Source organism: Chionomys nivalis, chromosome 24, assembly GCF_950005125.1.
Source record: "Chionomys nivalis chromosome 24, mChiNiv1.1, whole genome shotgun sequence".
Classification (NCBI taxonomy): Eukaryota; Metazoa; Chordata; class Mammalia; order Rodentia; family Cricetidae; genus Chionomys; species Chionomys nivalis.
The window spans coordinates 39,202,603-39,346,781 of NC_080109.1; the positions used below are offsets into that span (position 1 = coordinate 39,202,603).

Below are 144,179 nucleotides of genomic sequence, written 5' to 3' on the forward strand. Positions count from 1 at the left end.
AGACCACCATCCAGGGTAGCTTTGATGAAGGGTTGGGGCAATGACAGACTGCTAAGGGGTTGCTACCTATACTCTGCTCTGCCTAGAGGAAATGAAAATAAAATAACCCTGCCCAGTGGTGCCTGTCTTTCCCATGGAATGTTCTGTAGAACCCGAACTCAACAATTAGAGTAAAAACGTCTAAAACAGAAGATTTGAATGTGACTATTTAAAGAGAACATATGATACAATCACCCTATTGTTAAATTTTTTTATATAGTTTACAGTTTTTTTTCCATTTCATAAAATATATGAAATAAATGGAAGAAGGGGAAGGAAGAAAATCCAGACTTTAGAAAAGGAGGGAAGGGTGTTTGCTTGTTTTTCTTGTTCAGATGATTGAATCTGTTTTAGTCAGTAGAACTGAGTTCTATGGATTACCTCTTTCCATGTTTAAATTCTAGTAATTGCAAATTTATTTCTTGTTCTGGCCATTGACTCTTCATTTTTACAGGTGTGATGATCAGCCTTCATTATCGACATGACTGGATTGAGAATTCCCTGGGAGATTGATGCAGCACACCTCTGGGCATGCGTGTGAAGTTATAGAGGTGACTGACTGTGAGGGGCACCATCCCATGGACTGGTCATGGGGATGGAATGGAAGAGGTAAGAACACACGACCACTGAGTCCCACTATTCCTGTACCGTGCTTCCTGTACCATGAAGAACCTCTCATGTCACATGTCCTAGTAGCCATGACCATCTGCCCAAGCGTATGCAGCCAAGCAGCCATGAACCAAATCATTTTGAATCAATGACAACAATAAATAACTCCTTATCTTAAAATTTCTTATTGAGCATTTTGTCACACAGTGCATGATGAGAAAAGCATCCTATGCAAAGGGCCTCATGCCAGCCTTAGTCATCTTTGTCTTCTCAGTCCAGGTTCATCCTGACCTTGAAAGCACTCATGTTGGTGACTGGCATTTAGGATCATATACTCAACTGTACTTCACTGAAACTGTTACAATCAGTAGCTGATGCCCAGCGGTGATGACAGGCAGCCTCAAAGATAGTGGTGCACAGCAGGCAAAGGGCCACGCACAGTTAGCATCAGTGACCTGCAGAAAAGGAGACATCCAGCACGAAGTGTTGAAGGAAGCTTCTGATAGGCTTATAGCCAGAAGAAACTCAAATAACACATGGGTATTGTTATTCTGTTTGCAATGTTAGAAATGTTTGATTAAACAATTGTTTCGTATTTTCTTTTCTTTTTTTGAAATTCTTTATTACTTAAAAAAATACCAATTCAAATTCCCACTCTCTCCTCTCCTTCCAGTCCCCTCACTCTACCTCCACAGACCCTCCCCCCACCCCTCCAACCCTAAGGAAGTGCCATGCACTCTGCCCTGTGGAAAGTCCAAGGCCCTCCCTACTATGTCTAGGTTGAGCAAGGTTTACATCCAAAGAGAATAGGATCCCATGAAGCCGGTATATGCAGTAGAGACACATCCCAATGTCACTATCAGTGGCCCATCAGTCTGTCCCAGCTGTCAGCCCCCTTCAGAGGGACTTGGTTGTTCCCATCCTCGTTCACTCCCGGTCCAGTTGGAGTTGGTGAGCTACCATTAGCTCAAGCACAAACTGATTCAGTGGATAACCCCCTCAGTTTAGTTCAGCACAGCACTTTTTAGTTGGGTTATTTAGAATTTTAATGCCCAATTTCTTGAGCTCTTTATATATTCTGGAGCTCAGTCCCTTGTCTGGTGTGGGGTTGGTGAAGATTTCCTCCCATTCAGCAGGCTGCCCTACTGTCTTATCGACCACGTCCTCTGCCTCACAGAAGCTTCTCAGTTTCAGGAGGTCCCACTCATTCATGGATGCTCTTATTGTCTGTGATACTGGGGTTATACCTAGGAAGTGGTCTCCTGTGCCCATGCATTGAAGGTTACCTCCCACCTTTCTCCTCTAACAGGCTCAGTGTGGTCGGGTTTATATCGAGGTCTCTAATCCATTTGGACTTGAGTCCTGCGCATGGCGACAGACATGGATCTATTCCCACTCCTCCACAAGCTGACATCCAGTTACGTCAGCACCACCTGTCGAAGATGCTTTCCTTTTTCCACTGTATCTTCCCTGCTTCCCCGTCAAAAACGAGGCGCTCGCAAGTGTGTGAATTAATATCCGGGTCCTCAACTGAATGTGGAGTCAGTCAGTTTCACACTGGCTCAACTACTCAACAGGACATCAGAGGCTCAGAGTGTTCATTCTTCTCATGGTGGTGCCATGTTGGCTTTTGTCTTCATGCCCAAAGTTTAAGACCACATTCCGTGGCTCTTCAGATTATGAATTCATGGTTCTTCAGATTATAATAAGAGACCATCACAGAGTATATCTCCTTCTCACTATGTGCAAATGTTTTCTCATAATCTCCCTAGATCACACGGGCACTCAGGTCTCATCAGTCACAACAACCACATTTCTGCTTCTAGCTTTTAAAAGCAAAGACACCTGGAAGAAGTTTGCTATGAGTGGCTTAGAATAATCAACTCCCCTACCTCCAGATTCTGGTAGTGAGTACAGAGGGAAAACTGGAGCCTGTAGGTACATAAAAGGATCAGTTGGTGCCAGTGCCAGGATGTTGGGGTCCCTGCAAATACTAAAACCATCAGATTAATGATCTTCTTGAGGCAAGAGGGAAATCTGGTGCAGCACGACTTAGCTATCCAGTGTGAGTTCACACTTCTAGGGTCTGACACTAGGCAGTTTATGTTTTAGGCATTTCAGTAGAGTGAAATTTTGGGAAAATGTTCCTTGATAACAATTATCTCAAACCCAAGTGCATAACAAGACTTGGGGAAACTTAAGAGCCTGTGGGGAGATCAGGTGTGGTCATATACATAAGGTTGAGGTCACCAAGCTACAAAGTACATGTGACATCTCCCTTAAGGATGGGTTCTATCAACTGAGAACCAACACTGGGGGTGAGGCATATGCCTTTAGTTGCAGCATTTGGCAGGTATAGGCAGGTGAATCTTTGAGTTTGAGGCCAGCCTGGTCTAGATAGATAATTCCAGGACAACCAGGCTGTTACACAAACAAACCCTATCTTAGACAAAGAAAAAGAAAGGAAAGAAGAAAAGAAGAAAGAAAGGGAGGAAGGGAGGGAGGGAAAGAGAGAGGGAAGGAGGGAGAAAGAGAGAGAGAGAGAGAGAGAGAGAGAGAGAGAGAGAGAGAGAACAAAAAATATAGCTCTTTCTGAGAATTTTTAGTTTCCAGTTACTTTTGAACTCTGGATGCAAACACCACTGGTCATTTTAGGATGTTCAGTCTGACACTCACTTTGAGGTCATGGCTATTCTGAGATCATTTGTAAATTTGGAATAGGAATACTAAATTTAGAAGTTAAGGAATGAGGCCAACACTACCTATAAATATCTTTCATAGCTTGAAATTAATAATGAAAAGAATAGATGTCTGTGAATGTTTGTTCTCTGGTGTAGAGAAGAAAGCCTATTTGAGTTGTTTGTCATCAGCATTGGATCATGAACAGCTTTACTGACCAGCAGGTCTGAGTTTAGCTCTTGTCCTGCTGCCTCAGTTTCTTGCAGTTGTGACATGTTTTATTGCATGCTGCAGAAGTACTGCTCCCTAGAAACATAAGGTCTGAGTCTTCCCACAAGGTTTATCTTTATTTTTCCATCGTTCATACATGCCTTCTCAATGATTTGAGTTCATTTTGTTCTCCTTCTCATAGGCCCTCCCACACATCCAGAAAAGGCATCTTTTAGTAGCACTAGTCAATTGGCAGTTTGGTAGCTTTAGGTCTAAGAAGAGGAGAATTCTGCTCTCCTGCTGGAGAAGGCTCTGTGGCCCTGGTTGGATTAGCTCAGACTCCATCAATGACCTAAGGGAGAGTGGGTAGAATCTTCTCGTTGGGTGAATCTGGATAGTGAGTGTCCACCTCTGGGTGAAATGGGTTGGGACGGAGGCTACCTAACCTGTAAGAAAAGGAGAGGTTGGCCAAGGGAAGACCACCGTGTGACACAACACAGAGCGAGAGCATCAGATGTCTACTCAGCAGCAAATCAGCAGACCATAAAACCCAGCACTGAGAAGTGGAAAATTACCATTCATTCCTGTCTGCCTTAAACGGGATTTAGCTGCACTCATATGTAGGAGGTGCAGAGATACACAAGAGGCCCACCAGCTTAGATCAGATTAACATAACAATAGTATCTACTGGCTCAGAACAGAATCTGGGCTGGCCTTGCTTTGGGTGTGTATTTATTTGGGGGATTCTTCATAAACCTTAAGGGAAACTGCATTTTTCTAAGAAGGAAGTTGGAGCTTAGAGTTGCCTTCTACCCTTCAGGTGAGTGTGGAAAGGTGTCTTTGGCTCAAAGGACAATTTTTTACAGTGAGATTCATTGAGTGACCTCTGAGATGTTCTAGCATGTTCTAGAATCATTCTATTGTTTCCTAAGATTCATGATGACACCTAAGCAAGATTATTTAACAGAATATATTGCTTTCCTCCCTTATTCTACAAATTTTATTTTACACCTGTATCTTATAAATGTAAGTAATATGTAAAATGGCTGCTAATTATCCTATGAATTTATTTTTTATGCATTAACACTCAGGGGCTGTAGAAATGGCTCAGCAGTTAGTAGCAAGTACTGGTTTTACAAAGGACCTGGGTCAGGTTTCCAGCATTCACATTGGGTGGCTCCCAGTTCCATCCAGGGAATTCATTATCCTCTTCTGTCTCTACAGGTACTACACACATGCGCACATATTCACACATATAATGAGCATTAAAATAAGTCTTTAATTACAAAATACTGCTAAATTTATTTCCTGAGTAATTTAAACATTCTAATTGTTGATATTAAGTCTTGCCATCTTTGGTAAATATTTGCCAACCTTGAGCTAATCTTTGCCCATATTGTCACAAATTTGAAATCAGTGGGGGGGGGGGAATTAATGCGCTTTTTTCTACTAAAAATGTGAAAATAAATCCACTTCCTTCTTCTGCTGCAGAGTAAAGAGAAAAGTGTTGGGAGAATGCTGACCAGGGGGAGATGTTAGCAAAGATCCAAGATAAAATTCACAAATTAGTTACAAAGAATTCAAAATTAATTCTCCTTTCAGCTATGGTTCATCAGTCGCCAAATTTCTTTGTGGTGTCGGTTGAGCGTTGGGCATTAGAAGAGACGCTGGGATCCCAACAAATAAGAGTGTGTGATGTGGGATTTCAGAGTCTGGAGGTCAGCAAGACAAGCACAATGAAGCAGAGCAAGGAGTGCCGAGCTAAAGGTCCCAAGACAAGGCAGGGCTGGGTTGGATGAGTAATTGGAGTGTTTATGGAAGGCTTGGTGCTGGAGTTATGAAGGAAAGAACACCAGCAGAAGATGAGGAGGAAAGGCTAAAAAAGGTTCCAAACTGAAGAGACAGTGTGGATTTTGACCAAAATTGTTTAAAAACAGGATTGGGATGAGGACAGGGAGTTCGATATTTGAAATAATTCAGTGTAACTTAGGCTAGACTGTGATATGATCAGGAAGGGTAAGTGATGGGGGAATAAAAGCATTTCTGTTCTATCCCACCATGACAACATTTTATTTAGGGCTTCACCTGCCAATAAGTAGAACCAGCTATTCTGCTGTCCACAAAAGCCTTTGGCAGCATGAAATTTGTCCCAAGGTTCCAACTACAGCAAAAGTCCATAGCTGGAGAATACTAACAGTGTGAGAGGCAACAACACTATATTTGGACGCCGGAAGTGGCTGAAAACTGGGTGAAAGTGAAGAGAGTGATGAGGCCTGTGTGAGTCAGTAAGCCAAGCATTGAGACAGCTCAGGGATGTGTCTTACACCCAATTAAAGGGCACAAAAAGCATTGATATTTGGCTACCAGTGTAGAGAATATCTTTTAACTGTACCCAGGAAGAATAATAGGGACACACTTTTGAAATGGAGACACTGATCTGAATAAGGTCGGGGGAAAAAAAGGCAGAATTACTTTAGACTCCTAGGCCTTCTTTCTGACAAGAAATAATGAAGGCCTCCCGTAAGGCTAAAAATACAATTCTCCAATGAAGAAATGAAAAACACAGAATCACAGATTTCTCTACTGTGCACAAGAGAAACAATTTAATGCCTTCTTGATAGAACTAAAATGCTCAGAAATATATTCTCCTGTTTATGGGAAATTTTTTCAAGAGCCATATTTCTTTAAAATTATGGTCATTTTGCAATGAGTATATTCAGTGTTTAGAGGGTTTCTTTAAATAGCACTGTATAATATGAGAAGAAAACATGTGGGAAAACTGTGTAATAATGAATATTTCTAGACTAGCCTGGCTCTTCACTCTTGCGATTGTCGGAGGACACATATGTGAGTCTAACCATGGGAAATCACTGTGGCTTCCCTTGTGGCTGTTCTCTGTCATATTTCAAATCTTTGTCAAGCTTTCAGATATTTAACCCAAAGCTACCTTTCAATAAAATACTAGTTAACATGCTGTTCCTGCTCCTAAATGAGAATTACCAATGATCTTCCTTGCATTTTGGAACACATGGAACTCACATGACTGAAGACTGGTGGAATGACAAAGGAGGACTTTAATGTGAGATGTTATCCTCTCTCCCTCTTCCTTCCTCCCTCTTTCCCTCCCTCTCTTCTTTCTTCCTCCTCCTTCCCTCCTTCCTTCCTTCCTTCTTCCCTCCCCTTTTTCCTTCTCCTCTTTTAACTTCTCTGTTCTGTGTATAGGAGTTTTGCTTACATGTGTGTATGCATGTGTGCCAGGTGGATGCCTGATATATGAAGAGGCCAGAAGGAAGCATCAAATCCCTTGGAACTCGAGTTGCAGACAATTGTAAGTCATCATGTGTGTTCTGGGAATCAAGTCTTGAGACCCTGGAAGTTCAGCCACCACTCTTAACTATGGAACCATCCCTCAAAACCCATTATTTATTAATGGGAAAATTTCTTCAGCCTATCCTTTCCTCAAAAAGAGGATTGCAGATTATCTGCAGACCAGAAAGCATCTTCCCCACTATGTAGCCAAGATAAGGGTGGCCTTGGCAGTCTTATGTTTCATGGTCCCTGTTTCTCAAAAGCATTAAGCTCAGATAAAATATCCTCTAAAAAACATGAGTTGGTCTGAGCTTGATAAGACTTGAGTCCTAGTACCTCTCAAAGTGCTTTGCCAATGTTAATATCTCATTGGTTACAAAAACATAAATTTTTCTGATAAAAAAAACCACTCAATATTCCCTTCCAAAGGACATGATAGAGTGTATAAAAGGTCCTTGTACAAAAGAAAACAAAATAATAAAGAAAATGATAAGCTGATAGGCTGGATACACTGAAATTAAGCTTCTATTTATTAAATGACACATAAAGAAGGTAAAGGGGCATATCTTATACTGGGAGTAAATATGTGTAAAACATTTAACTGACAAATATCCAGAACATATAAAGTACTTTCAACAACTCAATAAGTAAAAGATAAATGGCTAAGCAACATATGAGTTAGAGATTGGACAGAGATCACTAAAATGCATTTGTCTTATAGAAAGACAAATATTGCTTTAAGATTCTACCCCACCTCAGCAGCAATGGCTATCACCAAGTTAAAAAAGGGATGAAAAATGCCAGAAAAAATATAATAAAAGGAAATCCTTATTTACTGTTTGTTGATATGTAAACTGGTGCACCTACTATGGGTGTAATTAAATCGGTGTATAATTTCTTAAAACATACAGTAGAACTACCATATGACCCAGCTATTCCCCTCCTGTGTAATACCTGAAGGACTCCAAGTCAACCTGCCACGGAAATAACTGCACACCTGTGTTTGTTGTTGCTGCACTACTCATACTAGCTAGGAAATGGAACCAATCTAGATGTCCATCAGCAAATGAATGGATAGAGTAAGTGTGGTACATATGCACAATAGAATCTTAGTCAGCCATAAAGCAGAATGAAGTCATGGCATATTCAAGGAAATGTATGGAACTGAAAATCACTGTGTTAAGTGAAAGAAGCCAGTCTCAGAAAGACAATTACCATATTTTCTCTCTCCTATATAAAATCTATGTGGGTTTAGAGTATATGTGTATCTGTCTGTCTGTCTGTCTACATGTCTATCTGCCAGACTATGCATGTATGTGTATGACAGAAAAGTAGAAAGGGTAATGAGATACTTGTGACCTGAGAACAGAAGCAGGAAGGTTTGGAGCTAGCAAAGGACCAGCAGGTCAGGGACAAGAAGGACAGGTGAGAGGAGCTGGAGAGAACAAACAAAAGCAAAAAAAAAAATGATGACATTTATATATGAACATGCCACAATGAAACTCCAAAGTTAGACTGAAAAGTTAAAAAATTATTTTTTAAAAAAAGAACAGTGACAAACCCTTACACTCTCAACAGAGGGCTAAAACAAAAAGTTGTAAAAAATCACCCTGTGTTGGCTAAGAACAAAAACTAAACAGTGTGGAGTTCTGCTGATTGAGAAGCAAGGTGTGCGAGCACTTGAAAGAACATTTGGCAGTATCTACCACCCCCCACACCCAGCCACCCCCCACAGTGTATCATCAGGCAGTCATGTTTGTAGCCCTCTGAAATGCTCACATAAGCATTTTTGCACCTGTATTATACAAAAACCCTAAACTGAAAATATATTGTATTCGTTAAGTTTCTATTGCTGTGAATAGATGCCATGACCATAGCAATTCTTATAAAGGAAAACATTTAATTGGCTCTGGCTTACAGTTTCAGAGGTTTAGTCCATTATCATCATGGTAGGAAGCATGGCAGCATGCAGGCAGACATGGTGCTGGAGAAGGAGCTGAGAGTTCTACATCTTGATCTGAAGGCAACAGGAAGTTGTTGTCAGGAGGTTTCTGTCATGCCCTGTTTCCACAGTTGTTGAGTCCCAAAGAAATAACACAAAGGTCTGCATTAGTTATAAACAGATTGGCCCATTAGCGCAGGCTTCTTATTAACTTTTATAACTTATATTAGCCCATTATTCTTGTCTATGTTAGCCATGTGGCTCAGTACCTTATTTGGCGAGGCAGTCACATCTTGCTTCTTCTGTGGCTGGGTCAGGACTACAGACAAAGCTTTCCTTTTTCTAGAATTCTCCTGTTCTTATTGACTCGCCTCTACTTCCTGCCTGGTTGTCTCGCCTATACTTCCTGCCAGGCTACTGGCCAATCAGCATTTATTTAAAATATAATTGACAGGATACAGACCATTGTCCCACACTCAGGAGGTAAACTGTGTTCCAGGCCTGGCTTGAGCATTAATGACCTCAAAGTCTGCCTCCGCAGTGACACACTTCCTCCAACAAGGACACGCCTATTCCAATAAAGCCGCACTTCCCAATAGTGCCACTTTCTATGGGCTATACATTCAAACACATAAGTCTATGGGGACCCTACCTATTCAAACCACCACATATAAATATATTTGCAAAAACGTTGACATATTGGAAGAAAGAGTTGGACAGGTTGATAAAGAACAAACAATACTAAAATTACTGAAAGAGGCACAGGGAGTTGTAACAGGAGGAGAGAGCTGCTTGTCATCCCAGCCACCCCGGCTAGCTTACACATGAAATAATCACACAGAAACTGTGTTCATTTAAACACTGCCTGGCCCATTAGCTCTAACTTCTTACTGGCTAATTTTTACATCTTAATTTAACCCATTTCTATTAATCTGTGTATTGCCACATGACTGTGGCTTACTGGCAAGATTCTAACCAGCGTCCATCTCAGGCAGGAGATCCATGGAGTCTCTCACTCTGCCCTTCTTTCCAGCATTCAGTTCTGTCTTCTCCATGCCTTCCTAAGTTCTGCCCCATCAAAAGGCCAAGGCAGTTTCTTGATTCAGCCAATGAAAGCAACACATAAAAGGAATAACCCCTAGGCCAGGGAGTAATCTGTGCTGACAGAAGTTGAATGGTAATAGCTTGAGTAGAAGAAAGAAGGGGATGATTATGACAAAAGCTTTCTTTTTCCACATCCTTATGTAGGCTTCCAACAGAAGGTGTATTCCAGTTTAGGGTGCATTTTTCAAGCTCAAAAGATCAGGACTAAAGATGTGTCTTCCCATCTCAAGATTGGAATTGCAGGTGTGTCTTCTTACTCAAGATCTGGGTTAGAAGTGGATCTTCTCTCGTTAAGTTAAGCAGAATTCCCTCAGAGGTGTGCCACTCCCTTTTGGAATTTTAGTTAATTCAAGGCACAGTCAAGCTGACAACCAAGAGTAGAAATCATATATGTTGTATTTATTTTGTGATAGTTCTTCTATGCATATAATTAATCTTATTTTTCTGTAAATATGGTGTGTGTGTGCATGCGAAGTACATGTGTGCATGTGTGTGCAAAAAGGCTTATTTTGAAGACTTCCATGGATAAAACTTGACTCTAGCTCTTATGTAAGCAGTTCCCTGTACTTGTGGCATCTGGATCTCATCTGCCAAATGAGGCTGATTTTACTGCTGGTAGAAACTGAGGAGGAGAGAGTGTCCTCCTTGACCTCTGTGGGTAAAGGATGATTTGCTATAAAACTTACACCTGTATTTTTAAATCCTAACAATGGAAATGTCAGTATGGTTTAGCTGCATGCCCAAATTGAATGGCATGCAATGACTTGGTGAAGTCATGGTATTCAAATTTGCATAAAATGAAAATATTTTGACAGTGTTAATTATACCTAAGTTGACTGTGTCTAGAATAGTGTCACAGCTTCCTTGAACTGAGTTGCTAAAGAATGGGTGTACTAACAGGGAACAATTGGGTCCTGGTGGGGTTGAGTAATGGACCAAGCACTCTGCTTCTTAAAATAATTTCAGTGTCTCCAAGGTAACGCCTAGCAATCAGTGATGGGTTTTCCATAGAGCATTTAGCACAGCACAAGTATAAACAGATTGCTCTGACTTACAGATGAGACACTTATAAAGCTAAATTGCACCTAGTTATTCACCTATGAAATCAGAACCTATTAGATCTGAGGACTGATTTAAGGTACATCTTCAGGATCAAGTCACGCTGCTCAGTGTAGAGAGCAAGGTGCATCACCATCTGATTCTTGTATATGTTGTCTTCCTGTCTTAGATTTTCCTGTTCTTTTCTAATATACTTTGTAGCCTAGCATTTGCTCCCACATGTTGCATACCTGCCCCCCAACACTTCCAGACTGGAGTGTACATGTCTCCCACTTTCTATACTGCAAAGCATTTCCTTAATCATCTCCCTGGGAAGCTCCATTCTTCCTTCTAGAACTCCTTGTTCCCCCTCAGACATGCTGTGCTTTTCTCCACTAGGACTGCAAACCACTTTGTGTTTTCATGGCTGAACTTGAGATTCTGTATTTCCCTTATGTCTGAAATTTCTTGAACCTGGAAATAGTGTTTAGCAGACCTATGTGAACACAGCCCCTATTCTAGTGAATTTCTCTACAGAATGCTCAGGAAATCATGACTGAAAGAATAAGAAAAAATATTAGTTCTCCTTAGGCAATTTGACAAAGAAAACATTCAAATGGCTAGCAAGCATATGAAACTCCACAATCTCATTGTTATTGAGACAACTGATAATTTGTATAATAATATTATTTCATTGCTTAGATATAAATGCTTTAAAAATTGTAATGTTCAAGCTGGTGTACTATGTTTGAGACTTCTTACCATATACTCCTAAAAAATAAACTTTGATCTAGAAGCCTATGACTAGTTCTTCTCAAAAAACAGCCCCTAAAATATGGCTGTATATAAATGACCAAGATATGTTTAGTGTTATTAATAATAAATAGCATTATTTATTATATAAATAATAGACAACAGAATGGTGCTCAAATGGACAACTGCATCCACATAAAACCTGAGAGAGTTTGGGAAGTAATTCTAGACATAAAAGAATAAAGCATAGCTTCTTGGTAGCAGCAATTTCTCAGATCTGCTCTGCTTGCTAAAGGTGAGCACTCTCATTTAAGAGAGGCTTCCTTACTCAGCTTTAGCTGAAAAACCTTGCAGCTGTTTAAGAGGTCTCACCACGAAACACTTAAATGGTGTTGATAAAAGCTGATCCGATGCTTTTTGATTTTCAGTCATAGCCAGAAAAATCTGCACCCATTTTAAAATGCCAGCTTTCTGGGCTGTCCTGCCAGCGGAGACTCTGACTCTTTGAGGCAGGAGGTCTGGCTACAGAGAGAGCATTTGGGTGTTGTTTGTGGACACACTGTTGCAGCTTGCTTGCTGGCAGGGACCTTGAAATGCCATAGAGTTGTGGCAATAAACGTAGCTACAGCTGGTACCTCAGCCATGAGGCTGAAATCTCAGAAAGCTAAGAAATGGGCTGGATCCAGCCATCAAAGCCACGGCTTTTAATCCTACCCATATTGCTTGATAAATTAAAAAGTAGTCAGGAAAAGAGAGATATACAGTAAAGAGAGATTCAAAGAAAAAACCTCTAAATGGTTTACTGAGTGTTAAAAATATATGCAGGCTTGGAAGAAAAAAGGTTAAAGATCTTAAAATAAAAACGAAAGAAAGAGAGTAGTTGGGTATGGTGGTGCACACCTTTAATCCCAATGCTTGAGGGGCAGAGGCAGAGAGATTTCTGTGACTTCAAGGTGTGGTAGCACACACCATTAATCCCAGCACTTGGGAGGAAGAAACAAGAGGATCTCCGTGAGTTCAAGGAGAGCCTGGTCTATAGAGGGAGTTCCATGTGGCTAACACAGATAAGAATAATGGGTTAATATAAGTTATGAGAGTTAATAAGAAGCCTGAGCTAATGGGCCGATCAGTTTATCATTAATATAGACTCTCTATGTGATTTTCTCTGGGACTAAATGGCTGAGGAACCGGGCAGACAGAAACCCCAACAAGCATGCCCTCATGTTACATAACACAGGATTCCCCAACAATGAAATATTTATATAATTGTGTGACACTTCCCTTCAATGGAGCAATGTAATTCAAAGAAGACTTAATAAAATAGGAAAGACCTTAAAAAAACCAAAACTACTTAATAAGTAGGATAAGAAAATGTATACCAAATTTAGTATGGATTTAAATATTTTTGGAAAAATCATTATTAAGAAATCACTCATTCTTCTGTGTTGATTTTGTATCCTGCTGCTTTGACCAAAATGTTTATCAGGCTTAGTGCTCATCTGCTGAGGTCTTTAAGGTCTTTTAAGTACAGGAGTGTGTTATCTACAGATAGTCATAATTTGACATTTTTCAGTACTATTTGCATCACTTTTATTTCTTCCTCTTGTTTTATTTTTAGTACTATATTGCTAGGAGAAAGTGGAAACTTTTGTCTCCTTCCAGATTTTAAAAGAAATACTCTTCATTTTTCCAATTTGCCATAATGTTAGCTATGGGTCTCTTCTATGAGTTCTTACTTAGATTAAGATATGGATCTTCTATTTTTAGTTTCTTCAGGGATGTTCTCCTAAAAGGTTGTTGAACTTTACCAAAGGCCATTTCTGCACTTATTCTGGTGGTCACGTGAGTGTTGTCCCTGAGTCTGTATGACGAATTATACTTAACGATTCACAACCCAATTTGTATACCTGGAATGAATCCAAATTGATTACACATGCGATCTTCTCAATATATCCTTGAAGATAACCTGTCAGAATTTGAGGACTTCTGTGTCTATGCTCACCAGGGGAATCATTCTGTAATTTTCTGTACTTCTCTTCCTTTGTTGGATCCTTATCTAGTTTCAGAATTAAAGCAGTACTAATTCTTGAGAATGAGTTTAGGATCAGTCTTCTATTCAGTGAAGCAGCTGGAGGAGCACTGGTGTTGGCTCGTCTTTACAGAGCTGATAGATTTCATCAGCGGTCCATCCAGTCCTAAGCTTTTCTGTTTTATAAGATACCTTACTATTGATTCAATCTCATTGTTTTGTATGGATCTGTTTAAGATTTTGATAGCCTCTTGATTTAATTTTGGCAGGTCGTATGTGTCTAGGAAGTTATATATTTCTTCCAGATTTTCCCAGTTATTTTTATAATACCAGTTTTTAATATAATAATAATATTATAATTATATTATATTATTATTACAATTATATTATAATAATATAATATAATAATATTTTTTGTAATATCAGTCTGTAATGAATCTCTGGATTCCATGGGAATCTGTAGTAATTGCCCACTTTACATCTGTAATTTTATTGATTTGGGTCTTCCCTCTTTATTTTGATAAGTTTGGCTAAGGATTTGTTACACTTATTTGTTTGTTTGTTTGGTTTTTCAAGACATGGTTTCTCTGTAATTATGGAGCCAGTCTTGGAATTTGCTCTTTAGACCAGGCTGGCCTTGAACTCAAAGAGAACCACCTGTCTCTGACTCTCAAGTGCTGGGATTAAAGGCATGAGCAATCATTGCCCTGCCATTTGTTTGTTTTTAAAGAATCAACTCTATCAATCCAATAATATTCCATTTCAATAATTTATGCCTTGATCGTTATTGTTTTTTGCATTTACTGCTTGGTTCATATTCTTCTTAATTTTATAGGATGTTAGTCTGTGTCATTAGGTTGTTTATTTGGGTACTTTCCGATTTTATTTCTATTTTTCATGTCCATGCCTGTGAGTGTTCTGCCTAGTGTGCCTGTATACATGTGAGTGCATGGTGCCTATAGAGTTGCCAGAAGAAGTCAACAGATCCTCTTCAGCTAGAGTTACTGGACTTACTTGAGTTAGTAACTACTCTAGTTACACCTACAGTTGGGAGCTGCATGTGGGTTTGGGGATTGAACCCGGGTCCTCTGAAAGAACAGCCAGTTCTCTTAACTACAGAGCCATCACTCTAACCCCATCTCTGATTTATTTTTTTTATGTAAATACTCAAGCTATAAATTTTTCTCCTAGAACTTCTCAAAGATTTTGATAAGTTACACTCTCGTTTTCCATTTGATAATAGAATTTTTCAAATTTCTTCGCTGATTTCATCAATAACCCACTGATCATTCAAGTGTGTTGTTCAGTCTACATGATTTTACATATTTTCTTCAGTTTTTCTTGATCATGAATGTCAAGGTTCATTCCATTATATTAATCAGTTGTATAATAATTTCATTAGATATTAGAAATTATTTTTTTAATTTCATAAAATGTGGTTTGTTCCTTAGGATGTGGCCACCTTTGAGAAGATTCTCTGGAATGCTGAGAATGTTTATTTTGAAATAATGTTTAGTTTATTTTATCTAACTTGTGGTGTAATGGTTTTGTTGATGTTTATTTTAGATGACCTATCTAGAGATGAGAGTGGAATATTAAAGTCACCCACTACTATTGTATCAGGACCTATCTAAATTTTATGTCTGTTGCTATTTATGTTCTTTAAAATGTATATATTTTTATATTTATATATATTTACATTGGTTATATCTTCTTTGCCTACTGCTTTATTGATATGTAATGGCCTGCTTTATCTCTTTAGATGATTTTAGTTTGAAGTCTACTTTATCACTTAAGAAAAATAGGTATTCCAGCTTGCTTTCAGCTTTGGTTTGCTTGACCCATTGTCTTCAATCTTCAGATTCCTACTCCTTACCCATGTCTCAGTGTCTTTGCCTTTGAGGTGTGTTTCTTGTTGACAGTGAGTAGCTGGGCCTAGGTTTTTGACCCAGTCAGCTAGTCTGTGTCTCTTTATTTGCACTTGCTCTTGTTTCTCCAAAGATTTTATAGGATAAATTTCCTAGACTAGCACTCTTGGCTAGCAGATATTTATTTTTAGGGCTCGAAACCTACCATTTTATGTTTCCTGTCTCTTAGCATTGCTGCTATGATATCTGATGTTGTTTCAATGTTTCTGCCTCTGTAGATGAGTAGACATTTTTCTGCTCAGAGCTTTTTCTTTGTTCTGTATTTCGCAATCTTGTCTATAATATTTTGGGGAGCTTTTTCCCTCCACATACCTATTTGGAGTTCTAAATGTCTCTTGTGTTTGCTTGTCCAGTTCTTTTATTAGATTTGGGGACTTTTCTGCTATAATTTCATTGAAAAGATTCACAATGGCTTCAGTTTCATCTCAGCCCCTTTGCACTCTTGAGCTCTTGGGTGTTGTCATCATGTTCCTTTGCTTTCCTTCCCTATCTGAGATTGGTTGAATCTATTGGTGCTGCTCTTCCCTGTGTATATATTTGGTTGTTTTTCATTATGACATTTCTATATTTTTTAAAATTGCCAAATTCCTTGCTTAAATTTTCATCCATGTTGCTGACATTTTCATCTGTATTGCTCATTTTCTCATCTTTTTGTTGATTTTTTCCCTTTATGCTGCTGACTTAGGCCTTGTATGAGTTATTTTTCTCATTGCTGTTCAGAAAATACTTGACGAAAGCAATTTGGTGAACGAGGGGCTTGTTTGGTTTGAGGGATACAGTTCATCATGATGGAGAAGGCATCTTTTGGAGAAGCCATGTTGCCTTGCTTCTTGTTTCTGTTGTGACTAATGTATCTGTTGATTTGAATAATCTCATCTAGTATTTTAGAGAGGACCTATAGCTATATGTTCCCACTAAGCAGCCCAGTCATGAGGACTCAATCACTGTTATCAATTTAACAAAGAGAAAACAAACCATCCACATGCTTCCACCAAACACTTTAAATTATTATCAACAATCCTCAGATCTAGAAATCGAGAGTCTCTTCTCTGAAGTGCCCCTTGATTAATCCACAGCAATCTGAGTGTGTAGCGACACTTAAGACCTATAGAACATCTTTCCAATACTTAAAGGCTTGTTCATGGTTTCAGAGTATTTTATTACTTTCTAGTAACTGGGTAACTAAAAGATCTTGGTAATAGAACAGTACTTATTAAGAGATGGTAAGAAAATAACTGAGAATATAGAGCAAGGAAGTGGACCAAACACTCTGAAATATCTGTAGTTTACCATGGAAATACTAGAGGTCAGGTGATATTCCAAAATCACTGCAGTAAGTAATAAAGTCAGATTTTTATTTTAGGCCTGTTTGTTATTTTTTTTTCATTTTTTTAAAATTTCAATTAAATATCCCTCTAAGTAAAATTTAAATTCTGTATAGTTTGCTTTAATTAAGGGATAAAAATATTTTCTGTGAGTCATATGATTCATTGCTTAAGTATTTTTTGCCTCCTAAATCATAATTTGCACAAACAACAAGCAAACCCCTTGAAAGCAGCAGTGATGTTAAAAGCTTCCTGAGTCTCATCCTGGGACCAGCTCTGGGTCAAAGACAAGAACTGGAGCCCAGTGGGAGATGCCGAGTTGAATTAATTAGATGCTTCAGCAGGAGCTCAAATCATTCTAGACCTAGCTACCTCAAATTTCCAATTTTCTCAAACTAACAAAGTGAAAGGAAATTGTTGTCTTTTATTGTATCCATGCCTGTGAGTCCTTTCCTAACCTTGGGACTCGGTTTCATTGTCAAGAAACTTGTCTTTCTTAAGACTTTGGTGCAACCATTAGAAAAACCTTTTTCCTAGGTCCGTGAGAACTCGCAGCATACTGATTTAGACCTAAGGATTAAGGGCTATTGAGGTTTGTCTCTTCTAGAAACACTTACCCATTTTGTCTAGGGCCATTGCTACAAACACTACATTGCTGGAGTGCCCCGGAGGTGATGGAGAGTTTCCAAAGCACTTCAGGTACATGTGAGTTTTTAATATTGTCACTTCAAGTCTGGGGATTTCTACTGCTTCTGATAAGGTCACCAAAATGAAAGCTTTGACAAATACAGGATCTGGTAGCCAGATTCCCTTTGAATGACCTTTTCCCCCAAATCTCCAAGAAAACAATGATTCAAAGAAAATGTGTAAAAGTGAAAACTAGAAACAATACATTGTGCGTTCATACAATGTACCTGGAGCTGCATAGCCTTGTGTATTTTCACACATTCTTGCTGTCCTTGTTGGCTTCCTACTGTTGTATAAAACACTCTCCAAAAACCAGGTGGGGAGGAAAGGATTATTTCATCTTGCAACTCCCAGGACACACTCCATCACCAAGGGAAGTCAGGGCAGCACCTGAAGGCAGAAACGTGGAGGCAGGAACTGGAGCAGAGACCATGGAGGAACACTGCTTACTGGCTTGCTTGGTTATCCTTCTTATATAGCTCATAATCACTTGCCAAAGATGACACTTCCAGCTGTGGAATGGGTCCTCCCACATTAAACAGTAATCAAGAAAATGCCTTACAGACATGCCACAGGCCAGTCAAAGGGAGACCATTCCTCAGTTAAGGCTCCCTCTTCCTCAGTGTCCAGTGGGGCCAACTTGACAGGACCAGTCAGCACAATAGGACTTAAACCTCTCCTTTAGGAAGCTGGAGATGAAGAGCCATGAAAACCATTTCCTGCAACAAGCACTCTAGGATTATAATCATGACTGGATCAGTGTCTCTGGGCCCAACGTTTCCAACAAATCCAGACTCGTGCAATGGACTAGTATTAGTCTATTAGGGTCCTGTGCCTATGTCTTTATTAATCTGTAAAAGCACACTGGCCGTGAAAAGGTGAGAGCCAGTTTATCAGGATGCATTAGTGAGTAATAACATTTTAACAGATGACAAGAAGCTGGGAATGGTTTCGAGACTAAGATAGGAGGATTCCAAATTTGAGGAAATCCCAGGCTACATCGCGTTACCCTGTCTCAAAAACAAGAACCCATGATTTAAACAGAGAGACAAGGATTTCTACATCTAGTTTGTCTCTGCCACTTGATGGATTTTTTTTTAAATATAAATGAACATTTTGTACTATACATTTGGAAACTTAATGACACAGCTAACTTCAAGACATGTTTGTATATAAGTTAGTTCCTGGCGTGGGCCAGATCTTGGCAGAGAAACATATGGAGTCTGAACAGGATGTGCGCAACCACGGATCTTCATGTTTTCCAGAATTTATTTCCCTTTAGGCCCTAGCCCTGAACTCTTTCGTCCTGTGAGCTCCAGAACCCAAATCCTTCCTTGCTGGTAAGAAGGAAGGTGACTGAGCACTTGAGACTGACACACAGTCTGAAACTGTTTCCTGAAGCTTCCACACTTTAGTATGTGAGGAGCCTCCTTTCCTGGAAGCTTACGGGTTATTATAAGCAACTTGCTGAATCAGCCTGACTCAGGAGGATTTCCATGGAAACCAGCTTTCTTTTCCTCCTTTTCCTTCTAATCCAGGAAGCAGCTGAGTCAGTTCCAGATCCTGAACAATATATCCCTGAAGTCCTGTGACTCTTCCCACAAGCCTGTGATACAGGACCTTCTTTATTGCTGTTTTCTTGGAATTTAAAGGACTTTGTAAAGGTCTCAAACTGCTTATAATGAGCAGAGAATTCTCCTATGAGTTAGTTTATTAAACGGTGATACTTCCTTGCCTCTCTGTTTTCTAGGTTTGGGGTTATAGATGTAAGTCAGAACAAAAACACTGTCCTCAGGAAGCTTAGCTACAGGGCAGCAAACCTGACAAGTAATTAAATATATATGTTGTTAATAGTGGGTGGTAAGTGGTGGGAGCATCTTGGCCAATTTGATGAGGGGAAAAGAAAACCCACCAAGTAGGCTGGCCCAAGCCTGTCAGTGCACCTTGCTTTCCATTTCCCCTAACCACACAGATTGGAACTCCTAGCTGCTCTCATAATGCCACCACTCACCTTCTAGACTGCTGAGTCCCGGGCTTTAATTCCTATCATGGGAATTCTCTAGAGTTCTCCTTGTTCTTAGATAACCCAGCCCTTCCACTTGTGCACTGCTTGTTCATTCTGGAACATTCCCTTGGTCTCTTCCCTCTTTCTTTCCTGTCAATAATTTCCTCTTGTTCATGGACATATAGACATAGCCCATCTTGAGAACAGATTCTGATTTCAAGGTACACTCTGCCACTAGCAACGCCCACTTCTTGCCCCCTCTTCCGGGGAAAACCTTGCCTGCCCTGCATCTCCAACAACCCTCCCCCCCCCCAAATCTCTCTAGAGCCTATTCAAAGCTGAACCGTCTTCTATGTTCTGCTGAAACTGAGATGTCACCCGGTACTTTCCTGTCACTATAAAATGTTTAGCTGCTTGGGCCTCACCCTCCTTCCTCTTCGCCGCAGAGTCCACGGATGTGCCTCCATCTTGACTTCCAGGACCACAGTAGCATGACTGCTTCACACTGCCCTGGACAGCCCTTTGCAGCGTCATTGCCTGAGTGTGCGCATGGTCATATGTAGGCATGTGCATGTGTATGTACACATGCCAGTGGAGACTGCAGGGCAACTACAGCTGGCATTCCTCAGATGCTATGATCTTTCCTTTTTGGCGAAAGTATCTCCAGCTAGCCTGGATTTCATCAAACAAGCTAGGTGAGCTGCTCTGCAAGGCCCAGTGGTCCAGCTCTCTGACTCCTCAGTACTGATATTACAAGCACACACCCTTGTCAGGAGCCGTGTCCCCCCAAAATTTACAGGAAGCACCGCCGTGAGGAGTTTTTGCAGAGGGCTTCACTTTCCAATTGTATTGAGAATAGTCTTATTGACCAAGCCTATCTCACACCCAAATTAACTGTTAATAGAGAGCTATCTATTAGCGGAACCTGCCTCACATTCCAGACTATCTAGAGAACTAGGTGGGTCAACTTGTGACTTCCTGACCAAGGAATAGTGACCTGACCCATCGTAACCTCTTGGGACTACGTGACCGGCATAGACCACGTGGCAAGACCCATGCCCCAGCCCCCCAAGCTCCTCATCCAGGGGCTATATAAGCTGTAACCATGACTCTAATAAGTGGAGGCTTTGACAAATATGCTTAGCCTTCTTCCTCTTATCAGCCTATGTCTTTTAGGTGGTGCCTCTCCGTGACCCTGGAATAACTGCCCAGCCAGGCGGGTTACAAACCCTAGACAGAGTAACCCGTCGAGGCGGTCGACACACCCTTCCCTCCTCTCCTTTTGCATTTGGCTCCTGGAGCTCTATCCTAGGTCCTTGTGATTTCAAGGCAAAAGTCTCACTGACTGAGATTTCCTCCCAGGACCAGTCTCGTTCTGTATTTTCTCCTCATTCCCTAAACACTGGAAGGCTCTACACCTCAGTCTTTGAACTTCCGCCCTTTCCCTATTTTTCCTCACTCTCTTGTGAGCTCCAATTTCACACATCAATCACAGGCTCTCTCCCCAGCTCCACACACTCCAATCAAGGTTTTCCACTCCTCAGCATGGGCATGCACCAGGACTGAACAGAACAGGAGACAGTGCCATCAAAAAGGATCTCCCTGGACCACTATGGGTCTCACTTTCAGTTCCACAGATGGGTCAGAGCATCTTACGACACATTTTTAAAAAGAAGATCAGAGTAGAAGACAAGAATATAAAAAAGTCAGCTAAGAGAGTGTGACTGTGACTGATGTGACAAACAGTGGTGGCCTGAATCAAGGCAGTGATGAGCAGAAAGTAAAGACAATGAATACAGTAGGATCATGACATTTCCAGGGGGCAGGTTAGGTGGAAGGGATGTTTAAATAGATGTATGAAGAAGGGAAGACAGACATCAGGGTCTGTGCCAGCAGCATTGTGACAGGGAATGCATGGAAGGAATATAACTTTGAAGAGAAGGGTAATCAGAGGTATTTTTTATTTTTTTATTTTATTTTATTTTATTAAATTTTTAATTAAAAATTTCCGCCTCCTCCCCGCCTCCCTTTTCCTTCCCCCTCCCCCCACTCCCCATGCCCCACTCCTCTTCCCCCTCCCTCTCCAGTCCAAAGAGCAGTCAGGGTTCCCTGCCCTGTGGGCAGTCCAAGGTCCTCCCCCCTCCATCCAGGTCTAGGAAGGTGAGCATCCAAACCAGCTAGGCTCCCACAAAGCCAGAACATGCAGTAGGGTCAAAACTCAGTGCCATTGTCCTTGGCTTCTCAGCAGCCCTCATTGTCCACCATATTCAGTGAGTCCGGTTTTATCCCATGCATTTTCAGTCCCAGTCCAGCTGGCCTTGGTGATCTCCTAATAGATCAGCCCCACCGTCTCAGTGGGTGGGTGCCCCTCTTGCGGTCTTGACTTCCTTGCTCATGTTCTCCCTCCTTCTGTTCCTCATTTGGACTTTGGGAGCTCAGTCCATTGCTAATCAGAGCTTGAATTCAGTCATATTGTAAGTTCCTCATTACTACCCATTAAAGGAAAGATGGAATGAGCATTTATGCAACGTGAGTACAGATGGTTCTTTAAAATGTAGAAAAGAGCATGAGTTGGTGAGAACACGGATGTACACAGCAATGACTGAAAGGCCCCAGCTTTGCATGGAGCAAACTATGGATCATTAACTATGAATTGCCTCTACTTATGGAAAAAACATCCCTTAAACAGAAAACATCTTGCATCATCTTCATGCATTTGATGAAAGGGGGAACAGGCTGGTCTTTATTCTGCTGTGAAAGGAAGAAGTAGGAGCCAACCACAGTCATTGCCTTTGAAAACCTACTTGAAGATTCCACGCAGCATCCATATCTTCCCCCAAACCTGGAAGCTCCTTATAAATCCCTCCACTCCAATCCCATTGCTCACAACTAACTTCCACAAGAAGGACGTGATCAGGAACTGGTGAGTAACAAACGACAGCACCACTGAGACTTTCCAACAGCAGCGACAGCACCGCTGAGTCTTTCCAACAGTAGCGGGTCTGGAGGCGGCAGGGCCAGTGAAGCCACAGGGGAGCTGGGCTGGAAGTGATTTTGCATCATGAATCATTACCGAAATTGAAAGCGAATTCTGATTACAGAATCGCTATTGCTGTGATGTGACAATAGTCCAGAGGAGCACAGCTGGATCCTTGGGTGACGGATGGAGCACACCATTTCCAGCTGAAGACAACTCAGTTTCGCAGCTATAAATTGTGAAAATTTGATATGGGCCTTAAGAGGATATGTGAAGAGTACTAGGGGATTCACATTGCAGGGATGTTTTGATTAGAGCTTAGCCACATACAGAGAGCCCCTATAGGGAGTCCCCACCGCATAGGAAAGTTCTGAGACTTGATCAGATTAAATTCCCTGAAAATGTATCTATTGGTATCATGGAAAATAATGGCAGAATGCTTTCAGAATTATCCTTTATCTTGCTCAAATTCACACTTCAACTAAAACTTTCCACTTGTTGACCTCTTTCCCTAGCATGCTGTGCCCTAGCCCCTCCCATGAGCCTTTGAGTTCGCATTAACTCTCAGACTCTCCTTCCACAAGATCTATCTGAACATCCAGACCATAGAGTGATTTATGAGCCCCTATAGCAAACAAGGTGAATTCTGGAGATGTTGTGTAGATGTTAAATTCTTAATGACTGTTGACGATAATATTGCAACACTTCACATTTCATAATGTATTTCGCTTAGGAGCCCTTGAATTCCAGGACCTTCAGGACTACCCTTGGCTCCCTTGGTTTGCTAGGTGGAATTGCTAAAGAGGAAAACTTGAGTTTGTGGCAGCCGGAAGCTGCTGACTGGGGGTAGTAGAAGCAGGTGTGGGCAGAAAAAGGAGGAGAGAGCCCTCCCAGCTGTTCTGTACCTACACAGAGATACAGGCAACACTGAAGAATATGTGATAATGCACCCTCTGGACAGTGGCAAACAGGGATGTTTGGAAGAATGTACACCTTGGGTTTTTACTGTAGGACAATTCCTTGATAAAGAGGCATAACACCTCAAGTGACTGACCTAAACTACTCAGTCTCCAATATTCAATACATATATCTGTAGTTACAGCCTTCCACTTCAGAGCAACACAAAGAGTATCAATTCTTGACATACTTCTTACCTTTATTACAATGGCATACTTCTATATTAGTTATCAAATGTGAAGAGCATGAGGTCCTTGAGCTCACAGATTAGAACTTAGGAAATGAGAAATGTTAAACATGCAGGGTTGTCGTCTATGATTTCCTACATTCCATAAAATATGCTGTTGTATGACAGACTTTGCCAGGGAAGACAAAACATGCATACGTGTTGACAGATCAAAGCATGGATAACACCAAGTCTGACTTGCTGAACCTATGAGTTTTATTGGGTTTACTTTCAGAAAGAGAAAATTGTTGCAAGGAGGGCTGCTTGTTGGTTTCCAGCTGCTTAGCCCCAAAATAATCACATAGAAACTGTATTAATTAAATCATTGGTTGGCCCATTAGCTCTAACTTCTTATTGACTAACTCTTACATGTTAATTTAACCCATTTATAGTAATCTGTGTATTGTCACATGGCTGTGGTTTACCAGCTAAAGTTCCAGCATCAGTCTCTGGTGGCTACATGGCTTCTCTCTGACTCTGCCCTTCTTTCTCCCAGCATTCAGTTCCATCGTCCCTGCCTACCTAAGTTCAGCCCTGCTATAGGTCCAAAGCAGTTTCTTTATTCATTAATGGTAATCACAGAATACACAGGGAACTCCCACATCAGAAAATGACTCAAAGACCAAAATATCTCAAAACCATAAATGACTCAAAGACAGCTATATGGGTGACAGATCACAAAGCGGGGAACCTGGAGCACAGGGCACAACCTGCAGGAAGCAGCTCAGCGGGGTGGAGAGTGTCCTTTCCAAACAACTCTGTCTGAGCTTGTCCTAAGCTGTTCTAGCTGTTTCTGAGTGGCTAAACTCTGAGTGTCTATCAGCAGTCTTTACTGTTAACTCTTAGGAGGGACGCCCTGAAGCTACTTTGAGCCATTTACTTTCTGTCTTAAGGAGCACCACCACTACACAGACAAACCCCAACAAACTCTTAGAGCCTGAAGCAGAATGGGCATTCTCTGATACTCATCACTGGCCTGGAGACTAAAAAGAACCAACAATCTCCTAGCATGTTACTCCCAACTCAGAAACATAGTGATTTTGAATTTTGAATCTATGTTTGAAAAGCTTGGTTTCCACCTAAAAAACACATCTATCAGACTTTTGAGGTAAATATGTAAATAATAATCATATAAATTTGGATGAGTACTTTGAATATGACTTCAGCATTCCAGATAGCTTGCCGTTCTGCATAGTGGATTATAGGTCTGCCTCACAAGTAGGAAATCAGAGCTGGGATTCTCAGGATTTGTAAGAATCTGAGTCAGAGCATGATGATGGGAAACCACACTGATGGACTCAGAGGGCGAGAGAGGAAAGGCCAGTGTGCACTGTGGCAGGAGACGTGAGGCAGAGTGCCAGCAGAGGCTTCTGCTGTGACTCCTGATGAGAAAACCCCCTGGGACATCTGTGCAAAAACTGTTTTCCAATTTAGGGGGGAATCAGATTGTTAGTGGAAAGGCTAGGATTTTCTTTATATTTTTTAACAAGTTATAAAGACAAAATTAAAACTTATTAAATAATCTTTGAGTTTTCAGACATTTCTCTAAAATGCTCTTTCAAACTGCACTTAAGTACCTTTATTTGAATTCAGCTTAATTCCTTTTCATTGGTATGCAATTATTATTTCTCTTCTTTTTTTCTAAGTCTAGTACTATTTTTAAACACTGGCGAGTATCTCAGGCTAAAGGTGAAATAATAAAGAGTGAGTACAGATTCCTATGGGGCTGTTAGCAGAGAAGAAACATGAGAAATACGTTTCCAAGGTCCCTTAGATTTGCACATGAAGAAACACGCATTAAATATCTATACAACTGTGTACTCCTAAAACTTAAATATAAATATAAATAAAAGTTAAGGAAATGGCAAAAACAGTGGGATCGATTTCTGTGCTGCAGAGCAGCAGGAGAGAAAATGTTTTGAGGTAGCAGATGACTCACTGCTCATAGAATTCTCCCGGAGGCTTAGAAACTGCAGCTCTTTCTCTGCCAATATCCTGACTTCCCAGACTTGATCCTGCAACTCCAACTCCCTCATCCTGCATCTTTTCAATTCTGTGTAATATTCTGGTCCGGAGTACCACACCCTGTCCTGTTTGATGATGCAGGGCCAGCCAGGCTCATGGCAGCGATTCTTAGTAATATGATTCTCCTCTTCCTATCCATCTTTTCTTCCCATGTCTTTCTCATGCTGATGTGTCGCTGAATGTCCGCTTGTTGTTTCCTTATTAATTCCAGGCAAATAAGAAATCCTGAATTCTTAAACCCTAAGGAGATGGATCTGTCTACATTAGCATGTATGTGACATAGTTCCCAAGTAAGTTAACCTTGACTGTCATCTTGAGGGAATTAAGAAAACATAAGCGATCAGAGAAGCACACCTCTGGGTTTATGTGTGATTATGACATGAGAGCTCTGAAGTAAGGAATTGACTAATTCAGTCCTTTAACAAATGGTGCTGGGAAACTAGGTGTGCACATGCAGAAGAATGAAATTAGACCTGCTCCATCACCTTGTTCAAAACTAACTCTAAAGATCTAAATGTAAAATCTGACACATTGAAATGTTAGAAGAAAACATAGCCAGTATCAAACAAGACACAGGCAAAGGAGAAGGCTTTGGTAGGATTCCCTTTGCCCAGGAATTGAGGCCAACAATTGACAAACGACTGACTTCGTGAAGTTAAAATGTTTCTACACGGCTAAAGAATTAATTGATCAAATCAAGATGAAGCCTACGGAATGGGAAAGAGCATTTAGTAGCTATACATATGATGTAGAATTAATATTCAGAATATATGATGGGCTCAAAAAACAAAGAGTCAAAACACAAACAAATACCCATTCAAAAAATGGGCCTGGAACCTGAACAGAGAGTTCTCTAAAGAAGTAAAAGACTTACATAGATCTAATCTACATGGGAAGTAGCAAAAGACAAGATCTCCTGAGTAAATTGGGAGCATGGGGACCTGGAGAGAGGGTTGAAGTGGGGAGGGGAGAGGCAGCGAGAGGAGCTGAGAAAAATGTAGAGCTCAATAAAAATCAATAAAAAAAAGCAAAAGAAATGGCTAAGAAATATCTGAAGAAAATGTGCATCATACTGGAAATTAGGAAAATGCAAATCAAAAGAACCTTGAGATTTCATTTTACCACAGTCAGAATGACCAAAACCAACAAAGCAACTGACAACAAATGTTGGAAGGGATGTAGGGAGGAAAGGTAATTCTCATTTATTTTTAGTGGGATTGCAAATTGAAGACCTAAAGATAAATCTAGCAGACCCCAGCTAGACCACTCTTGAGTATGTCCCCAAAATGATCAGCATCCCACTTCACAGACACTTGCTCAGTTGGGCATTGCCCTCTATTCACAACAGCTAGGAACTGACAACAACCTAAATGTCCTCCAGTGACAAGTGGACGATGAAATGTGTCACACAGACCCAGGAAATGCTATTCGGTTGTAACAGAAAAATGAAATAATGAATTTTGCAGATGAATTGATGGAACTGAGTGCGGTAATATAGACTAAAAGAGAGAAACATCACATGTTCTCTGTCGTTAAAGACTCCAGTTTCAAATCTTCAGGTATGAGTCCATAACCTGGAGTTACTACAGAAGCCTGGGCAGTAAAAAGGGACCCCTGCAGGGAATTGGAGAACACTAGAGATGGAAATAGAAGGGTAAAGGTGACCTCAAAGGGAAAATGGGAAAACAGAGGGGACTTTAAGTAGGGGAGAGAGATACAGAAAGAGGAGGAAGGAGGGTAAAATAACAGTAAGGATGTATAAAAACATCATGAGGCATAATATTATCTACCTACCTATCTAAATTACATACAATGCTCATAAGTTTGTGTATACATATACTTGCCTAGTTTAAATGGAAATTTTCCTTCTGGACTGACAGTGTTGCTCCCAAGAGCTGTAGACTACCTAACAAACCCCCATCATCAGGCATGAGAGGCTCCCGTTTGCATTGTTGGTCAGGGCTGTCCAAGAGACTCCCAAAACATTATAGGCTATTGATACTGCCCTTGTCTGCCCCTCCTGTTGCTGAAGATACACCTTGAGAAACAGGGCCCCGAGGCCCCGATGCTGGAACTGACCTGAAAGCTTCCTTTCTGATAACTAGTTTTTATTGGTACCAGAAAGTCCCATGGAAGCCAAAGAAGGCAACAAACAGTAGTGCTGCCCAGCTGTGACACCTTTGAACCAGAATGACCAGTTTAATGGTGCAATAAAGGCAGTGTATCTTGTTAGTAACCAATAGCATTCTAACTGGGCTTAAGGTCTGCACAACAAGAGGGAAACCATATTTAGTGTTGAACAACCTATGCAACCACCTGGGGCTAGTGAGATCATGGATCTTGGAGGAGAACCTTCAACTGCCACTTTACTAAACCAACCTAATTCCTAACTACATTCCAAATATTTATCATTGTCTTCCCAGATAAATGTAGTTCTCACCCTTCATTGATGAACTTTTTCTTCACAACAGATAGAGACATTACAGAAAACCACAGCCAGTAAAAGTGCAGAGAATAGAGGCTGTGTGGTTCCCAATCCCAACTCACACATCTACAGCACAGTTCCCGCACCTAAGCCTCAGGATCATGGTAGGAGAGGAGGCAGAAAGAATGCAAGAGCCAGACAAACAGGCAGTTTCCTGTTAGACATGTCCCCTAAAAATGTCAGAGAGGCCATGCCCGTGATGTCTCGTCAATATGGCTGGCTAAACAAGGCCTAAACAATGAGAATACCATGGAAGAGGGAAGCTCACAAAGCTTCAATCCTACACAAAGAACGCTGGGCAACAAGAAAGTGTTACGAGTCAGAGAAATAGTCCTTCCAGGGGAAGAGCCCCACATGTGGTTATCTAAGGCTTAGAGTTCAGATCTGAGATCATATACATGACTGACTAGGTTGTATAGATGTACCAACAATCAAAGAAAATGAGGGCATGACTTTGGTAGTGTGAGGGGGCGTATTAGAGGAGTTGAAGGAAGGAAATGAAGGAGGTAAATGCTTTAGTTACAATTTCAAAAAATATCATTATGAAAAGAGAAATTTGAGCAAAGAAAGGCACATGGTCTGCCTAGGCTGCTGTACCTCATGAACCCCCCTTTCCGGACACATCTCACCCACTGCAACTTACTTCCCCCTCTATACTTCAGTCATATGCCGTGTCGTTACTTGCTGACAGTAACAAGTTTTCACCAGTTCTGTGGGAACATTAAGTTCCCAGACTAATTCGGGTTTCAGAAAGGGAAGTGTTGGGGGCTGCAGACCCTTGGCCCCTTGACTTTCTTTGCCTGCCTCAGACCCTTTGTTGGTTGTCATGAACTGAGCAAAACAACTTGCTTTTCTGTGCCTGCAGCTGCTCTGAGCATGAGACCCTCATGAGTTCCTGATGGCAGGGGAGTGAATTCTGGTGGGTTTTACAGCTGGAAATCCCGAGATCTGGGGCATGGTTATCAGTTAAGGATCCATATATAAGCTTCCCTGGAGCACAATAAAGTTGGTATTCTTGTTTCAAGGATGACCCGTGTCCCCATGTCTCTGTCTGTCTGCATATATTTTTAAATCTCCAGCCTAGTTCCTGGCTCACATACTGTCCTCCTCCCATAGTGTAGGTGCTACAGACAAGCATTTAACTCAGATCCAATTTGTTGAGCGTTGGCATCTGGGAAGTAAATACTTTCCTGGGTTTCTTTTTATTCTCCCCAAGGGAAGGAGTCACCACTAAGGAAAAAATGTCATGACTAACCACACGTTCTTTCAAACATGGCTACCAGGTAGACTCAAGGTGTTTGCTAACAGTCATGACATTGTTTATGATTAAGCACCCCTGAATCTGGGAATTTATAGACATGGTTTCCTTTGCGATGTTATTTAAACAGCACAAGCATCTTAGTATAAACAGGTATGTTTGCTAGCCCAGACAGCTCTTCCCCTAGAAATAACTTCATCATACCTTTCCTTGAAGATCCCGTAGATGCCCAGCAAAAAGAAGGATAAGGGAAGATTCATGAGCTACTCCAGATCTCCTACAATTATTTATATCTCTGAAATAATTAATAAAGTTGTTTCTAGGTGAAATTTTTGATTCATCTGTGCTGACTTGACAATCCAACTCAGTAGATAAACATGTATCACTTCTCTAGTGCTATCCTCATAGAAAGAAGCCTACTGATGAGCTCCCTGTTCTCTCTATGCATGAGTTCTGCTAAGTAGCTCTTCTCTGGTTTATGTCTTCCAAAACTGTCACCATATAGACTTTTGTTTTTGCTGCCTGGGGCACCAGCCTCCAGCCACACAGGGATCAAGGGAGTTGTCTGAGAAGTCGATTTACTATTACTTTTCTTTTTTTTAATCTGAGAAGGTAAGGGGAAAGGCACTCACACATTCTCTTGATGGTTTCCTTCTTTATTATTCTTCTGTATTTTCAGATTCGGTTTTTGTCCTCTACAGCTTATATACTCCAACAAAATCTGTCAGATAATATAGAAATTACAATGTGGTTACTTCTATTTTTTAAATGAATGATTATAATGAATACAGGTAAAAACATGTTTTCCATCTCCCTTACATGATTAAATATATTATATAACGCAGGTGAAAACAAATTATCCCCAGGAACCCACATACATTCATACCCAAGCAAGGTGCTATAAATTAACAGAGTAAGAAAGCAAGGTGTTCTTCTCAGCCAGGTCTTCTCCTGGTAGGTTGTATTTTGTGGTTACAAAGAAAGGACACATCACTTTATTACTTACCTTGCAGAGTAATTTCATAAGGAATCTTAAAGGAATCACAAACCTAAACTTTCATAACAAGAAAAACAATCACCCAGCTCTACATTAAATCTTTAGCATACATACACATTCATCAATAGTTTTCTTATATCAGGAGATTGAGGGCAAAATCAGTACAAGGAACTAATCGTTATCTTTGATCACCAACTCATCCTAGCAAGGAAAGTACATCAGCTAGTGAAAATTGGGCTGCTTTTTATTTGTGATCCTAACCTAATGAATCTATAACTCAGCTATGTTTCCTTGTAAACTTTAGATTATTTTCTAGCCTTTTTTTTAATCTCAAAGCTATTATCAAACTATCTAATCTAACCTGAAGTTATTTTAAGGCTTTGATTCAGCTACAATGCGCACTAAAATCTGTGAATGCATCTTTCAGCATTAAGAGCCAGCCTGGCTCCTGGGCCTCAATTGTTTTCCTTAATCATTACCCTGCATTGCATTGCAATCTGTGCAGCTCCTTAGGCCCTAGCTCATAGGCCCTAGCTGTGTAACATTTCCTTGTATATATTTTTAATCATCAAAACTCTATTTAAACTAACATTATTATTATCACTTATACAATACAGCTTAAGAGGAAATCACCTTCATAATAATCCACAGGTAAAAATGCCCAGTCAAATGGGATGTTTCCATAAGATATACACATTACGTTACAGGTAGTGGGGACCTCCCCACACCCATTCACACCATGCCAGATACCAGAGGAAGACGGCAGCGTCAAACATGTAAAAGCACAGCAGAAGCAAAAGATATTCTGGAGTCTGAGGTCTTGAGGCCTTGGAGTCCGTCGTCTTGGGGCCTTGTCTGTCTGAGACTCACCCATCAAGGTTTAGTCTCTCGGTGGGCTGACACCTCGAAGTTCAATTGCCACCTGCTATTCCTCTGATGTGGCCACGGGCACTTTTGAGAGATCAAGGCCCTCCAGTTTTCAAGACAGTCTTTATCAAGCTTCAAATATTGCCTGGATGTTTCGTAGAATGAATTTGGGCTCACATCTGGAAAGAAATGACTGGTGAGGCTTCAGTGTATGGGTCTACCAATAGAATCTGCTCCCAGAATTGATCATCTGTTCCTCCTCTCGGCCCCATGCCTTCTCTGTATTTGACCTTCATTAGATTAGATTAAATTGGATTAGCTTATATTGGGTGACAGACCCTGAAAATTCTTCTTTAACTCTAGATGTCATGTTCTGCCCTCCATTCAACATCTCCCTTCTTCAATGTGAAACTAAGTTTCAAGTAAACTTAATTCAACCTTCCTAATCTGCCCTCTCACACCCTAGTACACACCAAGAAAAGCATCAAAGTGTTGATTATAGCTCATGGTCCATAGAACACCACTGATACCCAGTACCAACCTGAGGTTAGAAAGGATATAAGTATCCCACACAACAACTACACATCACTTATGCTCACTCTGCATCAAGTGCAGTGTGGGAGCCTTATTATGTATAATTTTAAACCCTCAAATCTATCATGAAAATGTACCATCATTGCCATGGGTGGGGTGATAGTGATACCTACACACTGTGTTCACTGTTACACTGCTCACAACAGGCAAGTCATGTATGGATAAAGAAAATGTGGCATACACATGTTGTCTTACACAATGGCATCTTATTCAGGCATTAAACCAAAAAAAAATAAAATGGTCATTTGTAGGAAAATGGATAGAACCAAGAATCATTGTGCAACATGATTCTCCATTCAAAAAGACACACTTTGCCTGTTTTCTCTTGGATAAGTCTAATGTATTCCAAGTCCAAAGTCTTGGAAAGTATAATGGTGTGAGTATACTTGTACATGAATAAAAATAGTGAAACCCGCTAGCAAAGAGAGAAAACAAGATGCAAATGTCATCTTTATCCCAGGCCTTCCTTTCAGGAGGGATATGAGGCAGAGAGGGGCCTTTTAGGACCAAAGGCCCACACTTTCTGGGACAGCACAGCCTCTCCTTCTGCATTTTTTATTTGTGATTTAGTTTTTCCCCATGGGTTGAGGTAAAATAAAGAAGATTTATCAAGGGAATGGTGATAATTGACCCTTACAGGAGCTGCTCCAGCCCTGGATGCAAAGACAGATGGTGCAAGACTTGTGGACGCCAGGCATGGAAAGAAGAAGCATGTGGCAAAGCTGCTGACGCCAGTCTCCCTGCTTGAGAGTTTTCTGGAAAGGCAGGTACTGTTGTTCAGGTGGCTTCGCTTTCTCTTTCGTGTTGCCCAGCACACAGTGAGAAAATGATATCATCTCTGGTCACATGACTTTCATTCAGATGGTCTGGATTAGGGGGTCACAGAGCTTCAGATCCACCTTGAGATGATTTGTAGCTATTTACACCGTGAGCCACCAGTAATGGATTTTCACACACCTAATATACAGCTTCCTCAAGTGAGAAATTTGGTTTCTGAATTTAGCTACTGAAGGGAAGGCAAACTCATCAGAGATACCTTTTAAAGTGGGCCTCACTCGAGAACATCTATCTTATAAAGCAGATGAGCACAGAAGCCCATCCATCAGTCCCTGCTGTGGCAAGGAGCAAACAGTAGACTCCTGTGTCACCGGATGATATCTTCTGTACTGGGTCTTGCGTCCTTGAATGAGCTCTGTATATCAGTACCCAAGAAACATGCAGTAAGTGCCTACTAGATGTGCATAAACAGATCTCAGCCAACTCGAGACATCGGGTGAAGTTGCAAAGGTGGGGGCAAACTGGAAAGGTGCCAAGCAAGTGACCTCCTTATGATTTCTTCTCTTCCTAACTACCTGAAACAACTACTAAATACAATCCATTCATTCCGCAAATATATGTCTGTCCCGGGGTAACTGATTATTTAGAGAGCAACAAGAGGCATTGAGAAAGATCTGTTGGTGCCATGACAAAGATGAAAATGAAAACATTTAACATAGAGAAAGAAGGGCTGCCAGCGATTGTCTAACAGACAGACTTTATCTAAAATGGAGAGTTAGACGAAAACACCAAGAGGAGACACAGAAGAATGTAGGAATCAGTGAGACCGCAACAGTTGGCAATGACTCTGAAGGAGGATTAAGCCAAAAGAGCCAAATTAACTAAGCAGTTGTGAACAGTGGGCTCACTATATGTGCTCTTCTAAAGAAAACAAAAACCAGAACAGCTGAGTGACATCTACTGAAGAAGGCAGTGGAGTTTGGTGTGTGCTGGGAAGTCAGTCTGTAGGCTAGGGTGGTGGGGTGCTCATCAGCTTCATTTGTTTAAAGAAGGCAACGTGAGCTACTAGAAGAGAAGGCAACTAACACTGAAGCCTTGCCACCCTTCCATAAAAAAAGGATCAAGAGCTCTTTTGATATGAGGACAAACGACAAGGGACCTGAGAGCCACCCTGAGGGAATACCCCACCATCAAAATAGATAGTAGCTCACAGAATAAAACAAGAATCCATGATTGTATACTGATCTGAAGTCATTGTTGATTGATGGATGGTTGGATGATACTTGTATAGATGATAGATAAGTAGCTGATAGATGATAAATAGTATAGATAATAAATACATAGGAAGGAAATATATAGGAAGGAAATGGTAAAAAAACAACGTTAGAAATTCTCCATCTTAATATTCCTAATAATGTAAAATGTTTCAGGCAAAAGTAAGGACTGGCTGCCATTGTGAAGCCTTGAAGGTCAGGAACATTGTGCAATGCAAACAGCAGCCCAGGCTCCTGTACTTGGTAAAATGCAGGCATTGTGTGTAGAATTTAAATTGTTCTTTCAAAGCTTCTGCAAGAGCATCTTGCTCCCACCTGTGGTTCCCACCTAAGCGCTGGGAGGGCCATTTTCATAGGCCATGTGTCACCCAAAACTCAACACCAAGTACAAGGTAGAGCCATTTATCTTGTCCTACACGGACCCTAACACCCAGGTCTGGGAATGTCCCAAGCCTCACATAAATGCTGAAAACATGAAATATGCAGCAAAACTAGTTTCAAAGCCCACAAAGGACCAAAGTCTGAATCTACGAATATTTAACTAAATAGCTAGATAAATTAACATGTCAACTTCATCCTTAACATTTAAAACATTGTTTTAATACTAGAAAACCATTTTTAGGTAGATCGTTTCTCTTGGCTAATAATTGTCTAGTGCATAAAATTATTAGTAGAACTTAAAACTAATCTCATTAGCTGGGCAGTAGTGGTACACGCCTTTAATCCCAGCACTTGGGAGGCAGAGGCAGGCGGATCTCAGTGAGTTTGAGGCCAGCCTGGTATACAGAGCAAGTTCCCAGACAATCAGAGATATTCAAAGAGAAATTCTGTCTTGAAAATCAAAAACAAAGCAACAGCAGCAACAACAACAACAACAAACCCTTATTTAAATGAATGGCTTAGAAACCTTGACTATGTAGGTGTCCCTGTTATTCAAGGGTGGGATATTCCGAGGCACCATGGTTGGAGGGCACTTTCATCTCTGCGAAGCTGAGTTAGTACGGAACATGTGCCCCGGAGTACAGATTTCCAGTCCACAGGCCCACCCTAAGCCCTGGAAGACACTGGGAACCCTTTCTCTGTCCTTGGCTGTGTAAGCACACCCCCAAAGGCCAAGATCTTTCCTCAGGTTGAAGTAGAGAGTTGGTTCACAAGAGGTTCTGTGACTTGTAATTAACTTGACATTTTTATGGGGTCATTCCTGTTACCTTAATGAGATGATGAAGGGTTTAGTTACCATAGCGACCAGAGGGTTATTTCTGTAGCTTCTTAGCTCTCCCTGTCCTCCTCCTCACTCCGCTGTTAGCCCCACCACATTCCACTCTCCTCTTCTCCATCTCCTCTTGTCATCCCTACCTGTTCTCATCTCGTGTTTCTTCCTCTTCAGCCTCAGTGTTCCAACCCAGAACATTAACACCAAACACTGCAAATAACACAAATGCAATTATGTCCTTTCTGTCTCTTGACATTAACAGCTTCAGATTTTACGGTCATCTTTTCATGCAGAGGAGGCTGTATTAGTTACACATCACTTCTGTCTGTTCTTAACTATTAAAACAAACCCTATAGGACACAAAAAAGTTTGTTCACAAACATCTATTGAACATTAACTATTATTTTCCAACCTAAGGGACATCTTTAAGTCACGTCCAAGAACATGCGCTTCTTGGTTCTATTTACGTGGGCTCTGAAAGCCTGCTGTTACTTACTGTGTAATTTTGCATAGAGCACTGAAACATTTACATTTTATGATGAATGATTCAGAGTTGTCAGACGCTAAGTGTCTCTGGCCTGGAAATCTAAAGTTCAGAATGTTCAAAACTCAGCACTTCTTGAGACTGAAATGACACCAACAAGGGGAAACCTCCACACCTGACATTCTGGGATCACCTGTAGATGGCACAGATGCTTGTAGTGTATAAAATCACCTTCAGACTGCACATCTGCTGTATACATGACACAGGCATGAACTGTGTGCTTTTAGACTTTGGCTCCATCCATCAAGAGGTGTGTGTGTGTGTGTGTGTAATATTTTGAAACCACACACACACACACACACACACGTACATACACACTCCCAAATCACACAAGTCTGGAATCTAAAGCACTCTGGCCATAAGCATTTCAGATAAGGAATAATCATCAGTCTATATACCTATGTGGGCTAAACTGGATAGAAGAAACAAACACCAAGTTTACATTAGGGGCGTACACAACACTACCGCCACCCTTGTCAGTTGCATAGGAATAGTTCTTGCCAAGATGCCTAAGCTTCTTAAAGACCACTCTCAGGAGCTCAGCAGCTGTAACAAGTTCCACAGCTGTTTACTGGGCCGCCATCAGAGAAGCATCAGAGCTCAATTATCAGCTAATCATTATTATACATAAGCCTCTGGAAGTTCTCCGAATTCTCATAGAGGATCAATCAAGCTGAAGCAATTTCTTTTCGTAACCAATTCTATTTATTTCAAGTCTATAATTTTGAAATATCTTTTGTAGTTTTGATCTGTTATGTTCTTCTTCTTCTTCTTCTTGGTGACACTGGGATTTCAAATGAAGAATCACAGTGGAATGACATTTGTCATCCTTGTCTTTGTTTAGTGGAAAATAAATATAACAGGCAGAGATGAATTAATATTACAGTTTGCTTACAAGTGCTTAACACAAAATCTATCAATCACTTTTGCTTTTCTGGCTAGAAGTTTGGAAAAATTACCTATTGATTCTAAATATTAATTAAATTTTTCCATCATAATGATAAATCTGGCCTACTTGCCATTTCTAAGCCATTCTTTACCCTACATTCTTAGATCTGTGTATGTGGGTGTTATGTGTGTATAGATGATGGTACATGTGCTTGTATGTACAAGCTAGAGACCAGGGTCTATGTCGGATGTCTTCCTCAGTAGCTCTCCACTTGGCTTTTTCAGAGAGTCTCTAACTGAAACTGGAAGGCACTGATTCGGCTAAGCTGACTGGCCCGTGAGCCTCAGAGATCTGCCTCCCCAGTGCTGAGACTTTAAGTGCTGTCTCCACACCCAACTTCTTTACCCATGGTCTGCAGATTGAACTCAGATCCCTGCTCTCGTGGTAACCATTCCCACCCTCTGAGTTATCTCCCTGGCCTTATTAAGGTTTTTTTTTTTTTTTAAAAAAAAAAATATGATTCCATGATTTCCTCCTTAATTTTCCAGCTTTCTTAGCTAGGGTGGCTGTTGCTGTGATGAAACACCATGACCAAAAGCAAGTTGAGAAGGAAAGGGTTTACTTGGCTTACACTTCCACAATGCTGTTCATCTCTGAGAGAAGTCAGAACAGGAACCTGAAGGCAGGAGCTGGTGCAAAGGCCGTGAAGTAGACCTGCTTTTCTGACTTGCTCAGCCTGCCTTCTTATAGAAACCAGGACCACCAGTCCATGGGTAGCCCCCACAATGGGCAAGGCCCTCCCCCATCAATCACTAGTTAAGAAAATACCCTACTTGTTTGACTGCCTAGAGCCCAATTTTACGGAGGTACTTTGTCAGTTGAGGTTTCCCCCTCTCAGATGACTCTAGCTTGTGTCAATTTCACATAAAAATGAGCCAGCACACCAACCTTTATTATCAGCAAGATCCCACACTTTTATCAGCAACACAGTCTCCACTAGACACTATTATTCCCTTCTCCAGTTTCATCTCAGGCAGTCCATCCTTGCCTGCTCACTGCTTTAAGCAAGACGATTGGCATTCAGTTGCTGAGTATACAGTGCTCTGTTGAGAATATCCCCCTGCTTAGACAATCCCTCCACTTGTTTGCCAACCTTCTACATGGGCAGCCAGACTGAATGGCTTTCTCTCTAAGTCCTTCCTGTGCACCTCTAACTTTTCCATGAGATAGAATCTGGCTTCTTGCATACCTGCTTTTTAAAGCACTTCACTGGGCCCATGTTTGCATCTGTCAATACTAGGTCATCGACTCTGTGAAGGCAACGTGGAAATATTGTTCAATGAATGAGCCCTGTACATTCTGTTCCGATGCCATCTCATGGATCTTGACCACGCCACCACCTGCATTGCTTTGGTATTGACCTGACTGGGGTGACAGGGAATTAAAATATGACAGATAGAAAAGTTGGCATTGGGTATGTCATGCATGTGATGGAGATGCACCAGCAGCATAAAAACTTATATTGATACAGCTGAACACAGAGTTGGGTTAAAGGATCTCTGTAGTGAAGCAGTCTCAGGCTTCCTCAGGAGAAGGAATCTGTGGTTGGTACTCTCTGGGAATACAGGGAATACAGTCAGCATCTGCACTCAAACCAAGGAAAAGCTTTGCCATTCCCCTTAGCCTGACTCAGAGAAGATCTTGCATTGCCTTGGGTCTGAGGCATTGGGGTCCTTGACATGCCATGCTCAAATCAACAATACACATTCACTCACATTTATCCACTCCCCACAGTACCAACCCTGTCGTGATCAATGTGACACAGTAGAAGAGATTGGTCATTGGTATATGAGTACGAGACAAGACGAGTTACTCTCTTCTAGTTTCTGCAAATTCATTGTTTCTTCTTGCAATACAGAACCCTGGCAGTACTCTGTCAATCACACAGTTAAGGTTTTACTAAGCTTTTTCTCTGAGTAGCATTGCTTGCTCCCCATATATATTACCATTTTAACAAATTCAGTAATTACTTCAAGGGGAGCATCTTCTCCACCATCTTGGTCATTCTGACTTCTTTCTCCTAGGACTTCATTCATTTACTCTGTCAGACAACTTGTCATGACATTGGAATCACCTAATGACTTTTCTGTCTCCTTAGATACATCATGTAGTCCTTGTGGCAGCAGCCATAGTTATCCTATTTCCAGTACCTGCCTTATTGATTTTTAACACAGATATTAATAAATATTGTTTAAACAATTGACATGATCAAGGGTAAATAAATAGCTAGAAATTAAGGCACAAGATGAATCGTTCCAGGTCAATGTGGATAGCAGAGTACGTAAGGCTCCATCTCATAAACACAATGTTGGCTAGTGGCAAACACACATCACAGTTCTCAGGATGTGTCCTTCAACCAGTGGCATCAGGGTCATACAGAAACATTCCAGGATTTTGTCCCAGACCCATAAAACAAAAGCTCTGAGGGTGAAGACTAAGGATCTGTTTTCTAAATCTTCCAGATGTTTTCAAACACACTGAAAACCAACACTCTGCAGTGATAACAAGAACACTCCCTGGTGTGGGATTCTCCTCTGTATGCTGTGACTATATTTTATTATCATTGGTTAATAAAGAAGTTGCTTTGACCTGTGCCAGTACAGAATAGAGATAGGCGAGAAAATTAAACTGGATGCTGGGAGAACATAGGCAGAGTCAGGGAGACACCATGTAGCTATCAAAGGAGACAGATGCCAGGGAACCTTACCAGTAAGTCATGAGCCTTGTGGTAATACACAGAATAATAGAAATGGGTTAATTCAAGATGTAAGAGCTAGCTAGAAATATTCTTAAACCTATCGTTCAAACAGTATTGTATTTAATATAATTTCTGTGTGATTATTTTGGGTCTGGCAGCTGGGAAACAAACGAGGAGCCTCCGCCTACAAATTGGCATGCCAACATGAGCTGATAATGTCCACATAAAACCTGAGAGAGCTTGGAAAGAAATTCTAGACACATAACAGAGTCGAGCACAGCTTCTTGGTAGCCACAATTGTGTTTTCTGGATGGCTCTATTTGCTGGCTATGAGCAGAGTCACCATGGCTGCTTTAAGAGAGGTCTTTCTGACTCAGTACTGGCAGTGAAGGATGCACAAGTGTTTTAGGGAAGGGCTTCCTGGTTTGTGCTAGCTGCACAAAAACTCTGGCTCTCTCAGGAGGCTGAGCACTGAAATGGGGTCTGTAAGTAGCATGTTACAAATTGCTTAATGGTGACATAGACCCTCTGTGACCCTGGAGTTGGGATAGTCTGCATGTCTCTCAGAGGCAGTGAATATGCCTCTGCCATGTTGGACTGGGCAGAGTCAAGAGGCAGGGTCACCAAGTTGGTCCTAGCCACACCTGCTTAGCATTTTTTAAAAAGTGCTCCTGGTCAGAAAATAATTACAGATACACATGTAATAAAGGCAGAGTCAGATGAAAAAGACCTCTAAATGGGTTACAGTGTTGGATAAATGTATATAGGCTTGGGAGAGAGAAGAAATAGTTATTAAAAGAAGTAAATGGTTTTTTTTTTAAAATGTAAAGTCTTTAAAGAGACAGAGTACAGACAGTCATAGATTAAAGGAATAAAGAAAAATAAGCCACATAAAGAAGAAAAATATACAGAATCTGGATTATGCATATTATTGTTTTCTTTGAATTTTTTGAGTGTGAATGATCTAAGTACAGGGAGATATTTCATTGTTTGGGCTGCTAAGCTAAACCAACATATATATTTTAAAGTTACCTTGACTTCAAAATTTGGATCTAAGGATATATTGCTTTGGAAAAGAGGCACCTCTCTTGTTTCCACAGAAGATGAGAACCTGTGAAGTCCTTACAGACTAATATGGTTTGATCAAACAAGACCCCCTGAAGCAATGGCCCAGATGGTACAATATCCATGAAAGCTTAAGGACTGCTAGCTGAGATGGACCAGCCACACAGGCTACCTCATGAAAGATCTGATTAACAGTGCCCAAATCAGCAGGAAGTATCTAGAGAACAATGCCCAGATTTCCTAAATGATTGTTTATAAATGTTCATTTTCATTAAAGGGGGATATGATATAGAGATGAATAATTTGCATTGGTATGGATCTTGGTTTGTTGATACAAATTTAAGGTTTTTTTTTTTTTTTTTTTTTTTGGTTTTTCGAGACAGGGTTTCTCTGTGGTTTTGGAGCCTGTCCTGGAACTAGCTCTTGTAGACCAGGCTGGTCTCGAACTCACAGAGATCCACCTGCCTCTGCCTCCCAAGTGCTGGGATTAAAGGCGTGCGCCACCACCACCCGGCAAGGTATTTTGTTATAACAAAATTTAAGGTCAATTTTGTTATATGTATGTTTCTGCTTTTGATTAAGATATTGTGTTTACACAGCTCATTTAAAAATGTAATATATAATTAAGAAATACAAGTTAATAGAAAGTCATTTATAATAGTCAAGCTTATAGTCATGTTATTTAGGTTTTCTAAATTTACAGAGATTATTTTAGATGGATAGGTATTCTCCAAACCTTTCAAAGGCTAACCAAATATGGCATTTAAAATGTTTTAAGAACTTAGGACTTTTCACGACAATGAGACTCATTTGCTCCAGGCAGTACCAATCTACTTCAAGAGGATGATGGGCATCAAAGAGGCTTTTTATGGAGTTTATTAGCTATTTGGGCAAGGAACGGCTCTTGCCTGGACTGCTTGATGCTATACTGTATGAAACAGACATGCAGCACCCACAGAAAAGTGACTTCTGAACTTGCTTAAAGGTGAAACAGTGCTTCAGGGTTTCTGTTTCATGAAAGAGTCTGCCAGATATTCTGAAGGATACAGAAGAAAGTGACCGACAAACTGCCAATAGAGGCAAAAGTCTTTCAAATTTCCTAATTCATGGGAAAGTCTGCCATCTACTATGGGCCTGTAGGCAGAAGACGGATGCCTCAATGTGACAGAAGAACTCTGGGTGATTGTCCAGGCAGCAAGATGTCTCTGTCAATTCTAGAGTTTTGGAAGTTGCTTACAATGTACTTCCTGTTAACTTAGGTAATATTATATTCTTCTGGGGTCATTGATGAAATTGAATAATAAATAGTTATAATTATAGTTTTCCTTAATTATGATAAAAGATAAAGTAGATATAAACATTGTAACTGTAATTCTTGCTTGATACCTGTTTTTTGGCATGTAATCATGTTATGTTAAAGTTAAAAACTTCTTTTTATTTAGACAGAAAAGGGGAGGTGATGTGGGATTCCCTTCTGTATTCTGTCAATATGTCTTATTATCATTGGTTAATAAAAAAAACTACTTTGACCTGTGGCAGGATAGAATAGAGATAGGTGGGAGAACTAAACTGAATGCTGGGATAAAGTGGGTGAAGTCAGGAAGATGCCATGTAGCTGCCAAAGGAGACAGATCCACAGGAAACCTTACTAGTAAACTATGAGCCTTGTGGTAATACACAGAATAATAGAAGTGGGTTAATTTGAGATGTAATAGCTAGCTAGAAATATACTTAAGCTATTGGCCAAACACTATTGTAATTAACATAGTTTCTGTTTGATTATTTCAGGTCTGGGTGATCTGGAAATGAATGAGCAGTCTCTGCCTACAACTTCCAACAGAAAAAAACATAGGATAATCTTCCAAACATTATAGAGTCAAAGTATCTAGCTAGCTGTAAGAAACATACACAGTATATAAACAAGCACATTCACACATAATTTTTTAAGAACAGTCTGAATTAGTCATTATTGCTAGAGTATATCTTTTTATCCTTAGTCACTCTGGCTGTATAATTTGCAAATCCCAATTTAAAAAAAATAAAATGACCAGAAGAAAAGGCGCCAGCCTGAACCTGGGTTTAGACAGAAGTGCTGAGCCTCATGTCAAGTTGTTAAGTGTTTCTTTTGTTTCTCTGAAGAGCTGATGACTTATTTACAAAAGAAAGCAAGCAGAGACAAGGTTAGTGGCGGGGAGTCCCACAGGCCTGTGTTCAGTGGTCTTGATCACTTGGTTCCCTGGATGGGAATCCCAAGTACCTCTCTTGTTAAAGGACCGCTGAGTTGTCCCCAGCCCCCACCTTTTCCTCCAGTCATGGTTGTGGCAGCTGCAGAAGAGAACCTTGGCCCAGTTCTCACAGGTGAGGAACTCTTGTTATTGGCTTTGTGGAGCAACTTTGTAGTTACCATGTGACATGAGCTTGTATCTTAACATCGATGTTATTGACAATGTTTGCTTCCTAGGGTGAAGTGACCCATTCATTATTCTGGCCCTGCTCTAGGCTTTCAAAATTGGTGATAACTACACTTTCTTTTTAATACAAAAAAAAATGTTCAAAATAAAAACCTTGGAAAGGGCAATTAATGAACAAATAGATAAAAGGCAGAGATCTTTGTGCTTTCTCTACCTATTGGGCTCTAGGATTTCTTTTGTCCTGATGGCCTACTGTGGGATGGACTGCCTCCAGCATCAGAACTGGTTGGAACTCAATGACAGCAGCATGGGAGGAACTTGGAATTATAAAAGGATCTTGAGTCTTAAGAAAAGAAAAAACTTGGCAGGCATCCGATAAGAGATCCACAAATAGAAAATCTTGTTTTATTAGAAACAGTAAAGCTAAGTTATTTGTTTAGAAGTTTACAAGGTACTTATATGTTGTAATAAGAGCGGCAGGGCTGCGTCCCCAGCACCCGGCCGCCCACATGGCTAGCTTATGTCCCGAAATAATTACACGGAAACTGTATTCTTTTAATCACTGTCTGGCCCATTAGTTCCAGCCTCTTATTGGCTAGCTCTTACATATTGATCTAACCCATTTCTAATATTTTGTGTAGTACCACAAGCTGGCTTACCAGGAAAGATCTTAACCTGTGTCTGTCTGGAGTGGGAGAATCATGGCGACTCCTGACTCGGCTTCTTTCTCCCAGCATTCTGTTCTGTTTACTCCGCCTATCTAATTTTCTGTCCTATCAGGGCCAAGCAGTTTTCTTTATTAATTAACCAATGAAAGCAAAAGATAAATACAAGACCCACCTCCATCACTTATAGTTCCTCGATTTTTTTCTCTTATCACTTGAGTGTAGGATGCTATTTTACAAGGAATAATAGACATGGTCTTGCCATATTTGTGCCAGACACTTAGGATACACAGAAACTTCAAGACTGGGACATCTATTTGAGAGGCTGTAATAAATACAACCACGTGCCGGTAAATAAGTAAATAAATAAAATGTGTCCAGATGCAGGAGTTTTCAGAGAACGCTGTTTGGAGGGAGAAACTGGGAAAGCAGGTACCTGGGTGAAAACAAACAAAAAACGTCCTAAACAGCTCCTCGTTCTCACACTTCTCACAAAACCATCTAGATAAGGCCGGGCATTCATAAGAAAGAATAAGTCTTCATGTGCATTTGTTTGGGAGCTGGGTGGTGGGCCCCCCAAAAGAGCCGAAGAGTAAAGACTAAAAACCAACAACAACAGGAATCTTCTTTCGAGCCCTAGGGCAACGCTGTAGACTTGCTCTTTATGGCTATAAAAACCTTTGGTTAAATACTTTTTGTGATTTTGTATGCCAGTTTGTTAGGTTTTTAAAGACACATATTAGTTAAAATATGATTGCATATTCTTCAACCTTCACTTTCCTCCTTTAAGTCTTCAGTCCTTCCTGTGCCCCCTCATTCCATCCTCTCTTTCAAATTGATAACCTCTTTTTCTTTAAATATTATTGATATTTGCACATACAACACACAAACATACACACAGGGAAGGAGAGAGAGGGAGGGTGAGACAGACAGACAGACAGACAGACAGACAGACAGAATGGGCTGAGTCCACTTTTGTAGTTGGTGTATATGTACTTTGCATGGGATAACATTTTTAATAGCTTCCTTGTTTTCTGGCTCACAGAGAGCTCACAGCTTGTGGTCAGTATTTCCTGCATTGACATGGAACAAGCCATTTTCCCCAAGCGTGCCTGGCTTCTGTTAGCTGGGTGTTTCAAAGGACAGCACAGCTTTCTGTGTGCCGGTTGCTCCTCTTTGTCACTCACGCTTCTCAGTGGACACAGCTTAAAATCACCTATTTTTTTTTAAAAGAGGAAACAAACATTATCAGTTCTCACCAATATTTCCAATTCAATTTTAAAGTCACGAGGATTGTAGTCAATATCTTTTTATTTTTCCCTCTCTTTCCCTCAAATGCAGATTTCTAATAAAATTAACATATTATCATTTTTCTTTTACTATGTTTAAAATGACATTACAGAATTTTTACCAGGAATAAGAGTACTATGGGATAAGATTTCTTTGCTCTTCGAGTATATAATCAAGCATTGCATTCCAAGCTCAGTTGCAGTAATTACTCCTGTGAGTAATTATGTAAAAAGACGTACTCCAAAATTAACACAAGGTTTACTTTAATTCATTGTCTGCCTTAAGACAGTGACTTGTGTTGCTAAAGTCATTATATATTTTAACATTTATCTTTCATTAATAGGGATGTCTAGAGCTTGTCTCCAGGAGATGAGAGGTGCCTGAGTGACTTAGTTATCCAGTCAGATCTTGTCATGGTGAACACACCACGAGCTCTTTATCTACTCAGTTCTCGGGTGTAATCAGCAACGCTGGTTCACAGCTCAATCCTTTTCAGGCCTGTCACCATGAGACATCAGCAGTCCTGACTAGCCTTGGTTGCTGTGGTCACTACAGCAGTCCTCACAGTTCCCTGTGACTGCGTGGAAATATCTGTCTAGATACACTTCCCAAACAAGTAGTTCAACAGAAGTAATATTACATGCAAACATATTAACATTCTCATTTTCTATAATAAATAAAATTAAAACACCCCATTCTATTCTGTCTCCTTTTACTGTTCCATCATTAAACATTTTATATTGTAATGAACCTGTTTCCACAAACCACAATTATCATTACTATTTTCCTTTAAAAGTTACCATTTTTCCTTGTAGCAGTTCCCCAATATCCTTTAAATGTCCTTGTTCTCCCATAACAGGTCTAAAAAAAAAATCTAGATACCTGAATTGTCTATTTATTTTGTGCATGTATGTTCATGAAAGGTGTGAGTGTCTGTGTACAGTACATACATACACATAGAGAGAGAACGTGTGTGTGTGTGTGTGTGTGTGTGTGTGTGTGAAAGAGAGAGAGAGAGAGGGAGAGAGAGAGAGGGAGAGAGAGAGAGAGAGAGAGAGAGAGAGAGAGAGAGAGAGAGAGAGAGAGAACTTGTATGTGCATGTATGTGGAGGCCAAAGGACAGCTTGAGTGGATTAGATTCTCACCTTCTGCCATGTGGGTTCCTGGGACTGAACTCAGGTCAGCCAGATAGGCAGCGAATGCCTTTACCTGCTGAGTCATCTCACTGGCTCCTGAATTGTTCCTACCTCAAGTCTCGGGATAAATTGTCAAACTCTTGGTCTTTTTAGAGGCTAATGATACTACTTATGCTCACTGCTGCCTCTCTTTCACCCCTTACCTTTGCCGTCACCTTTGCGTGTGTGTTCTACTTCCTGGTTAAGAGGCTGAAGTTTCCGGGACCTGGCCTCAAAGCAGCCCCCACCAATGACCCCAAAATGGTGGGTGAGAACACCTCTGCACAAAGCGGGGTGCAGAGGTGTTTCAATCACAGTGACAATGGTGTGCACATTTCAAGGCTTCTGCTCCTTCCTTCCTTGCTCCATCTTGCCTCTCTTCAATGTCAGCTTCAGAAACAGCCTATGTTGCAGAATGAAGCCTGGGCACTGGGCAGCTAACTCTGCTATGGTGTAAAAGTCCACGTGCTCACCAATGATGGACACACTTTTGTTTTCCAGCTTCAGCTTTTATATCACATGATTACCTTCTCACAGTGTGGGTTTTCACAAGCACGGCTTGCTAATACACCCCTCATGGTAGTGTGTAGTCAAAAGGACAAGGATGGTTCTCTAACGGAAAGGGTGGACTTTGACAAAGAATTCATTTCAGCTCCATGAGTGTCGTTAGACACTAGTGTGTCCAATGCAGGACAAAGAGCTAGAACAGAAAGAAAGAAAGAAAGAAAGAAAGAAAGAAAGAAAGAAAGAAAGAAAGAAAGAAAGAAAGAAAGAAAGAAAGAACCAAAAAAAAACCCCATAAATTGTACATTTTTCCTGTCAGAAAGCTGGAGAATTAAAAAAGCCACATTTTGACATTTATAATCTTAAAAAGGTCACATATTCACGTCAGAGTGGTTCTTATGTCTTTAAAAATGATGTAGTTTCAAGAGAAAGAAGTGGGGGTAATTTTTGGCAATGTCTAGGTTTAAGTGATGGTGAAGGATTTTCTTACTTTGCTGTCAATCTTTTTTAAAACCCTCATGAAACTCGAACAAATATTTTAAAGTAGATACTAAACCTAATTGACAACTGATCACACTGTATGGTGTCTATTAGAATTTTAAATATACTACATTCTGCCCAAAATACCCTCTTTACCTGAGAATTGTATCCATTTCTTTTTTTTCCCTTAGAGATTGTTGAGAAGCACATTCTCAATGTAGACTATACTAAATTGAGCAGTACTCCAGGAATTATACATTTGAAACTGTGATGTTTTATAGACACCTGCTGATTGCTTAATTTCACCGGAGGCAAATGCACACCTCTTCCAGCAAGCCTGTGGTGAGTGTGCAAGCCACATCCAATTCTCTAAAGATCACACTCAGAAGCTGTGTCTGTGGAAATGGTCTGCCGTCAATCTTCCATTTCCAAGTCATTGACCTTCCTTTCAACTTTCCAATCAAATCCTCTAATTCTTTAAATTTCCAGTGTTTCCTTTTTAGAGAGCCTCACCATTGCTGTAATGGTTGACTTCGGTGGGCCTTCTGTTCCCATGGGTAGCCCTCTTCTGAACAGACTCCCGTCATTTCAGGACACTGAGAAAGGACGCTTGTTCCTCAGTTAGATTTCTCAACGCTGTGGTAAAGTACTTGGCAGAAGACATAAGGGAGGAGGAGCTTGTCGTTGCTGGCTGAGGCACAGCTACAGTCCATCATAATGAGGAAGACATGTTGACATAGGCAGCAGGCATGTGACCCATGGGAAACCTTGACTGGTTACACCTCTTCTCTAGGTAGGAAGCAAAGAACTCAGCTGAAATGGAGACATGCTACAATCTTCCAGGCCACCAACTCCTCATCGCTAGGTAAGTCCTATTTCCATAAGGCTCCACAATCTCCCCAGACAACATCATCAGCTGGGGACTGAGTATCCAAACATACGGGCCTGTGGGAGTATGTGACATATAAACCATAGCAACATGCTAGAAATACCTTTTGTCCTTTATCTCTCAAAATGAGACTTCAACCTGCCTGCTGGGAGTAGCTAATATGGGCCAGGTTGCCTTGACCACAGCAGTGAGTTTACCTGCCAATGTTGAACCGCCTCCATCAAACAGAGGGCATCCTTGTATCTTCAGGCTATGAACTAGCAATGAAAAGTGGGGAACCCTTGTGTTTTCTGAGTTTGTCTGTTTTTATTTCTCATGCTGGTATCACAGAGTCTCTATCTTAAGTTCTGGAAAGTACAGAATTTGGGTCTATTTATATTCTGTATGCAAGTGCAGGAACAGCAAAGGGGGCACATTCAACTACTTACCAAAATAAGTACCGGACCCTTGCTTTGAAGGCTTTTTCTTGTTTTCCTTTTCATTAGCTCTTCTGTCTTTCTACCAGGTCTGGGTGGAATATCTCTTTATCTATCCTACTTCTAGTGAAACAAACGGAATACTCAATCTCAGCAGGAAGCCAGTGGAATCTTTTGGGTTCGAAATAGAAGAAAAGCAAAATCCAAAATTTTAATTCCATTTCCGAAGTGACTTATAAGCAAATGGTACAGTTAGAAGTGGAGTGGGTCTTGGCCCCAGAACTCCACTTTCTTCAGCTAAACTCTCCCCTCAACATTCCTCAGATTTCCAAAAGAGAGACTTAGTTTGAGATCTCACTGTCAGACAAAGTAGGATAAGGAGGCTGGATGTAGGCCGTGAGTCCTTCAAGTGTCACAGGAATCTAGAAAGGTCAGGAGTAGCAAAGCAAAGTGTGCCCCTCACCTCATCTCAGTCCTGAACTCTGGTGGATGTTGCAAACTCAACTTGCAACCCTCACTTGCCGCTGTCCCCACAATCAAGGGAACAGGCATAGCCGGTGTCCCTCCATGTTTACCTGTGTATTTTTCTCTTGCTTTTTTTTTTGTTAAAACTTTAACTCACGCTGGCAGTGGTGGCGCATGCCTTTAATCCCAGCACTGGGGAGGCAGAGGCAGGCAGATCTCTGTGAGTTCCAGGGGACCCTGGTCTACAGAGTGAGTTCCCAGACAGGCTGCAAAACTACAGAGAAGCCCTATCTCAAAAAACAAGACGAAATGAAACAAACAAACAAATCTTAAATCCACTTTAAACTTCTTAGCATTGGTGCACACAGCAAATGTGTGCACAGTAGATCTCTAGAACTGAGACACTTGGCACAAGAGCTTCAGCAAATGGATTTCCTCTGCACTCTCAGGCCCCACCATCTGTAAATTTAGTTATGAGAGACAACCCATAGAAATAGAATCATGTGTCATGTGCCCTCTGTTGCTAGCTCATTTTATAGAGCATGATGCCCTCCAGCCTCAACTTTTGGTATATGGCAGGTCTGACTTTTAAAGCTGAGTAAAAAGCTTCTTAAGATATGAAAGTTCTATGCTTATGCACAGCAAAGGAAACAACAGCAGAGAGATGAGAGAGGTTGCGGTATGGGAAAAGACTCTTTCCCAGCTACGCACCAGACAGGGGAGCACCATTTAGAATATATAAAGAACTGCAAACATTGAACAACGAATCCCTCACTCATCCAGTTAATAAGCTGACTACTAAACTTAGCAGATAGCCCTCAAAAAGAGTAAACATAAATGGCCAATACATTTTTGGAAAATACTTGAAAACGTGTTCACCATCTTAGCTATCAGGGACACTTGAGATTTCGTCTCTTGCCATCAAGAAGACAAAGGATGATGCATGCCAGAGAGCACGTGGGGAAACAGGGAGCGTGGCGCACTGCTGCGGGGATGTAAGTTTGTGAGGCCGCTCTGGCCAGAGGTGAGGAGTTTTAAAAACAAACAATAATGAACCCACCACGATTTAACGTTGTGTGTGAGAGAGTGCATAAAACTAAACCAGAAAGGCAATCACGAGAGGGAAAGAAACTGTCCTAGAGGAGACAGGCAATGGGGAGAGTTACAGGGAGGTGGAATAAACCTTGACACAGTCTTACAAAAAAAAAAAAAATAGATTGCTGAGTGACACCCCATCACAGGTGCACAGTTCCCTTTCCTGATTAATTTTATAGCCAGGTCTTGTGGTTGCTATATCTTGGCAAGCATGAATTGCACTGCATGGATGCAGATATGCACTTGGGATCCTGATTGCAATCAACACTCCCACCAACCACACGAAAGTCCCAACCCCCCTCGCTCCTCCTGCTGGCTTTGCTAAGTTCCTATTTTCCTTTGTTTGTCTGTCTTCCTCCTGCCCCCACCCCACCCCATTTCTCAAGCTCAGCTATTCTAGCGGATATGGGAAGATATCTTCTGGTAGTTTTGCTTGTATTTTTCTCAGAGTTAATAGTGTGTCTGTCTTCCATTCACTTATAATAATGTCTTCCATGCAGAATTATCTGATAAACTTCTGGTTATTTTTCTTTTCATTGTGTGTGTGTCGTGGATACTGAGTTGTGGATTTCTTTGATAAATATCAAAGTCATCCTTTATCACATATGTATATGGCTTCTTCTTAATTCTCACCCAGAACTTACTTCAACAGAGAAATATGAGATAAAAAGGAATTATAAAAGCAGTTTCCCAGCCGGGCGGTGGTGGCGCACGCCTTTAATCCCAACACTTGGAAGGCAGAGGCAGGTGGATGTCTGTGAGTTCGAGACCAGCCTGGTCTACAAGAGCTAGTTCCAGGACAGGCTCCAAAAACCACAGAGAAACCCTGTCTCGAAAAACTAAAAAAAATTTTTAAAAATTAAAAAATAAAAGCAGTTTCCCACCAGGCGGTTGTGGCGCACATCTTTAATCCCAGCACTTGTGAGGCAGAGGCAGGCAGATCTCTATGAGTTCCAGGATAGCCTGGTCTGCAAGAGCTAGTTCCAGGATAGGTTCCTAAAACTACAGAGAAACCTTGTCTCAAATAAAGTAAATAAATAAAAAAATAAAAAACAAAAAAATAAATGAATAAAAATAAATGAAAGCAGTTTCCTTTCCTCCGCCTTGGTTTTAAAATCATTCATTTGCTGCAGTTACTGCATAGAAACCATCTGCATGTCTTTCTCCTCTTAGTGCTATTAAGAAGCAAAAAGCTGTGATACCAAATTGGTATGAACAATGAATTAACTATTGAGGAAGTGTATAGCTACTGGCTAAATTGCCCTTCACAACAAGCCATGTAAGGATCATGGATAATGTTATCTCAAGCCAAGTTTAAATCTCTGGGCACACTCTTCACAGAGCTAAAGAGATGTTCCCATTTGTTCTTCATAGGTTTCTACGGAAACACCTTTTGCAATGGTCTTTACTAGATGTGAAAATTTTACTTTATTTTAAACAGGTTTACAACACATTGTATTTATTTGTATGCAAACTAAAAATGTTTGACGGATTTTTGAACACAGTATAAACTGTGATTTTAGTATTTGTCCTTCAAGAGAGCAACATCATTAACCACAACATCCCCAAGGGTTGGCACCTGAGAAGGGACTCTTTCTCCTTGGATAAAGGGCATGAATAGTTTCTTTTATTACACTTTGGAAGCTACTCTGTTTTGTCATGCAAAACTCAGGTAACACATACTTAAAGACTTAGAAAATTTCACAAGCGTCAATTGAATTTTTGACTAAGTTTTGTTTTTAATTGTTCCTATTTAATATTAAAATAGAATTTCCTTAGGAAAAATCCATAAAACACAGAAATGTTCATCCCTGCTATAGAAACAAAGTTTTGTAGGAGTAAATATGGAGCAATCATGTAAAGTTCACTCAAAATTTTACCTCCAAATGTTCAAAATTAAATTTAAATATCTCTGTGTTTGTTCTCTGTCATATTTAAATTTTCAGATTTCAACCATCCCTAGTGTCAGCTCTGGTGTGTCCTCCACGAAGAACGTATTTCCATGATCTTTCCATATTTCTATGACCTTGACTCCTGGTGTGAGTTATTATACACACATAATACCCAGATGTAAAGCGGCCACTGCCTCATCTAAGAACTACAGCAGTTCCTTGGGGGAAAACAACTGTGTGGCAAGAAACCCATACATACGCCTTCATGTATTCTGCCTTTCTAAAGTTGATGCTTAAAACTCATGCATTAGCTGAATCTGTGAAAGCAACCAGGTAGGTAAAGGTGGCCCACTCCTAAAATAGACCAAGAAGAGGGAGGTTGGAGCCAAGAATGGCATCTTCGGAAATGTCTTTGTTCTCTTGTGACTTCCGAAGAGAACACTGAGGTTACATTCTGTAGTTGTCTGAGTACCACAGAGTATTTACACAGACCCAGGAGTGTAAGTCAATCACTCCGAAGGCCTCTTGACATAATCAAGAGGTGTAGTGAGCACGAGATGAATGAGACTCATCCTGGCATAGCCTGCTGTGCATTTTATAGTAATGTTAAAAAAAATAAGTATGAGTACACTCTAAAATAATGATTAAAAGTAAATATACAAACCAATAATACAGGTGCACACAAACAGGCACATTAAAATAAGTATTAGCTAACCAGGAAAATTAGTTCATGCATAGTACAGGGTTAAATCAAAATAGATATGCACACTGTCTTCTTCCTTTCCCTTACTATTTCTTTCTTTTTTCCATTGAAGTTTGCTATAGATTCACAGAGGAGAGCTTAAGAGCGACAGGAAGTGAGAGAGCCATGCTTGGAGATCAGCCACATGGTGGACAAGCAGCTACTATGAATAAAGCAGAAAGGAGGCCTCAGAGAAAGAATAAGGAGGCACAGATGTCAGAGAAAGAAAGAAAGAAAGAAAGAAAGAAAGAAAGAAAGAAAGAAAGAAAGAAAGAAAGAAAGAAAGAAACTTCAGTTCTGGTCAGCTTCCCGAGAAAGATGGAAGAGGAGAAAAAAGAAAGCTGTAATGCTGTGCTATGCTATGTTTTTCTGAGTCAGGGCTTGGAAAGTCAAGCAGACCCAGCAGAGCCTTGTGGCAGCTCTGGGGTGACTTACTAAAGCAGGAATTCTGGGAAGGAAAAGTACAGTATCTCATTAAAAGGCACAGTTCCTCCCATCTCCTAGTATGATGTCAGGTGATTCCTAGAATGAAGGGTTCCTTAGCCAAATGACCGGCTTACACAGCTGTATTAAATTAACTCTTTTTTTTTTTTTGTAGTTGAATGCCAGCCCCTCCCCACAAGACCAGAGAATATTTTTTTTTCAAGACAGAGTTTCTCTGTGTTGCTTTAGAGCCTGTCCTGGAACTCACTCTGCAGACCAGGCTGACTTTGAACTCACAAAGATCTGCCTGCCTCTGCGTCCCAAGTGCTGGGATTAAAGGCATGCACCTCTTCCTGGCGTGAACAACTTCTTTTTTTTAATTTATTTATTAAAGATTTCTGCCTTCTCCCCTCCACCACCTCCCATTTCCCTCCCCCTCCCCCATCAAGTCCCCCTCCCTCATCATCCCTAAGAGTAATCCAGGTTCCCTGCCCTGTGGGAAGTCCAAGGACCACCCACCTCCATCCAGGTCTAGTAAGGTGAGCATCCAAACTGCCTAGGCTCCCACAAAGCCAGTACGTGAAGTAGGATCAAAAACCCATTGCCATTGTTCTTGAGTTCTCAGTAGCATGGGATAAAACCGGACTTGCTGAACATAATGGACAATGAGGACTACTGTGAATAACTTTTTAATGGAACTTTTTCTCTTATTTTGAAAATACTAGCACAAATTTCCCTAGAAAGACATTTCACTATATCCTTTCCTATAGAGAAAAATGTTAACCCAAAATCTTCCTCTTTGGATTATTGTCTCTTCTATCCACAAATTTTTGTGCCTACCCTAGATTTTATGTTATTCATAGTCTAAGGAACTCCAATGAAATAGGCACATTTGAGTTAGCATAGAACTCTAGGTCTTTAATGTTTTCCCAGTTGGCTGTATTTAGTAAGAGCCTTGAATGTTATCCTGCTCCTGCTGTTGTTCCTGCCACCCCATCCATCCCCTTGGCTCACTGGACTCCCCATCACGTTTCTTTAACAGCGGTGCTTTGTAGAAAGGGCTAGCAAGGGCTTTGAGCTCAGCACACGATGCATTTGCTTTCTTGCAGGAGACCTTCAGGGTCCTTTCAGCGGGGATGGTTGATCTTTTAAAGACATGATAACTCCACCTGAAAGCACAAATGTGAAAACAGAGATGTAATCTTTTATGAAATGATGGTTTTACCCAATAGAGTCAGCAGTCTCATATTTTCAGCACAGTATATATTAAAAACAAACATATATTTCTCTTTTTCTTGCAGTGCCATTCATTTTCATTATTTGAAAACATGTATTGCAAAGTCGTTCTAGAAAACCTGTTCCTTGTGGACTTAAGCTATCACCGACTTTGACAACTTCGGCTGCCTTTGTCATGAGGATGGAGGACTTCAAAGTCACAGTCTTATAAAGCAATTCGAGTTGAAGGCATTAAGAAACAATTACTGTCAAGAATAAATATTCAGTGTTCAAAAGGAAAGAAAGGATTGAAAAAAGAAGAGAAACTGCCAATGGTCAGCGGTAAATTTCCACAGACATTGAGACACGGAGATAGCGATACACAAAGTATCATAGTGTGCTGGTCCAAAAGTCGAAAACCAATCATTATTATTTCTGCTTTTTAGACACACATGAAAGTTCAAGATTATTGCATGAAAATTTAGATTATAAAAAAAAGTCCGGAGGATGAAGCAATTTCCATTTCTTTTGTTTACAAATAGGCAGGATTAGACAGCTTTGTCTCTTTGGGGCGCAGCAGGAGTCCCCCAGTTCTGCAGAGCCTCTTTAGGCTCTACTGTAAGTCGGCTCCACCTACATCCACTCACCAAAGTAACCTGCTGAGTGCACCAGCTATAGTCGTGATGCCATTATTTAATAGTTACACGAGGCCTCACAGGTGCAACAGTTCAGATTCACGGCTCACCTCACGTTCACCTTCACAAGTCCTCCCCTTTGCCTGAGTTCAAATGATTTTTCTCTCTTAACAACACCACTTACTGGATTTAATGCTCACTGAATCCTATCATGTTTATTGAGATCTATAAATTGATTACATTTTCAGAGCTGCTACTTCTAGTACAGGTAAGGTAAGAGAAGCAAAATCGGAATTCAGATTTATCTAGAGGGATAATTTAACATGTGATACACTAATATTTCCTAGTTTTCTGTGATTGGCTTATATAATAATGCTAAGTATTTAAGCTCCAATCATGTTCCTACTTATTCAGTTTTTAAAAAAAGCTGTAAGACTTACTTTTGTCTCTAAACCTCGGCTTTTTGCTGAGCTGTGATCAGCTGCATCCAATAAGATGGTCTAGGGTGAAATAAAGGAAGTCCATCCATTTAAACTGCATCCCTCCTCTGGAGAAGCGTTTCTGTGTCTCCCATGGACAGTTTTCAGATGAGAAGCATGTTTTCCTCAGTGGTATGCCAGCAGGTGCCCTGTAATAATCAGCTGTAAAGTATCCAAGAACCACAGAAGCTGGAGGAAGCTAGATGTGGCTCCAATGGGAACATTTACTCCACAAAGTTTCCAAAATGTTACAAACCAAGGGTTTCCTCTCAGGCGCCCAGATGCTGTACTCTCAAAACACCTGTACTTGTCAACGCCATGGGTGCTTTGGCAGTTCCAGAAGAAAAGTAATTACTTAATCTTGCTCACCTACAAATACTGTTATTTCTTTAGTAATTATTCCCTTAAGTGATGTTCAAAGGCAAGAAAGATAACCACAAAATTGAGAATGTGCGTCAGTCTCCAACAATGAATGTCAGGTAATTCAAATACCATGAGAATTTTAGAACTGTCATCACAGAGTTGTGGTCTACATGATATATTAGTGTGGCCCAGTTTCAGAAAGGCGTAAAAGTAATAAGATGGCTTGTGCATCCTGCCCAGGCAACCTGACGAGTAGCCATGAAACTGAATCCTTGTACCTGTGACTGTCTCTTATAACTATTCAATAGTGGCATTACAGCTGTAGCTGGTCCACAAATATCTGCCCATCACATATGTAAACAGCATTTCAATGCAAATGTAGAAATTGAAGGTTTCCATGTATTTCCAAAGAAGTCAAAATGGTACAACGGAAAAAGCAAAGCATCTATAACAAATGGTGCTTGCATAACTGAATGCCCACATGTAGAAGATTGCAAATAGATCCATATCTATCACCACACACAAAACTCATGTCCAAATGGATTGAAGACCTCAATATAAATCAAGTTACATTGAACCTAATAGAAAAGAAAGTGGGAAGTAGCCTTGAATGCATTGGCATAGGAGACCACTTCCTAAATAAATACAAACTCAGTAGCACAGACACTGAGAGCAACAATTAATAAACGGAACCTCCTGAAACTGAAAAGTTTCTGAAAGGCAAAAGACACAGTAAATAAGACAAAATAACAGCCTATAGAATACAAAAAGATCTTCACTCACCCCACATCTGACAGAGGGATGATCTCCAAAATATATAAAGAACTCAAGAAACTAGACATCAAAATACAAAATAATCCAGTTAAAAAATGGGGGTACACAGCTAAACAGAGACTTCTCAGCAGAAGAATCTCAAATGGCCAAAAGACATTTAAGGAACTGTTCAACATCCTTACCCATCAGGGAAATGCAAATCAAAACCACTCTGAGATACCATCTTACACCTGACAGAATGGCTAAGATCAAAGTACCGAGGACAGCTTATGCTGGAGAGGATGTAGAGTAAGGGGAACACTCCTCCACTGCTGGTGAGAGTGCAAACTTGGTCAGCTACTTTGAAAATCAGTATGGTGGTTTCTCAGAAAAATTGGAATCAGTTTACCTCAAGACCCAGTGATACCACTTCTGGGCATATACCCAAAGGATACTCAATCATACCACAAGGACACTTGCTCAACTATGTTCATTCATAGTAGCATTATTCATAATATCCAGAACCTGGAAACAACCTAGGTTCTCCTCTACTGAAGAATGGATAAAGAAAATGTAGCACATTTATACAATGGAGTATTATTCAGCTGTAAAATTCAAACACAATATATACTCATTCATAAATGAATATTAGATAGAAAGCAAAGGATAACCAGACTACAGTCCCCAGCTTCAGAGAAGCTAGGTAACAATGAAGATTCTAAGAAGGACACCTGGATTGCCCAGAGAAGTGGAAATGGATGAGATCTCTTGGGTATATTGGGGGCAGGGAGGGGGCGGTAAAGGGGAAGGGATAGGAGATGAGAACATGAGGGAACTACAGGATAGTCAAGGTGGGAGAGGCACGGAGTGGGAGAGCAATGAAAGATTTTGATAGAGAGAGTCTTTATGGGGTTAGGGAGAAACGTGGTGCTGGGAAAATTCCTAAGAATCCACAACAATGACCCTAAGACTCCTAGCAATATTGAAAAGGGAGCCCAAACTAGCCTCCCCCTGTAATCACATTGTTAAATACCCCAAATATCATCATCAAGCCTTCACCCAGCAAGTGACGGAACCACATGCAGAGATCCACAACCAAGCACCAGGTCAAGCTCCAGGAATCCAGTCAGAAAGAGGGAGGAGGGGATATATGAGCAAGGGAGGTCAAGATCATGATGGAGAAATCTACAGAGACAGCTGAATCAAGCTCATGGAAACTCAGGAACTCTTGACTGACAGCTGTGGAGCCTCCATGGAACCAAACTAGGCCCTCCATATGTGGGAACCAGTGGTGAAGCTTGGACTATGTGTGAGGCCCCTAGCAGTGGGACCAGGATCTATCCCTGGTGCATGAGCAAGCTTACTGGAGCCCATCCCTATGGTGAGATGCCATGCTCAGCCTTAATGCAGAGGGGAGGGGTTGGTCCTGCCCCAACTTAATGTACCAGGCTTAGTTGACTTTCCCATGGGAGCCCTTGCCCATTGGGAAGAGTAGATGCAGGGTGGGTTGGGAGGAGGTGAGGTGAGGGCAGAGGGATGAGGGAGAGAACTGCAGATGGACTCTAAAATGAAATTAGAAATTAAATTAAAAGTTAAAAAGTTTAATTTTAGAAATAGCTTAAGGTAGATGATGCTGAGGCCAGATCCAGGCAGCACCACCTCTCTAGGTCTTGGGCACTGTGAATCTCTAGGAAATGCCATATACAGGAACACTCTCATTTACAGAGCTCGGTGACCACCTTAGAAAGCCAAGCACAGTTTTGGGGAATGAATGCACCACTTCCCGTCATGAAATTGATTGAGGAGCTGCATCTGAGTCTCTCAGAGGAGAGGTGTGATCTAGCTGGGTCGACAGGACAAGAATGAGAGCCACAGGGAATCCCTATACCACATGGGACCGCTGGGCATCATTCACTACCATGGCGCCTGCAGAGACTTGCTGAGCCTCAGGAGTTCAGCTCTCTGTGTGCAAGCTGTTGTCACACATTTATCCAAAAGTTGGGAGCTAGTCGTTGTTCTTCTCACTTTTTTGAGACCCTCTAAATGTCAGATGAAAATCTAGATTCACGGATTCTCAAAGAGTTCAGGGAATGAGACTGTGAGCAAATGTGAGCTTGGACTGCAGCTGTGTGATCCCAGTGAGTGTGCCTCAGCCACACTAGGAAATTATTTCATATGTACATACAAAGTGATGGGATTCACTGTGGTATTTTCATATATACCTATCTTCTTTAGATTTTTTTCATGTACGTTACCCTTCCTGGCCACCCTTCTGCTCTTTCCTACCTCTTTCCTTCCAAATTGTACCCCCTTTCTGGTTCCATCACGTGGAGTCTATGATCCTTCCCCCCACATCCTTCTTATGTTCCTTTTTCCCATATCATAGTCCTTTTTATGAGTTGTAAACACACAAGCATGTGAGTGCGCATGCGCACACACACGCACACTAATTGAAATTTAGATTCTGCAAGTAAGAGAAAACTTATGGTATTTGATCTCTAAGACTGGCTTATTTCACTTAACATAATAATCTCTAGTTCCATCTACTTTTCCAAAAATAACATGCTTTTATTTTTCTTTGTGGCTGTTGTGTGCACATACTATTTTTTTTAGCTGCTTGTCTGTAAGTGAGCATCTAGCCTGATTCCAGTTCTTAACTGTTGTGAGAAGGGCAGCAATAAGCATGATGTGAAAATGTTAATATCTAAGGCCATGATCCAGATTAAATATTAGAGTCTTACTATTATATCAAACATTTATCATATATAAAGGCACTACAGTTTGATGAAAATTGATAAAATACCCTGTCTTGTGGTGTTGGGTGGTATATGGAAAGAAACCCATGATGAACCAGAGTAAATGGTGTGCTTGACAGTTGAAATTTGACAGCTGTGGTCCTAGAAAGCCACAATCTCATATGGTTTGACTTAACATTTTAGTCTTTTAAAAGACTGGCATATTTTATGTGTGCGTCTTTGCATGTGTATGTACGTGCACCACACACATGCCGGCACCCCAGAATGCTAGGAGAAGGTGTTAACTTGGAACTAGAGTCACAAGTTACTGTGCGCTATCACGTGGGTTTTGGGAACTGAACTCAGGTCCTGTGCAGAAGCTACAAGTGATCTTTAAGGGATGAACCATCTCTAGCCTCATCATCCTGAGATTTTAGAAGATGACAAGCAGATAAATCAGTGCTAGACACAGATATCTACTGAACCAAACTGGAGGAGAGAGAGAATGCAGGGTGGGAAGGGAGCAGGCTGGTGGGGGACAGGACAGACTTCCCCGGGTTGGTCTTGCTCAGTGTGCTGGGCAGAGACTGGCAAAGAGAGCAAGACTGCTTTGGCCATTGATGGACACTAACCCCAAAGCACAGTCCATTACAGGAGGCTTTGAAAAATATTGGCAAAATGTCATCACAAACTATGCTGCTGCTATTGACAGGGCATCTTCATGAGCTCAACCTGTGTGCATCAAAGCTATACCCACTGTCTCATAAGGGAGTCTATTTCCTCATGGTCAAATGTCAGTGTTGCTGCTGGTACTGGGGACATTAAGATTTTTAAGATGACCAGGCAACAAGACAGGAAATTTGATGGCCAAGGGTTTGGTTTTCTCCAGTGCTTGTCAGGAAAATAAATAGGATTTATCCTTAGTTAAATCACAGTCCTGCAACAGAAGATGGATTGTGCAGCCCACACTAGCTGCCCTCTGAAGAGCAGTAGGCTGGGGCAATGTTGATGTTTCCCAGGTAAAGCTTTTAGGGCGATGCTAGCTTATCATTGTTTAGAATCCCGGAAGAAGACTGCAGTAGAAAATTTCTTCATCATTCTGGATCTAGAAGATGTCTGGAACCTGGAACCACATTAGTGGAACTAACAAATGCCCTTTCTAAAAGCTAACATAAAAGATATGAAGGAATGATTTCTAGCTTAGCAGAGATAAAGTCAAAGGAACAGAACCTACTGCAAATACAGAGTGGTGCAGGGGGCTGAACCCCACACAAGGAGCACAAATGCCCAGGGGAGACAATTTAGGGATCAAGGTATGAGGAGCAGGAGAGTCCCTGCTTCAGCACAGGAGTCTCGTCTTGAGAAAGTTACTTAATCTCTATTTTCATCTGAAAATACTCTAAAGCCAATCTCACATGACATCAGTGTGGCAATCACATGAGCTAGGATACTGTGGTGGTTTGAAAGAAATAACCCCCCAAGGGGAGCGGCACTATTAGAGGTGTTGCCTTGTTGGAGGAAGTGTGTCACTGTGAGGGGGGTTTTGAGGTCTCTTTTGCTCAAGTTTCCCTCAGTATAACAGTCAGTCAACTTCCTGTTGCCTACAAGGTGTCACATCTGCCTTCATGCTACCATGCTCCTTGACATGAATGATAATGGATTGAACCTCTGCAACTATAAATGAGACACTTCCAGTTAGATTTTTTAAATAAGGGTTGCCATGGTCATGGGGTTTCTTCACTGCAATAAAATCCCTAAATAAGACAGATGTGTGAAAGAATAGAGAACCGAGGGGGAGGTGGCTCGAGAGATGGTAAAGTGTGTGCCATGTAAGCTGTGACCTTAGTTGAGATCCTACCACCATGTAAAACCTGGCTCAGTACAGTATTGTGTGTACTTGCAATCCTGGTTTGGAGAAGACATAGCTGGGAAGATCCCTAGGGCTCTCCAGCTAGTCAGTGTAGCTGAATTGCCAAGTTCCAGGGCCAACGAGAGATGTTATAACTAAGTAAGGTGGAGGGTGATTGAGGAGGATAGCCACTCAATGCTGACCCTCTGATCCCCCCCACGGATGCATAAAAGTGCATTAAAACCTGCACCCACGTGCACATACACACTCACAGACTGAGAACTCTTGAGTGTGGGAAATACTAAGCAGGTAGTAATATGTCATATAATGTCATGATGACTTGACAGATGTGGAGACTTGATGCACTATGCATAGACAACCCCCCCCTCGCCGCAAGGCCACACACATCATTCAGATTGTATCTGCTTGAGCTAGAGACTAATGCAGCCAGTCAAGCTCCAGAGAGTCCGTTCCCAAGGGAAGCGTTATCAGACAAAAATAAAACAAAGTGGCTAGAAACAGCTTGTTCTGCTCCCTCCTTGCCCCCTTTACCCTCATGTACACTTAGCCGGCACCTCATAAGCAAGCCTTTGTCATCTCCATAAAGGGTTGCAAACCCCACACCTGCAGAGTCTAAGTTTTGACTACGTTATTAACCGCTCAAGTAGACCTTACAGGCTTTATGGAGTTGAAGTAAGTTCTCCTCACAGGGAGTGTGGCATGAAGCTCCTCCATGAATCCACACAGATTCACGTAATCCCTGATGTGGTGGTAGGGTGGGACTTTTGGGGAGAAAGACAAGATCATGAGAGTGAGGCTTTGCTTCATCCGGGGGCTGACAACATCAGCTGGCCCTCTCTGCCTCTTCCACCTTGTGAGGACAGCATGTGTCCCCATCACAGGAGTGGTTCACTAGTCAGGAACCACTGAGCACCCTCAATAGACTTCCCAGACTCCAGACTCTGAGAAGTAGATCTCTGTTGTTTTGTGCATTGCAATCCTGCAGTATTTTGTTATACCAGCAAAATGAACTGAGAACCAAGGTCATATTGATCCATTAAAACTGGATGTTGCTTTTACTTAGTCATACTTCATAAGATGGCTTGATTGTTTGTTTATTGAGAAGTGTCTCACGTAGCCCACTGTAGCCTGAAACTTGCTCTCTATGCAAAAGTGACCTTGAACTCCTGGTTCTCCTATTCATCCACCACCCTGCCCCACCCCCAGTTGCTAGGATGACAAGCCTGTATCAGAATACCTTTTGTTTCTATGTTTTCTCCTGATTTTTGAGACTTTTAATTCACAGCTCAGCCTGGCCTAGAACTCAGTATGTATCCCAGACTTTCCTTGCATTCATAGCAATCCTTCTGCCTCAGCCTCCCAGGTCCTGGGATTACAGATGAGAACCAGAGAACCCAACTAAGACATCTTACTTTAACCTTAATTTGGGAACAGGGTGTGCAGTACAGTGTGTGTGGAAAACCAGCAAATCAGGTCTGCGTTCTCAACACTGAGCTCAGGGGATTTGAGCAAAGCACCAATGCCCTTAGACATCGCCTTTCTCTATAGCAAAAAGAGACAGTGACTTTGAAAAACAAGTGTGACAATATTTCACAAACTGAAAACACTATGAAAAGATTCAAGAATACATACTTGTCTGTGAGTCTTGTATATGTACATATGAGGCTCTGTGTGAGAAATGAGCACAAACTAGGAATAAAAGCATGTAAAATATATATTAATTGACAATGAGAAGCAATAAGTCATAGATACGATGTTTACTATTAATAACATCATGAGTTCACTAAAGTAAAGTGACCTATGAACTTTTCACACAGTACAATTACTGAGTATGGTAGCTTATATTAAACTCATTCTTGATGCTGAGCATTCATTGGGTGTGTTTGGACAGGTGTGGAAACCGTTCACCTGGTATGGCCATGTCATGCAGAATAGCTTTTTTTCCCCTAAAATTCCTCTGTGTTCCACATAGTCAATCCGTCCTTCTCTATGATGGCTATTTATTTGTCAACCTGACATAAGCTATAGTCACCTGGGAAGAGTGGACCCCATTTGAGGAAATGCCTCCATTACTCTGGCCTATAGGTGCGACTGTGACACATTGTCATGATGAACGGTTGATGTAGGAGTGTGGGTCACCCCTGGGCAGGTGGTCTTGGGGTGTACAGACAGCAATCTAAGCAAGTATCTTAGTGTTTCTGTTTCTGTGATAAAACACCACAGTTGAAAGCAACATGGAGAGGAAAGGATTTATTTAGTCTACAGTTCCACATCACAATCTATCCCTGAGGGAAGTCAGAGCAGGAACTGGGAGGCAGGAACTGATTCAGAGGGCACAGAGGACTGTTGCTTACTGACTTTTTCCATATAGCTTGCTCGGACTGCTTTCTTATAGCAGCCAAGATCATCAGCCCAAGGGTGACATTCCCCAAAGTTAGATGGGTCCTCTCACATCAATTATCAATCATGAAAAATGACACACAGATCTTCCCACAGGCCAGTCTGGCAGAGGTCATGACTCTTGTTTGTGTTAAACTACCATAAAGTTAGCCAGCATAGCAAGGCACAAGGAGCAAGCCAGCAAGCAGCATTCCTGAGTGCCCTCTGCTTCAGCGCCTGCCTCCAGGTTCTTGCCTTAAGTTCCTGCCCTGACTCTCCCGGGTAATGGAGTATGACCTGGGAGTTGCAAGATGAAATGATCCCTTCTCCCAACCTTGCTTTTTGGCGATGGTGTTTTATCACAGCAGTAGAAACCCTAAGACAGATCTTGGATCGTGGATATTTCTGTGATAAACCTGACTGTGTTGTTTCTGGAAGGATTTGGAAGGACATTGGGCTGGAAAAGTCATCGAATGTTTGGAACTTTGTGTACTGGTTTTTGAGAGCATAGATAGAGGCCTGGTTTGTGAAGTCTCAGAGGGGAGTTGGGGAATCCCTTAAAGAGTCTGTCCAAGGTGTTTATGTGGTATTTTTGTATTACAAATAATTGTTTTCTGGTCAGCTGGGGCTGAAGGAGAAGCTGTGAGTGAGAAGAGCCTAGAATCATCGAGGTGAAATCTTCTGGGATGTGTTTCCTCAGGATCCACTCACAGAAGCTATGGTACAAAGGAGGTCAGTGCTCTATCTCAAGCAGGTGGCCAAACTTGATCAGTGTGTAAGACTGGCTTGGGCAGCATGAGATCTGCAGGGTTAAGGGGTGATAGAGAGCAGCTGAAATTTGGCTCTGTGAGAGGCCTTCAGGGAAGGTGCAACTTCAATTGCAGTGGAGGTCCCAGAATAAAGGGGTCATGGAGAGAGCTGAGTCTCCGCACCACGTGGCAGGGTCAGAGTCCCTGAGGAGACGGTCAGGAGCCCATTGGTGAAGGTGCAGCTGTGGAGACCCCAGCAGATTGGAGATGCCAGTGCGGCAGGACAGCTGCTAAGGACAGCAGCAGCTGTGGAGTAGAGTTTGTCTGAGCCTGTGCAATAAACTTATGGACTATGGAGGGGGACGTAAGAGAAGTGGCGTTGATTATTAGACCATTTGGAACCCAGAGGACTGTGAGTGAGTTCCAGACATCAAACACTGAACCATTTTTTTTTTTTTTTTTGGTTTTTCGAGACAGGGTTTCTCTGTGGCTTTGGAGCCTGTCCTGGAACTAGTTCTGTAGACCAAGCTGGTCTCGAACTCACAGAGATTCACCTGCCTATGCCTCACGAGTGCTGGGATTAAAGGCGTGCACCACCATTGCCCGGCCACACTGAACCATTTTCATTGCAGGAGTTTGGTTTTGCTTTGATTTGATGATGACTGTGCTCTAGTTCTTCCCTCCTAGAGTAAGAAAATATTTTAATTTATTTTATTATTTTATAGGAACCCACGGTTAAGAGACCTTTGATATTTTAAAGAGACTGAACTTTTAAAGTATTTGAATTTTTAAAGACTGGGACCTTTGAAGTTATGTTGTTTCATAGTGTGTTATTAACACTGACATGGCAACTTGGGGTAAATGGGAAAGTAAAGGTTATAGATTAATAGATAGCAATGTCATTGTGTGTCAAGTTGATGAAAGGTCATGTGTTGGGAAGTTTATCATAGACTTGACTTAACTAGGATCATCTGGGAGGTGGGAACATCATCTGAGTAAAATCCCCCATTACATCAGCCTGTAGACACGTCTGTGGGCGTTTTTAAGATCAATGATTGATTTAGGAGGGCCCAGCCTACTGCAGTGGAGACACCATTGAGTAGGTGGTCCCAGATCATATAGGAAAAGTAGCAGAGCAAGCTACCTCTCGGGGTAGCAGAAAACTAAGCAGCACTCCTCCGTGGCCTCTGCATCAGCTTCTGCCTCCCACTTCCTACCGTGAGAGCCTTCCCTCACTTCCCTTCATGATGGACAGCTGTAAGCAGAATAACCCGCTCCTCCCAAAGTGGCTTTTGGTCATTGTGGTCATCACAGCAATATGAACCTAACTAAGACACTCTCCTCACCCAAATCCCCGATAACCTCTGGTCTTCTTGTTCTCCACAGAGAAAGCTTTCCTGGATCTCCTGGAGTTGCAATCACACAAGCATACTTTCTGAAACTGGGTTCTTGCATTTAGCAAGATGCATTTAAAATTCCTCCATGTCTGTCTGTCTAGACAGGTCATCCCTTCTGGGTGTTGAGTGATATCTCATGGTTTACACGTGCAGCTACTATGTGATATCTCATTTGCTTCTAAATTTTGAAAATCATGGCCAAACCTCTGAACATCTGTGTAAAGAGTTTTGCATGGCTGTAAGATTTCACCACCTTGGTAGATATTGAAGAGCATAGTTGCTAGCCTATGGTAAGAGCAGTTTTACTTTTATAATGAAGCGCTGAGCCTGCCTGAATGGCTACATCACTGTGCATTCCCACCAGCACTGTAAGAGTCCCTGTTGCTTCATACTCTTGCCTTTCATACCGTAGTCATTCTGATTTTGCTCATTCCAGTTACAATAATACATCTACCTACAGTGTACTGGGGGGTACAGTACACTGTACTTTATGCAAATTTTACTTTGCATTTCCCTGATGACAGCTGATTCCTAACATCTCTTAATATGGTTGTTAGTCATCTGTATACCTCTTCTGGTGTGGTATCTGAGCCTGCTCATTTTCTTCTTCTTGAAACCTTAGAGTTGACTGAATGTTTTTGTGTATGTGTTCATGTGCACATATGTATGTGTATGTGCCTCTATGTGGAGGCCAGAAGTTGATTTCTGGCTCTTTCATTACAGTTATTGAGATGAGATCTCACTGGACCTGGAGCTCACTAAGCAGCTGGGCTGACTGGTACCATGCCACTGTGATCTCCCCGATTCTGCCACACCAATGATGGAATTGTAGATGCATGCCACCACGCCACTCCTTGTACATGGGTCCCAGGGATTAAACTCAGGTACGCATGGCTGTGTGGAAAGCATGCTAATCACTAAGCTCCCTCCCTGACTTGCATATAGATTTTGAGCTCTTATCAGATGTGCCTCTTCTACGGGTTCTATTCCTGTCTGTGGTATGTATTCCTGTTCTCCTGGCAGCACCATTATGGATGAGAACCATTTAATTTTAACAAAACCAGCTTGTCCATTCCTACGTTCATGATCATACCTTTGTGCTTTACCTAAGAAGTCATTGCTATACCCAGAGCCATGTAAATCTTCTCTTGTCATCTCAGAGTTTTGCAGTTTTCCACTTAGGTCTATGGTTCATTTTGGGTTAATTTTTGTGAAAGATGTCAGTTCTGTGACCAGTTTTACTGTCTTGTGTATGGAGATACAGTTGTCCCAGAGTCACTGATTTTAAAAAAATAGCCTTTTTTCATTGCTGTCCTTTGCTCTTTCATCAAAGATCTTGGGGTTATTTAGAGACATGTGTTCTGGTCCACTGACTTCCAACTGTCTTGGTACTGTGGCATTGTGTTGAGTCTTGATATAAGTTCACTCATTCCTCCAACTTTGTTCTTCTTCTTCAGTGTTGTATTGGCTTCTTTTTCTTCTTGTTAACTACAGAATCAGTTGTCGATTTTCACAGAATAAGTTTCTGAGATTTGACTGGTGTTTCATTGATTCTATACAAGAAACATGGTAGAAGTGAAATCTTGACATTATTGTCTTCCTCCTGATGAACATGGATTCTCTCTCTCCTTTAGTCCTTTCTTTTTATTAGAAATTTTTAACTTTTTCTTATATAGAACTTGTATATAATTTGCTAGAGTAATATATATATATATATATGTGTGTGTGTATATATTGGGTTATGATAATGTTTATGGTATTGCATTTTTCATTTACCATTTTAAATTACGTGTGTTCTTGCTGGCAATCAGAAAAGTGAACAAAACTTTTGCATATGAAATGTGTATCCCACAGTTTTGCCATAATTACTAGCATAGAAATTGTCAATTAATGTCACACTTAACTAAACCTAGTTTTATTCTTTCTTCTTCTATACCTTTTATCTCCCTTTGTCTTACTGTACTTGTCATGACCTAGATAGAGCTTAGTGCTACCTTGTTGTCGGTCTGGGGGAGAAAACCTCTGTCTTCTTGTGATTAGATGTGACTTTACTGGAGTTTTAGCTGAGAAATGCCCATCTATGTCTAGGCTGTTAAAGTTTTTTTTTTTTAATTTTTAATTGGATATTGGAATTTGTCCAATGATTTTGTTATATCTTAGATATGATTCTGTGGTTTTTATTTTTTGTCTTCTGGGGATGTGGTTTATTATATAAATTTGTTTTTGAATGATTAACCAACCCAACCTTGCATAAATGGCAACAGTCCATAGCATATAAATATTTTTATATGTTGTGAGTTTTGATTTGTTAGTATCTGACTGAGGATTCTAGAATCTATGCTCATGAGAGATTACTTATCGTACCTTAATTTTTAAGTTGTATGGTTTTACACTTGTACCGTGTTTCCTGGTTTGGTTTTAGAGTAGCTCTGACCTAACAGGACATGCTGAGGGTTGGAGAGACAGCTCTCAGGGTAAAAGCATTGTCTGTTCTTCCAAGTCCCAGAACCTACATGGCAACATACAGCTGTCTATAGTTCCAGCCTCAGGAGATCTGACACCCTTTTCCGTATTCCACAGGTACCAGGCACACATGTGGTACACAGATATACCTGCAGGCAAAACACCTACACATACAAAATTTAACAGAAACAGATAACCCAGAATGTGCTAAGATAGTGTTTCTCTGCTTCTATCTGCTGAAAAAAACTGTACATAGGCTGGCGTCTTTCTCAACGGGTATATATAATTCAACAGTACAGGCAGCTGAGTTTGACAGTTCTTGTTTGGAAGGTGACTAAATACTGACTCAGTATCTTCAATTGATCAGGAGCCTGTGCTTCTTCATGTTCTTCTGGAAGTTTTGATAGATTGCTTTTGTGGAATTGGTCCACTGATAAATTGATGGGTATAGAGTTAGCTATAACATTATTTACTCTCTTCTGTATCATTTTATGGCTGTATGATTATGTCACCTCTTTCACGTCTATTGTTTCTTTCTACTCTTAATTAACTTGACCTATAATTGACACTATTGATATTTTCACAAAACCAGCTGCTGAATATATTGTTGAATTTTTTATTGGTTTTCCTTTATACATTCTATTGATTTTTGTTACAGTTTTGATTTTTTTCTTGGTTTTTATTTAATTTGGGTAAAATTTCTTTTAGCAATTTACAAGTGGGACCGTTTAGGTTGTTAATTGAAGGGCTATATTCTTTTGTCCATTATAAGTCTTCAATGACTTTGCTGTATCTCACTAATTTTGACAAAATCTTTTCTTGTTTGTATTTCATTCATTCTGAACAGATCACAATATTTAGAAATTTCTCCTGACACTTCTTTGATCCTTGTGCTATTTGGGAGTTTATTATATAGTGTTTGGATATGTTGAAATCTTTCAGGTATTTTTTATTAATTGGCTTAGTTTGACTGCATCAAAGAGAAGATGCTCATGGCTCTGCACTGTAGCTCGTGAACATGCTTCTCTCTCACGATGCGGTGTCTTGACGGAGGCCTCATGTGAGTTTGAAAACAATATGTTTTTTTTTTTCTGCTGGTGGATAAAACAAACCATAGATAACAGTTATATCCATTGATTGATGGCATTGAGTTCAATCACATCCTTACTAATTCATCTGCCTTAGGTTTAATGACAACTCCACGGGGCTCAGAATTGTCATTGATTCTATTCTCTGTACATTTTCAACATTCATTCATATTCTTACCTGCCTGATTTCTGAGGAGAAACCAGACCTAATATAGTTTATTGGACTACAAACCATGGAGTGGGGGGGGGGGAGAAAAGGCAGAAGGGGAGGAGTGAGGAGAGAAGAGAACTTGAGGGAACTAGATAATCAAGTTGGAGGAAGGACAGAGACAGAGAGCAAGAAAAGAGATATCTTGATTGAGGGAGCCATTATGGGGCTAGCAAGAAACCTGGAACTAGAGAAATTCCCAGGAATACATAAGGATGACCCTAGGTAAGACCCTAAGCAATAGAGGAGAGGGTGCCCAAACTGGCCTTGCCCTATAGTCAGGCTGATGAATACTTTAAATATCACCATTAAACTTTCATCCAGTAACTGATGGAAAGAGAGGCAAAGACCCGCAGCAGAGCACTGGGCTGAGCTCCCAAAGTCCAGTCCAAGAGCAGGAGGAGTGGGAATATGAGCAAAGAGGTTAAGGCCATTATAGGGACCCCCACTGAAATAGCTTACCTGAGCTGGTGGGAATGCACCAGCTCTGGCCAGACAGGGAAGGAACAAGCATATGACCAAACTAGACTCTTGGGATGTGGGTGACAGTTGTATGGTTGGGACAGACTGAGGGCTGGGACCAGGATATATCCATACTGCTTGTACAGGGCCAGGTGAGGGGCAACTCTCCTAAGTGCTGTGGCTGGTGAGGAACAGAGACAGCTCTCCCACTCTTGTGACCTACAGGGCGACTCTCCACCTGCCACAGGTGTTGGGGGGAGGAGGGAGGAGATGACTTCTCTCCCCCACCACACCACCATATGACAGATGAGGCAGGTGAGGCAGATCTTCCAAGCACATATTCCTCTGCACCCCTATCAATAGTGTTAGCTCTACTGTGCTGCCCGGGCAAGGTGCAATGTCCACTTCCCCAAATGCTACAGCTGGTAACGAGGACAATCAGGTCCTTTGCCCATCACAGGTGATAGGGGCAAGGCAGGGAGGCCATCTTCCCCTTGTCCTCATCATCACAGGGCAGATGAGGGGGTGTGGCCAGTCATCCCACTCTCATATCCTAGACAAGAGGAGGATCAGCTCCATCTGCTGCAGGTGGTGAGGGCCGAGGGTAGACATCTTTCCCTCACCACTAGGTAAGCACGACCTTCTCTCCCATTTTCACACCCTTGGGGCTAGCTCGCTCATGCCCCTGCAAACAGGGTCAACTCTACTGTGCTGCCCAGGTCAAGTGTAGGATCCTCTATCCTGAGTGCTGTGTATGGTAAGGGGCAAGACCAGCTCTCCCTGGTGTGGCAGCCAGTGAGGGGGCAGGGCAAATCCTGGATAGCCCTATCCTCTCAGCGTCCAGTGATATCAGGGGCCAGGGACATCCACCCAGGACCCCGCTCCATCAAATCCATGAACACAGACATGGGCCCCAGCAGCAGCCAAGACAGCAGCATCAGATATCACCATGGCCCTGGCTGGCAATGAAGCCACCAACCTCAGCCTGTACCTCACCTTTTCACCTCTCCAGAACTGCCTCTGTCCACAAGACATGGAACACTCTGTCTCTCCCACTCTCTCTCCTATACAACACCATTTATTCGCTCACCATAGTAGTGTCCATCTTGTCAGGCACCTTAAAACACCAGGAGGACCGTTTTTCTCCTCAGAGATCAGGCAGACCGCCAGGGCCAGAGTCTCTTTGTTCCACTCAGTCTGTCATGACTCCATCCTGCTTTTTAGTCTTACCTATTGCTTCTTAGTTTTGAATACTTTTTATTGCTATACCCTACAATTAAAATATTTTTCCAGTTGTATCCAGTCTACTAAAAAGCTAGTCGAGGTTATTTTCATTTTCTGGTACATTTTCTAGCTCTGCAGGAGGGAACTCTTAGAAGTTCCAGCTCTTTTTCTGTGTGCATGAGTCTCTGTTCTGCTTTATCCCTTGGAATTAGTATATTGACCCTGTTATCTTGAATTATTGCCTGGCATGCTGGAAGCCATGACATAAGAACAGCAGATGGCAATTGATATTCAAGGTGTCAGCCCACTAGAAGGAAACTTTCTGATAGGAAACCTCGTTAAGGCTACAGACTCCAGTATCGTTTCCTTCTGTCTGTAACTTCACATGTGCTTCTGCGATTTTCCCTGGTTGCTATGGGGAATCGCCCCTGCCTTATCATAGTGTGTTTATCTCATATTACATCCTGATCTACTGGGCGTTTTTGTTTCTGGATTGTCTAGAAGGGGCCTCCCCCTTAAGCTGTATTGTCTAATTGATATCAATAATGTTAGTTTATACAGAGTTTTGATACATAAAAATAAATAGAATAGGCCGGGCGGTGGTGGCGCACGCCTTTAATCCCAGCACTCGGGAGGCAGAGGCAGGCGGATCTCTGTGAGTTCGAGACCAGCCTGGTCTACAAGAGCTAGTTCCAGGACAGGCTCCAAAACCATAGAGAAACCCTGTCTCTAAAAACCAAAAAATAAAATAAATAAATAAATAAATAAATAAATAAATAAATATATAAATATATAAATAGAATAAAATGCTATACAAGTCAGGGATTATAAGCTCCCCCTAGGACCCATTGTAGATCACAAGCTCAGTCTGACATAGTAAAAAAGTTGAATTTCTGCATCTGCTAAGAGAGCTGTACACTATTAGCTGATATAAAGCTTCAAAGTAGCTTTAGATTAGACCTAATTGCTATACCAGGTTCTTTTGAAAGGTCTGGATGATAACCTAGGACATACAGTGATTAACTCTCTGCACAAATTCCTAACCTCAGTTTTATGATACAGGTATGTAACCTGAACACTCAAAGTTCAGTCAATAAACTGTTTTTTTTATATTTTTATGAAAGTTCGTAGGTGACAGGGAGCAATTATCCACAGTCTAGAAACAAAATTAGTTTTGTTCAGATACACCGCAGGGAAAGATTTTCTAACTGGCCAGAGTGACAATTAATCTGACTTCATAACCCCAAGAAAGAGTTACAAAGTTTTGTTTGTTTTCATAGTCAACAGTGACACACAGGGCAAAAAGTATATTTTGGGATTTAAAGCACTGACTTGGGAAGAGCTGAAGAAACTGATACCAAGAAATTTCCAGGACCCTGAGCTCAAGCTAAAGAATTTATGACACAGCAAATAGGGTGCTCCCAGCCCAAGTAAGACCAATATTATGACCAATAGCCACAAAATGTTAGTTTAAAATGTTTTTACACTCAGAAGCATAGAAGATAGTACACAATTTCCTTATTTTTCTTAGGCTATTCAGTAGTTTAATTTTACAGCTCTTTTGAAATCCTTTATCAGGACTACGTCTCCAGATAAGATAGTAAAATGACTGGTTCTTTCTTTGCAGCTGCAAGTTACAGCCCACCAATTAGGGAGTTGACTAAGGAAAAAAATGTTCCTTCCTTGCTCTGTGACAGGCTATTTAGATTTATTTCATGTGAATTGTCAAAAACAACTCTATTTTTATCACTTACTTAAGAAATGGAACGTGACTTTCAAATGCAATGCCTGAAAGATTTTGTGGGTATTAAAAGCTGTGAAGAAAAAGGAGAACTGGAATTCAATATGAGTAAATAAAGAGAAACCATCAGAATAGGAGTGAGGGTCTTTCTCCAAGCCCCTCATATAGAAAATCTTAGTGTGCCAACTCCTGAGCAGTCTAGAAGCTGACTCTTCTTTTTTTTTCTTTTTTTTCTTTTTATTCTTTTTTAATTAAAATTTCCACCTGCTCCCCGTTTCCCATTTCCCTCCCCCCACATATTGCCCCCTCCCCCCACTCCCCTCCCCCTATCCCCACTCCTCTTCTCCTCCCCCCACTCCATTCCCCCTCCCTCCCGATACCGAAGAGCAGTCCAAATTCTCTGCCCTGCTTGAAGACCAAGTTCCTCCCACTTCTATCTAGGTCCAGGAAGGTGAGCATCCAAATAGGCTAAGCTCCCACAAAGCCAGTTCATGTATTAGGATCGAAACCTAGTGCCATTGTCCTTGGCTTCTCATCAGCCTTCATTGTCCGCCATGTTCAGAGAGTCCAGTTTCAACCCATGCTTATTCAGTCCCAGTCCAGCTGTCCTTGGTGGGCTCCCAATAGATCAGTTCCACTGTCACAGTGGGTGGGTGCACCCCTCGTGGTCCTGACTTCCTTGCTCATGTTCTCCCTCCTTCTGCACCTCATTTGGACCTTAAGAGCTCAGACCGTTGCTCCAAATTGAGTCTCTGTTTCTATCTCGATCCAACGCCAGATGAAGGTTCCGTCCAGATGGAACTTCTCAGCACCTCGAGCTGGCTCTTCTTGACTGCGGCACTGGCATATCTGGTGCTGAGACTTGCTGTGTCTCTTAAAACTATGTGTTTATTCATTGTTTTCTGTCTTTTGCAAGCTATAAATCTCACTCTACCCTCAAACCTTCCTATCCTCCTGCAACCTCAGTAGAACTTTGAAATACAGCCTGCTAGTACACAAAAAGGACCAAGAGGTGAGTGACCACCCACCTGGCAGGACAACCCACTCTCTAGGCCCTCAATATTAGGGCAAAACCCCGGGACCCACCCCCCACCAGCCTTGGCTTCTCTAGGCAGGCAGCAGGTGAGTTCCCTGCAGGTTGGCTGCTCCAATCCCCTATCCCATTCATTGAACTCTGAAAGCTACAAGTTCCACTTTGCCCCAAAACTCTCCTATCCCACCCCACCCACTGCAACCCTCAGAGGAATGCTGAAACACGATATGCAACTGCACAGAGAGGACCAAGAGAAAGGACTAAGAGAGAGAGTCAAGAGAGAAAGTCTGAGCACAAACTGTGACTGTGACTGCACAAAGTGGACCAAGATAGCAAACCAAGAGAACAGGCCAAGAGAGAGGAGCAAGAAAAATCTCAGTGGCTCTTTGAGACACAGACACTGACGCTGCAGAGCAGGCCCAGAACAGCTCCCAAAGACACAGACAGGCACTGCAAGGATTGGACCAAGAACCAAAGACACTGCCAGCACCAACTGAAGGAAGAGATGGGTAGGCACTAATGCAAAAATTCATCCAACAACTTAAAAAGCAACATGATAACACCAGAACCCAGGGGTCTTAAAACAGGAAGACTTGATCATTTTAACCCAGAAGAAGCAGAAGAAAACAATTTTAAATGTAACTTTATGAAGATGATGGAAATCTTTAAAGAGGAAATGAAAAATTACCTTAAAGAAATGGAAGAAAAGACAAACAAAACAATTGGAACAAATAAATAAATCTCTCAAAGAAAACCAAGAAAAAAACAGTCAAATGGGTGAAGCAAACAATTCAAGACTTGAAGACTGAAAAAGAAGCAATAAAGAAACCAAGAGAATTCTAGATGTAGAAAATCTGGGTAAACAAATGGAAACTACAGAGGCAAGCATAACCAACAGAATATAGGAGATGGAAGAGAGACTCTCAGGTATTAAAGATACTCTAGAGGAAATAGATTCATTGGTCAAAGAAAACATTAAAGCCAACAAATTCTTAACACAAAATATCCAGGAAATCTGAGACTCCATAAAAAGACCAAACCAAAGAATAATAGAGATAGAAGAAGGAGAACTCCAGTTCAAAGGCACAGAAAATATATTCAACAAAATCATAGAAGAAAACTTTCCCAACCTAAAGAAGGATGATGCAAGAATCTTAGGGCACACAAATAGACTGGATATATATATATATATATATACACACATATATATCCCCTCACCATATAATAGTCAAAATGCAAAGCATACAAAATAAAGAAAGAATATTAAGAACTGCAAAGGAAATGGTCAAGTAACATATAAAGGCAGACCTATCAGAATTACACCTGACTTCTCAATGGAAACCATGGAAGACAGAAGACAGAAGGTCCTAGATAGATGTGCTGCAGTCACTAAGAGACCATATATGCAAGCCCAGACTACTATACCAAGCAAAGCTTCCAATCACCATCAATGGATCAATGGAGAAAACAAGATATTCCATGACAAAAGCATATTTAAAAAAATACCTATCCACAAATCCAGCCCTACAGAAAGTACTAGAAGGAAAATTCCGACCCACAGATGCTAACTGCACCCACAAAAACATAGGCAACAGATAACATCACACCAGAGAAACCCAAAGAGGGAAAACACACAAACACTACCACCAAAAAATAACAGGAATTAAAAATCACTGGTCATTAATATCTTAATATCAATGAACTCAATTCACCTACAAAAAGATACAGGCTAAGAGAATGGACATGAAAGTAGGATCCATCCTTCTGTTGTATATAAGAAACATACCGCAACCTCAAAGATAGTCATTACCTCAGAGAAAGGGTTGTGCAAAGGGTTTCCAATCAAATGAACTTAAGAAATAAGCAGGTGTAGCTATCCTAATATCTAACAAAATAGACTTCAAAGTAAAATCAATCAGAAGAGATGGAGAAGGACACTTGATACTCATAACAGGACCAATCCATCAGGATGAAGTCTCAATCCTGAACATCTATGCCCCAAATAAAAGAGCACCCACATATGTAAAAGAAACATTACTAAAGCTTAAATCGCATATCAAACTCCACACACTAATAGTAGGAAATTTCAACACCCCACTTTCCCCAATGGACAGGTCAACCAAACAGAAATTTAACAGAAAAATATGACAACTAACACATGTTTTGACTCAAATAGACTTAACAGACATCTACAGTACATTCGACCCAAACACAATGGAATATACCCTCTTCTGAGCATCTAATGGAACCTTCTCTAAAACTGACCACATACTAGGTAACAAAGCAAACCTCAATAGAAACAATCTGAATCCCCTTGATCTCCTTATGTTATCTTATTACAGACCAATCTCACTCATGAACATGGATGCAAAAATTCTCATTAAATACTAGCAAAACAAATCCAAGAACACATCAAAAATATCATATATCATGATCAAGTCAGCTTTATTCCAGAGATGCAGGGCTATTTCAACATACAAAAACCTATCAATGTAATCTATCATATAAATAAACTGAAAGGAAAATCAGAGAAAACCAATAGAAGAGAAAGTGGGAAGTAGCCTTCAATGCATGGGCACAGGACACCACTTCCTAAATATAACCCCAGTAGCAAAGACAATGAATGCAACAATACATAAATGGGACCTCCTGAAACTGAGAAGCTTCTGTAAAGCAAAGGACACTGTCAATAAGACAAAAAGGCATCCTACTGAATGGAAAAAGATCTTCACCAACCCCACATCAGACAAAGGACTGATCTCCAAAATATATAAAGAATTCAAGAAATTAGACATTAAAATTCTAAATAACCCAATTAAAAATGGGGTACTTAACTAAACAGAGAGTTCTCAACAGAAGAATTTTAAATGGCCAAAAGATACTTAAGGACATGTTAAACTTCCTTAGCTATCAGGGAAATGCAAATCAAAACAACTCTGAGATACCATCTTACACATGTCAGAATGGCTAAGACCCAAAACACCAATGATAGCTTATGCTGGAGAGGATGTAGAGTAAGGAAAACTCTCATCTTTTGCTGGTGGAAATGCAAACTTGTGCAACTACTTTGGAAATCAGTATGGCAGTTTCTCAGAAAATTGGGAATCAACCTACCTCAGGATCCAGCAATACCACTCTTAGGAATATACCCAAAAGATACTCAATCATACTACAAAAGCATTTGTTTAACTATGTTCATAGCAGCATTATTTGTAATAGCCAGAACCTGGAAACAACCTAGACACCCCTCAACTGAAGAATGGATAAAGAAAGTGTGGCACATTTACACATTAGAGTCTTACTCAGTGGTTTAAAAAAATGACGTCTAGAATTTTGCGTGAAAATGGATGGAAATAGAAAACACTATCCTGAGTGAGGTAACCCAGACCCCAAAATATGGTATGTACCCATAAAAGTGGATACTAGCTATAAACCAAGGACATTGATGAAAATGATGGAGGCCAGAGATCGGGACTTACATTCCAGACTGTTTGCATAAGGGGTGACAAGAAGCTGAGGTGATACTTTGACTAATAGGCTCTCTTTGGAAAAGGGGGTATTGACTCAAGTCTGGCTACTTCCTATGGGCATGAGGCAGTGTGGGGAAGGGGGGATCTGGACATTGGTGGGTCCATGCTCAGTGAGAGGTGTAGCTGGAAAGGCATCCTGTGCACTGTCATCCTGAAGACACCAGGCATCTGTTCCTAGGGGAGGTGAGAAGGCAGGTGTGGTGTGAGGTCCTGTCCATCAAAGTTCGAGAAACCTAGGAGTTAGCTCAGGATATCTCAACCCAGTAAAAGTGCTGGGCAAACAGATATCACTAACAAAGAATGAGAGAAAAATTGTCCTACAAGAATGTAGGGCAGTGGCAAAGTTTTAAATGAGGAGGAATGGGTCCCGTCTACCCCCAAAACTAAAATTGGTGAGGTGGAGGAAGGGGGAGGAAGGTGGGTAAGGTGGAAGTTGACCTTGAACTTCCAGATTGGCAAGGAAGGGGGTAGGAGAGGACAGGAAAGGAGAATGTTGTTCCACAAGAGGGTGGTGGGTAGTGTGGGTTTGAATGAGTGGGGAAGGGGCCAGTGCCTCTGGTTGCATGGTCCAGCTGGAATTGTCGGGGTCCCAGTTCCCAGATGATCAGGAATTTGGAGGTGTTGTGGTCCTAGCGACCAAGACGGGTGCTGCAAGACCCTGGCTACTGAGGGAAGGGTGAGAGCGCAGAGCCCAAAAACCATGGACATACGTAAGCTCTGTCCAACCATCCCTATGGCGACAAAAATTTAGGATGGTAAGCTCAAGGCTTCCTTCTGGTGGCCAACACATCCCATTGTCAAGATTGTATTGAGGCCAAATCTTAGTGCATAGGGAAATTAGCCGTTCAGCACAGATTGCATAGGACAGCCCCAATTTATAAAGATTTTGTAAGAGGCATCCCAGGGGTAACAGCAGATCTGGTTTTGAACTGCAAGTGCCCATTATAAAGTCATGCCCAACTGCATGGCCTAAGTCTATTACAGTGCATCTGCCAAAGTAGCTCTTAGGACTAAATGGGGTCATGAAAATTGAATGCTAGGCGTCCCTAAAACAAACAAAATTCACCTCAGGTAGACCTGGCCTAAGATCGGACTCTTGGCATGGGCCCACATCTTCCACAAGAGTCTGATAATGGACAACAGTAAGTAAGAATGGGTTTCCCAAAACCCTATTGCATAGACAAGAAAAAAGAGCTGTAGTTCGGGAGCTGGTTTTAGCCGTGCGTAGAGAGCTTGAGTTGTGGTGGGACCTCCAGATGTTAGGAATATTTCCTAACACGAGCTCTCTGCCGAAGCAAAATCACCAATTAAGCCGAATTAGAAACAAGCCCAATTGAAGGGTATCCAGGTTTTAATGGGATTCCTGAGCTCTCCGAGGCCCCAAGGCCACTAGGAAGCCGCCAACGTGGAAGGAACTTTCCAGGGAGCAGTTTAAATAGACTGGAGGAGTGGTCAAGATTTGGCGGGCTGCCAAGACTCTCCTCCAGGGGAGTAGTCAGGTTTTGGTGGTCTGCCTTGACCGTCTCAGGAAAGGGGTCAAGGTTAAGCAGGCACAGGGGTGGGACCTCGAAAGATGGAGGCCAGAGATTGGGACTTATAGTCACATTTAAGTGTGAGCAACAAATAATAGGTGTCTTGACTCCTTTGGTCACACATTTGTTAAAAAAAAAATCTGTACTTTTGAAAGTAAATGAAAGGGCAGCTCAAGAAGCCAGAGATGATCCATAGTTAAAGTGCTTGTTGTCCAATCGTGGTGACTGGCATTCAGATGCCTGCACCCACCAAACACACACCTCTCTAACTCCAGCTCCAGTGAATTCCCCCTAGAGTTTCCTAGGGCCGAGTTCAGGGCTTCTGTTATCGCTAGGACTGTCACCACAGCAGTGAGTATCTTCTTCTCAACGAATCCTATCGACAATGCTGAAATTTTATCCACACTCTCATGGTAATGTACTGGTCCCTGGTGAGTTTGTACCTGTTGTGAGACAGTTTCCTCCAGGACTGAAACATTCCACTCTGAAGGGAAGCTCCTCAAGCTGGAAGGCAAACAACTCAAGAGAACCCAAAAAGTCCCTGAAACTGACCAGATTCACTAGGCCCCTCCCTACCATAGTAAGCAGTAGAAGCTGAGAGTCCCTCTCAGATGGAAGGGAGCTGAGCAGCAAGGAAGACTCTCAGAAGAGCCAACCTCAGACCAGCTGCCTGGAAGAAGCAGACACCAAGACAGCTGCTTGGAAGAGATTTAGAGCCACTGCCTCACTTGGAAAGGACACTCTGCAGCCTGTGGAGCTGTCTGTAGGCTGTGCAGTGCTTCCAGGGTCCCAGCTTTTGTGAGCTGTCACCCATGCTGAGGGTGGGCTATGATGATGCACCTGTCTTTGAGTCATTTCTGCTCCTGTAAGCAACCCCTCACCCATAGTCCTGTAAGTAACCCCAATAAAACTCATTGGTTTACCAAGTTGGACTTTGGTGGTATCTGTACTTTGGTCCATCCTGGGTTTCCTACCTGGGGAGAGCAGACATGTGCTTCATTTCCCCATAAAAAGTTTTGTCACACAGCACTACCTACTGGGTTTCATAAATGCAAAATTCTGCTTATTCTTTGTAATAACTAAGCTTATTGTGGGGAGCCATTTTGAAGGTGATTATATTTTGTTTTCTATTATTGACCCTGATGGATGATCTTCCAGAAGACAAATGTACTAATCAGGATGAACTCAGTTATGCTGAGAGGATCTGGGTAACCTTGTGCTTTGCTGAGGGAAACTGAGATGTGTGTGATTAGTTCACAACCCTGCAATCCTGTCTTCCAACTCCTGAACCCAGTTGGGGGTGAGCAGGGCCACCCCCCCCTCAAGAACGTTGAGTTGCATTCTTACTGGTTACATCACAACCAGCTACAGAACCTTGAATGCTGTGGCTAGGGCAACCTCCCGACTCAGGTATCACTTGTGAGGCTTGCCTCCCTTGTGTTAGCTGTGCGGTTAAGGCCTGGTGTCTTACAGTGACTAGGACAGTTTGTCCGATTTTGATGTCCTGGGACTTTAGCCACTTACTGTGCCCTAGAGGGACATTTCTAAAGAAGTAGTCGTAGAACTCCACGGGGTTTCCCGCAGTGGACCCTGGTGAACTGCGAACACTTGATTATTCACCGATCAGTTCCCAACGCTGCCCACTCAATTGGCTTCATACTTTGACTAACCCTGATATCCCAATCAACTCTCTTCATCAAGAAAAGCTACTCTGAGCTCTTCATCCTGTGACCGGATAGGTTTCTGATCTTGAACCAACTTGTGGATTTTACATTTCCTGGAGTAAGTGGTTCTCCCGACATCGGGGTCCAGCACCCAACACAGGCAATCCAGGAAGAGATTCCATGTGGCAACCAGGACAGTGTGGGATGGAGACGAAGCCTGGAGCTTCCAGACAGTGTAGAAAAAGGAAACAGCAGGACAAAGGAGGCACGGAGACGGGGTCTGAAGCCTTGAGACATGGTGGAAAACTGAAACGCCAGGATGAGGGGAGAACAGATTGGGAGTTTGAAGAGCTCAGCAAGGCTCGGAAGAGGATAGCTCAGGAACAGCGAGATCTACGGCTTCAGAGCCAACATCCAGTCAAAGAGCAGCCACGGAAACCCCAGGAAGAGAGTCCAAAACAACTAAAGCCCCTAGAGTGGGCCAAAGGTCCACGGGAGCAGGGTGTAACTGAGAGAAAGGCTGCTGATGGTGGTAAGGGTCGGAAGCGGCCCTATTGTGTCATGGAAGAATTTGCCCAAGAACACCAAGGGGAAAAGTACCGAAAGTTACAGCAGCACCTTCAACACAATGATGACATTAACTCTGACCCACACAGGGCTCACACAACCCTCACGGATACTTTGAACATCAAAAGTTGTGGGGACGAGAAGAGTCATGGATCCAGTCCAACTCAGTGTGATCCTAAACAATCTGTTGCTGTTGCTACAAGAGAATGTCTGTCACCAGACAAAAGAGTAAAGATGTCTACGGAGGAATCTTCTGATTCACAGAAGAAAGAGGGAGCAACCCTTGAAGAAAGAAGGCGACACCACTTGGAGTCTGACTTGCAAGGAACACGGGCTCAATTCCCGCATAGTGGCAGCTGCAGGTTACTCCCCAACAAGATGCCCGTATTTACTACAGAGAATCAGCCTGCTGCAGGCCAAGGAAAGGGCAGAGGAACAGACGAAGTCCTTGATGTGACCCAGGACATGGACAAAGAAATCAAGAAGGCACTAGGTCCAGGACCCCAAGAGGAAATTTTAAGTACTGCATTCAAATTGAGAATTACTAGAGGAGATATCCAGACACTACAGACTGGTGAGTGGCTTAATGATGAGATAATTAATTTCTACATGAATCTTCTGGTTCAGCGAAATGACAGTGAAGGCTACCCTGCTCTTCATGCCTTTAGCACTTTTTTCTACCCTAAGCTAAAATATGGCGGCTATAGTGCTGTTAAAAGATGGACTAGAGGAATAAATCTATTTGAAAAGGAAATCATTTTAGTGCCTATTCACCAGCAGGTACATTGGAGTCTAATAGAAATTGACCTAAGGAAACGCAGTATTATATATTATGACTCAATGGGACACACAGGGCAGAGTATCTGTGAAACAATCTTCCAGTATTTACAAAATGAGAGCAAGACTCGAAGGAACATGGAGCTGGACCCTTTGGAGTGGAAGCAATACAGCATGACATCAGCGGAGATTCCTCAACAGCTGAACGGGAGCGACTGTGGCGTGTTTACCTGCAAATATGCAGATTACATTTCTAGAGACCAACCTGTCACCTTTTCTCAACATCACATGCCCCTCTTTAGGAAGAGGATGGTATGGGAGATCCTGCACAGTCGCTTACTGTAACAACATCCTCCCGGTTGCTATGGAACCCTGCACTTTTACATCGATGCTTCTAGATACTTCATTCAAGATGGAAAATATTGAAAACAGATACTGAGCTGTCCAACACGATAAAGCCCACTCTCTTCAGTGTAGTCCTAACTTGGGGAGTCCTGCCCAGTGCCGTCTATAAGATGCATGTAACCACTGCAAGCTTAGGAACTGCTGTTTAACCCTCATAAGAACACATGTCCAAAAATACTGTTTCAATGCTGGATTTAGTTTATGAATTGTTTTTTTTTTGTCTTCTTGCCTCCCCCATGATTGTTTGTTTGCATTAACTCATTTGCAATCTTTGAAAGTTGTCATTTTCCAGTGTCCTGTAACTCTCAACTCTATTCCTTGTGTGCACTGTTTATCCCTGGAAGGAATGCGCATTACAGTGTTATTCCCGCTGAAGACCAGGAGGGACATCAACAAGAGGAGGCAGGCAGTGCTGACTAGCATCTCTAATGCTGGAGTTGGATCTGTTAAATTGAAGCTGGGCATGTGTTTTTATTTATTTTTTTAAGTTTGAAAATAGTCCAAGAAAGGAAAATGAATTAAACAGACTGATTCTTTTCTGATCCATCAAACTCTACTGGACTTGCCTAGGTTCTAGACATATGTGAGCATAGGATGTGGGCAAGCTGCTGTCTGCCTGTACAGGACTAATGTAGACCTGTGTGGCCATAGGATGTGGCCAACATATTGCCTGCCTGTCCAGGACTGTAAAGACAAGCATTATGGTTATTCAAAGGCATAGTCTATCCCAGAATTAAGGAGACACACCTTAGTTTTGGAAATTGATTAGAAATAACTCTAATGGTAAATATCCATTTTTATCTCATGTCTCATTGAATCCAAACCTCAGCTTTGCTAGGGCTATATTGAATCTATTGAAAAGCTCTGTTCGATTTAAAGTACGTCTTTCATTTAATTTATGAGAATAATATTGCTATATCCCATTCCCACCATGGAAGTGAGGATTTCATGTTTAGCATTGATATTTTCAATTATACAATAATCCATTTTATTTATTATAAACTTATGTTTAACTTTTCTGTTCATTATGTTACAGTTGTGTTTATGCGATTTTTATGTAATAAAGGTTAAAGTTGTTTTAAAAATTAAATAAAAATAAAAAGTGTACTATAAATTGCCATTCTGAAAGTTTTTCTTTCATCCTGAAGAATTTCCCTCAAATTTAAGCTCATGAATATGGGTATATAAGTCAGGATACTTTAAAAATTCTGTCTCTTTCCAAGAACAAACAAGGTAGAACCTTGTTGGAAAAGTAGGTACCTGCCAGCAAACAAGCTTTAGCAGTGTGCTTAATCACACGGACTGCCTGCCTGAAAGAGTCAGAGTTTGCCCTGGCAGGATGGCCCAGAAAACTGGCATTTTACAATGGCACAGCTTTTTTCCTGCTACGGCTGAAACTCGAAAAGCATGTGTTCAGCTTTTCATCAACACCGTGTAAGTTTTTTGTGGCAGGACCTCTTAAAAGAGCAGCAGGGTTTTGCAGCTAAAGCTGAGTCGGGAAGCCTCTCTTAGATGAGAGCGCTTGCTTGCCTCTAGCAAGCAGAGAAGACCCAAGAAATCACTGCCACCAAGAAGCCATGCTTTACTCTATTCTTTTACAAGCTTTCTCAAGCTTTCTGTGGATGCAGTTATCCACATGGGCACCATTCTGTAACATGAGGGCCTGCTTGTTGGGGTTTCTGTCCTGCCCGGTACCCCACAGCTGGCAAGCCCCAAAGAAAATCACACAGTAATTCACAGAGAGCCTGGATTCTGTGTATTATTGTATTTTCTTTGATTTTTTTTTTTTTTTTTACTGTAACAAAGCTAAGTACAGAGACATGGTTCATTGTGTGGGCTGCAAAACTAAACCAGAATGTATATTATAAAGCTATCTTGACTTCAGAATTTGGGTCTAAGGATATGATGTTTTGGAAAAGAGGTTCTTCTTTTGTTTTCACAGAGGATAAGACCCTATGGATTGCTTCTGTCCCGATATTGTATGATAGACCACACCTTTCTGAAAGGTTGCTATGAACACCCTCAAAAAATTACTTCACTCAACTGGTAACTGAGATGTACCTAGCATACAGATTACACCATGAAAGACCTAAACAACTGCGCCCCCATTCAGCAGGAAGCAGTTTGGAGAGAAATAACTGCACCCATATTCCCAAATATTGTTTATAAATGTTCTTTTACATTTAAAGGGGGATATGATATAGATATGAATAATTTGCTTTGGTATGAATTTTAAGGTTGATTTTGTTATATGTATATGTGTTTCAGCTCTTGATTGAGGTATTGTGATTGTGCAGTTCATTTTAAAAATATAATGTATAATTAGGAAACATAGGTTGTTAATTTCTTTGTTTCTTGACCTTTTGGTGACTCAGCTGAGCATTATTCAATTTCCATGTGTTTCTGGGCTTTCTGAAATTAGTGTTGCTGTTGAATTCTAATTTTAAGCCATAGTGATGCAATAATATACATGGAATTATTCAATTTTTTGTATCTGTTGAGGTTTGATTTGTTGCCAGTTATTCAGTCATTTTGAGATGCTTCCATGAGGTGCTGAGAAGAAGGTATATTCTTTTATGTTTGGATTAAATATTCTATAGATGTCTGTTAAGTCCATTTGAATCATAACATCTGTTAGTTCCCTTATTTCTCTGTTAAGTTTCTGTCTGGCAGACCTGTCCAGTGGTGAAAGTAGGGTGTTGAAGTCTCCCACTATTAGTGTGTGGGGTTTAATGTATGATTTAAGCTGTAGTAATATTTCTTTTACAAATGTGGGTGCCATTTTATTTGGGGCATAGATGTTCAGAATTGACATTTCCTCTTGATGGATTTTTCCTGTGACTAATACAAAATGACCACCTTTCTCTTTTGATTGATTTTAGTTTGAAATCTATTTTGTTAGATATTAGGATAACTGCACCAGGTTGTTTCTTAGGTCCATTTGATTGGGAACTCTTTTCCTAATCCTTTACTCTGAGATGATATCTGTCTTTAAGGTTTAGGTATGTTTCTCGTATGCAGCAGAAGGATGGATTCTGTTTTATTATTCAATCTGTTAGTATGTGTCTTTTTACAGATGAATTTAGTCCATTTATATTATGGAATATTAATGATCAGCTATTTTTAGTTACTGATGTTTTAGTTTTTGTTGTTGGTGATGGTATTGTGTGTGTATTTTCCTTCTTTTGGTTTTGCTGCTCTGATATTATCTGTTGCCTATGTTTTTGTGAATGTAACTTACTTCTTTTAGTTGGAGTTTTCCTTCTAATACTTTCTGTAGGGCTAAATTTGTGGCTAGCTATTGTTTGAATCTGGTATTGTCATAGAATATCTTTTTTTCTCTGTCAATGGTGATTGAAAGTTTTGCTGGGTATAGTACTCTGGGTTGGCATTGTGGTCTCTTAATGTCATCCTAAGGCCTGTCTAGGACCTTCTAGCTTTCATCGTTTCCATTGAAAAGGCCAGTGTAATTCCGACAGGTCTGCTTCTATATGTTACTTAGCCTTTGCAGTTCTTAATATTCTTTCTTTATTCTGTATGTTTAGTGTTTTGATGATTATGTGGCAAGGGGACTTATTTTTTGTTGTTCTGTAAACTTCTTGTATTTTCATAGGAATGTCCTTTTTAGGTTGGGAAAGTTTTCATCTATGATTTTGTTGACTATATTTTATGTGCCTTTGAGTTAAACTTCTTTTTCTTCTATCCCTATTATTATTAGGTTTGGTCTTTTGATGGTGTCCTATATTTCCTAAATATTTTGTGCTAAACTTTTGTTAGATTTAACATTTTCTTTGACCAATGAATCTATTTTCTCTATTTTATCTTCAATGCTTGAGATTCTCTCTTCCATCTCTTTTATTATGCTTGTCTTTGTGGTCCTTGATCATTTATACAAATTTTCTATTTCAAATCAAAAACAAAACCCAACCAAACAAACAAAATGCTAGGAACTCCCCCCCTAAAAAAAACAAACAGACAAAACAGAAGCCCTGAAACACAATGTTGAGTGAGACGGGAAAATGGACACAGTTGTCTCATTCTTGATTTTAGAGAAAGTGCATTCCCCACTTAGTATGGTGTTAGACATAGGTTTGTTATATTAAGCTAGATTATTTATGTTCCTAGCTTTTCCAAGAAATTATAGCATGAAGGAGTACTGAACTTTGTCATAGAGCTTTGCTGTATCTATTGAGGCCATCACGTGCTTTCTGCCCAGGTCTATTCAAGTGATACATTTCACGTATTAATTTGGATATGTCAAACTTCGCACCTTGGGACTGAACCAGATGTGACCGTGGAGAATAATCTTTTAAAGGGTTATTGAATTTAATTTGCAAATATTTGACTGAGAGTTTTTGCATTTATGTTCATCAGATAAATTTCCCTATGGTTTCTTTAAAAAAAAAAAAAAACTTTCTATTTCTAGAATATTCTTGGTCTGTGTTGAATTTATTGTTTCCATTTTAAGTTTTCAAGTCTTGAATAATTTATTTCACTTTTTTCTTTAAGGAATTTGTTGATTTCTTCCAATTTATTGTTTTTTCTCCACTTTTTAAAGGGAATTTCTCATTTCCTTTTTAAGGATCTTAATCATTTTCATAAATTTATTTTTAAGGTCATTTTCTTTTACTTCATCTGTATTATCTTCATTCAGTCTTGCTGTTGTAGAGCCACAAGTTTCTTGTGGTTTATCGCTCTTTATGATGTTGAATGTATTCTTACCTGACTGTCTACCCATCTCTTCCTGTAATTGGTATAATTGGAGACTGTGTCTCCATTGAAAGCTCTGTCAGGTACCAGTAGAGCAGAGCCTCCAGTGATCACTCCTCCAGGTGCCAGTGGGCCCAAGTCTCAGATGGGTGCTCCACGAAATGGAGTCAGGGCCACGGTTTCATTCTCTCAATGTTTCCTGCAGTCACTCAGTGCTCCCAGGGCTGGTGGGTTGGCAATTCAGGCCTCTCGAGCTTTTCTTAAAATAAAAAAAGATCAATATTTATAATATATACATACATTGCTCCAGATCACTTCCCACAGATGACTCCCTTTAGACCATCTCAGATGGGAAGATTTGGCTTCACTATATTTTACTCATGTCTGTTTGGGGGATCATACTAGAGGAATAATGTACAGCTTGCATAAGGACATAAGACATAGACTCAATTTCCAATACCACAAACAAGCAAGCAAGCAAACAAAGCCAGCCTTCAATCTTCTGGATGTTCTGTTCCTGACGAAGGGTGAGTACTGCAGAAGGTTAAGCAAAGTGACTTTTCAGTTGGGTTTTGGAGCACCCAGACTCAGGCTCCTCCTCTTCATTTAGATTCCCGCTAAGCTCATGGTTTTCCATCCTTTCCTGCTTTGAAAACTTTTAAAATTATTTATTTATGTGTGTGAGGGTTGTGAGTGTGTACATGCCAAGGTGCATGTTGTAGAAGTCAGAAGACATCTTCCATGAATCAGCTCTCTTGCCACTGTGGTTGTCCCAGGGTTTGAACTCAGGCAGTGAGGCTTGATGGAAGAAGATACCTTTGCTTGCTGAGCCATCTTGCCATCCTCTCTTCTTGCTTTTCTTTTTAGAAGAATATTTTAAATTATTTATTTTAATTATGTGTGTATATCTGAGTTTAGGTTTGTGCATACGAGTGCAGTGTCCATGGAGACCAGAAGAGGTTACCAGATCCCCAGGAGCTGGAGTTATAGGCAGTCATGAACCACCCAATATGCTGCTGCAAACTGAACCTGGATCATAAGACTGATGTGTGCTCATAACTGCTGAGACATGTTGCCTCTGCCTTTCTAAGAAAGACGACAATGGTCTGTCTTATTTATATGACCAAATAGTTTAACATCTACACTAGACTTAGCCAAGGGAAGAAATGGCTATAAACCAATTTTCATGTCATCGCTACTGAATGGAAAAAGATCTTCATCAACCCCACATCACACAGAGGACTGATATCCAAAATATATAAAGAACTCAAGAAATTAGACATCAGAATTTCCAATAATACAGTTAAAAATGGGATAAGAACTGAACATAATTTTCAATAGAAGAATCTCAAAAGACACTTAAGGAAATGTTCAATATCCTTAGCCACCAGGGAAATGCAAATCAAATGACTCTGAGATACCATCTTACACCAGTTAGAATGGCTAGAGTCAAGAACACCAATGATAGCTTATGCTAGTTAGGTTGTGAAGTAAGGGGAACACTCCTCCATTGCTAAAGGGAATGAAAATTTGTACAACCACTCTGGAAATCAGTATAGTGGTTTCTCAGAAAATTGGGAATCAGCCAGCCTCAGGACCCAGTAACACCTCTCTTGCGCATCTACCCAAAAGATGTTCAATCATACTAAAAGAACATTTGTTCAATTATGTTCATAGCAGCATTATTTGTAATAGCCATAATCTGGAAACAACCTAGATGCCCCTCAACCAAAGAATGGTAAAGAAAATATGCCACATTTGCACATTGGTGTACTACTCAGCGGTTAAAAAAAACACAATGACATCTTGAATTTTTTCATGCAAATGGATGGAACTAGAAAGAAAAAACATCCTTTTTGGGTCTGGCTTAACTCACTCAGAATAGTGTTTTCAATTTCCATCCATTTGTATGCAAAATTCAAGATGTCATTGTTTTTTACTGCTGAGTAGTACTCTAATATGTATATATTCCATACTTTCTTCATCCATTCTTCCATTGAAGGGCATCTAGGTTGTTTCCAGGTTCTGGCTATTACAAACAATGCTGCTATGAACATAGTTGAGCATATACTTTTGTTGTATGTTAGGGCATGGGATGTACTCACTCATATTTGGTTTCTAGCCATAAATAAAGGACATTGAGACTATAATTCGTGATTCTAGAGAAGCTAAATAAGAAGGTGAACCCAAAGAAAAACATATAAGCATCCTCCTGAATATTAACTTTCATCAGGCGATGAAAGAAGACAGAAACAGAGACCAACATTGGAGCACTGGACTGAAGTCTCACGATCCAAAGGAGGAGCAGAAAGAGAGAGAGCACGAGCAAGGAACTCAGGACCGCGAGAGGTGCACCCACACACTGAGGCAATGGGGATGTTCTATAGGGAACTCACCAAGGCCAGCTGGCCGGGGTCTGAAAAAGCATGGGACAAAACCGGACTCGCTGAACATAGCGGACAATGAGGACTACTGAGAACTGAAGAACAATGGCAATGGGTTTTTGATCCTATTGCACGTAATGGCTTTGTGGGAGCCTAGGTAGTTTGGATGCTCACCTTAATAGACCTGGATGGAGGTGGGTGGTCCTTGGACCTCCCACAGGGCAGGGAAACCTGATTGCTCTTTGGGCTGAGGAGGGAGGAAGACTTGATTGGGGGAGGGGGGGAAAATGGGAGGTGGTGGCGGGGAAGAGGCAGAAATCTTAAATAATTAAAAAAAAAACATCCTGAGTGAGGTATCCCAGACCCAGAAAGATGAACAGGGTATGTACTCACTCATAAGTGTATACTAGCTGTAAAACAAAGAATATTGAGCCTATAGTTCATGATCCTAGAAAACCTAAGGAACAAGGTGAACCCTAAGAAAACATGCATAGATCCACCTGAAAAGGGGAACTAGAAAAGATCACCTGACAAAATTGGGAGCACAGGGTGGGAGGAGAAGAGAAAGTGGAAACGGATCAGGAAGGGAGAAGAGTAGGGTGGGAGGAGAACTTGAGGGAACAGGATAGTCAAGATGGAGGAATGACAGAAATGAAAGCAAGGAAAGAGCTATTTTGATTGAGGGAGCCATTATGAGACTAGAAAGAAGCCTGGCTCTAAAAAAATTCCCAGGAATCCATAAGGATGACCCCCACTAAGACCCTAAGCAATAGTGGAGAGGGTGCCCAAACTGCTCTGCCCTGTAGTCTGACTGATGAATACCTTAAATGTAATCATAAAACCTTCATCCAGCACCTGATGGAAACAGAGGCAGAGACCCACAGTGGAACACTGGACTAAGCTCCCAAAGTCTAGTTGAAGAGTTGGAGGAGTAAGAATAGAAGTAAAGAGGTCAAGGCTATGATTGGGACACCCACTGAAACAGTTTACCTGAGCTGATAGAAGCTCACCAACTCTGGCCAGACAGGGAAGGAAATAGCACAGGTCCAAACTAGTCCCTCTGAATGTGGGTGACGTTTGTATGGCTGGGGCAGACTGCAGGGTCAATGACAGTGGCACCAGAATTTATCCCTACTGCTTGTGCTGGCTTTTTTGGGAATCTATTCTCTTTGGATGGATATCTTGCTCAGCCTAGATATAGTAGGGGGGTGGGGGTCTTGAATCTTCCTCTCTGAGGAGTGGATGGAGGGCTGGGGTGAGGAGGAAGGTGGAGGGAATGGGAGGAGGGGAGGGAGTGGGAACTGGGATTGGTATGTAAAATGAAAAATATAGTTTGTTTTCTTTTTAAAAATAAAATAAGTTATAAAAATTTACAATAATCATCATTAATGTATACCCATATTTATGCAAATAAGAGTTAAGTGGAAAAAAGAATAATATTTCCAAGGGTTGTACATGCCATGGCAAGTATGAGAACTCTATTTCTTCTTATGGCTTAATAATTCTCCATTCCATGTGCAGATACTACAGAATACGGTAATATCTTATTTTTCACTTATTTGTGGATGAATATTCAGAATATTTTACCTGTGGTTACTGTGGTTAAGGCTGCAATGACAACTGGAGTACCAATATCACATCTAGATTGTTTTCAGTTAGATGAGATATAAAGTTAATAGTAAGATTGCAAGATAATGTTGCAATCCCATGCTTAACCTTTTGAAGAACTATGTACACAACACTTATAACACATTGCACTCCAGTTAGAACCTAAGAAAGGAGTTCCCAATTTCTCCACATCCTTAGAACATATTTTTTATACTTAAAAAATAAACTAGATTCATTCTAGTAATCCTGTCATGGTGCTACATCGAGATTTTGATTCCTTTTGCTTATTGATTAGTGGTTTTGAGCATTTTCTGTGTGTTCATAGGCAATTTGTCTATCTTGAGAAAAATTTGTTGTCCTTGACTCTTTTAAAACTGAATTGTCTTCTGCTGTGGACTTTTAGGAATTCTTTAGATACTTGGAAATAATAAAAACCTTATCATATAGTGATGTGTAGATACATTCTTCTATTCTACTGGGTTCAATTTTTGTTCCTTGTAATGAGCCTTTCTTAAAGAACAGTATTTCTCTTTGGGATGAAAGGAGACACAAAAGTATTTAAAACATTAATCATGAGAGTAATTGAAAATGCTGCACAGGAAATGGGTTATTCTTTCTACTGCCTCACTTTGCTTAACACAGAGTAGATTAATTAACCATACTTCTTCTGTGTTTCTGTGGTTTTAATTGGTGTATCTCCACCCTAAAGAGTTTTTGGATTAAAACAGATGAAATTGAGGAGGAAAATATGAACATTTGTTTCGTTTATGAAGTGAATTTTCACCCCAGCCTGTTACTGCAGTTAGGTAACACTGAAAGAGAAGAAACTACACACAGCTGGGGGGAAAAGGTACAAATTTGGTGATTCAAGAAAATGTGCTTATGATCACTGTATGTTGTTGACAAAAGAGGTGAAATAGAGTAATTGAAGAGTATCCTCACTTTGGAGACCATTAGATTTATGGGGCCAAGAGCCCGCTTAGAAGTTACCCAATATATAGAACACATAACTTGAACCAAAGGTTCTACTACATTTTCTGCTGTGATATTATAATGGAGAATATTTAAAACCATGAAAGAATGAAGCTTGGACCAAGATCTGCCTCATGACAAAGGCTCAGGAAGCTTTCAAGGTTTAACAACAACAACATGGGTTCTTGATGAGTTTGGGTGGCAAGGGGGTTGTATTGAACCTGATTGTGGTAGGAAAAAGGGGTTGTGTTGAGCCTGATTGTGGTAGGAAAAAGGGGTTGTGTTAAGCCTGACTGTGGTAGGAAAAGGGCTTGTGTTGAGCCTGATTGTGGTAGGCAAGGGGGGTGTATTGAACCTGATTGTGGTAGGAAAAAAGGGGTTGTGCTGAGCCTGACTGTGGTAGCAAAGGGGGTTGTGTTGAGCCTGATTGTGGTAAGAAAAGGGGTTGTGTTGAGCCTGATTGTCGTAGGCAAGGGGGTTATGTTGAACTTGATTGTTGTTGTAGGAGCTGCGGGCCTCTTTCCACAGCCCGGCTCATGGCTGCCTGGCTAGCTTATGCCCCGAAATAACAACACACAAACTGTATTCTTTTAAACACTGCCTGGCCCATTATATCTAGCCTCTTCTAGGCTAATTTTCATGTATTAATTTAGCCCGTTTCTAATAATCTGCGTAGCACTACTAGGTGAGCTTACAGGGAAAGATTCAGCATGTTTGACCTGGCGGCTAGCTGCATCGCGTCTGGCTCTGAGAGGAGCTGCCCTGCATCGTGTCTGAGCTCACTTCCTCTTTCTCCCAGCATTCTGTTCTGTTTACTCCACCTATCTAAATTCTAACCTATGAGGCCCAAGCAGTTTCTTTATTAACTAACCAATGACCTTCCTCCATCAGATTGTGGTAGGAAAAGGAGTTGTGTTGAGCTTGTACAGTGAAGAAGTTGCGTCTTCATTAGAAAAATCTTCAATAGAAGCTTTCTGCAAGGACTAAAAGGATAGCTCACTGGTGAATAGCACTGGTTGCTCTTCCTGTGGACCTGGGTCTGATTCAGAGAGCCAACATGGTAGGTAATTAAAAACTGTCTATAATTCCAGATCCAGAGATCTAAAGTGCTCTATTCCACATACACCAGACATGCATGTGAAATATAGACTTGCATGATGACAAAAACACCCATATGCCTAAAAAATTAATAATAAAATAACAAAAATTAGAATATATTTATGTAAACAGGAATAAAATATACATATTTTATAAAATTAAAGATTATAATATAAAATTTTATGTTACATAAATTATGCATAATTATATATAAAATACAAAATTATAAATTTTATTATGAGAATATATCTACGGAACAAAAGGCCAATGAAGAGTTATTAAAGTCTTCATAAAGTTTAAAGGTTCTTTGGAATCAGATGGTCCTAGTTACTTTTCTATTGTTGTGTAAACAACACAACCAAGGCAACTTAAAAAAAAAGAAGACTCTATTGGAACTCATGTTTCATGGATCCAGAGGGTTAGAGCTCATAAACATCATGGCGGGGAGCATGGCAACAGGCAGGCAGGTATCCACTAGGGCAGTAACTGAGAGCTCACATTCTGATCCACAGGCACAAAGTAGAAAGAGAGTTAACTGAGAATGGCATGATCCTTTGACATCTCAAAGCCCAACCTCAGTGACGCACCTGTTCCAATAAGGCTACACACCCCAATCCTTCCAAAACAGCTCTACACGCTCGGGAACAAGCATTTAAACATGTGCAGTTATGGGGACCATTCTCATTCTAATCATTCTGTTCCATCCCTACTCCCACAGTCTTATGACCATATCAAAATGTAGAAACCATTTAGTTAAACTTCAAAAGTACCTATGAGACTTTAATAGTCTCAACACTATTTCACATTCCAAAGTCTCTTCTGAGACATGAGGTAATCTTTTAATTGTAGCCCCCTATAAAAGGAAAAGGCAAATTATATACTTCCAGCATAGAGTGGCTTGTAATACACACTGCCATCCTAAAATGGAGGAACCAGAGCATACTGAGGAAACATTGGATCAAAGCAAGACCAAAGCGTAGAGAGGCAAACTCCCAATCCTATGACTCTATGTTTAATGTCAAAGGGCTTAGACATGGAGGGACTCTCTGGCCTCATGCCTGGGCTCAGTGCTATCCTTAGCTGTGGAGGAAGATTCCATACCCCGTTATTCCTAGATATTTCACAACTCTAAAGCTAGAACCATGCAATGGAAGCTGCCAAGTTCTGCTGACAGCTTAGGTTGGAAACCTGCAGCCTTCTTGGGTTACACTATATAAACCTTCTTTTGTTGTTGCTTTTTGGGAACAAGTAATTTTTCAGGCCTTTTATTTTTACAAGCGGGAGACTAGCTAAGTGGGGTCTTGCTCTAAGAGCATCATTCCCATTATTCTATTTCTCCTTATCTCCTTTAGCCCAAACCATGGCTCCAGCATTAGATTTCCTGGTGCTCATTTTCTCCTCTGTGTATTTTGTATCTCTTTTTGCCCCCTTGCTCCTTTTCACTATTTATCAGCATGAGTGATCATTACACGGCCAACATTAGGCTGTCTTGAACGCTCCTCTGCCAATGAAATTAGCATCAAACTCTTCAATTTAATCCCAGATTCTTAGCACAAGAGCAAAAATCACCCACATTCTTTGTCAAAATATCACAAGAATTGTCTAGTGCAGTTGTTAATATTGTTTCCCTCTGAACCCTCTTGAGCTGGTCCTCTGTACTCCACGTTGCTCTCAGCGCTGTTATCTTCCAACCTACTACTCAAATGTCCCATTAAGCCCTACTTACACTATTCAACTCCTTACCTAGTCCAAACTCCCCCAAGTCTTTCATAGTCCATCCTAAAATAGCATAATCAGGCCTCTCATACAGTACTCCCTTCCCTAGTACCAAATTCTGTCTTAGTTACTTTTCTATTGCTGCACTAATACCATGGCCCAGGTAATTTATAGAAAGAAAGGTGTTTTGGGACTCATGGTTTGAGAGAGTTAGAGTTTATAACCATTATGAAAGAGAACATGGCAGTATTCAGGCAGGCATGGTGCTGGAACAGTAGCTGAGAGTTTATATCCTGATCCACAAGCAGGAGTCAGGAAGGGAGGGAGAGAAAGAAGGGGGTGTAGAAGAGTAGAAGAGAGAGAGAGAGAGAGAGAGAGAGAGAGAGAGAGAGAGAGAGAGAGAGAGCACTAACTTGAAGTGGTCTTTAGAAGCCTCAAAGCCCAACCCCAATGATACACATCCTCCAGCAAGGCCTCACCTCCTAATCTTTCACAACTAGAGCACAAGCATTCAAATATATGAGTCTCTGGGGACCATTTTTATTCAAACCACTACACAAAGTCAAGGTCAAAATTATCAATCACTACCAGAGTTTCTAGAGGCTCTGTAGCCTCTAAAATACCAACAACCAGAGATCAAGAGGCAAAATACAGGAACCTATGGAGCACAATCACAATCACACCACAGCAGTCTCTTTCAGTAAATTCTGGGAAGATTGACATGTAACCAGGGTTGACAAGAAATGGAAGCCTAGAGATTTCCATCATATCCCAATTCAGTGCACAGTGTGAATAGCCAAGAAGTGTGGTCCCTTGAAGACAAATGTAGTAGGGCCTGATCTGACGGTTTGCCATGACACTTACAATCGGAGAAGTATTTTCCAGGAAATGTGCTTTAACATGTTCTTTTCCATAAAAAAAAAAAGGAGAATTCTCATTAAAGAGTTCTTGGATGTATGTATGTATGTATATATGCTATGTCAAATAATACTTTAGGGAAAAGAGTAAGAAATTATAACTATAAATTATTCATCAGGACCTGGGGCAAAAGAATAATTTGTACTTAAGGCAGATGTACTTTCATTAGAAAGGCTAGATATGGATAAAAGGTCTATCTAAGTGGGGAGATAATGCTGTCCTTATCATCGGGTCCTGGCAACCAGTCAAGTTATCTCCCTATAAAGTATGTACACCTTCTCTCATATCAAGTCCTCCAAATATTCTAGAATACATGAATTTTCAAGTTAAGTTCTGTGAGATAAACATGAGATAGCCATTCATAATATTTGGTATAGCAACATCACTATTAAATGCCACACTTCTTTTGTTTGCACATGCACGTGCATGGGATTAATTACTGCCACATTCCCAACCTCCACACTGTGCTTGGCTGTGGGGCTTATGTTGTGCCTCCTGGATTGTTTTCCAATAATATCCTGAGTAGTGAGGAGAGACCACACCTCTACTGGAAGTTAGCAAGTCTCTTCCTCTCTTTGGGAAGGGGAGAGACTAACATTGAGGCACATTCAATAATCTGCCCATCTTCATAACACTAGACTTTAGGGATGGTGGGAGGTGAACCCTGATGAGTCGGGCTCTGGCCTGATTACATCTGTGGCACTGTAAAAGACCTGACAAAGACAGAACTTAAAGATAGAAACATGTGTTGACTCAGCCTAGGAGGTATCCCCCCATCGTGATGGGGAAGACAGGACAGTGCTGACCTGCTCATGGCATGATAGCCAGTAAGCAGAGAAGAGAAGCACAGGGAGAGAGGCCGGAGCATGACACAGCCCCCAGACCTCTCCTCCAGTGATCTGCGTCCCCCAGTGGGGCGCCATCTCCCCCCTTCACCATCTACCAATAATGCCGCCATATAATGACTCCATCGAGGGGTTAATCCTAATTGTCCCTCGAAATGTTGTCATCGGCACACTCAGAGGTGTGCTTTAATATCCCAGAGGTGTTTCCTAATCCACCTAAATTGACAAGAACAGCCACTTCAGGCTCCAGGCACATGGAAAAGAGCTTACTTTAACGAACTGCATCTTTACCTTCATCGCCAGCATCTGCTGAACGAGGTGCCTTTGAAAAGCAGCACACCAGTCTTCCACCACACAGCAGAAATGAAACTCGAAACCGCTTTCAAATGTCTTGTTAGGTCGGATGGTGGGGCACACACCTTTAAACCCAGCACTCAGGAGGCAGAGGAAGGCAGATCTCTGTGAACCCAAGGCCAGCCTGGTCTACAGAGTGAGTTATAGGATAGGCTCCAAAGCTACGGGGAAACCCTGTCTCGAAAAAACAAAAAGCAAAAACAAAACCAAAAAAAGCTTGTTCTACCATTTTTTGTTTGTCCTTTTTCATGTACTAAGTTCAGTTGTGAAATGTGCAGAGAAAGTGAATATGTTTACAAAGTGAACAAATTAAAAAGCCCACAACACAACTTGAGTTACAACATACTCAAACTAAGACAAGGAACACTCCCAGCTCCCTTGGTAAACCTTAGGGCCACAGCCTTCTCCTCCCCTTCAGAGGTCCCTGTTGTCCTCTCCGCTGGCCGCTGCTCTGCTTATTTAGTTTCTGCTCCCAGGTAAGTACCCCTAAACTGAATTTCATCCCCCTCTGAACACACCAAGCTCAAAAATAATCAGGTTCCGCAGGAAAAGTCAGCGCAGCCACATGTGGAGCGCAGGTCCCAGGAGAAGGGAAACTGAGCGGCATTTCTGGGACGCAGCCTGATACAGGAACCTTTGGGGAAATAAGTCAGCAGGGTGATGGATGCTCACGGAAGAGAGAGCCCATTTTCCTCAGACATCTGGCAAGCTGTGGCAACATCATTTGGAACAAAACGAGCGGAGAAAGGCTGTTCCCTGTTTTCAGTGCCAAGTCCACACTACTCAGCAATAACTCTCAATGCGTATTTAAGAAAACAAGTTCCTAGCTGGGAGGGGTAGCCCATATTTGTAACATAGCATTTGGGAGGGTGAGGCAGGAGGACTCCAAGTTCCTAGTCAACCTGCACTAAAGAGCAACACATTATCTACAAATACAAATAGCAGGAAACAACAACCAAAGGCCTTTCTGTTGAGCAACCTAAGGGACTGTGTCTGACCAGGGTAGCAGAACAGCCTGGAAGGGCCCAACAAGACAAGGACAGCCCTCTCTGAGTCCTGTCTGTCTGAACAAACACAGTTAGCAGCTGAGCTGGTGTTTCAGCGTCTGCCCACTGCACAGGAGACAGTTGGGAATCTGTGTTGTCAAGTAGGCCGGGTTAGCAAAGACCTTGGCTTTCAGCAGATATCTCAGTCTTACCACATTTTAGAAACACAAATGAAGCTCCAGAATAATGAAATTTGTACTGGGATAAAGGTCAAAACTTAAACAAACCTGCACAAATAAAGCACAAAGTTCTCTACACTCGTGGGACAAAAGCAAAAACCATCATTATTCCCAGGGTGAGATCAATGTGTTTTACAATGTGTTGTGACAATTTATAAAATCAGAAGTCTGTAAACACGTGAATGAATTGAAACTTATGATACATAGAACAATGAAAGCCAGCCAGGAAAAAGGACCCAACTAAAAATCAGATGTTATGATTCCTGAACAATTATTTTTTAATAACTCTAAGGAATGTGTTAAGATGTAATGCATGGAAAAGAGATGGGAGCTTTTAGATAAGATTAAGAAACCACTTCAGGGACTGGAGAAATGACTGCTCTTCCAGAGGACCCAAGTTCAATTCCCAGCACCCACTGGCAGTTAACACCTGCCTGTAACTCCAAGATCTGACACCTTTACACAGACATACATGCAGGCAAAGCACCACTGCAAATAAAAATAAGTATATTTTAAGAAGAAACCACTTTAAAGAATAAAGTGTGTAAACTACAAAATTGAAAATACAACGTACAAACTTAGAAATGTATTGTACAGGACCAATGGCAATGCAAACACAAGAGAAGAAAATAATGAAGCTGAGTGTTTGTTGATAGAAACCATCAGAAAGACAGCTCAGGAAAGAGGAGCCCAGTGATAAGTGAGACATTACAAAATAACAACAATAATAATAACAATATTAATCATTATCATTATCTGCACTTAGAGCCCTCTCGCGGCAAAGATGTTGAGAATGGGCAGACGGAATGCTAAGCAGAAATATCCCAACACTGACCACAAATAGCAAACCACTAAATCCCCAGGAGCACACTGACCCATTGCAGAGACCTCTTAGTGCCGTGTAAAGTCTTATACAAAAGCTACAACCGTTGTCTTATTAAATGTCGCTATCATAGAGACTTATGAAAGAAATAGTCACAAAATTAGTAAAGAACAGTGAGCGTGTGTTTCTGTCTGACTGAGAGAATGTCCACCTGTCCTGGGGAGGTGGCGGGGCAGTTATGAGCACTTGGTGCACTTCTGGGAACCCACATTTGGTTCCTAGCACCCATGTAGCAGCTTACAACTGTCTGTTACTCCATTTCGGGGAGTCATACTCAGGCACATACGCATACGTGCAAAACAAAATATGAACATCTTTGGATAAAAGACTGTCTGACTCTAACAGTGTATTTTCCCTTTTCCTTCTTTCCAAGTTGCCATGGAGTCTGGAGCTGGGCACGACGTGTTCACACCATTTCCCATGTGCTCTTTAAAACGCTCTTCCGCTCTCCTCTTTCTTTTACCTCATAAATTATGGGTCTTTTATATTAGAGGAAACCCATGGCTTTAAAGGTGGCCAGAGCTAGCTAGCAATTTAGTGTCTGTCTGTCTGTGAGTGTGTCTGTCTGTCTGTGAGTGTGGCTGTCTGTCTGTCTTTCTGTCTGTCTGTGAGTTTGGGTGTCTGTCTGTGAGTGTGTCTGTCTGTCTGTCTTTCTGTCTGTCTGTGAGTGTGGGTGTCTCTGTCTGTATGTCTGTCTGTGAGTGTGTGTGTGTCCCTGTTTCTATGTCTGTCTGTGAGTAGGTCTGTCTGTCTCTGAGTGTGTATCCCTGCCTGTATGTCTGTCCATGAGTGTGTCTGTCTGTCTGTGTGTGTGTCCCTGTCTGTATGTCTGTCTGTGAGTGTGTGTGTCCCTGTCTGTATATAAGTGTGTGTGTCCCTGTCTGTATATAAGTGTGTGTCCCTGTCTGTATATAAGTGTGTGTGTCCCTGTCTGTATATAAGTGTGTGTGTCCCTGTCTGTATATAAGTGTGTGTGTCCCTGTCTGTATGTAAGTGTGTGTGTCCCTGTCTGTATGTAAGTGTGTGTGTCCCTGTCTGTATATAAGTGTGTGTCCCTGTCTGTATATAAGTGTGTGTGTCCCTGTCTGTATGTAAGTGTGTGTGTCCCTGTCTGTATATAAGTGTGTGTGTCCCTGTCTGTATATAAGTGTGTGTGTCCCTGTCTGTATGTAAGTGTGTGTGTCCCTGTCTGTATGTAAGTGTGTGTGTCCCTGTCTGTATGTATACTTATAGAGCTCCCGCTAGGCTTCTGAGCATTGGGACCCATACATCCAGTGAGGGCAGCATTTGTCTGTGGGATGACTGTTAGACTACTGTTATAATTCATCCCCCAGAAATCCTTTATTTGACTCCTTCATTTAACCACCATGAGAAATATGCCAGTTTAGTGTTTTTAATGCAATTGATCTTTAAACATCCCAATGTTGGATATTTAAGAAATTCCAATTCACTGAACACAGTGTTAAACACAGTTGAATCTTAAGATTCTTCCCTGTCTACCTACCTTATTACAAAACTCAGAAGATATTTTATGGAAACATTTTCTTGGTAGCTTTTCTTTTCCCAACAGACAAAATTCTGATACTGACCTTCCCAGACATTTTGTTTTACAAAATTGAAGCCATTTACTTGACTATCCCTCCATTTTATTTATTATTTTATGTGCATAGGTGTTTGCCTACATGCATGTGCACCACCTACATGCAGTACCCACAGAATCCAGAAGAGGGCGTTACATCTCCTGAGACAGGAGTGACAACTCTGACAACCATGAGCTGCCGTGTAGGTGTGGAAATCAAACTCCATTCTTTTGAAAGAGCAGCCTGTGCTCTTAACCACTGAGCCATCTGCCCAGTCTCTGGTTTTTATTTTGTCTACAACTGCCTGTAACTCCAGTTCCAAGGGATCTGGCACCCTCTTTCTGGCTTCCTCAATCCCCTGCATATGTGTACATATATCCATACAGATACACATAAGTAAAATAAATCTTTAAAAAAAAATAGTAGTGCCCAGAACTCACGTTCTCATTCACTGGCAAACTGGGACACAACACAAAGGTGCACAGATATTCCCATCCTCCCCATGGTTTTACAGAGTCCATCTGCCCACTCAGGAGCAGTGCGTGGACCAGCTTCTCCACCTGTGCTTTGACTGCAAAAGTTTCCCATGTCTGCTCTGTGAGGCTAACAAAAGGAAAATGCCCTTGGAATAGCTGGTTTTCCCCCTTCTCCCTCCTCGCACTCCAAAATCATATTCTTGGCTGAAAGTGTGGAGAAAGAGTGAGGTGGGATCAGTAGGACTCCATCGGGAAGAGCTTTAAGAGTCCAGTCCTTCCTTCTGCATAACAGCTAAGAATTTTCACTTCCAAATTACAATTCAACAATGTTAGAGATCACATCTTCTCCCCAGATGTATTTGCACATGACTTTTGTATCTCATTTTATATACAAGACAAATGCTCTTTTCCCCGGTCTCTCTCACACCTTTACTAGATCTTCATTTGCGGGTTCTTCCACTCATCTGAAGAGTTCTCTGCTCTCCTTGAGAGCAGGAGCGATGAGCTACTACAGATTATTCCTGAAATCAATGTGCATGCAAACATTTAGTGCAGACACTGATAAGATTCCTTTTTCATCCACCTCCGTGGAGCTAATTTCCTCCTGGACTCTTTCTTATATTGTAGTCTGACAGACTGAATGCAAGAGGATTACAAACTCAAAGATGAATTTATGGCGGCTGAACAGGATAATCCTAAACATTAGCATCTGTTTGAACTTATTGTTTAGGTTTACTCAAGTAGGAATTCTGTTCTTTAAAGAACTGGGGACTATGTGACATAGGTCCAGAAACAAATTAGCAGCCATGATGACTCCTTCTGGAAGAGCCTAGAAGGTTGGTTGGAATATGGTGAAAGAGCTGGCTTGCTTCACAAGTTCCTATAAGGACAGCTGGGATGGCCAGAGAAGGAAGGGAGGAACTTGTCTTAGGATGTAGCCAAAGGTAAGGAAGATGGAAAACAGCTAAGGGATGTCTTCAGCCTTGAGTGCAGCTGTACATGATTTCTCAGTAATGGAAAGTGACCTACTCTCCCTTCTTTTCCTCACCCTACTGCCCTCTCAGCCTTTCTCCTCTTCTTCTTCTTCCTCCCCTGCTCCTCCTCTTTTGACTCCCTTGATCCTCTCCCTTCCTGTTCCCCTCCTCCTCTTGCCTAAAATATTTAAGATCTATAGCCAGAAGCTAAGAAGTTATGCCTAACAGCTGCAGCTACATAAAAATCATTAAAATAAGTTTGTTAGTCTTAAATTTCACTAACAAAAATACCTATGAGCTACTCAGCATTGCTCCAGGCATGCTGTTTTCCTGAGAGCATCACATTTATTCCAAGTCTGATGTCTTAGCACTGTGTGTACTCCATCCATGATCCCAACTCTACAATAACCTGACCAATGCAAAGCAAGCTCAGCTTTCCCAGAGCTTTGATTCTAGAACAGCGGTTCCCAACCTGTGGGTCATCAACCCCTTCCCAGGAGTCAAATATCGCACATACTGAATATCATATCTTATAATTTCTAACAGTAGCAATATTTCAGTTATGAAATAACAATGAAAATAATTTCATGGTTGGGGGTCACCACAACATGAGGAAATGTGTGTTAAAGGCCAGTGGCATTAGGAAGGTTGAGAACCACTACTCTAGAAAAAAGATAAAATAATACAAAAACTTCCAGACTTCCAAATATATATGTTAATGTCTTATGTGGACTAAATTACTATGCCTTATGGTATTGATATTAAATGTCCTCTTGGAGAACATGCTTTGGGGACTAACTGCCAGCCTGGCACTCTCGGGAACGTGGAAACAGTGACTGAGAACTGGTGGAGTCTCTAGGTGGCTAGGAACTGAGGTTCCAGCCAACTTCCTCTCTCTTCTTCCCCTTTCTTCATTTCTTCTTGGCCAAGAGATCAGTGATCTTACCCCTGCCACATCTCCCCAACACAAGGCACTACCTCCAGACAGCGCTGAAATGAAACTCAATGATGTGAGTAACAGTAAAGCTTTCCTCTGTAAAAATTAGCTCAGGTATATGCTATCATGGTCGAAGACGAACATGCATGATATGACTTGATGGGGTTTGAGTTCTTCACCTAAATAAGCACTTAAATGATAAATCGATAAAATTTTATATTGTTTACTTGTTTCAGTTATTTTGTAGGAGAGTTATCAAATCAAAATTTTGATATCAAAATTACATCATTATATCTTAGAAGCCTATTTTTTTCTAAAGAGAGACAGAAAGAAAATGGATCCAGATGGGAGTTGGGGAGGAAGTGGGTGGAGTTAACAAGGGGAAACTGTAATGAAGTAATATTGTATTAGAAAATAATCTATTTTTAGTAAAGGGGAGTGTGTCTCTTCACTCTGAGCAAAAAATAAGTTGGCATAAGACAAACTATTGTCTTATTGAAAGATGTACAAATAATGCCACATGCTATGGACATATAGGATAAAAAATATTTTAACCAATTGTTTATAGAAAAAATGGCTCATTAGATGCTATAAAATAAAAAAATTTCAGAGTCAAAAGACAGTAAAATAGAAAATGTAAGATTTCTCCCTTCTCAATTATACAGAATTTTGTAGCGAAAGGCAAAAGATATAATTTATCCAGGGAACACCAGGTAATCCCTGCTAGAAGGAAAAGAGAATCTATGCTTCTAACTTCCAGCTCCATGGGAGGAAGAGAAGGTACCAGACTTACCATCTTCCTGCTGATTTTGTGTGATCCAGAGACACTATGAACACCTTGTTTTGAGTAAACTGCTATCAGAAATCCATTGTGCAAGTCTAACTCAAATTCCATTTTTAAAAAAGGCAGAAATCTGGAAGTCAAACTACTGCTATCTAATAACTAGGGTTGCCTAAGCCGGTGTCTATGGCTGACTCCATGTTATAAAATGAAGGAACAGAGTCAATCAGGATGACCTACATGTGTTGGTCTCATCCACTCTTGACCTTGTATATATCAAACAATAAAGATAACTCCAGAAGTCAGTCCTTTCTAAGACCCTTATGTTGCACTGACATGGAAGCAGAACCAATTTGTGATTTAAAACAGAAAATAGATGCAGGACATGATGGTACACACCTATAATCCAGCACTCAAGAGGCAGAGGGAAAAGAAGCAGAGGCTGGCAGAGTTCTATGTAAAACAAATGAAATTCCTAATTTGTTTTAATGTTTAAATGGTAAAAATAAAACAATAAGAATTTTAGAAGAAAGATATCAAGATTTTCTATGTAAATTTGGAAGAAACTGGAATAAAAATTAAGAAACTTAAAAATCATCAAAGAACTATATAAAATTAAGTACATAACTACTGAATTTTTAGGATTATTATAATTGATGAAAGAAGATTAAAAAGAAAAGGAGTCATGTTAGTTAGTTACAAACCTGAAAGCCAAAAGGATTCCTAAGAATAGTTGTTGTAGAACAAACCTATTGTGAAAACGGACAAAGGCTGTGTGTGCACGAGAGCCACAGGCAAATACCTAACATTGGTCACATAATTAACTTACTGACACTAAACACACACACACCTTCTCTATGTAAATAAAATCAGTAGTGTATCTAACAGGAAGCCGGGGTAGGCATGGATACCAAGAGAAAATAAATGCAGACGGTGTGACTCTTTAACATGGAATGGCTAAAAAAACACGACTGGACATTATGGTATTAAGTGAGGTGAGAAAAATATACCCACATTCTCTCTTATGTGCCTATTATAACTTTGAGACTTTGGGACTGGGTATGTGTAGACCAGGAAATTTGTGAGGGACCATGGGAGGGGAAGTTGTCTCTAAGGGAGAAGGCTCCGAAGGTTAGTAGGACTGTTGATACGGAAGAGAAAGTGGGGAGTATTAAGGGTGGAGGGGCTTAAGTGTGTTGGGAGCCACAGACCCTCAAACCCTGAACTTTCTATGACCCCTTGCCTGCCTCAGTAAACAACTTGTTTTTCTATGCTATGCTCTGAGCATGGAACCCTCATGAGTTCCTGATAACAAGGAAGTGGTTTCTGGTGGGCTTGCAGTGGAAAATCCTGAGACCTTGGGTGTGGTCATTAGTCAAGGAGAGCACTATATAAGCTGCCTTGGAACCTACTAAAATTGGCATTGTTGCTTCCAGAGTGACCCGTGTCTATGTGTGTTCTTTACTCTCCAGACCCTTGCCAGATAGTGGTTCCAGGTGGTGCAGGCGCCACATAAGTGGATATAGGGGTGGGAGTAAAGGACCTAAATAAAACCCTCTTCTAAAACCGTACTGCATCTGCACTATGACATTTCAGTTCCCTTAAAAACAATCTAATTAGATCCCTCTCTGTTGACTGGAAGAACATTCACTATGTATTATTTAGTGAAAAACATCCATTCCAATGTTTTATGGTGTGTTCTGTTACCAAGAAAGAAGTCTGTTAAAGAGCTGTCTGGGTGACTACGGCTGGAGAGAGGCAAGCGAAGCACACGTGAGACTGAGCGCCAGCTGCTGCGCAGGAGAAACGGTGATGATGTCCCCACAGCTGCCTTCAGCCACCCCCATTCCAGACCGTCTCCCCGACCCTGACCCCGTCCTCCCGCCTGTCTCCCGCTCCTCCCCAAGCCCTGAGTGCTCCTCAGTTACAGAAGTCAGCAGTCCCTATGTGCTGCTTGCAGGGGAGGGATTTTGCACGGCTGCAGGGGAGGAACCTTGCATGACCTCACAAGAGGAACCTTGCAAGAGGCTTCCATGGTTCGTCTTCATTTCCTTAGTTTTTAAACTCCATGGAGTTTTATCATTACAACTTTTCATATGGAGAAATGGAGGCGCAGGTGAGAACCTCACTAACATTGTAAAACTGGATCTAGGACTTGATCTCGGCTTGTGGCTCTAAACCCAATGTTTCTCCTAGATTTGAGTTGGATTACTATTAATGAACATAGTAAATCTAGAAGAAAAGCTGATATCAGTAGATCCTCGATAGCTTGTGTTGAGGATAATTTAAAGATGGAGCCTGCTAAAGGCTCCTGAAGAGAAAGGCAAGGGAAGGTGAAATATAGACAAAGTTCAGGAGAGAAAATAAGAATGGGGATGATACATTTAGATAGAAGTGTAGGGTGCAAGGTTACATGGCACATATTGAGGTACTTTTGAGAGGATAAACAGTGAAAGAAAGAACTCATTCCTTAAGTAAATGGGATAGAGTTGCCAACTTGGCCAGGGCTGGAAAATTCTGATGAAGGGGAACATCACTGACTCTGGTCCCTGTTGCAGAAAAAAAAAAAAAAAAAAAAACAAAAAAAAAAAAACAGAAGGGTGCACCTGCAGTTATTAGAATGTGTGTCCTTGTTGGTTTCTACTGTAATAATTTCAATAGACTGTCATAAATGCAGGCCTCGTTTCAATAAACTGAAGGAACAATGGGTGGGAAAGAGGGTGAGCTATAGGTTTAGATGACGTCACGGCAGCGAGGGGATTGCTAAGGCAGAGAGCAACTCAGGAAAACACAGTGGAGGGGTTCGCACTGCTGTGTTTGCTATGGGAAAATGGAACCACATTTGTGAACAAGAGATGGGAATGAAAGGCAAGTGAGCATTGCACCGGGATTGCAGCTGGCCAATTGTGTCTTTATGCCCCTAGAACATATGGGAAAAGTGGGGAGGTAAATGGTTTGTCCGGAAGAAGGTTCACTAAGGGGTTGCCCTCTGGCTAGTAAACACTGTCAGCAATGCCTAAAATCTCTTTAATAAGAATAGTTTTTCCATATTTTGAGTTTTAAATTAAAATATATTTTTGGCAGCAAATTAGGATGAGTGAACTATTTCGTATCAAAAACAGAAAATAGGCGTAGTTCCACGGGAACTTAAGGAGGAAAAAGTAGGAGGAAGTTCTGTGGATGGGAGCCAAGAACTTGCAAACACAAAGCTAACAATTATGTTGACATTTATTATGATTTTGGTCCAATTCTTAATTCTTTCCACTCCTTAGAGTTTACAGCCTAATTGTTAGCTTTTACAACAATAAAACTATGCACATGTCAGGGACTGTGCAGCTAACAGAGCAGTGGTGGTTGCCTCTCGGCCTCCAGAAGAAAACACAGTGTCAGTTAAGATCAGTGTGTGAGCATGTATGTTGATGGTCCAAGGGAGAGGGAGATGCATGGAGAAGCGGTGTGTCTCAGGGTGTATCGTGGCTTCAGATGGGTTTTATCCAACTGGATCCATCTACTCTTTTGTATTTCTCTACTTCACTGTGAATGTGACTCCTGCATTTTTCTCTCTGCTTTCCGAAGGTAGGAGAGGACCTTGTCAAAAGCCTCCCAGTAACTGAATTTTCCAATTGCAGTGCAGTTTACCATGCACCACACAGAGGTGGTTAGAGATGCAACAATTCAGTCTTGATGACAAAAGCTATATTTTTAATGAGAGCCCCAGAGTCATTAACTAAAAGCAATCTGTTACTTTTCACAGGGTACCAGAAATAAAAAGGGGATTTACAGTACAACTGAGAGTCGTATTTCCAGACTATGTCCCCAACTGTTAGAAGGACAAAGAATTTTATTTAAGTTAGAATTTTTTGGAAAATTCAGCTTAAGAGAAAGCTAGAAACAAAAAGTTTCATTTGACTTATGTAAATTTATCAGAGTTGTGCCACGTCCTCACCTGTATTGATAATTGCCCTGGCCTTGAACCCTTTGTTTTGCATTTGGACTATGTTTAGAAAACAAAGGCAAATCCTAACAATTATCATAACTTCCGAAGTCATCTTCAGGAATTTCAGAGAGAAACAATGATTTGGAGCAATGGTACTGAACCCGGCTTTCAGCTTGCCACTGAGAGAACTGCGTGACAATGGGCCAGGTGTTAAACCAAGGAATCCTTGTGACAGAAGAAATAATTGATTTATGTTCTCCTCCAAGAAATATTTTATCATAAAAAGAAAACCAAGAATTAAGTGATAAGTTTTAACTTTCCCATTTTGAAGGGTACACACACACACATATGTATATATATATATACATATACATATACATATTTATACACACACACACATACTCTCTCTTAAAGCATGGAGGTCCACTATAAAGCTGTTAAGGAGCAGCCATGGGAATTAGGTAGAGGCAGCTCCTCTAGACAGCACCACAGTGTTTTACATGATCAAAGTATCACAAACTTTCGGAGAGAATGGCAACTCTGAGACTTGGATAATCACCAGAACTGGTCCCTGGCGGTACCAAGAGGTCATAAATATTTCCCAGACACTGCGAGGACTATTATCTAAGTCTTTTAAATAATCTGTGAATTTTTTTTAACTTAGGATGTTGGGAGCATGCCAAATAAAAGAACTAACTGAGAAAAAAATGAAGGGTGGTAGTTAAAATATGATTAAAAATTCAAAGCATCCATTTGCTGCTGTTGGACATGTGTTTCAGGGTTATCCAGTTCTCCACCCCTTTCCCTTCTCTCATTCCTAGGTACTGAGAAAGCTCCCAAGCTACAGCGGTGGTCCCTTCCCTGAACAGGCTCAGGTCCTGGTTCTACAGCTGCATTTCTCCTCTTGCTCTTAATCCCAAGTCTACCTCACTTAAAATTCAAAGATTGTCTGTGCCAGGCCTCATGCTGTCCTCTGAACCATATTGCAAAACTCTTCATGCTGAACTCAACAGCTCTTTCTGTGTCAGTAGTCAAATAAAGGTGGAACAGCTCTTCGTCTCTCTGCGGATTCTCTACACTAAGGAATTGGTTATTTCAGTGATGTCCTATGTAGAAGACCATTGGGAATTTTGTTCTTGCTCGTCTTACTAATCTTGTCTTTCTGAGCTCCATCTGGAAGTTACTCGTGTTTTAACCCCCTCCCGTTGATCATTCTTTCTTCTCCCCCTTTCCTCTGTTATTGACCTCCAAACCTTTACACCAACCTGTACAGAAAGAACTCTTTCAGATGGTTCCTTCACCCTTCCTCAGGGAAGATCAGAGACTTGAGGGTACAGCTAAAGCCAAGTGTGACTAACAGAGATAGAACTATTCTTTCCTTATGGTTACAGGTGAACTGTGCCTCATAGCTTGCAAATGCAGAGCAATGACATTTTATCTTATGGTGGCAATCAGCTCAGACTTTCACCTTAAAACAAAAGCTTTTATAATGGCCTGGAGCCTACAGCATTAAACTGAAAACTAAGAAGAGCCAAGGATAATAAAGTTGGCAATTTTCACAGATAAAATGGATTGCCATGAAACTGTGCCAATTGTCTATTCGATGTATGTTACAAATTAGAAGGAAGATGATTGCCATAAACTCACACTGAGTAGGTTGGAATAATGAAGGAAAATAAGAAAAGGAACATTTGACTAGAAATAAATGTTCAATCTGGAGTAGCTCGCTTTTAATATATTTTTTTGCCTTTTGAAAAAGAACAATTAATAAAAACAAAGAAAACAAGGAGAGGTATCTGGAAGAGTTTAGAGGGAGAGAAAAGAGAAGGGGAAATGATGTGATTATATTATCATTTCAAACATAAGGGAAATAATAAAAGTATGTTTTAAGAAGTTCAGAAAGCCTTGATAACATAACATGATTGCACCCCTACCTCCAATGATGTTACATGGTCCAGACATAGCCTTGTTCATTCCTTTGTTCAGATGGTATTTGCTGAGAATGTCAAGGATAAACATATTGGGCTCTGCCTCTGGGTGTGTTTCTCTATCAAGATTTTATACACAGGAAAGCACGGAATGTTGGGGAAATCACTAGTACCCACTCAACACAGTCTTGAGACTCTACTTGGTGTTTACTAATATAAATAACATGTAAGTTAAATCATAAAAAAGGAGACAAAAATAAAGCCTGTTCTTCCAGACTCTACTACTGTTCAGGGTTTCCCATGTATTTAACATGAAGATGGAAGCGGTAAATGAGATAGTTGCCTCCCAACATTTTCTGCCTGGTTAGCCCAACTCATTCACCACAAAAATAAGTTAAGGGCAAAGACAACATTTTGGGGAACATTATACTTACTATTAGAGTAACTTCTTTCTCTACACACACACACACACACACACACACGCATGCACATAGGAATACACAGAGGTACATAGACATTATTAGTGGTCAAATACTCAGAAGTTTACAAAACTAATCTAGAGAGGAGGAATTGAAAATCCCAATTAAACATTGGGCTTTATGCAAGAATTCTGTAAATGGGTGTTTGATCTCACAAATACAGACTATGATGGTTTTAATTCTATGTGTCATGTTGACTTCATGCCCAAATATCTGGTTAAACATTATTCTGGGTGTTTTGTGAGGGTGTTTTTGGATGAGGTTAACATTTGAATTAGTAAGCTGAGGAAAGCAGATTGTCTTCCTGGTGTGGATGGAGCTCACCCAATCTGCTGACAGGCTGAGTGGAACAGAAAGCTCCACAGGGGAACGTTGACTGATGCACTGGCTCTCTCTTTCCTGAGCCCCTGCCTCACTGGCTCTCTCCCCTGCTACCCTGCCTCCCTGGCTCTCTCTCTCCCCTGCAATCCTTCCACACTGGCTCTCTCTCTCCTGTGACCCCGCCTCTCTGACTCTCTCCCCTACGACCCTGCCTCTCTGACTCTCCCACTTTCAGACATGGACTCAGACATGGACCTAGTACAGCAGCTCATGTGGTTCTCAAGACTGCAGATTTGCCCTGAAATGGTCCATCAGTTGCCCTAGGTCTCCATCTCACCAAGTGCATGTACTGTGAGACCGTTCCTCATAGGCCCCATCTCCTTCCTATCCCTCACCCTCAGACACACACTCATAGCAAATGCTCTGCTACCCTAGAGAAGGAAGACTGGAACCAAGAGGACTCTAGAGAAGTAGAATGTTAAGTATGTGTTCTTCACAGTTTGAGAGCTTTCTGAATAGGTTCTCTCAATTGAGTAAATTTAAAGAATTTAGTGACTGTTTCTACTAACGGAGTATAATCCATAGCAATGGAAATATATAATATTTTCATTATCCATTCCTAAATAAGAAGCAAGGTCAAAATGGATACGTTCTAGCATGCTCAGGAAATTGGTAAGGTTATCAAGATAGATTGGTTCTCTTGAGATCACTGATATTGCAGATAACTTCTCTTTCAAGAAAATTTTGTCCTGCTTCTTGGCCCAGGAAAGATGAAGCTACCTTGTGTTTCAAGGTACCTATCATTTACTGATTATTGTCTGACCCACAAAGTCATAAAACTGAGCAATACTCCATCAGAGAGAAGTGGACTTCACATGACAGAGCCAGGACAGACTCTGAAAGCATGTATAAGATGTGTGGAGAAGTAGCTCAAGTCCCCTCCTCTTACTCATTGTCTTCGTGTTCCTAACATAGACCTACGGTCTCATGGATGGTACCCAACAGCCGACAGAAAGGCAATGCAGGCTCACATGAAAGTCCCCCTTTCTGTCACATCTCCAGAGGACAGCTGTGGAGAGACAGAGACCTTTAAGCAATGCACAGGATTGCTCACTTGGCTTATAGATGGAAATGTCATGAAATGAAGAGGAAGTGCAAGATGTTGCCTCCCACAAACACATCTTACATACAAACTAAAACGACTCATGTCTCTCCACAAATCTGCTCTTCCTGTCACGTTCCCACCAGTATGCATCATTAATAGGTTGCAATCAGGCATAATTCTGGCTCCTTCAAATAGAGCAGAATGTTATTGCAAGCTAGCTGGTATAACAAAAAAAAAAATCCGAATTTCGGAGGCTTTAATCAATGAGTATTTCTCACATCAAAACGTAGCAAAGGTCACTGTGGCAGAAGGGATTGTGGAGTCTTTTCATTTGTCACTGCCATTTAAGGTCACGAATTTCTTCCCAAAGATGAAGGGGTAAGAAAAGAAATAGGGAGCTGCAAGGATGTTTTTACACAACAGACTGGGAGGATGGTGACACTTACAAGCAATCTACTCAGTCTGTCTACAGTTCCTGTCTGGAAACCTGTCTTTTACCTTCCTCCAACTGAAGAGAAGATGGGAAACATAGTATCAAGTGAGTGGGGAGAGGGAAGGGAGGAGAGTAGAAGAAAGGAGAATGGGAGAAGTGGGGCGGGGAGAGGAAGAGATGCTGATATAGAATCAGACAATACCACAAACCAAAGTGAGCTACTAATTGCAGCTCAAACTTCACTACTGTAGGAAGAGAAAATAAGAAGAAAAAGACACATCATCATAGCAGCCAGTGATGACGCTGCCAATCTATTCTGGAAAGGATCCAGAAGTGTTACATTCATTCTAAAAACCAGCCCCTACACACAGACATACAGACGCTCAGACACACACATATACATTTGAGCATCGCATGGAGTTGTTTTAAGAGATAGCTCTCTTTCTTGCACTAAAAACAGTTACATGTTACCAATTTTCTTAATGTACCCATGCTGCTGTAATAAAACTTGATGACTTATAAACACACTTTACTTCTCAAGAGTTCTAGAGGCTGACAAGTCCATGATCAAGACCCCAGAAAGTTTTAGTGAGATCCTATTTTTCAGTTCATTGTAACTCACATGGTAGACATGGGGACAGTCTGGACTCCTCTTATCCTACTGATGAGGGCTCATATCTTGTCTTCATCACTCCCCAACAGTGCACTTCCTCTTTGGGATTAAGATCTGAATCAACAGATCCTGAGGGGACCAAAGCACTCAAACCACATCACACAGAAGACGTTAAGATGTTTCGTGTGGGAGTTGGGGTGACGGCTTAGCAAATGCACTTGCTGGTGTTGCAGAGGACAAGGGTTCCCTGTACCTAACACTCACATGGCAGCTCACAGTTGCCTGAGCTCCACTTCCAGAGATAAGGTGGCCTTTTCTGGCTTCTGTGGATGGGTCCTGGCCACACAAGCAAGGTAGGATGCTAGAAGATGGGGCAGAGGATGGGGGTAGATGAGATGTGGCACATCCAGGTGATCCATGGCCTTCCACACGCCACTCCACTTGACTGAAACTCCATTTTCCAATCTGTGGAATAAAGATAATAACAGCTGACCCTTAGGCATAGTGAAGATGAAGCAGGAAAAGAGATAAAAAGAAACAGTAGCAGAGAGGACACACATGTCTCCTCCTCTTTCCCCAGTCTGGGCACTAATCTTGCCCAGAAGATGCATCATTGCCTCCTCCCAATCTCCCTGTGCTCACATTCTTTCTGTTTGCTTTTCTGCAACGTCCCTTGAACCTTAGAAGGACCCGTGTAAGTGTCTTCTTTAGAGCTGGGCAGTCACCTGCCCCTTCTTCTCAGAACTTGTGCAGCCAAGTGCCTCGCCACTGCTCACTGGAAAGAAATGGTTCTCTGATTATGGCTAAAAATAGAATTTGTCTGTGAGTATAAACATAAATTTTTAAAAGGCAGCTTGACACAATGTCAATTGAGGTAAATGACAGTATTCAGTGTCACCATAGGGCCTATGGAGATATGCTGAAGGGTTGGAGGCAGGGGGATTATGCTTCAGTCTTCCTCTGCCAATTTTTAGGGCTATGGTCTGTTTCCTGAATCCTTTGCAGAAGGTCTCATGCTCCAAAGATTTCTTGTATTTAAGACTTGGTCTCCAGCTGGTGAGGCGATTGAGAGATGCCTGGACCAAGATGGTGGTAAAGACATCAGTGAATGAACCACTGAATTAGCTAATAGCTGAGCTGATCATTAATGGATGAAGACTGATCCAGAGAGTAGGCCACTGCGAGACCACTTCTGAAGGGTATATCTTGTCTTCAGACCATTCTGTTCTCTTTGTTTCCTATGTAATATAATAACTATTTTGAACCATTTTGCCTCGCCACAGTCTCCCCTACTGTGATGCTCTGCCTCTGTATTCAGGTCCAGAAGTTATATGACTAACTATTGTTGGCCTGGGGAACTCTGAATCGATGAACTAAAATAAATGGTCACTCCTTTAAGTTGTTTGTCTTGAGCATTTTGTCATAGCTATGAAAAATTAACATATACAAAGCTTTCCATAAGCAATTACTTCTTTAAAAGCCAGCCTTGTGTCTAGCTAGGGAGGCCTCTGAATGTTCTTTACTTATTCGATTACCCACTGAAAACTTAAAGAGTTCCTAGTATATATACAGGTCACAAATACAAAACAAGGTCACTAGCTGGCACCCATTCTTCAAAGCTCCATTGTGTCTTGAATTGTACTGGAGGCTTGAGACTATAATTTCTTGTAAGAATGATAACTGATTTTACATAGCTCACTGCTTATAGGAAGAACACTCAAAAGGGGCAATAATGCAATTTTATTCACCCAGAATAGATGTGTGTAACAGTGGGGTGTAGGGTAAAGTCTGAGGTGCAATGATCTCATCTGTTGATCTATTTTTAGAAGTGTTTGCAGTAGAGAAGGATTTCTTAACATAAGGAATATTTCAGCTGAATTAACATTCAAGGGGTGAACTGAGTTCATTGCCTTTCCTTCTGTTCCTTTAACGTATGGGCTGATTATATGAACTATAGAAAGATCTGCCGCAGTCCCAGAGGAATTAGGAAAGAAAGCGTTCATGTGTTGGAAGATAGGAGACAGGAAATGGGGGCCCACGCAGCCTGGCTCACTCTGTCAAGCCTTTTAGCTTTTTAACTTGTGTGCCTATAAAGCAAGGAAGGTACTACATGGCCTCTATGGTCCTTTCCTTGTCCAGTGGTTTCTGACAGGTTGTCCTGATGCTGAGCAGGTGATATCCACAGAATGGCATATGCCTACCCAGTGTGGAAGATGGGGTTGAGCCATCCCTATGCCTAGTGGTCTGCCTGCAGCTCCATCATCCAGCAAGAGTCTTGTCATTTGCTTTGCAACCTGTTTTGCCTTTAGTCATTCTGAGAAGACTTGGTGCTGTTGAAATACAGATTCTCTCAGGGTTTTAAGTCTTTGATTTCAATTAGTTGGGAAGAGAAGTTAAATCGCATGCTGTAGAATTACAGGTCAAAGACATCAGTCTAGTTCAACAGCATCACACCTTCTGGTGTGACTGGCCACAAATCATGAATGATTTCAATGAAATTTATTTGCATATCACACTGAATAAACTTCTGATGGTCTGTCTGTGCAGATGAATATTTGAATTTAAGTTCCAATAAATTTCATCATGTATTCCATTTCTGTTTTGATGAAGGTTTATGTTAGATGTAGGACTCTGATACAGGAAACCTGTGGTTCTAATGGTTAACAAAAGATCAAGGGTTACTTAGCCTCCTTTTCTATAACGTTTTCTTATTTCCAATTTAATTAAACCATATTTTAAAATATATTACTACTGTCTGACTGAACTTTCCCTAAAAAACTGAATACTAAAACATTTCTGTGAGATACATTTGCAGAAATGCTTATAAATAAAATTAAAATAGAATAAACCAAACTACTAATAAATTCTAAGATTAAAAAATGTGTGTATGTGTATGAGCCTTGTGATTTCATGTTCATCTGATGTATATAGAGGAAGGAAGAGAGTATTGTGCCCCCTGAAACAAGAGATATGGGTGGTTAGGAGCTACCATGTGGATGCTGGAAACCAAACCCAGTCCTCTGCAATAGCAGGAAGCACTCTTAAATGCTGAGTCACTTCTCCAGTCCCCAGTCCCCATAGGAGATGATAAATTCTACGTTTTTTAATCAAACAGAAAATGCTGAGACCCATGAAAATAGGGAAAGGAAAGTCTGGATATTTGTTTAGCTTTGCTAATTTAATTTATATGTAAAAATGAAATATCATAATTTTGTAACTAGGTGAAAGGAGACATCTAAGTTCATGTCCTAGCGATGTCCTGATCTGATGACTGCAAGTGAGCTTCATTGTGTCTCTTTATGATCTTTTAAAACATACCCCATAAAGGAATGTTTATGCACATTAATTTTAAATGACTGATCAATTTACCCCAGAGCATTCTTATGACATGCTGCATAGCCTAGTAGATTAAATTCCTGTTTCTCACTTTAATGCAGCCAACTGCTGAAGGATGTACTTGGAGACGAAAGGAAATTGTTTTAGATAATGTATGATATTAAAGGGGAAAAGGTGAACTATAGGAAGATGAAGTAGAATAGTTTATCTAGTAAACACTAAAATGCCTAAGATTAAATTATTGCTCCAGCATGTACTTATATTTCTTAACTTTCAGCCCCACCACCAATTTAGCGGCAAAACATTCTTTACCTAGGAAGGAGATGAAGGGAAGAGAGACAGGAGGGAATAAGAAAAGAACAAGCAAGAGGACAGGGAAAGTCAAAGGAAGGGAAGGAGAGGGATAAAGAGAGGAGGAGAGAACTTGGAGAGTAAGGAAGAAGAATGAGAGGAGGGGAGGAAGGGAGAAGATTAGGGTTTTATTTCCGGCTTTTCGATTTCTTGTGTTCTGGTTGATTCTATTATTGCTGCTGCTGCTGTTGTTGTGATCTTAAAAAAAAAAACTGATGAAAAATAACTTAGCTTGCGGGTTACAGTCTTTCCTTTAGAGTAGCAATGTTAGAACTCAGGGCAGGAACTTGGCAGGAACTCACACAGAAACTATGAAGGAATGCCATTTTCTGATTTCCTGGCTTGCTTCCTTTGACTTTTTCAGCTATTTTTCTTTTAGAACCCAAGACCATCTGCCTAGAAATGCTACTGTCTACAAAGGTCTGGCCCATCCTACATCCAATATTAATCAAGACAGTGCCCCACAGACGTGGCTAGAGACCTTTTCTGGTGGAGGCAACTCCTCCGATGACGTTCCATTTTCCTAGGTGACTCTGCTTTATGTCAAGTTGATAGACTCTAACCAGCACTCCTTAGATTCAGATGATAAAAGGATTGGATGAAAACTAGAACCCACGGCGTCCCTAGGTAAACTTAAGAGATTAAAATATTGACTGGAGAATAATCAGTGTTGGTAGGATTAGGTCATGAGAGGAGTCATTGAACTTAACAACTCAAGTCCAAATAAGTTCAGAAAGTCTACTCCCCAGTGATAGGGAACTCTGGGGAAGCAACAAAACTTCATGATTCCTTAATCCCCCACCCCCAATATCCAAGCAGAAGACCCAAAGATGCGACAAAGTGACTTGAGGACAATGTTGGAACCCCTGGAATAGCTGAAATTATAATTCTGAACATATAAGTCCATGTCCAGTCTTGTTGCTCAGAGGCACCTTCACCTCTTCCCTTACATTAAAATGGGGGAAACGGCATGCAGATGAATTTGGGATTGGAGGTGAGGCTATGTATGATCTAGTTACATTTGTCCCTAGGCAGAGGTGCAAGGAGAGATTTGAAAGTGTTTGTGAGCAGAATAAGAATGAGATTCTGCAGAGAATGTTTGGCCTGTGCATTGTAAAGGAGGCTGTGTGGCTGTACATACTCAGACATTTTCTGGAAACAGTTCAGACCTGCTGATTCTCCACAGACATCTGTTTATATAGATATCACTCAGGCATTTCTTATAATCATGGTACCATCATTCCCCCCTTTGTATAAGTGTGTGTGTGTGTGTGTGTGTGTGTGTGTGTGTGTGTGTGTGCTCATATGCATGCCTGGAAAAAGTTATTTACCATAATGGGAAAATCATGGAGTTAAATTTCTCAGTGATCTAATTTGGGTTGGAGATGAGAATCCTTAACCATTATTATTATTTCTACCCACCACCTAGCTCCCTCAAAGGGACCATGAATTGGCACATGGGTAAATATTGAGCTAGACTCTGAAGAGATGCTTGGTAGCAGAACTTGACCCATGCTTAGAGACTTGTGGCAAAATAGAAGAGTGCCTGGTTTGAAGAATCCATGGCTAGACTAAGCCTGTGTTGGAAATGTCAGAGCAAATGCAATGTCTTAGCCAGGAAATAAATGATTTGTTATAGTGACACTTTCAAAAATGGAAAGAAATCATTCTCAGCCTGGAAGGACTCCCCCGGACTAGAAGCACAAGTGCAATACTCTGAAGTTTACTTCAGAAGTGGAGAAAAGTGCAGTGACAGCTAAAGGCAAGGAGCAGAGGGATCACATCAGAGACTTGTTCTAAGTGATTCGTGAGTCCAGAAGGACCAGGGAAGATAAGTAGCAGGCCATAATTACAGCATACTCTACCCAGTTCCTTCTAGGATTGGAAATGGAAGGGAAGTAGATAACATAAGGGGCCAGCTGTGTCATATCTTGTCATAGTGAGAGTAAGGACAAACTAGGAAAGAGTGGTACCCTCAGGTTCCAACTCCAAGGAGAATTGCTTTAATACTAGCATCCCTAGTACGATGAGCAGTCTTTGTTGTCAGTATTGATGGGTTCATCATCACCTATAGGATTGGAGAGGAATATCTCTTCATGTGTCAGGGAAGATATTTTCAAAGATTATTAGAGAGGAAAACCACCCTGAATGCGGGTGGTATCATGCTATGGACTGAGGACCCAGGCAGAAGAAAGGAGGGGAAGGAAGCCAGAAGAACATTGCCAAACTATTTATCTGACTCCAGGCTTGCCATGATGTGTGCTGCTTGCTCTATCATGCCTTTACCATCTTAAATACAGATCCCTACACAACTCTGGACCAAAATAAACCTTCTTTGACTTAAAATGCCTATGTCAGGAATTTTGACTATATCGATGGAAGGCTTGTTCTAGGCCACGCTGGGCTATCATCGTGACCCCAGAACTGTGACCTGAAGAAGATGATCTGAGCATCCAGCCAGTAACCTCAGACAGAGGACAAAAAATACGTACTAACACAGTCCACCCCTTTGGCAGGGGACATGCCTTCAAAAGAAGATAAAATAAATCTGAGAATTGCCAGCAACCAAATGACTGGAAAAAATGGAGGAAATGGATGATTTCCGAAGGAACACCTCTCTTTCTTTCCTATCTCCTCTGAAGAAATATTCAAAAAGGATTGTGTCAAGTAAAACATTTTAAAACTCTAAATGCAGCTCAAGTTACAAGAGAAAAATTTCAAATCCCTCCTCCTTGCTTCTCGACTGGTCTGTACAGTCCAGGTCTTTCTCCAGAGGCATGTTAAAACAGATAAGTCGGTGCACTCTCAGGGCGTGGGAGCTTTTCTAGTCATGAAATCATGCTGAAATGGTTTCTGAAATTTCCCTTTAAAACAAACCACAGAAATTTGAGAAAGAGGTACATTTAAAAGATGTAAGAAAATTGGGGAACTGAAAAAAATTGTTGCATAGCCTCCTGTAAATTGTTGAAGGCTTCTGTGGGGAGGGGACTGTGGTTCCTTTGACGATCTTGGTTTGAAGGTGTGAGTTATGGCTTGACTCTGGAGTGAACCAGCAGGCTCCTGCTTTGAAGCCTGGTCCCCAGATGGTGGTGTTAATTTGGGATGTGGGTCCTAGCTTGAGGAAGTACATCACCAAGGGAGGGTCCTTGAGGTATACCATCTCTAACACACTCCTGATGTCCTCTTTGATCCTGGTGATCCATGAAGTAAGGAGTGCCCCTCTGCTGCACTCTCCTGCTGCCCAGATGTCTTGCTCACACAGGAGACCCCACGGACATAAACAGTGGAGCCAAATAAATCTTCGCTTCCCCATTTCACTTTTTCTAGTATTTTGACCACATTCACATACGGGACTAATGAGCCATGAAACCTCCTTTCGGCTGACAATGGACCCTGGTTAGGTCTACTAATATCTGAAATAAAATACATTTTTTTCATTTATTGAAAAATTTTTTCTCATACAATATACCCTTATTATTGTTTCCTCTCCCTCTGCTCCTCTCACTTCTTCCACACTCCTCCTCCCCTCCAGATCAACTCCCTTTCTCTCTCATCAGAAAAGAGCAGGCTTCTAAGAGATAGCAATCAAACATGGCAAGGTAAAATACAGTAAGATAAAGGAAAAAATATTTTTAATATTTTAAACTTAAATAGAAAAGACCTTTGGGGGGAATTTAAAATGTTACAAACAAATTCTTCAAGATAAAGAAGGTAAGTGGTAGACATGTAATATAATGGTCTAACAAAACGAAAACATTAGTGTTTCATGCCTTCACTTCTTCAGCTGATTTTCCCCCACACGAGTGACTTCTGGGAAGGGTGAAATGGGTTAATTTGTTGGTTGAAATTGTAAAGGATTATGTAGCTTATGTAACTGGCTCTCAGCAAACTCAGTAACAAAGAGTAAGTGTTATTTTTGTGGTAGCCTTGTACTGTAATGCAGAGTACTCAATATAATACAATTAAAACTTAATACTCTCTAGTCAGGTTGCTTGAGGTCAATCTATCTTGGTCTCTGGAGGGAGATTAAAAGGAAAAGAACATAGAAAATTATATTTTAAAAATGATTGGACTTCCTTCAATCTAGGGCAGGAGTTCTGATTACCATGACGGTATAATGAGAAGCCACGGCTTGTGTGGCCCCAGCAGCCACCCCTGCTCCAGGTCTGTTAGTAAAGAATGGGATTCTGCCTTTTCCCACTGGAGTGGACAATGCTGGCTCCCAGTCCTTCAGATTCACAACTCATTCAAAGAGGAGGGAGTTGAAACTTCTCGCCAACCTGAGATGCAACTGTCCATCAGCCGACTATAAAACAGGGGACACTTGGCAAGAAGGTCCCCCTTACATGCAGAGAAAGGAGATCAGCAAGGAGGAGGCAGAAAGACAGCCATAGAGAAGGACTAGACTAGAAGCTGGTGGTTGGAAAACAAAGAGGACATGGAATTGCAGGAAACTTCTAGAATCTAACGAAACAAGAAAAAGCATTTTACCGGGAGCCACTGAGTGAAACACAGCAGACACTTGGGGAGAGCAGGGTCAGACCTCTCATTGCCAGACCAGAGCTCTACATCATAGGCTGTTAGAGCTGAAGCCACTAAGTTTGTGAACGTTTAGTGCAGCAGTAAGAGGAGACCAAAGCAATCTGTTAGAAGTAAAAGTCTTTCAACATTCAAGCTTTTGTATTTTTAAACACAAAAAAAAACTCTGCTTGAGTATAAGTTCCTAGGGCTGGAACATAGAGACTAGGGAGCTAGAGCTGGGTGCTGTTCCTCCTGCTGTCAGTTTTTTATGATTTTTTCCATTTGTTCATTTAATACAGTGTGAACAGAGATTAGCTGTCATCCTCATATAAACGGAAGAGTGGGCAAAGCAGCGAGGGAGTTGCCAGATCAGTTTCTGTCCCCTTCACTGGTCTCCGGACAGTGCTACTTCCCACTTCTGTGACTCAGAATGCCATTGCAGGTCTCCCAGCCCAATATCTACTCAATAAAATTTTGTGGTGATGTTGTAATAAGAGCGGCAGGGCTGCGTCCCCGGCACCCGGCCGCCCGCATGGCTTATGCCCCAAAATAATTACACGGAAACTGTATTCTTTTAATCACTGCCTGGCCCATTAGCTCTAGCTCTTATTGGCTAGCTCTTACATATTGATCTAGCCCATTTTTAATATTTTGTGTAGTACCACGAGCTGGCTCACCAGGAAAGATCTTAACCTGCGTCTGTCTGGAGTGGGAGAATCATGGCGACTCCTGACTCGGCTTCTTTTTCCCAGCATTTTGTTCTGTTTACTTCACCCACCTAAGGGTTGGCCTATGAAATGGGCCTAAGCAGTTTCTTTATTAGTTAACCAATGAAAGCAACAGATAGATAAAGACCCACCTCCATCAGTGGTGAAGGGACTAGGGAGTGTCTTATTCTTTGTAGGAAAAAACAAGTTGCCAGGGGGTAAAAATAAGCATGTGTATTTTAAGAGCACGAAGGCATATTGGTTCATTTACCTTTCCTCACATCTGGACGCCAAGACCATGAGGACCCACACGCTTTGGTGGGTAGGGACCTGGTTTTCACCAGCAGCGGAGCCTAGCCTTTGACTTGTGTGGCTGCCCAGCTTTGGGAGGTTGCAATCCCATTCATCTGATAATGGCAATTAACAAATCCGGGCTTTGCTGGCTACACGGCTCAGCACAGCGTGAAGAGAAGGCTGCAGGGAATGTCAGGCCAAGTCACTAAGCTCCTGAAGCAACTTCAAAGTATTAAACTGCTCTCTTTGTAAAAGCTACACAGTTTGTCATTTATCTACCAAAGATTCTATTTTTATTTTTGCTAAGATCCTTGAAAACCTTGCAAGCACACAATTGGAAACCAGGTTGCTACTATGTAGGGAAGTGACAGGCATTGCTGTGGCACCTGAGTGGAGGGGAGTGTTCATCTAGATATCCTGCCTACTAGTATGAGAAGAAGAAAAAATTCTGAGCTATAGGACAGCATTAGAAATATTCTTCATTGATTTTACTTTTGGTAAAAGAAACTGTAGTCATAATTTTTCAAAGATAAATTGCCACTGGTACTGATGTTAAAGGGGAAGATTACAGAATAAATTAATATACACTTTGGCCAATCAAGTGAGCTTCTACCTAGAACAGTGCTTGCTCTTCATTCTGTGAGGGCATTTGTCCAGATCATTGGGTAAGAGCATATAGCTCCAATGCTTCCAGATAAACTCTAACTTTGAATAGAGACAGGAAACAATCTAGAGGCATAGAGAATCTGTTTGTTCACAAATTGGTTTTAAGGCCTTGGGCCAAAATCCCTTGATTAGTCCTGTGTATCAGTGCTGTATCTGGACCAAAGGAAATTCCAGGTATTTCACAGAACAGAGATGATGAACAGAGCTCTTCCTCAGTCATGGAAGTATAGGAGACAATTCCACCAAGAACATAGCCTGACTTTAGGATAATGACAATAGGAGGCAGAGGTGGGTGGATCTTTGTGACTTCAAGGCCAGCCTGGTCTACAAGAGCTAGTTCCAGGAAAGGCTCCAAAGCTACAGAGAAACCCTGCTTAGGAAAACAAACAAACAAACAAAAACGATAGCGCTAAGAATTCTTGTTTTGCTATTTCATTACATGTAGCTCAGGCTACCCCATTGCACCACGCATTTCTGTGGCCATGGTGAGTTTTGAGGAGTAGGCACATGACACAAATGGGTGGCCCTCAGCATTTTGCATGTGTTTCTATAAGTAAAGCTGATGTAGTATTGTCATCTGTCAATCTGTTTGTGTTGATTTTGTTGGTTTATAAAGAAACTGCCTTGGCCCATTTGATAGGCCACCCATTAGGTGGGTGGAGTAGACAGAATAGAAAGCTGGGAAAAAGGGAAGTGGATCAGCCGCGATGAAGCTCCGACCCAAGACGGATGTAGGCTAGAATCTTCCTGGTAAGTCACCACCTCACGGTGCTACACACATTAATAGAAATGGGTTAATCAAGATGTAAGAGTTAGTCAGTCAGAGGCTAGAGCTAATGGGCCAAGCAGTGTTTAAATGAATACAATTTGTGTGTTGTTATTTTGGGGCATAAGTTAGCCAGGTGGATGGGAGCCGGGCAGCAGGAATGTAGCCTGCAGCTCCTTCTACATAAAGCAGTCTTTTCAAAAGTTGAAGCACAGGCACATGACTGTGACTCTTGACACCATGAAGGAACCCTTTTGAACTTAAATTGGGCACAAGGACAAAGTCAAAAGAAGTCATAACATCATGAACTTTTGGGGCAAGTGAGACATTTCAGGGTTGAGGAGTGCCTTATTTAATAATTTATATTGTGTCACATCTTTGTCATCCAGTTTTGACTTGTAATCAAAGAGTCTACGTGATCCATTGTTTTTTTTAAAAAAAAATGATAAGTTCTCTGTGGCTTATGTTCAAACTGAACTACTCTCTGACAAACCCGCAGGGTCAGTAAAGAAGGAGAGGATGTTGAAGCAGCTTCAGGATGAGCCTTGCTGTTCAGTTGTTTTGTATTTTCCATTCAGATATGAGGGAGGAAAAGTATCCCAAAATTAATCGTTTTTTTCTTTAATGTAGCTAACATGGGTTTTTTTTTTGTTTTGATAATATTTATTCAACAATTTTGGTTTCTTAAGAAGTTAGAATAATAAAATAGTATTACAAATCTAGAAGCAAATGTACTTTTTGCTCACTGTAACAGGCATCAGTATCCTATAAGTGTCATGCTTCAAGAGTTAATGGCGGTATTACTAGGGAATTGTCTGTTCCTGTGCTAAGTCTTACACAGGAATGAACAGCAGGGTGTTCACAATGTACAGTAACCCTGTAAAAGGAAGGTGAAGATGACCCACACACCTCAAAGTTAGCAGATTTTCTGATAGATGCCTCATAGGAAGGCTTCCTGTTCTCTACAGATTGACAACAGGTTTTGAGTATTTGTTGAGGAATGTATTGGGTAGGATACAAATGTTTTTACAGATTCAAGATAAAAGACAAGAGGATCTTGAACCAAACCTGATGTCCCATGATCCGAAGCTTCATTCTGAAGGGGCTGTAGTCACAGCACTGATGTCAGGCCATGCTTTGTACCTGGAAGATTCCTCTGGATGTTGATGGCCAGCCAAAACCTGCAGAGATGGTGGAGGAGGGGATTCCTGATTATGAACAAAGACCATGAATAATAGATTGGCCACTGCACAGCTCAAAACCAGCATTAAGATTAGATTCAAGAAATGGCCCCGTTTCAAAGGAAAGTCAGCGAACTAGGAAATCAACTCCTAATTTCTAATACGTATAGAAAAGGGAAACAGAGCAGAAAGGACAGAAGCAGCACCCCCAAAATGAAAACCCCTCACTGTAACTGAAAAGCCTGTTTTAGGAAAATCATCATTGACTATTTCTTGGCGGTCTAGAAACCATTTTTCTGTAGCTGTTAGATAATCACTGATCCCAGTGAAAGCAAATGCTCAATTTATGGAAAGGTAGAAAGGCAAATGGGTCAGGAGACATGGGAGGAAAAGTGACCATAAATAGGCCCTTCTTTCTGTAAGCTGCCTTGGTCTGCTGCTTGATCACCATAATAGAAAAGTGACTAATATATTGAGTCTGAGGTGAGGTGTACCAGCTGGGTGGAAAAAAGAAAACTGCTGATTCAAGGTCACCAGGAAGTGGGAGAAGGGAAGGAGTCTAGAACAAGAAACACCCTCCAAAGGTATGCCTACAGGGAACTACTTCCTCCAGCTCAGCTTCACATCCCCACAGCCTACTCCACCATAAGTTCACCAATGGATAAATTCATATGCCAGTCACAAAATCCTGTCCGTTGGTTGATGTGAGGAATAATGGAGGCTTTCCAGGACAAGCAGCTCATATTTACTTTACACATAGGACCATTCACACATATTTTACATGTATGCTGGTCCATGACTATATACACAAAGAGTAGAGGAAGACATTCTGCCTACCAGTTCCCAGATAACTATTCAGAGACCTAATACTACTAATAAATGCTTGGACGATAGCTCAGGCTTATTAGTAACTAACTCTTACATTTAAATTAACCCATATTTCTATTTATGCTTTGCCACATGGCTTTGTACCTTTTCTCAGTACAGCATGCCCATCTTGCTCTCTCTGCACATGCCGGTGACTCTCTGACTCCACCTTTCCTCTTCCCAGAATTCTCCTAGTCTGGTTCTCTCACTCAATCTCTTCCTGTTCAGGTATTGGCCAATCAACCTTTTATTAGAAAATTAGAATAATGCATACTCATAGTGTAAAAAAGGATTGCTCCACAGCAGGCGTGGGTCCTTTATCACTCTCCACATTCTCCCCTTGGCACTGGGGTGTCTCCCTGAACCTAGATCTCGGCCAGTGGCCAGGCACCAAGCCCCTGGGCTGCTCCTGTTTGTTCCTCTTCTGTGCGAATGATGAGGACCTGAGCTAAGGTCCTCACACTTGTGCAGCAGAAATTCTTGTCCATTGAACAACCATTCCAGCCCAGGAGCTTTCTTGTTTTTAAAAAAGAAAGAAAAATATTTATTCTAAAAATTAAAAAAAAATGATTGGCATAAACTAACAGAAAAAAACAATATATTTAGGCCAGTGGAATTTAAGATATCAAATTCAAAGAGAAAGAAAATCAGACTACACACACAGGAAGAAAATTCATCTCGTCACACCTACCCCACCACAACAAGCAGGTCGCAAATAATGAATTTACAACTTTAGGGTTTTTCTTAAAATAATTATTTTTATGCTATTTTTGTGTCTATTAATGTATATGTGTGAGTGTATGCATATGTGGGGGGGGGGCGTGGAGGCCAGAAGAGGCCACTGGACACCCTGGAGCTGGATCATCCACACAGGTGCTAGAAACCAAACTCTCCTGGGATCCTCTGGAAGACCAGCAAGTGCTCTTCACACTGAGCCATCTCTCAAATATCTGTCAGTAGAGTTTTAAGAAGAAAAAGAGTATGTCCTAAGAAGAGAAGAACTGGAATGAAGATTTGATTCCATAGAAGAGTACTTATCTAGCATGTATCAGAGAACCTGGGCTCAAAACGCCAGCACAGCAAAAGTAAATAAATCAGTGAGTGAAGATTTTCCTGACTGAAAAGGAGCTTGAGCACTAAAATCTCAGGCTGGGAGGACCACTGCTGAGTCTCAAGGGCCGAAAAACTAAATGGGAGGTTTGTGCCTCAGGAAAGGTGGGCTTTTCCTAGCGGGCAAAGGGCTTGGACATTTCTAAGTATTTTGGAGAAATAACCTTAGAAATGATGACACAACCAAGAAGGGAGAGCAGTCAAAAGGCTAAAGAGGAACTCAAATCTTGATTGTGCGTTAATTTATAAGAAAATAGAAACTATTTCAAATTTATGAGTTGAAAGTAACATTGTTAGCTGACATGGGTCCTGAAACTCATGCCTGGAAAAACTGTCTGACGGACAAGTATTGGAGATGAAGGAAGGATTTGGCCAGCAACCAGAATGGGGAGAGGGAGCCTAGATGTTACAGACACCAGAAAGAAACAGGGCAGAGAGACAGGACAACAATAAGATCAGTCTTTCTGGAGAAGAGTTGGAGAGTTTGGGGGAACTTGGTGCCATTACCTTAGAGTTGTTTCGTCACCTGGAGTTTCTTGTCATGAAGACTGGTCTGTGTCTTTAACCCGAAACATGGGAAGCAAGAGAGAAATTAGGCATGCACGAATCAAGCTAGCCCTGTGTTATGTAATTTAGAGTAATGTCTCCAATGATCAACATGTCTTTGTGTAGAGTTAAATAGAATTTGTACCAAGGACCAGGGCAGTCAAGGAAACATCTTATGAAGATGGAGAAGACAAGGATTTTCACCCCATTCCAGTTGCTCCCTGGACATCTACTGGCTTGTAGACAGAAGAAGTCTTTCAGCAAAAGTGACCTTGAAGTTCCTGAAATGTAGCCAAGTTCCTGCTATGACCCCTGTTGCAGGGTGTTACATATCCTGAAGCTGTTGGGAGGCCCACCTGCTGCCCAAGTGTGTAACTACAGGTATTGGAGATTTAAGTCAGCAAGTTACAAGGAAATAGAGGAAGAAGGCTTATTCGGTTTTTGACAACAATATCAATAGAGAAAGGCTTTACCTTCCTCACAAAATGAAAGCAATCATTTCTCAAGATTAATTTGTTGAAAATGTACAGGAGAAGTATAGTGGTATATTATTTGTAATTTAATAAATAAAGCTTGCCTAAGATCAGAATGCAAAGCAGTCATACTAGTCAGTCATGCAGGCTAGGCAGTAGTGACGCATGCCTTTAATCCCAGCACTAGAGAGGAATATAAGATGGAAGGAGACAGGTCTCAGTTTCAGTCTGAGGATTCATGGAGGCAAGAATGCCCATTTTGGTCTGAGGTAGAGGTAAGAGCCAGTGGATGGCTGGCTGCTTTGCTTTTCTGATCTTCATCTTGAACCCCAATATCTGTCTCTGGGTTTTTATTATCCATGCTACAGAGAAGGTGGAACTCTACAAAGCATGAAGTCATGGTAATCCCATTCTTAACTAATGTGATAACTAGGGGGGATTACAAAGAGGTACAGATGAGAATTGTTTTGTTTAAGACCTACTGGGGCCCAGAGTTAACAAAAAAAAAAGAAGAAATAAAAGAAAAAGAAACATGGGAAAGGGGTGAATGAATTCTCCAGCATCAAATATGAAAACAAAAAGCTGGATTCACCTGAGTACCACTAACCTAAAATCCCAACTCAGAATTGTTTCAAATTCTAAGCTTTTTGAATTTCATCATAATGTTGACAAGTAGAAAATTCTGCATTTGACCTTGTTTGGCCACAACTGAAATATAGGCACACTATAAATATCACATAAAATCACCTTAACACGCTGTTTGAAACACAAATGAGTTTCAAGTTTAGACAGAGTTATTGCCCGAAATATCTCACTATTTATGTACAAATATTCAAAATATGAAAAAAGTCTTAATCCACAACTCTCTCATCACATTTTCTGTGAGACATTGACAACCTGCTTGCAATTGGACTTCAAATTCTGACCCAAAAGTTGAGCCAGAGTTAGTGGGGTTATGATAGAATGTTCTCCAAACTCTACCTCAGAAAAATAGCACCTTGCTCTTAAATTGTTCAGAGCAGAGGCGTTCCAACCACTTTGTAATGCTAACACTTGAGTGAAGTGGGATCTGGCAGGAAAAGCGGTAGTGTATCTGTAGGTAAATAGGAAAAGATAGTACACAGTCATCATCACAAGACTTGTGGGCAAATATTTAAGGGAGCACCGGAATCATGTGAGAAATTACATGAGAATAAAAAGGAGGTACAGTGGATCAGGACTGCAAAGCCACAGTCTGTGTGCACAACTTCATGGAGTGAGCTGCTTCCAACAACACCACCTGAAACCAGCCACTGACTGGTCAAATTCAGGAGAGGGGATTCCAGGAATTTTGAATATTGGATTCATCATCTTCAGTGGACAGGGATTTAGGCAGTGAAAATACCAGTGACAGGCAAGACAGGGAAAGAAAGGGGCAACACTGAAGTATAAATGTGACAGGGAAGATAATGACCAAGTCAACACAGGGAGCACCAGAAAGGAGTCTGGTCTGAAGGAAATGTGAATTCAAATCTAAACCTGTTAAACATGAGGCGACATGATAGCCAAGTAGAGATTTATGGCAGGATGTTGGAAAGCTGGTACTGAAGCACTTGGAATGGCAACAAGGTTTGGAAATTAGTGTTAAAGATTGGTACCTGAAGTCCGATGATCCAGTGGAGGGGGACAATTCAGATAGAAGATAATCAACAACAAACAAGCCCCCAGGGGCAGCAGAAAGAAGAAAGAAGAGTCTCACAGGAGACTGATGGAATATTTGAGAAGCATGAAAAGAATCAGAGCAAAGACATCAGTCATGAAACTTATAGACATAAGAAGGTGGGCATGACAAAAATAAATATGTGAATAAACATGCACCAAAATTGTTGTGAGAGCAAAGACTGAGTACTGTTCCCGGTACTGGTTTGGAGAGAGAAGACAGCCATAGTGAACACCGAGCTAACAGCAGTTTCAACAACAAAAACATCTATTCCTGTCTCCCATCTACAGCCTGGGAGGTGATTCCACTACACAAGGCTATCAGAGAACCAAACTCCTTCATCGCTCCGCAGTGCATAGGATGCCGCTCTCTTCTGCATGGATTCATGCTCCAAGAAAACTTGTGCAAAGGGAAGAAATCGGAAGGATGAGAAGAAATGCATGGGTCTTCCTTCATGTTCTGCGGACTATACCTTAGTCACAGAACTGCCACCAGCTGAAATCTGTCTGCAGCTAAATGGTCGTCGGCACAATGGAATCACAGCTGGGGGGAAGAGGAGGGCAATAACCTACCACTCTCCAGGCTCAGATCTAATGATCCATTGGATGAAAATCCATCTTTTCAGATTGCCAAATCCTGAAACTCTGCATCCAATTTTAAGGCCCCCTTCCTAGATCCCACATTCCAGTCCAATTCATTAGAAAATTTTATTGGATCTACATAAAAAATAGATTGAGAATCTAATTACTCTTGTTATGTTCCCTATCATTCCCAATGCAGCATAGTCTCCCTCACCTGCCAGTATTACTACGCTGGTATTTTTATTTCTTAGTATTTTTACTTTTAAAAACAATACCCCAAAATAAACTGTTAATAAGTGTGTGCTCACTCATTCATACAAAACTGCCATTGGTTCTTCCAAGCCTTTAGAATATAAGCTATGGTTCTGACCGTGTCCGCGGGCTCTGCATTTTCACTCCTGCTACCTGACACCCCACTGCCCTCACACAAGCATTCCCTTACTCGGGTTTACCTTCTTTCTAACAAACACACCAGAAACACCTTTATATCAAAGACATTTATTATAGCTGGATTTTTTTGTTTGGACTATCCTTCTCCCACGTCCATGGACTCTTCCTTAGGTTCAGCAAAGCTGTTTCCCATTACTCCCCTGTCTTGGTCCATTTTCTCTCTCAATTAGTAAAACACCACAAACTAAGTAAGCCATATAAACGTGCAAGGCTGTAACATGGAACCTTCTTACCAAGTCAGAGGGGCGCTTCAAGCAGTGAGAACAGTGGATACACACTGGTGAGGGAAGGAAACCGAGTCTTTTATAAGTTTTATAACTGACCGACTCCCATGGTAGATAGCACCTCAGTCTCCTTTACAGAGTGCTGCCCACGACCCAACCCCTGCTTACAGGCCCCAGCTCTTGGCACTTCTGTGCTGCGATCGGATTTGCCACACCTGGACTTTGGCAGACATATTCAGACTACAGCAGCCTCCTTGTTAGGACAGTGGTTCTCAACCTTCCTAGAGCTCTGACTCCTTAATACTGTCCCTCATGCTGTGGCAACCCCCGCCATAAAATCATGTCATTGCTACTTGATAACTGTAATTTTATTAGTGTTATGAATTATAATGTAAATATCTGATATGCAGAATATCTGATACATTACCCCTGTGACCCCCAAAGGGATGTTACCCGTAGGTTGCCTGAGAAGTTCCTGGAGCTAGACAGTCACCTTCATCTGTGGTGTTTGAAGAAAGATATTTTGTTTCCCTAAAAGATTTTCTTCTCTTGTAGAAACAACTTTAACATTGTCAATGCAAAATTCATAGCTCTTGTCTTAAAGGAAATAAGAGAGAGTTTGCTCAGGAACATTTTGAGTGCCTACGGCCCGGGAATACAGATTTGGGTTACGCCAAATTCGTGTTCCAGTGCGGGAGTAGTTTTATAGTTGTCCAGAACAAAGAAAGTCATAAATCAAGACAAGTTTAAAATAAATGTGTGGGTACATCGGAGAGGCAGTTAGTTATAGAAGGGGGTCTACAGGCCAAATATGCTCTCTGATGACTGTCTTGGCTTTGGACTTGGTGGAACCTAGTAGTCTGCTAAGTTAATAGATTCCGAAAGGTTCTGTCTATTAGTCACAGGGTGTTAGTGCCTTCAGGGCAGAGCAAGGAATGGCTGTTTAGGAGGACTAATGGAAGGTAAGGTAATTCCGGTCTCTCCATGCTGCCACGGCTCAACTGACCCTTCTATGCAGACCCAGCTTCTTTGCGGGGACTTCCTCACAGCCTTTATTAAGGCCTGCTAATACCGCACAGTCTCTACGTCTCAAAGCACTGCATTTACCTTGACCCTGGAAAAGCATGCAGCTATTATGTACCACCACTCTAAGCCATGCCAGTCAGAGCTGGAAACCCGGGAGGCTGCACTAACAGCAGAGACACCATCGACTTCTCATTTGCTTGCAGTCTCCACTAACAGATGCTTGGCTTGGCGCATCCCCTAGGGACAAAGGGAGGGAGGGGGCCCATGACAGTGCAGAAGGGCTCCCAGTGGGGAGAAGTTACACAGAGCGAGACAAACTTGTGTTCCAGCCATGGGAGCTACGGCAGTAAAACTGCAGAGCGAAGCAGATGATCTGATCCCATCCCCTTGGGCTGTATGAATTTTAGGATAGAAATATCTTGTAGAACAAAAATAGATTCCGAATAAAATGAGTAAAGTTGGTTCTAAAAGCCTATTAAAACATATTGCATTATCCCTTTGCCGTTTTTAACATAAAACTCCTCAAGCATTCCTGTGGGGAAAAATTCACCTGTTTTTTTTTTTCCCCCAGGTTTCCTGGGCGCTGCTTTCTTAGAATGATGTGGTGAAGCCAATCCAAACAAACACATGGGGCTGTATTCTCACAAGTCTTTCCAGGGTTCTTTATCAGTTATACATCTAGAGAAGGTTAGTATCAAGAATATACAATGAAATCAAAGAGACTAAACAGGAAGGAAACAACAACACTATTAAAAAATGGAGCATGCCGGGCGGTGGTGGCGTATGCCTTTAATCCCAGCACTCGGGAGGCAGAGGCAGATGGATCTCTGTGAGTCTGAGACCAGCCTGGTCTACAAGAGCTAGTTCCAGGACAGGCTCCAAAACCTGTCTCGAAAGAAAAAAGAAAAAAGAAAAAAAGAAAAAGAAAAAAAATGGAGCATGGGTTAAACAAACAGTTCTCAAAAGGTGAAATCTAAACGGTCAGGAAACATTGGACCACAATCTTAGCTTTCAAGAAGATGTAAATGAAAACTGCTTTGAGATTTCATAGGCATTCTGTACCCCAAGAATAGATTTCTCTGCTGATGCAGTAAGTCAAATCAAGTCAAATTAAAAGCAAAAGATGAGCTATATTTCAACAAAGCACTCCTCGGCGAGTCCTCCAGCCCCAAGAGAGCAAGGTGGGGGATGGGGGTCATGAGAAAAATCACATGACCATTCTGAAAGAGGGGACTTAAATGCCCTACTGTAAGTGTGGGGTGAGGACAGATTCTCTACGAGCTGGGTTTGTGTCCAACAACAAGCTTTGGATGGGGATTTGGGGAGCTGGCAGCCTCGGAGCAGGAGCTGCAGTGACCACCAGAAATGGGGAATTGGACTTTTTGGTGGTCTTTCGGAGAGGGCAGAGTTTGGAATGGGGCCCGAGCTGGGGATTCCAGCTGAACAATTACAAATGCTTGGGTGGATGTGGGGTAATAAAAACACTTTCACTGCTAGTGAGATTGTAAACTGGTGCAGTCATTACAGAGATCGGTGTGGAGATTGCTACAAAAGACAGAACGAGATCTACCACATAACCCTTCTATATCACCTGTGGGTATGGACCTAAAAGACGACGCTACATTCTACTAGAGAGATATTTATTCATCCGTGATTAATGAAGCTTGATTTACAATAACCAGGAAATGGAAACAGCCTAGCTGTCCATCAACGGATTGAATGATGAACATGTGATACATTTACAAGATGAAATATTATTCAACTGTTAAAAAAAAAGAAAATTATTAGATTCTCAAAAAGTAGGTGGATCTGGAAATGATCTTTCAGAGTGAAGTGCCTGAGACTCGGGAAGACAAAAGTATGGTTTCTCTATTTGTGGATGCTAGCTTTGAATCCTCAGGGATGTGCGTTTCATTTGGAATATTCACAGAGCTCAGGGATTTGGGAAGAGGCTGAGTTTTCAGGGAAGGGGAGATTAAAAGCAACCATTAAAAGGGTTAATGCGGAATAATGGAACAGGAAGGGTTAAACTGAGTGGTATATTAGGAAGAAGAATAAAAGAGGGAACCTGGCAGGTAACATCAAAGGCCTTTTGAAAAGTTACAGGGAAGCCTATTACTGTAGATACAATTTCTCAAGGATGTTCTGTTATTCAGAACCCTCAACATTTGCCATCTCTTTCTGGGATTTCATGAATGTTTTCTTTGCTGCAAACTATGAATTTCCCAGCCTTTCTTTTTTCATCTTTTATAAATTTCATCTCTCTTTGTTAGGATTTTATTGCTGTGAAGAGACACCATGACCACAGCAGCTCTTTAAAAGGAAACATTTAATTGGGGCTGGCTTATAGTTTTAGAGGCTTAGTCTGTTATCATCATGGTGGGAAGCAAGGCAGCATACAGGCAGACATGGTGCTAGAGAAGGAGCTAAGAGTTCTACATCTTGATCTGCAGGTGATAGAAAGTGAACAGTATCCTAGGCCTAGCTTAAGCAATATGACCTCAAACTCTGCCATCACAGTGACACACTTCCTCCAACAAGGTCACACTTCCTAATAGTGCCACTCCCTATGCGCCAAGCATTCAAGCACAAGTCTGTGGGAGCCATGCCTATTCAATCCACAACACCATGATTGACATCGTTGCTGCAATCCTGGTGTGTCTCATCACTTGAGTGACAAGAAGCAGCTGTGTCACACTGCCTTAAGACCCCACACCTCCAGAGGCACAGGTCTGCTGACCACAGACAGGTAAGGGGCTTCACATTCACAAAACTCTTTACATAAGGAGTTGCCAGTGTGGATTAACATCTTGAAAATTTAAATAAATACTTTCCAAAGGTGTGTTTAGTTTGTAGGCTTTTGTTGTTGTTTTTAAAAAGATATGTAACAAAAAAGTCCTAACGGTAGTGTGACTCTGCAACTCTGTTTGGGAAACTAGGGAATGGTTTACCATGATCCTAAGGACAGAAGGATGAGGAGAAAAGCATGTTCTTGCTTCTGCATTAAACAGCTAAACAGTACTTTCCTGAATGGCCACACCCTCGACCATGGCTGGGTATCACTGTCTGTAAAGCTTCTGGGTCAAAGACAAAACACATTGCCAGCTGGAGATTTCTTCAGTTTTATGTGACTCATTCCAGTTTTACTGGTTATTTTTTGTGCATGCCTACGACACTGAAGCGTCTTAATTCTTTAGGGACCAAAGAAGAACATTCTCTTCCCTTAAAAGTAAGCCCCGACTCAAATCACAATAATTTAGTGTTCCCCAGACATGGTTCAGTGTCTTCATCTTAGACAACAGCTGCAGCAGGAGACAGTGGAGAACCGTTACAGAGTGTGTGGTCCACAGGAACCTCAGGGCAGCTCCATCACTTGGTTCCCAGGGCTCCAATACTCTCCTACTTTTAAATTTCCATCGGTTTCAAAATGATTGCACTCAGAGTGCTTTTATCAACTAATCAATAGAGATTAGGTAAATTGGACCATTGTTCTCTTCTGGACTTTGATAAAATTGGAGCTGTAGTCTTAAAAACTGAAATGAGAACAATTTGAGGTTGTTTTTTTCTTAAAAAAAAAATTCATTTCTCCCTCCTCTGTATCCCTTGCTTGATTTCTTTCTCTGAAAAAGTCCCCTTAGCTTCTAAAAATGCCTCCAAGAATACTTCTGCTCCTACTGAAACTTTCAAGTCCCAACAGTGTTTCAAATCTTTCCACATTACCTTACTCACAAGACAAACTCATATAACTTGTGTCCTAACCATACATGCAAAGTCCACGATCATCTCCTCTCATTCTCCAGAACGTTCATATATAACTTGCTAGAATTTTAAATGTTAGAGCAAAAGTTGGCTGTCACATAAGGCATGCCACTTCTCTGTTTTTAAATGTTGACCCTTCAAACAGAACAAATTTGGAACACAGGGACTTCTCCTAACCCATGTATTCCTTCCTAATTCTTCTAATGATTTCCTGTTTCGTAAATGCTTGGCTGTTTCCCAACAGAACCTACCAGCGCCCTCAGTCAACAACAAGGCTTCAAAGGAAAAGGGCTCAGGTCCTTCTTCAGAAAGAACCTGAGGGATCTAATGATCTTTGACTTGGAATAGTACTGTGCCATTCATCCTTCCCAATGCTACATTTTGTTTTATTTCTTTAAGGTTGCATGAAGTTTCTTGACCTTAATAATGTAGACAATTATTTGTACCTTGTAATAGTTACAAATTAATAATAAGTGTTTCCTGAATATTTTATTTGCATTTTATATGCTTTGTATCATGCAGTCATTTTCAATATTTTGATCTATATGCTATTAACAACACTGGATTTACTAATGTGGAAATGACTGGGTGTATAATGGACAAATTACTTGCTGTAACTAATGGATCTAAATCAGACCGATAACAATTCCAACCTTGATGAGTGCTGGATGAAATCATCCGCAGAAGATGCTTGTCAGTGCTCCTTAGGAGTAAGTGCTCCATAAGAATTACATTATGAAGGAGCCTGCCCTACATCAAATAACTGAAGCCAGAAGTCAAAGCTAGGTACTACATATTTGAAGACACTCTGCAATCACAATGTGATAAAAATGATGGCTAGATATAGAATTAGCCTGGATTCTGAACCTTGAAAACTGATATCTTTTTTATATTTTTTTCATAAATTAACTTTACACATAGTTACGTAAGCTTTATTTTCATCTGACAAATCCATTGTGTGTCTTAGTCACTGTTCTACTGCTCTGAAGGGACACCATGACCAAGGCAACTCTTACAAAAGAAATCATTTGATTACAGTTTCAGAGGGTTTTATTTTTATCTTCATGGTAAGAGGCAGACATTAGAAAGGCTAGAGGCTAGACCAGCACCTGAGAGTGTTATATATCGATCCACAGGCAGTAGGCAGAGAACCAAACACTTAGCCTGGTGTAGGCATTAGAAACTTCAACGCACACCCCTAAGACACGCTCCAACAAGGATGCATCTCTTAATCCTCCCTAAACAGCTCCTCGACTGGGGGCCATTTTCATTCAAACCACCACACATTATAAGTGCTGGCATGGGCATGTTACCAAAGGCAAAACTAAATGCAAAATAAAAGTAGCAAAATATGACTACTCACAAACTTACAAGAAAAGACACCTCTTGCTTTGAAGGGTTTGAATTTTCAGAAAAGAGACTAAGTTTGATAGAGAAAATATGGAGGGAATCCATGATTGGCAAGTATTTTGTTCAGGAGGCATAGCATTTCCAGACATAGGAAAGGCTTTCTAATTAGTCTCTAAGTAACTCCTGTTGACTGTAAAAAGGCAAGTGGGATTTCAAAGCAAGGATGGAGTACTTGAACAGACGATGCTCGTGGACAGTGATGCCCTGGAGTAAGTGCTAAGCAGTAGTTACTAGAGTGAGCTATTGTCTGCTGCTCCCATGTGACCACCTTCAACCTGTGATGGTTTATATTCCTTGTCCATCAGACTAGATATAGAGTCACCTCAGAGGTTGAGACTTACCTCACCAAAGGCATTCCAGGGTCTTAACTGAGGAAAGAACCACCCTTCTTCAGAGTCATAAGCTAAGACGGAAGACAAAATGAAGTGTTCGAAAGAAGAAAGCCAGACCCCCTTTCTCTGCTTCCCACACATGATATAAAGCTGTTCTATTCCACTGTTACCTTCTGGCCGTGATGGACTATGAACTAAAGGAACCCTGGCCTTCTTGATTCTATTGGGCATTCTCTCACAGCAACACAAAGTAACTCATACAGTGTGGGAGGAGAGAAGTCATTATTGCTCCCTTGATTACCTAGGAAAAATAGCTGGAGAACAAAATTTCTTACTGGTATCTAAACTAGAATCTCCATTTTTCATTTCCTGTTCAGTATTCTCTCTGCTATGTCACACTACATTCCATAGAGAAAACTAGCAACACACACACACACACACAAACAAACTCCACATGAAGTTGAGAGCCAAGAAGAGGGTGGAGCAGAGACCAAGGTAGGTAGAATACCAATAACTGCCAGCAAACCTCCAGAACCCGTAGAAAGACTCAAGGCATGTCCTTCCCCCATAGTGTCCGCAGAAGGAACCAACCCTGCTGACATCTCCAGAACTACTTGACAGTACACTTCTGTTTTTCATGCACAAAAATAAAGTAAGAAGAAGTAACAATGCCTTATGTGATACGGGATCAAAAAGCATTTCCATGATGCACTAAAGAAATGGTTTGAAAATCATTTGAGTTCCACTGACAAAAAGAAGAAAGCTCACTTTCAGATTCTGAAAGCCATGTGCAAGGCCATGCGGTCTCTCCCGATGGCCTCTACAAGGACACTTTGCTAATTTAAATGATCTTTTGCCTCCTGTGCCACCTCTTACAGCCATGTACAAACCGTGGAAGCACTATCCATTTTGTTCATAAATTTATTTCATGGATAAGATGTATTTTCCCATCTTTAACCTTTCCTAAGCATAGCCTGTGCTTCATAATTCATTTTCAGCAGCTAAAGCTATTAAGTGGGTAGAAATTTCTCTTGTAACTAGAGAAGCATTCAATTAAGCATGTCAGGACTTTTCCCTCTACCTACAATCTCTCCCTCCACTTTAGCAATATGCAACCTCAAGCAATTTCTCCTTGTACCAAAAAAAAAAAAAAAAAAAAAAAAAAAAAAAAAAAAAACAGTAGGAAGTCTCATCCCCAGATCTGCAACAGAACACTTGGGGCAGCCTTCCCTGCCTCCCCCATCTCCCGTGGATCCCACAGATCTTCCCTTCCTAACCTCTCACCGTCCCTTACATTTTCCAGCCACTAACTCCAACAGACACTCCCCATTAACCCACAGGCCATCACCTGCCAGAAAACCAGCTAAACTGCTGTCGACTTTCTTTCCTCTCTCTGTTTCCCCAGTTCTAATCCCCAAGAACACCTTAGATGCCTTTTCTGTCCCTCCCATCTCTCTTGGATCACACAGAGAGTCCCCTTCTAGCCTCTTCCCCAACTTGTTGCTTTGTCCGAGATGCTAACCCCAGCAGCTTTGTCCTACCCGCTGCTAACCCAAAGGCTTCCAGTCCCAAAAGGATGAAAACAGAACCACACCTCTCCTACTGCTCTCGTGATCCAATTCTGTCAATTCCAACTCCAGCTTTGGAGCAGGAAGTCTACAGTGGTCTCCCTTTCCTCTCTGACTTGATCCCCAAGGGATAACAACGACCTTCTCCTCTGACCTTCCTTCACCCAACTCAATCAGTTATCTCAGTCCCCAACATTATCAGGCATTACCCGTGAGCACACTAGCTGAGCAGACCAGAAAAACAGACAACACACAATCATCACACTCTCTGTAAAACCAGGGAAGAAAAGGAAACCGAGGAACAAATCAACCCAGAGGAGGAGGATGAAGCAATGGTGAACGTGGTGGTCCAGCATGGAGTGTCAGCCGTTTACTGAGGTTGATCATCTGGCACTTGAGAAACGCTTTAGAAAAGAACTCTGGAAACGTGTATTTTAAAGCACTTCTGAACCAACCCAACAAAGACAAATCATGAAATCAGCATGTAAACCTATAATCATACCAAACCCAAACGCTTAGATGCCAGCTTAAAAACACAGTCAACAACATTCTCTGATGCCTCTAACAGAGTCCAGCTAACATACCATAGCAGACTCTGAAAGCACAAGAAAAAGACCTTTAAACCATGTGAAGATGATAAAGATGGGTAAAGAGAAAATGAATAAATCCCTTAAAGAAATCCAGGGAAACACAAACAAACAACTGGAGGAAATAAATAAATCCCTTAAAAATGGCCAAGAAAACACAAACAGTTGAAGGAAAAGAATAAAACTACTCATGACCTGAAAATAAAAATAGAAGCAACAACAAAAACATAAACTGAGAAAATTCTGGAAATGAAAAATTTAGGAATTCTAACAGGAACTATAAACACAAGCATCACCAACAGAAGACAAGAGATGGAAGAGAGAATCTCAGACTTTGAAGATATAATAAAAGAAATAAATTCATTGACCAATGAAAATGTTAAATTAAAAGGTTCTTAACACAAAACATCCAGAAAATCTGGGGCACTATGAAAAAAGTTAAGAATAATAGAAATAGAGGGAGAAGAAGAATAGCAGCTCAAAGGGCAAGAAAATATTTTCAACAAAATCTTAGAAGAAAATTTTTCTTTTTTTTTTTTGGTTTTTTGAGACAGGGTTTCTCTGTGGTTTTGGAGCCTGTCCTGGAACTAGCTCTTGTAGACCAGGCTGGTCTCGAACTTACAGAGATCCGCCTGCCTCTGCCTCCCAAGTGCTGGGATTAAAGGCGTGCGCCACCACTGCCCGGCTAGAAGAAAAATTTTCTCCTCTAAAGAAGGAGATGTTTATAAAGGTACAAACATCATATAGAATACCAAATAGATTAGACCATAAAAAAAATCCCATTACCAAATAATAATCAAAACATTAAACATACAGAACAAAAAATATTAAAATATGATGGAAAAAGGAACAAGTAACAAATAAATGAAGATCTATTAGAATTATACCTGATTTCTTAATGGAGACCCTAAATTCAGAAGGGCCTGGGCAGATTCCAAGAGACCACCGATGCCAGATTACTATACCCAGCAAAACTTTTAGTCACCATGGAGAAAATAAGAGAATCCACAACAAAGTCAAATTTGAATAATATTTGTTTACAAATTCCGTCCTACAGAAAGTGATAGAAGGAAAACGACAACCTAAGGAGGTTAACTGCACCCATAAAAATAAAAAAAATAATCTCACACCAGCAAAATCAGTACCCCTTTGTGATAAAAGTACTAGAGAAATTAGGGATATACCTAAATATAATAAAGGCAAATCACAGCAATCCTATAGCCAATATCATATTAAATGGAGAGAACCTCAAAGCAATTCCACTAAAACCAGGAACAAGACAGGGCGGTCCACTCTCTCCATAACTATTCAATATAGGACTTGAAATTCTAGCTAGAGTAAGACAACTAAAGGAGATTAAGGGGCTATAAATTTGAAAGGAAGAAGTCAAAGTATCACTATTTGCAGATGATATGTATGGTAGTTTGAATGTAATTGATCCCCATAATCTCATAAAGAGAGTCACTAGTAGAAGGTATGGCCTCATTGGAGTGGGTATGGCCTTGAGGGAGGAATTGTGTCACTGTGGGGATGGGCTTTGAGGTTTCTTATGCTCAGAATACTGCCCAGTCTTCAAGCTGACTGCAAGATGTAGGACTCTCAGCTCCATCACTGTCTTCCTGCATGCCACCATGCTCCCCACCATGATGATAATGGACTGAACCTCCTAACTATAAGTGAACAACCCCAATTAAATGTTTTTCTTATAAGAGTTGTAATACTCATGGTGTCTCTTCACAACAGTAGCAACTCTAAGACCACACAGTAGTATATCTAAGTGACCCCCAAAATTCTACCAGGGAACTCCTACAGCTGATAAACACTTTCAGTGAAGTGGTTGGATATAAAATTAACTAAAAAATCAGTAGCCGTCCTGTGGACTATGACAAATGGACTGAGAAAGAAATTATGGAAACAACACCTTTCACAATCGCCTCAAATAGTAAAAAATATCTTGTGGTAACTCTAACCAAGCAAGTGAATGACTTGTATGCAAAAGACTTCAAGTCTTTGAAAATAGAAATTGAAGAAGATATCATGAGATGGAAAGATCTCTCAAGCCCATGGATAGGTAGGATTAATATAAAAATGTCCAACCTACTGAAAACAACCTACAAATTCAATGCAATCCCCACAAAACTTTCAACACAAATTTGGGAATAGATCTGCCTCAAGATCCAGCTATTCCATTTTGGGTGTATACACAAAAGATGCTCCATCCCACCACACGGACACTTGCTCAGTCATGCTCCCTTTATTCATAATAGCCAGAAACTGGAAATAACCTACATGTCCCTCAACAGAAAAATGGATGAAGTAAATGTGATATGTTTATACAATAAAGTATTGCTCAGCTATTTTAAAAAGTGGCATCATTCAATGCAATCCCCATCAAGGTCCCATCAAAATTCTTCACAGATCTTGAGAGGACAATAATCAACTTTATATGGAAAAACAAAAAACCCAGGATAGCCAAAACAATCTTATACAATAAAGGAACTTCTGGTGTAGGGACATAGTCCCACCCATTGGGGGCGTGTTCGCCTCGGGCTAGATAAATCTGCCAGGCATGAGCCCAGCAGCCCTTTTCTTTTGCTCCGCTTTTCCGGTACACCGCGGGAACCTGTGGTCCTGTAAGTTTATTTCCTTATTAAAGCTGTATATATCTATATAATCTGTCTACATTCATTTGCGCCACCACATTTGGCGTCCCAACGTCGGGCTATTTTGCCCCCGACCCGGCACAGGGGGGGCGCAAGCTCCACCTTTCCCGGCTAGTTACCTGAGCTCAGGAAGGCGATTTACAGCGCGCTCCCTGCTCGCTTTCCCTTCCCCCACTCCAGGCCACTACAGTCGCAGAACAGCGACCCCCCACAGAGCAGTTAATAGCTCCCTGCTTCTTCCAAACCCTCACTGCCTGTTTTTTTGGGATGATTGATATTTGTAAATTACTATCTATAAAAAATTATACTGGTACTGTTTCTTATATATTGATATGTTAAATATTAAATATAAATGTTCCTACCTCTATTTTTGTATAAATATGCTTATAACTTTGTCCATATTGTATTGATACATCTACCATATTACATTGTACATTTCTACCTCTGATACTATGACATTGTTTACAGTTAAAGATCATTGTCTTCATATATTACACAATTGTTTATTCTTTTAGTCTTCAAAGTTAGATAGGTATTAAAAATTATATGTTTGTCATATTTATTTTTAAGTTTATCAGGTCTTTTAGTTACATAGAGATTATATTTAGTATAGATAATATGATCTTCAGCCTCTTCAAAGAGCTATAAAAAATGACCTTTAATCTAACCTAAAATTTCTATGCCAAAGAGACACAATTACTCCTGACAACACCACTCTACTCCCGAGAGAACGTTAAACACCAAAGACACTCCACTGGGAGCTTGTCTTCTTAACAGAACTGGCCTTTGGGTTAAAAAAAGCCCATACCTCAACTTCTGACAAAGATACAAAATATCCCTAAATGGATAAAACAGGATTGTCTTATCTTGCCAAGACAGGATAGGATAGTCCTAAAAAAGTTCCTTGCCTTTAATAATGATATGCCAGTTATGTTAGGCCTTAGCCAAAGTTGGTTGACTCAACATTACAAACGAGACTTTGGATGATTGCCCAGGTAGTCAGTTGTCTCTGTCAATTGTTACACATTTTGGATATCTCTCGATTGTTAAATGATATTTATTCCCTTCTCAGATCTTTAACGGAGTTAAAAATTATATAATTGTAGTTACTCTCTATGTTATTTAGACTCCTTGAGATAAAATGTTTAACAAAAGTTTTGTCCTCAATATGGTTTGTTATATTTATTATTTGTTATTATTGTATATAGTTGTATTTGGTTTGGTTCTATCTTATTTAGACAAAAGGGGGAGATGTAGGGACATAGCCCCACCCATTGGGGGCGTGTTCGCCTCGGGCTAATGTTTACGGATAAATCTGCCGGGCGTGAGCCCAGCAGCCCTTTTCTTTTGCTCCGCTTTTCCGGTACACCGCGGGAACCTGTGGTCCTGTAAGTTTATTTCCTTATTAAAGCTGTATATATCTATATAATCTGTCTACATTCATTTGCGCCACCACATTCTGGAGGCATTACCATCCCTGACTTCAAACTCTATTACAGAGCTACAGTAAAGAAAACAGTGTGGTACTGGCATAAAAACAGAGAAGTCAACCAATGGAATCGTATAGAAGACCCGGATTTTAACCCACAAACCTATGAACACCTCATTTTCGATAAAGGAGCTAAAAGTATACAATGGAAGAAAGAAAGCATCTTCAACAAATGGTGCTGGCACAACTGGATGTCAACCTGTAGAAGAATGAAAATAGACCCATATCTATCACCATGCACAAAACTCAAGTCCAAATGGATCAAAGACCTCAATACCAATCTGAACACACTGAACCTGATAGAAGAGAAAATGGGAAGTACCCTACAACATATGGGCACAGGAGATCACTTCCTATGTATAACCCCAGAAGCACAGACATTAAGGGCAACATTGAATAAATGGGACCTCCTGAAACTGAGAAGCTTCTGTAAAGCAAAGGACACTGTCACTAAGACAAAAAGGCAACCCACTGACTGGGAGAAGATCTTCATCAACCCTGCAACAGACAAAGGTCTGATCTCCAAAATATATAAAGAACTCAAGAAACTAGACTTTAAAATGCTAATTAACCCAATAAAAAAATGGGGCACTGAACTGAACAGAGAATTCTCAACAGAAGAAATTCAAATGGCCAAAAGACACTTAAGGTCATGCTCAACCTCCTTAGCGATAAGGGAAATGCAAATCAAAACAACTTTGAGATACCATCTTACACCTGTCAGAATGGCTAAAATCAAAAACACCAATGATAGCCTTTGCTGGAGAGGTTGTGGAGAAAGGGGCACACTCATTCATTGCTGGTGGGAATGCAAACTTGTGCAACCACTTTAGAAATCAGTGTGGCGATTTCTCAGGAAATTTGGGATCAACCTACCCCAAGATCCAGTAATACCACTATTGGGAATATACCCAAGAGATGCCCCATCAAATGACAAAAGTATCTGTTCAACTATGTTCATAGCAGCATTGTTTGTAATAGCCAAAACCTGGAAACAACCTAGATGCCCTTCAATGG

General features: G+C 41.1%; 1 protein-coding gene across 1 annotated transcript; it reads left to right on the top strand.

The window, feature by feature from the left end:
• The first annotated feature begins 80,710 nt into the window (after positions 1-80,710).
• Positions 80,711-82,219, top strand: LOC130866077 (sentrin-specific protease 2-like). Its single transcript, XM_057757328.1, has one exon. It carries the CDS (start codon positions 80,711-80,713, stop codon positions 82,217-82,219), a length of 1,509 nt encoding a protein of 502 aa, XP_057613311.1.
• Positions 82,220-144,179: the final 61,960 nt, after the last annotated feature.

What these genes read in the sequence shown, in the direction of transcription:
- LOC130866077 (XM_057757328.1), top strand. Translation starts at nt 80,711, where the DNA reads ATGTGGCAACCAGGACAGTGTGGGATGGAGACGAAGCCTGGAGCTTCC.